This window comes from Lycium barbarum, chromosome 8 (genome assembly GCF_019175385.1).
Source record: "Lycium barbarum isolate Lr01 chromosome 8, ASM1917538v2, whole genome shotgun sequence".
NCBI classification, from domain to species: domain Eukaryota; kingdom Viridiplantae; phylum Streptophyta; class Magnoliopsida; order Solanales; family Solanaceae; genus Lycium; species Lycium barbarum.
The window spans coordinates 131,754,729-131,860,938 of NC_083344.1; the positions used below are offsets into that span (position 1 = coordinate 131,754,729).

Sequence of the window (106,210 nt, forward strand, 5' to 3'; positions counted from 1 at the left end):
ATCCCACCCTCGTCACCCCACTCCCCACCCCATCCCACCCCTATAGTGTTTTGCTCGTTTACATATAAATGCTCTTGAGATAATTTTTTTTTTTTTTTTTTGCTTACTTACTAAACACTAGAAAATAAGTAAGAAATCCATTTCTTTTCCAAGAAAACCTTTTCCATGGAAACCATTTTCCTTCATACCAAACACACCCTTAAATACTGCTACAACAAGTACTAAAGCAGACATACACTGAATAGAAAAATGCTGCAACTCTGTCACATGACAGTATGACACATACTCAAGAGAATCACTATGAATATCACTTCTTCCAAAATTCAAAATAATAAATTGGTGTTATAAGGCAGTAAATTTTTTAATGCAAGAAAAAAAATCTCATTGCCAAAGATTGCAACAACCATTGAAGAAAAAAGAAATGAAGGAAGATCTCACTTATTCGAAAAATAATTGAAGCCTTCTACTTCACATTTTACTTAAATACCAACTTGTAACAAAAATCACTTAAATACTGCTACAACATGGGCAAGAGCATACATAAACAGAATAAAAAAAATGCAACTCATCATTTCTCACATGCTCATGAATATCACTTCTTCTAAAACTCGAATTCATAAATAGCTGATATAGGGCAGTAAATTTTGCATTGCAAAAAACCCATAAATTCCATTGTCAAAGACTGCAATAACCATTAATTACTGCTACAACATGGGCAAGAGCATACATAAACAGAATAGAAAAATGCAACTGATCATTTCTCACATACTCATGAATATCACTTCTTCTAAAACTTGAATTCATATATAGCTGATACAGAACAGTAAATTTTGCAATGAAAAAAAAAAGAACCATCAATTCCATTGTCAAAGAGTGCAATAACCATAAAAAAATCAAAGCAAATAAATGAAGAAAGTGATCTCACTTATTAAATGCAGGAAAAGGTGATCACGGACGAATCTTGAAGCCTCAGGGCCACCATGTCCATCATAAACACCAACAAAAGTACCTTCACGACCGGTATCAACCTGACTATGATCTTCAAGTACATGATTAGCTTGAACTACAGCAAAAGAAAACTCCCCACATGAATGTTTCTCAAGGTCTCTACACCATAGAAATGGATCATCCTCACCTCCTAAATAAACATCATCTTCATCTTTGCTCATAGGTGCATATCGACTCAATGGTCTCCAACATGCTGATACTTTCCTTACCAGCCAAGAAAACATCCTTCATTTCCTTTTAACACTCAAAATACTATAAAAGTACAGCTAATAGCTGATCAAGAATTCAAACTAGTAAAGTAAAAATCAACCCAACACTTCACCACTACTCAAGAAACTCCAATATCTCAAACAGTATAGGAAAACCCCACAAAACCCCAAATTCAGTTTTCTTGAATATCAAACTTCACCACTATTGAAGTAAAATTGTTAGGTCACAAACTACACAACAACAACTCCAATATTTCAACAGTATAACAAAACCCCACAAAAACCCAAATTTCAGTTTTCCAAAATAGCCACCCAAGAACTCCAATATTTCAACAGTATAGGAAACACCCACAAAAACCCAAATTCAGTTTTCTTGGAATTTCTAACAAAGAACACTAAAAATTTAATCTTGATCAAATAAACCAAAGAAAGAATATCAAATCAACACTAAAACCAGTAACAAGAAATACCCAAAAACAGAAAATTCAATAACCCCACTCCTGTTCTTGCATCAATGCCCTATAGGGTTCAAAGAAACCACAACACAAGTATCTTTTTTAAAGGAACTGATCAAATGTAGATTGAAAAATGGAGGAGAATAAAAGTTTTTTTTTTTTTTTGTTTTCTTGGAACTGTGTGTAACTGTTGTTGTGAGAGGAAAAAAAAAACAGAGAACTGCAACAGAAAAATAAGGGATTTTTGTAGAGAGGAAAGGTTCTTCCACTTCCCCGGACAAGAAGGGGTGGTAGTTGTTCTTTGTAGGGCCTTTTTCCCTAACTTTATAAAATGAATAAAGTTAAATAGTAATTAATTTTGTTACTTAAATATTAGGAAAAGAGGAATTTAACACCTCAAAAGCTGTGTTATGTCTTGCCTAAGTAACCAATGCATCCATCATGCAGTGTCTTTGATGACACATCTTATTCTTAAAGGGCTCTTTTTTAATATTCTTTTATAACAAAAACGGTATAGTTAACATAGGACCTCAGAGGCTCTATCAGAAATCGACTCTCTACTTTGTAACGATTGCATACACTCTATTCGCCTCAGACCTCACTTATGAAATTACACTAGATATGTTGTTGTTGTATAGTTAATATAGGATTAAGGCGGAATCAGTGGCCAATGATGTAGGTAGAGAATCATAAAGTCTGAAATTCAAATTTCGGCAAAGGTAAAATAATAGAATGTGATTTCTTTTCATCTGTCTTAAACTCTTAATCTTGGTGGAGTTAGTCGATGTGCCCGCATGCTGATATAGACACCACAATTAAAGAAAAAGGGAATGTACAGTTAGATTTGGTTCAGATTTGGTATGTTTTAAGAAATACATTAAATAAGCACAATATTCCATCTCTTCAATTTATATGATGCATTTTCCTTTTAGTTTGTAAAAAAAAAATGGTGCTTTATAGATTTAGAAACAATATAAATGATTTTTTTTAATTTTTTTTTCTAATAAGATGATTTAAAACCATACATATATCTATGCTTTATTTTAAATCAAAAATTACAAAAAAAAAAAAATCTTAAACTTTGTGTCGGTGAAAGCACATTGCATAAACTAGAACGAAGGGCATAATTGATTTTACAATAGTTACAAGAATCAAGATACCTCACTATTATAAATAGGAGTTTAAGTTTTATATACTAACATAAAATAAAATATTTACACAATCAGGTTAAAAGTTTTACAAATAACTTCATTTAGTAGCGATAGTCGATATCTCTAATAAATGATAAATTGCATGCTATGACAAATTTAAACGTGAAAGCTTCAATAAAAAGGGTAATCCGATGCACTAAGCTTTCGCTATGCGCGGAGTCCGGGGAAGGGCCGGACCACAAGGGTCTATTGTACGTGAAAGCTTCAATATAGAAATAATATCTCAAATGGTCACTCAACTATGATTAGTTCACTTAGAAAGTCACTCAACTTTGTTTTCTAACCAGAAAGTCACTCAACTATGACTAGTTCACTCAGAAAGTCACTCAACTTTGTTTTCTAACCAAAAAATCACTCAACTATTTGTGTTTCACCTATAATGTTACCCAACCTATTAAGTAATTTTTTAATTAAATTTTATTGACATGAAAATTTAATTTAAAGTCAAAATTATAAGAAATAAAAAGTACCCATTTTAACCATTCCTTTTATTAAATGGTGCTGCTTTTTTAGTGACATTTGGTAGTTGAGCTAATCTTGAAACATTTAACACTTATTTCTTCTTTATACAATAACATTCTCCTTTTTTACTCAAAATTAAACTACCAATTACCACAAAATACTAAGAAAAAATGTATTTTTACAGGTGAATCATCCCCCGAACCAGTAATAAACCCTATACCAAACACCCATTTTTGTTTCAACTTCTATCAAAGTTCCAAAATTCCAATATCAAATAATTGGGTAAATAATTTGTAAATTTAAAGCAAATAAAATTCGAGAAAATCTTTAAATCTCACAATTATGATTACCCAAAACTAATAATTACAAATAATCATATAAGTAGAAACGCAGAGAAAGTACAATTTCTTTAGAAAACAAAATTGAATGTCTCTCTGAGAGAACTAACCATAGTTAAGTGACCATGTGAGATATTATCTCCTTCAATCTACTTTCAGTACCATGTTACTTCCTTCCTCCACGGTTAATGAATTCTTCCTTATCACAAAAATGTCTTTTTTTTTTAATTACAAAAAAGTTAAAATAAAATAATAAAATTATGGGTTGTTAGGTGTAAAAGACTAATTTAATTTGCTCATTATGGCCTGTCAACGTTTCCGTACATCTTAAGAAATTCGTGGATTAGAAGATCATTTAAATGCAATTTGTTAAACAAAGATAAGATTAAATAAACTTAAACGTAGTAAAGTTTTGCATTAAATAAAAGCACATCACAATCATAAGATGCGTAGCTGGTGCCATTCAATGAACATGAGTATGAATTTGCATGTTTAAGTCAACACAATTGTTTAGTGAGCACTGAGTACTGACTTATTCAGAAATCAGCTTTAAGGCCATATGGCAAACGTAAATTCAAGTTTATCACAAAGAAGGCAAGAAGTCACTTGTTGCATATGGCCAACGTAGAGCCTTTCTTTAATTACGGGAAAATGATCAATAAATTAAATAATGATATACTCCCTCCGTCTCAAATTATTTATTGTTCCTACTAAAAATAGTTATTTCAAATTATTTGTTGTTCTTGACGTTCAAGCCAATTAATTATTTTTTCAATTTTACCCTTAGTAGAAATTTGTTATTAATCGAGATAACACATAAATAAAGTACACATCTAATGGAGAGATATTATAACTTAGACATAAATAAGGATAAAGTTAGTCAAATATCCATCCTACTTAATATTCTTAAGGGCGTGTAAAACAAATAAACGACAAATAATTTGAGACGGGGGAGTACATAAATTAATTTTTCTTCTGCCCGAGAAAATGCTAAGGGTTTGTAATTGAGGTATCCGAAAAGGGAAAAGATCGGGAAGGATATATTGCAAATATTGATTTGGCTATCAGTATTTGCAAATAATAGTTTTAATATTTAAAATACTGATGAAATATTAAAAAGATACTTTTAAATATAAGTGCAAATTGAGATTCATGTCTAAATACAAGTACAATATTTTCCAAACATTTCTTTTCAATTGCAATTATTCAGCTTCGACTAAATATTGTCTAAACGCCTAACTTCAGCATTCAAGTCCCCTCTTCTTTAATTTTTATCTCCCAAACTTTCGTAAATACATATATAGATTCACACTTAAATTCTAGTTAAGCATGTTAATGTACCTTCATGCCAAGGAGAAGATGTAGGCTTGGATATACGAGTTCAACAGAAAAAGTAGCTGAGTATGTGCAAAATTAAAGTCTAAAAACAAGGATTTGACTAGTGTCATTAGATGAGTGCTTTTAAGTGTTGATGGAGGGCAATGTTGTTTTCCCCATCAAATAAGGTAGCACAAGTGACTCGTGAAGAACTTTAGTCTACAGTGCTTTTAATTTGCATTTTCACCGACATTACCTGATCTGATCCAAGAAAAAGAAACAAAAGGGAAGAGGCTTGTGCTACAATTATGAGCTGCATGCCTAGAAACGACTCCTACTGACTCTGACAGAAACATATTTTTCACAAAAAATATATAATAAAAATCCAAACAAAACTCTGAGGTTGACTTTTTAATGTTAGTTGAAAAGTGAAAAGAAGAAAATGAAAGCAACATCTGATGTGGATTAATATATTAGTTGGATAAACATGACAAACGTCAGAAATTTGTAATCTTATATATTTGGATTATTCTATGGTGTAACTGTGCTTCTTATCATGATTGGAAGACGAAAAACATAGGAATTAAACAGATCTTGCAAAAAAAAATAAAAAATGATATATGAATATCACAAGATCTTCTAAATTCTTCAAATGATAATACCAACATATTTTACTTGTAACATAATGATAATACGAGTAGTTTATTACAATAATTAGTGAATATTGAATCATATTAACAAAATATCTTCATCTATTTAGATTAATGACCTGGTATAAACCTCACTTGCTCTGGCAGAGTCTGCTCTGCATCTTTAATGGTTATTAAACCCGGATTTTGGCTGGTCATTGAAAGAAGTGCAACAGCATTTCCATATCCCACATTTCTCTGAAAGTGAACAAGTCCTACTGGAAAAACAAATACATCCCCCATATGTATGACTCTCGAAATTAACCGATTTTCGGGGTTGGAGGTGACAAATCCAACGTGTAACGAGCCTTGAAGGAGTACGAGCATCTCGGAGGCTCTAGGGTGAATGTGTGGAGGGTTAACTCCACCACGTGCATAGTCGATGCGAGCCATTGAAATGCCAAGAGTGTTGAGTCCTGGTACTTGAGCTGCATTAACAAGAGTCACCTTAACACCAGATTGAGTGGTTTTGTTGCTAGGTACATTCAAACCACCATAGTAAAAATCATTGGCTTCTACTAGCATAGGATTCTTGCACGTCACACCATTTAGCCAAGCTGACAATTAAACAGGGAAACAAATAGTTAGAGACGAATCTAGAACGGGTTTTATTTGTTCAATGAACACATTGTTTTTAGGCCGAGTTATATAAAAAGGACTTAATATGTGTACATATAATAATATCGGTCACTTGTTCTGAAATCACCGACTTAAACAGTACCTTATATATGTTAGATGCATAGATTTTAGAGTAAGAAACATGCATTTCCTTCTTAAAAAGTTAAACTTTGTATATATGGATGAATATATCTCTTTATTCATATATATTACTAATCAAAATAGATTTATATAGTTAAGTAGCATAGCAGAATGCAATTTATCACACCATCAAGTTAAAGAGAACTTATAATAACTTGTAACTGTCTATAAATCGTAATTTAGTTATGCAGAAAATGCGATGAATAATCTGCTATAACTAGTTATACACCGTTAAAACTAGAGACAAAACTAGCTTAAACTCATATGACACGCCCAAACTTTAATGGGTTTGGGCAATAGTAATTTTGATGATGGACTAATTTGAGCTAACCTAAATTGACCTATCATAAATTTGCAGCCCAACTTGACCCATGATGAAGCCCAATCTTGACCCATGAAAGTGCTTAATCTTAACTTCTAGAGTCCCATTCTACATTATGATTTTTGTGCATGCATATAAATAATTGTTTAATTTTTTTTAAATTATAGATTGCTAAAATATTGGTTATATTATTACCGGTGAAATATTATTATTACTTATTTTGTAAAGTAGAAATAGTAAAAGCAACTGGTACAAACTTAAAAGACGAGCAAGGAAAGTAATATTACGTTGATGCAACTTATAATTTAAAAACCATCTAAAAATGACATAAATACGTAACAGATCATATAGTAAAAATAGAGGAAATAAGATCTTTGACCTCTTACAATTTGAGTAGAAGAAAATATCTTTTTTAGATCTCTTACGCGTTTTTTTTAAGATCTCTTACGTGTAAAAGATGAAGATCTCTTGTGAAAAGATCATAAAACTAAAAAGAGTTTTTAAAAGATCAAAAATCCATTACTCCCTAGAAATATATGTTCCCAGCTTTTTTATTGCATTTGGAGTACATCATATGACACACTTCTATAAAAGAATATATCTCTACAACAGGAATTTTCTAGGAACTCGCATGAGAGAGTCCATTGATTTTTCTCTGTATGTATCTATTTTTCCTTTTCTTACCTAAATAAATGTACATATAATTAGTCACTGTCAGTGATGTTGTTCAAGACTCTGTAAGTATAAGGAGCATATAATTCTTATAGGAAGCATACAAATATGGTTAATAACAAGTGCTACCTCTTACCTAATAAATGTGAATATAATTCTACTAAGGAATTGTAAGATTTAAATGGTCATTTCTTTATTTTATAAAGTTTGTTTGAAAATTGTGAAAATGACGGATTAAGTTAGGCGGGTTGGACATTAAACCATCTATTGATTCAGCCCATCTCGATTAGCCCAACTTCAGCCCAGACGGCTCATTTGTCGTCCCCTAGTTAAAAACTTCAAAATGAAGAGCTACATATGTTGAAACTTCAGTGCTTACCATTGCTTGTAGTATCTGCAACACAAAAGTCTTGCAAAGGGCTAGCCTCAAATGCCAAGCCAGAACATGATAAGGTGAAAATCAAGCTCATCAAGATTATGCATTTGGTCATTTCTGAAAAAATGCTGCAAAGAAAACAAGTTTGCAAGAACAATTAATTAAGAGGGAGGAGGATAGAACCAAATAAAGGTTTTTGATTGATGTGATGTGATGTGGTGAATTAATCAGAGGCTATTCTTTAAATAGAGTCGCTGTGAAATCATGCTTCTTGAATTTACTTGATTAGTTAGATAAAATGATTCGCAAGTAATTTATGAATTGGCTCCCTTTAGTACACATAATTTCTTGATTAGCTTAGGTGACAAGCCTCCTTTGGCTGCACCAGTGGCCAACTAACAACTAATTATAGATTAATAAGAAAGAGTAAGCAAAATGCTGAAAAATAAATATAGATTCAAAGAAAATGTGCCTTACAATATAGTACTGTTGCTAGAGAAAAAGTAAAAATTACAATTAATTATTAGCTTCTACAAGTGTAAAAATTACAATTAATCATTAGCTTCTACAAGTGTAGAGTGCCTTGCAAGCCATGCTATTTACCTTCACTGCAATTATAAAAGTAGATTTAGTAAAGTGATCAAAACAATCCATAAATCTATTTAAAAAAAAATGTTTTATTCAATTAAGTATAAAAAGATAAGACACAACAAACAGTAAGTACTATAACAGATTCTATAGTATAAAAGATTTTTACACCGTATCAAGAATATAATTATAAATGACACTTCCATAAAATGTGAGAATAGTAACCTGAAAACATATTGCTTGCTATAATAAGTTAGAATATACTAGAATATACCGATAATAGGAAATGAATTTATGCTATCAATGTATAAAAGTGAAATTCTACCTTCAATTTTAACATATCGACAAAAATACTCATAGGATTAAGGATTGATGGATGGTAGCTAATTTATTGTAAATGTGTTTAAAAGTGAGAATACAACTGCTTTCTGATTTTATGTATGCTCACACACATGAAGAGTTTTAAGATTGTTATAAATCTGTATTGCAAAAATTCTTTCAAACAGTAACTTTGAAAAAATTTCGTGAAACAGAAAATAAAAACTAAACTGGAAGCGGGAAAATTTTAGAAGTTCAAAATTTTCATTGGAATAAAAATCTGAGGATCAAAAAATATTTATAGCCATTTGAGGCACTGTTTGTGAAAGTTTGCAACCTTTTAGAAAAAGCCATGAAAAAAACTGAGCGGGAAATTTTAAATAAAAGCCGGGAAAGAAACGGATCAGGCGCGCAGGGATCCGGGTCATGATTTGGAATTAATTAAATAATTAATAATTAAATTTAAAGAAAATTTGATCCAAAAAGATTAATCAATCAATCTTTGACCGAAGCCGAGCGACGACGACAATAGCGCGAGGCTTGCCTTCTCTTCAACCCTTTTAACAACTAAAAGAGGTGCTTCCTTATTTAAGCACATGGACTTTTCTTTCCACTATCATTGAGGGAGAAATGCTTCTTCCAACAAAGCATAAGGGAAAAACTCACTTTCCCTTCATATTTCTTCCCTTCATTTCCCGTTCAACAACATCCAAACCCAACAAAGTTTTATACACCGCTCAGTGTAAATAATTTTTTATATATACTTCGTGAAAAATTAAGTTAGCAGTTCAATGTTGTAGTAGAAACTAGGATTCTAGGAGTACTACCAAAGTAATTTCCAAAATTATACAGGTATTACTTGGAATTAGTATTCTATTAAGGTACTCCAGCTGCTATTTTGGGAAATTGAGGAAAGAAATTGCACGGTTTGATCTTCAAATGGACCGGTCTTTAATTTTTTCCCTTCAAATGAGTTGGTCTTTAAGTTTTGTTATTTAGGCCCTGTTTATCCACAGATATAAAAAAAAAAAATCACTTTTTTTTGGGAATTTTGGAGTTGGAGTTGGAGTTATGTTTGGCCATAGTTTTTGAAATTGTAGTTTCTGGTGAAATATAGTTGTAAAAAAGTGAAAAAAGTGATTTTTTTTAAAAAAAACAAGTTTTTTGAGTTTTTGCATTCCGGAATACAACTTCAAGTTGTATTCGGAATTCTCATGGCCAAACGCTGATTCCGAGAAAAAGTGAAAAAAAATTCCTGAATAAAGTGAATAATTCTTATGGCCAAACGGGGGCTTAAAATCGAACTTATGTTTAACGGAACATAAATTCTTTAAGGGCTGGGGGCATAAGTTGTAGGATATAACTATGCGAAGTATAAACTTATGTCCTGCGAAAAAATTATTTAACAAAAGTGCAAATGATCAGTCGGAGTCGGGTTTCCGGGTCAAGAAACAAAGTGTTAACAGAAACTCAAGCAAACCAAATAAAACTGAAAATCAGCAAATCTTTGAACTAAAAATCAATTGAATTAAAGTGGGGGGTTATCATTTTGTGTACAAAGATGTTGAAGGAGCATCAACACAACGAGATGATAATTAGAGGAAGATTGGATAGTATAATAGAATTTTCCCACTATACCAAAAAAAGATAATAATAAATTACACGTCCATAAAACGTGAGAATATTAACCTGAAAGCATATTACCTTCTATAATAAGTCAAAATATTCCGATAATATGAAATGAATTTATACTATCTATGTATAAAAGTGAAATAGTTTTTATACTATGCATCACATTTTTCTTTATTTGCCACCCGACGTTCAATACTTATGTTGGGACTCGAATAAACCCGAAAACATGCCGGAAAGTCTTATATTGGGAGTAATGCTCCTTAACAACTGCCAATACGTGCTTTTTTTTTTTTTCTTTTTGCGCGGATTGCCCATCATTTGGGGCAGTGGCGGATCCAGAATTTTCATTCAGGGTGTTCGGAAAAAAGAAGAAGCTAAATATACACTGTAATTTTTTGCTGAGGGTGTTCAAAAGTTAATATATGCACATAAATACAGAAAATTTACCCTATATATACACTGTAATTTTTTGCCGAGGGTGTTCGGGTGAACACCCTCACTTGAATGTGGATTCGCCCCTGATTTGGGTGGTCTTTAATTTTTGTCCTTCAAATTAGTGGTCTTTAATTTTTGCCAATTTGCAAAGGCAGAGGATAAAAATTAAAGATCATCCCCTACCAAGGGCAATCCTGCAAATTGCACCAGTACGTGCCTAACAAGGCTTGAATCTAATTAAGAATAAAACTAGTATTCATACCCGCGCGATGTGTGGACAAAATTAAAGAATATTAATCATATTAAAATGTGATTTATGAGATACTTTTTACTTTTCGAGAGTCAATTTGATTAAACTTTGAAGCTAAATTGAAATAGATTAACTCAATATTTGAAAATTAATATTTTATTTGAAAATTGCATGAAAAATAAGTTATAACTTTTACCATATCAATTTGGTAAAAAAAAAATCTCAAGATGATGATCAAAATTCATGCAATTTGAATGTTGGAAAGCAAAAAGTATACATAAATTGGGATAAAGAAAGTATAAACTTTTGTATCCAAATCAAGCATTCACCAAACTTACAAACTATCAACACTATGAATAATTCAAATCATTCGCGACAAATAATTTTCTTGTTTCAAACATACGTTGTGCATCCAGCGTTCAAAATCCTATAATTATAATAGTGAAAAGAATAAAGTTTAAATATTCGCTAAATACGGCCCTTTCGACATATTCAAAAGTTAAGACTTCATTTTTCATATAAGGTTTAAATTATTTTAGCAAGTTGTGAATTTTACAACAACTATTAAAAAATTTGTCCTAATTCATAGTAAGTCTCCCTTTATATATATATATATATATATATATATATATATATATATATATATAAAGATAACAGATTAATATGTAATAAATATTTCATTGTGAGTTTAAATGAATTTAAATTTGAATCAGGTATTCTTAGTTCTTAATTTACACATTTAATCAAATACTAATTTTAAAATACGTACCTTCAAGGCAAATCTAATAGTATAGGATTTTCATTTACTAATAATAGTATATGATAAGATCATAAAAGATTGCATCTTTTAATTCATAATTTCAAATACAAAGGTGACATTATAAATTGGGACTATTTGTTCAATCGTATTCCTAGAAAATTGTAGTTGATGAGTTAATTGTCCGTAATTATAGGAATCTCCCAGAGTTCATTATTATTATTATTATTAATTAATTATTATTGTTATTATTAGTAGTAGTAATAAATTATTAAATTATGTAATATTTTAAACTACAATTAATAATTTTTTTATACTTAATACAAATAGAATTTATAATCAAATAACTTGTTCATATTACATCACTTGACTTAATATTAAGCTAGATTGCTCTCCTTCTATATAAAAAAAAATTAAATTAGCACTTACAATGTTGTAATAGTAGAAACTAGGAGTAGTATTAGTAGTATTCTTTTTTGGTACTGCTATTTTGCGAAATCAGCAAATCTTTGAGCTATAATCTCTGATAGAGAAAATTTAAAAATAAAAATGGGGGATTATCAGTTTGTGTACAAAGATGTTGAAGGAGCATCAACACAATGGGATGATATTCAAAGAAAACTTGGAAATCTACCACCAAAAGACCCGGTTTTCAAACCCGACCCGTTTACACCCGGTGATGATGAAAAATCCAAGACAAAAGATAAAGATTGGATCGATGAGAAAACAGAAGAAGAACTTGATGATCTTGAAGATGACCCCGATCTTAATGATGATCGCTTCCTTCAACAATACAGGTCTTTTTTTTTTTTTTTTTGCCTTCAATTTGGTTTAATTTACTTTGTTTGTTGAAAAAATGGAATTTCTTTTTAAAGTTTTTGATGAATTGGGTATTGAGTTTAGATGATTTGGACCCTAATTGAAATGGGTTTGCAGTGGGATGGACACAGGAATACAGGTTCTTTTTTTTGGTTTAGTTTACTTTTGTTAGTTGAAAAAATGGAGTTTATTTAGTTTTTGATGAATTGGGTATTGAGTATTGATGATTTGGACCCTAATTGAAATGGATTTTGCAGTGGAATTGATACAGGAATACAGGTTCTTTTTTTTTTTTTTTGGTTTAGTTTACTTTTGTTGCTTGGAAAAAAATGGTATTTAGTTTTAGAATGAAAAGGATGTAGTGGGTTTGGATGATTTGGATCCTCACTGAAATGGGTTTTGTAGTGGAATGGATATAGATAATTGGTATAGTTGAATTTAGGTGTATTTGATGGAGGAAATCAAGTCAAGATCCTTCTTTTATTTAGTTAGGTCTTTTTTTGTTGCTCCAATTTGGTTTAATTTACTTTTTTTAGTTGAAAAAATTGGAGTATTTAGTTTTTGATGAATTGGGTGTTGAGTATAGATGATTTGGACCCTAACTGTAATGGGTTTTGCAGTGGAATGGATATAGATAATTGGTATAGTTTGAATTGAGGTGTATTTGATGGAATTAGCTATTTTTTACTGTTGTGTTTTTAGAAGACACTTGTGTGAGAGAGAAATCAAGTAAAGATCCTTCTTTTATTAAGTTTGTTAGTATTTAAATTGTTCTTTTCTCCAGGAATACAGGTCTTGTTTTGTTTCTCCAATTTTCTTTAATTTACTTTTGTTGCTTAGAAAAAATGGAGTATTTGGTTTTAGAATGAAAAGGGTAGTGAATACGGATGATTCGGACCCTAATCGAAATTGGTATATGCAGTGGAATGGATATAGACAATTTGTATAGTTGAATTGAGGTGTATTTGATGGAATTAGCTGTTTTTTTTTTTTTTTTTACCTTGGTGTTCATATAGTTCAAGTAAAGATCCTTCTTTTATTAAGTTTGTTAGTATTTAAATTGTTCATTTCTCCAGGAATACAGATCTTGTTTTGTTTCTCCAATTTTCTTTAATTTTCTTTTTTTAGTTGAAAAAAACTGGAGTATTTAGTTTTTGATGAAAAGGGTAAATGGATAATGGGTTTGGATGATTTGGATCTTAATTGAAATGGGTTTTGCAGTGGAATGGATATAGATAATTGGTATAGTTGAATTGAGGTGTATTTGATGGAATTAGCGATCTTATTGTGAGACATAGAATCAATCAAGTAAAGATCCTTCTTTTATAAGTTTGTTAGTATTCAAGTTGTTCTTTTCATTGACATCTTAGTATACAATGGTGGAACCAGGATTTTTCACTAGGGGGATTCAAAATATAAAGAAGTTAACACACAAAAAAACTAAGGAGCGTCAACATCTACTATATACACGTAAAAAAAATAGTTTTAACCTTGTATATATAGTGTGATTCGGATGAAGCCTCTTGCTTCCCCTTAGCGGACATAGAACAAATCAAACTTTAGGTTTTCTTGGGAGTGTAGAGCCTTTGAATTGTCAGAAACTTCATTGTCAGCCAAAAACTAAGTTGTTACCTAGTTTGCGCTGTCATTTTTTATATCACAAAACTAACTGCAAAAATATGGCTGTAGATAGATGAGATAACTGCGCCCTTAGCTATGGCAAAGCCGATGTAATCATTGATTACTGCCTTAATTCACTCTAAGTTACAGAATTTGCATCTACATTAAATTTTTTAGGACATGCAAAAACCAGTAATATATCTCGTCCGGATTTGTTTACAGTCCCCCCTGTGATACTTCAATCACCCCGTGAATTGGTTATTCCTAAACGAGTCATGAAGGGTATAACGAACATATCTTGTCTCTATATTGGATCACGAACAGGATCTTAACCAAATGAATCCTAGGTATAGGCAAAGGTTGGAGGGATGAGAGAGCAAGCTGGTGAGATTAAAATGAGAAATAGGATATACGTTCATGCTTCACCAGTTTGAGGACTGAGGTTATGCACGAATATTTTGAACTTTAAACTTTCCGAATGACGTACCATCCCTTTGGAACGTCACTACCATAAAAAAATGACCACAAAAGCATTTCGAGTTGTCTTCTAGATGTCTTGTTTCTATCAGTGTAACAACTTGCCGAGAACAGTTTTTTTGAACATACAAGGCATCACTCAATTACCACCAAGGGAAAAGGAAAATGAACTATTTCAGCCCCGCCAAACAAATAAAATCCAATAGAATAGACCCATATTTGCATCATTTGATGCATTGACAATGGAGTAAAATTTGATTCATTGTCTTCTTTGCTTTCTATAAAATGTAGCAGTTTAGATGAATCATTTTCTGTTCTCTTTTCTTGTTATCAGTGCAAGGGCTTCACAGGTAGCTTCATAACTGAAGAGGGATGCAGTCTGTGATCTTTTTCTCTTCCTAATTATTTGTCAAGTAAACTAAAAGCATTGGATTAAAATGAGTGTTATAAATTTTCAATAGTATCAGTTTCAAAAAAAAAAAAAAAATAATAAAAAAAAAAAATTAACTAACTGAGAATCGTCCACGGACATTTACACAATGTAAGCCGTCATTCTACCCATCAATTCACTGTATAACAAAATGAAATAAGAATACACGATACATGAATCTCCATTCTGGAGCTAACCTTTTGTAATGGGGCTGCATAACATTTGTTCCCCTTCTTAGTAGACATGCATAGGGTACTTTTCAAAAAAATAAACATATCCATCACTATTCTCTCAGACTATAAGAGTTCCATCCAATTTTTTTTTGCATTTGTCAAAATCGTCATTTCTTGAGTGATTGCCTTCTTTTCCTCCAATTGTTCACTAATTTCCCTCGATTCAATGCCGTTATGTTCTTGTACCCATTTGCAATTCCATATGGTTCAACCGATGTTATGTTATCTATTCAAAAGCCCCCTTTACACTTGTTTCCACTTTTTCTCATTCCAAATCACTTTTTTCTGTTGAAGTCTGGCCGATTTGGTTCCTTGTGAAGTTAAGAAGTGAGCATTATAGAATTCTGTTATGATTAATAGACCATGTTGCATTATTTTCTTTTAGTTATCTTGGGGCGGGACTAGTTTCTAGGGTCTTGTTTAACGATCTATGGTATAAAAGTTTTTTGGAGTCATATTTTTGTTAGTGACTGATGTGCTCTTGAGAATTAGTTGCCTCGGTTTCTGCGTGGTCGTATTCAGTTTTAATTTGTTATTAGCTACAGAATGCAAACGTGCACATGCAATTAATGCTTTTCCAAATAAGTAAATAGGATCAAAATTTTGTCCTAAATTGTTATTTGCATCATTAGGAAAAAGGACATCCAATTATGCTGACTTAGTACCCATGTTTGTGTTGGTGCTAAGAGATTGCCAAGCTGACATGAAATTGAGCATCTCTTATATATGTTTATTGTGTTGTTATTAAAGGATGAAGAGGATGGCCGAGATGAGAGAAGTCGCTAAGGTTGTGAGATTTGGATCAGTGGTACCAATTTCTGGATCAGATTTTGTGCGGGAGGTTTCCCAAGCTCCAGAAGACATCTGGGTGGTTGTGCTTCTGTATAAGGATGGGTAATTAATGCTTTCATCTCTTCATTATTCTTTTTTCTATTTAGCTCCATGTCAGTCTTTCTGATAGCATTTTATGCTCTTTATAGATACTCGGGCTGCCAGATACTTTTGCAGTGCTTGGAAAAACTGGCAACAAAATACCCTGTAACAAAATTTGTCAAAATTATCTCTACCGATTGCATTCCAAATTATCCAGATAGTAATCTTCCAACTGTTTTGGTGTACAACAATGGTGCATTGAAGTCAAATTATGTTGGACTTCATAGTTTTGGTCGGAGATGCACACCCGAAGGTATATTCCTCTTCTTCATAGTGGTTATCCCATTGCTACCCCAACCCTTCTCTCTCTTTTTTTTTTTTTTTTTTGGATTGATTTAATGAAGTTGTTGACCTTCTGTCTCGACTTCCTTTTACTACTATTTCAAGAGGTAGTAATTCGGTGGATTCATTTACAGTGTTGTGCCTGTTGCAGTTTACTTCCTGTATGAATATTTTGTGTAGGCTGTTCATGGCTTCATGCAGATGTTATATATGGGTGTAAGCCATATTACATGACTTGTACAATTAGAAAAAAAATTCTACTTTTCTGGGTATTCCTCTTAAGATCTTGTATACGTTTTGTGAAACTTCAGTATGGCCTTCCGTTCATTTTACATGGAATTAGGTCTCTGTTCCTTCTTTGATTTTGCATTGTGTTAGCTTTTTTTGGAGGGGGGGGGGGGGGGGGGGTGGGGGGTGTTGTGAAGAGGAGCAGTTTCCTTTCTAATAGCATTCAAGACTACAACATATACGCCTCAATCCCAAGCTAGTCGACACATGAATTGTCGCTATTCATTTTATGCTATTTGGACTTGCTGTTTTTCAATTTACATGTGACTGGTATAAAAAGTTCCTTTGCAATTTCTCTACAATACATGAGCTGGTGCTAAGTACTTCATATATGATATGTTTACTACTCTCTGCTGGCCTGTTCTGGGAATGAAATGATTGATCAATTTCCTTTACTTCAGGTGTCGCATTGACACTCTGCGCATCAGATCCTGTTCTAAACGATGGGCGTAGCAAGGAGGGACAGTCCCGAGATGCTGTGCTGGACGGAGTGAGGAAGAGGTTTCTCGAGAAGGTTGTGGCACAGCATGAAGATGATGATGGATCTTCTAGTGATTAGTTGTGAAGTTTTTATTTGCATGTTTTGTAGTTTGATGGAATATGTATGCTTTCTACTGATTCTTCTGATGCACCTCTGTTCTTTCATTTTCGGGTTTCCCTTGGTAAACCTCTGTAGGTTTCAGGTGTGTGGACTATTCTCAAGTTAGATTTGGTCAATGAAAAAGTGAATTTTGCACTATAAGTTATTGATGTTTTCTGAAATTACTACTTTCAAATCCTTTGCTCATTTTATCCTGCTCACGATGGCTTCCATTTCGAATAGAAGTTGGGAAGGGTCAAATACTGACAAGAGAAAAGCATTTTTCTTTTGTCGTGGATAAAATTCGATATGATAGGAGTTGAGCCTATTTTTCAACAAGAGGCAGTTTAGGTTAAAAAACACATACATGAAACAGGAGGCAGCTATTTCAATAACTGTGACAACATATTATTAAGAATTTGTTATATCGAAGGTAGTTTCTTGTAAATCAAAATACATACACTAAATCAGCATCTTAAAACTGGGATATAAAACGAGTATACTGTATTATTACACACTGTAACTTTAGCATTCTCGGTGAAAGGATACATCACGATTCATCGGTATATAATGGCAAAGGGAACTTATGTTATAGAAATAACACAAAACCATCACAGGATTCAATGTGCTGTTGATTAATTTGAAGAATTGGATAGATTTTCAAACAAGCAGACCATCAGGTCCCTGTTGAATATCCTCCATTTGTCCATCCGAGGATTCAAGAATCATTCTGTTATCCTTAAAAGTTAAAATATACTAATCTTGGACAATTTCCTTTTGTCCTATGCCGGCTAACCTCTTATCTTTGTCTTGTTTCTGCTTATTCTATCATAATCATAGCAAATTACAGCTAATAGTTGTCAAAGTCTTTGTGTGCTCACCAAAACTCAAAGCACCTTTGCATGCATGAAGTCTTTGCTCTCTTCTATATAAGGAAACAATCTTATCAATCATTTCATCCCACCAAAAACAACTTTCTTCTCTTCCAATATTTTCTCCTCCTAGATTCTCTTCTTCAGTTCTTGAAATGGCTAAGCACTTTCTCCTGCTGAATCTGATAGCAGTAACTTTCGGCTGTGTTGTGTTAGCTTTTGAGCCAAGTCCCTTGCAAGATTTCTGTGTGGCTGATCCTGCTAGCCCAGGTAACAAAAATAATCAGTATCCGCGAGACACAGTTTGAATCTCTGCACGGAGTTTAGAAAAGAAATAAAGACTTTTGAAACTTGCAGTCTAAAACATGTCATAGCATTTGTGTAGCTATAAAACTTTTGAAATTTGCAGCCTTATACATGTCATTCTTTTTGGAACGGACTAAAAAGAAAAGCGTGTCACACAAACAAGAACGGATAGTGCATTATATTAGGACTAGAAGATAAATGAATTTTCTAACTGTATTTTTTCCATTGTTTCAGCTAAGGTAAATGGTTTAGCTTGCAAAGATCCCAAGTCTGTTGAAGCAGATGACTTTTTCTTCAGTGGCCTACATTTGACTGGAAACACATCAAACACCTTTGGTTCCAAGGTCACTCCTGTTAATGTAGCTCAATTACCAGGACTTAACACTCTTGGTATCTCACTAGTTCGTGTCGACTATGCACCATGGGGAATTAATCCTCCTCACACTCACCCAAGAGCTACTGAGATACTCACAGTCCTAGAAGGTTCTCTTCAAGTTGGTTTTGTAACTTCAAATCCTGAAAATCGCCTTATTACTAAGGTCCTTAAAAAAGGCGATACGTTTGTTTTTCCTATTGGACTTGTTCACTACCAACGCAACGTGGGATATGGAAATGCTGTTGCTATTGGTGCTTTGAGTAGTCAGAATCCCGGTGTTATAAGCATTGCTAATGCTGTTTTCGGATCGGAGCCGTTTATCTCAACAGGTGTTCTTGCCAAGGCTTTTCAAGTTGATGACACTGTCGTTGCTCAGATCCAATCAAAGTTCTAAATCACAAAGTTTTCTTACAAATAGACTTATGGAAGCTTGAGAGTATTTGTTTTTTGTTTTGTGTGTGATGATAAAGGAGTGAGACATTTATTTGTTTACTGTGTGATTCATTAACAGATAGTCGCGAGAGGATAAATCTATATCAATTTATTTGTCCTAGAGTTTCTATGTTGCATTACTTTGCTTTCATTCGTTACTTAATTTCTTGGAAGTTAAAAAGTGTATTGTTATGTGAATGGCTCAAACTTTTGTGATGAGATGATTAACTAGCAAAAATAGATACGATGCAAGTAATGATCCTTTTGAGGAACTATAATATGTTTGCGTTACTCGAATTTGTCAAATATCAAGAACCGAATTTGTTAGTATTCTAATCTGCTAATGATCACGATCACCTCAAAATCAGCCTAAAATCCAACCAATGAACTCTAACACAGCCCTTTGATCCCAGTCAAAAGAAATTATTGGACATCATAAACCACTATGGTAAACTCTTAATCAGAAAAAAGAACTGTTATATACAAGCATAACCAGATTGGTGTTATCACTCGATGAATAGGATTTCTTGCTTTTAATCATGTACCATTATATATCATATATATATCATCATACATTATTAAAAATAGGAAGCTCTTAAGTGAAAAGTTAGATTACCATAATGCCCATAAAAAGTTAAACGATCTTTTTACCCTTCAATCAAACACTATTCCTATTAGACTAATGTACAAAGTCGTAAAAACACTTCACAATAAATATAGTATTAAGAATCATAGCTAGCACACCCTTAATGAAACATTGCTCTATAATTAAATCTAATTCCTACATACACGACCTTAATTGTATAGTAATGCGTTTTTTTCCAATGAAAACTGAAAAGAATACAAATAGGTAAATGACCACTTAGAAGTTAAAACCCAAGAAAGTCTAGATACAGTGATGATGCTTAGAATCTATATATATAATATAAAGCTAGCTAAGCAAAAGAAAAGTGATGTGACACCTCTCTTTGGCTAAGGATTCTATTTATCCTTTTTTTTTTTTTTTTTTTTGCATTTTTTCCTCCTCCATCTTATTAGTTTAACTTATTAATTATTAGAAAAGCCTCTTCCCTCCATAATCATTTTTCATTAAACAGAACAATTAATACGTAGTAATGGCTATAGTTTTCATCTTCTATATTACTACGGAGTATCGTTTTTGCTCATTGTAACTGTTTATGTATTAACAACCATTTAATCTCCAATTAAATAGAATAATTAATGTCTAGTAATGCTTATGCCTTTACTTAAAATATATAAAAGGAGAAACACATCTCCCAGCTGCTGCCTAACTTCTTGTAGTGTTGCTGTTTTCTTTTCATTTTAATTAGGGAGTATTATTGTTTTGTTAATTCCTTTTCTTCCTTTTTTCCTACAGATTTCATACTTGTAGTTGTAGTCATATTACTTAATTTGAGCGCACGCGAGAGAGATTATGGGATGCATTCCCCTTATCCAAGAGTTTGAGGTAAAAGCTGAAAACAATTCAGAGGTGGCTCTTTAAAAAAAAGAATATCTTGACATGAAAATTTACGTTCCTCTTATTTGTGTTCATCAGATATTACTCTACATATTCTTCGATATCTAGACTAATACATAAATGACTACATGATTTTGTATCAAGTTGTTTATTGAAATATTTATATCTATGCTTTTCAATTTTATTATTACGAGTTTGTAGGTTCATTTTCTATCTAATTAGAAAATAGTTAGTTGTTGTCTCCTTTGTATTACTATTGGCATGTTGTTGTTATTTTTCATAGTTTAACTCGCAAATAATTTAAGAAAGAGATGAAGACTTTTAAAAAAGACTACGTGCCTAACATGTATGATCTTTTGTTAAATGGATCATGTCGAGGAACAATCAAAAAAAGGTTTAAGTTTAGCAGTTCCTCATATATAATTATATTGACTTTAGAGGTATAATAATATGGAGAAGATAAAATTATTTCAAACACCGCAAAACTGGAAGAATCCCTCCTTTAAGATAGAGAGAGAGAGAGAGAGAGAGAGAGGGGGGGGGGGGGGGGGGCGCAAATTATTCACATTTCATTTGATGGTAAATGGCGAATTGAAAGCTTACGCAGATGATAAGTATTGGTCATAATATGGACTAATTTATAAGAAGATCGCCTCGAATATATTTTTTAAGACCGTGCAAAGCGCGAATAAGTTAACTAGTTCTAAGTAAATGAGTGTACGTTTTGGGAGTCCAATTTAACGGAGGTAGCAAAAATAATTGGTTGGACTAAAATTATAAGAATCGGATGCAGTCACAGCAATATTGAAGTGAACAACAATTAATGATGAACTCCATGATTCAAAACTTTTAGTTTCTACATTACATCTCAAAGAATTTTGAAGGTCTACATATATATATATATATATATATATATATATATATATATATATATATGTATATGCTCAAACCCCATTTAAATTTTTCATCTTTAGTAGTTTAAAATTTAATTATATTGCTATTTTCTTCCCCCTTTTCCCCATCTTTTGTTGGGTGTTTTTTAATGATTTCTGGTTATGTTGTATCTTTGTGTTAAGGGTAATAATTAATGAATATACTCAACACTACTTTCAAAATATAATACGTAGTTTTTTAAGTTCATGTAATCCTTTCTTCCTTTTTTAGTTTTACCTTTTCTTTAGATTTCTTGATTCAATTTTTTTTTTTAATATTGTATTACTCTCGATGCTTTCATCAATAGATTACATTACTTCATAAAAGAAACTAAATGACTATGTTGTATTTTTTGTGTTCAAGATAAAGAGCTTGTGATTTTTGTCCTTCTTGTAAGTTTACTTTTCATCATAGATTGCTATTAATTTTGTCGCAGAAGTGGAAAGATTTTTTTTTTAAATGCAACAAAATGTGAGGTTATCGAATCTGTTGGTATAATCTGAGAATTTACATGTGAGTTTAATTTAAGATCTATCTTAGTGAACCATGACAACTTATATTATTTAGTTATGAGATTTTTAATGTTATCATAGTGTGAATACTGCATACTGTTTTGTGAAGTCGCCACACTCCAAATTACACTTTTTCTTTCACGTCTTATCATTTTCAAGTTATGATGTCTTTGGCTTTTGGGGAGGGAAAATATTTTTTCTTTTATTTGGGATATAAAATGCGAAACTTTTTCTCAAAACAAAGAAATGTGATAAATAAGTGGATATTAAAGAAAAGTTGGGTACTTTTTTAAAATTTGTTTTTTTAGTTCGATATAAATAGTTAATTGAGATTGATAGACTAATACATCATGGAGAGCAACTTTAATTATTTGATAATGAAGCAAAGCTCAACACTCTTGGCTGGCCAAGAAGGAATTTGTGGAGGGCAAAAGACAAAAATAACAATAAACAAAAGAACTTTTACCCTAAATTTCTATTATATGTCGTTGAAACATTAAAAGAAAAAAGCAAGAACATTGTTAAGTATTTGCTATGACAATCTTATTTACATAACAAATTTTAGGTGTTCAAACGATGTCTAATCATTTTACGTTCAACAAATCGGTCGAATAGACTCACAATTAATCAATTCGAGCTTGTAGATCTCTCCCTTCAAATATAGCGTATCTCATCACAAACATGTTCCAATATTACTTGTATAATTTTAAAATGTTTGTACTATTATCATGGGATACACGTGCTACGCACGTGATGAGAAACTAGTTTACTAAAGACTGCAACTTTGAGAAACCTGATGGCTCAATAATCTTCTATAAGCATCTCAGTTTCATCGTTTAAGGAAGTTCCTAAGCTAAATTCTGGACAGATTATGTTTGCACTGATATCACGTTCCAAGTAAAAGCTGGTACAAAAGAATAGGGCAAACATTTCCAAATTTTATTCCTACATAACAAAAAGTGAATTGATTGTGATTGTTGAATACACTTTTCTCACTTTTGCTTTGCATTGATCATCCCAGATTTAGCTTGGTATGTCATGTTTTGATTCTAATGCTTGGTTTGCTTTTCTTTCCGTGCATACCAAGGTGAAAGTATGTGTTGTCCATTGAAGCTGTAAAAATCCAGATTTTATCCAACTCTAACATCTACTTTTGTATTAGTTGGACTAACATAAACATGGACTTGAATGATAGGACTATTATTGTCTTTCTTATTTTCATGAAAGCAAGTTCAAGAATGTAGCTGTACATTCTATTCTTTAAATGAATGTACATAGCATCAAGTGTATTATCCTTGATATTTAATCATGGTATTGCATCCTTTTTTTCAATCTACTAAACAGTTAAAAGATGTATGATATTATATCCGTGTCAAACCTCTTTGGGACAGTGATCGTCCTTATTTCATTACATAAGTCATATGAGGGATCTAAGTTTCCCATCAATATGTTGGGTGAATTTTTCTTCAAAATTATAACCTTCATATAAAGGAAGGTAAAATTTGAAGTTTGTGTGTTAATGCATAGATAATGACATATATAAAGTATAATAAATGCGGTAACAAAAGAGGAGAAAATTTACCAATACAGATTTACAAGAATTTGCTTATTTAAGTAATGATAGTTTTTATTTTTTATTTTTAAAAGTAATGATACAACTGCTTCCCATATTAAGCAATGTTGACTCAATGGATTTCATAACTAATAGGGATAAGACACTATTACCTCTTGAACTATACCCGAAGTTGCTACGACACACCTTATCTTTCCCTAGGTCCTATTACCCCCCTAAACTTATTTAAAACGGAATAATTACCCCCTTAAACGCTGATGTCCACTCTCATATGAGAGAGTGACATACACTCTCCTTACCACATGTATATTTATTGTTATCTTTTAAAAAAGATGATTTTTAAAACCCCTTTTTAAAAAAAAAAAAAATTGAAAATTTGATTTTATTTTAAAACCCATTTTAAAAAAAAAACAAAAAAAAACTGAAAATATGGATTAGAAAACTGAATTTTATTTTAAAAAAAAATTATTTTTAAAACCCCTTTAAAAAAATTGAAAATTTGATTTTTTTTAAAATCCATTTTTAAAAAAAATTTAAAAAACTGAAAATATGGATTAGAAAACTGAATTTTCTTTTAAAAAAAATGATTTTTAAAACTTTTTTTTTTTTTGAAAATTTGATTTGTTTCAAATACCCATTTGTTTTTTTTTTTTAAAAAAAAAAACTTAAAACATGAATTTTTTTAAAATATGGAAAAATGGATTTGTTAAAAATATGGAAACTTGATTATTTTTTTAAAATGTCTTAAAAAATCTTGATTTTCATGATTTCATTTTCTTAGGACACTTTTATTTTTCAAATAAAATCCGGAAAAAGTGTTTTTCTTGTCAAAATGTGAAAAAACTGAATTTTTTATAAAATTTGGATTTTTTTTCTTTTTTAAAAAAAATGTGGAAAACCCGTTTTTTATTACCAAATTGGGAAAACTAGATTTATTTTCATATTTTAAGAAAATACCGATTTTTAAGAAAAGAATTAAGTTTTCCCCTTTAATAGGACTCAGGGAAAGGTAAGGTGTGTCGTAGCAACTTCGGCTATAGTTCAGGGGGTAATAGTGCCTTATCCCTAACTAATAGGACAAAATTAACTGTTGCTTATTATTTGCTTTTCTCCATTTATGAAGCAAGAAATTCTTAAGCAAGAAATTCTTAATACTTTCTGTTAGCTTAATATTTTCCATTGATGCCATTAAGATTTCATTGAGTTAGCATATGCAGTGTGCTTCATCCCAGATTACAATTTTTTCTTTCCTCACCAATTTAGCACCATCACCCTACTTTGACATATTAGTGATGCTATCTCAATTGAATGTAGAGGTATGTTGAATCTTTACAACCCCCTGACCACTATTACATTACTTATTATTGTTGCTAAAGCATCTCAGTTTCATCGTTTACGGAAGTTCCTAAGCTAAATTCTGGAAAAGTTATGTTTGAACTGAAATCATGTTCCAAGTAAAAGCTGGTACTTAAGAATAAGGCAAACATTTCCAAATTTTATTCCTACTACTCAAAAAGTGAATTGCTGGTGATTGTTGAATACACTTTTCTCTCTTTTGCTATGGAGTTTTTTCACCGTATTTGGCATGTTGTAGCACTGCGTCTTGCAGTTGTTTCACTTGTTTCATGTGTGACAGACCCGAATGATGTAGCAATTATCAATAGTTCAAGAAAGGGTTAGAAAATTTTGAGCTCTTGAAATGGCCTGAAAATGGTGGAGACCCTTGTGGTTCACCAGTTTGGCCACATGTAGTGTGTATAGGTACATGAATTCAGCAGATTCAAGTCATGGGGTTGGGATTAAAAGGCACTTTACCACAAAACTTTAATCAGTTGTCAAAATTGACAAATTTAGGCTTGCAAAAGAACCAGTTTAGTGGAAAGTTGCCATCTTTTAGTGGTTTGTCTGAATTGAAGTATGCACACTTGAATTACAACCAATTTGACACAATTCCATTAGATTTTTTCAACGGACTTGTGAGTCTACGAGTGTTGGCCTTGCATGAAAATCCTTTGAATGCCACTACTGGTTGGTCATTGCCAAAAGGGTTGCAAGATTCAGCTCAACTGATCAATTTGACAATGATGAATTGTAATTTGGCCCTTGCCTGAATTTCTCGGAACTATGCCATCTTTAGAGGTTTTGCTATTGTCGAGAAATAGGCTTTCAAGGTCTATTCCAGGCACTTTCAAGAATACATGGATCAAGATGCTTTGGTTGAATGAACAGAGTGATGAGATGAGTGGTCCTATAGACGGCGTTATGCACATGTGGTGCACAGGATGCACAACTAACACACATGATGCACGCACAACACACGAAATATTTTAATCATATATGTCATTGTATTTCATCAATAAGGCTTATAGCTTGTTTGGCCAAGCTTCTAAAATGTGCTTATTTTTAAGAGCTTTTTGTCAGATGTGCTTTTCAAAAAAATACTTCTGGAGAGTAGCAGTTCGTGTTTGACTAATCAATTTGAAAAACACTTTTGCCAATTTAGAGAAGTAATTTGTAAAGGTTGTAAAGGTGCTTCTTGGGGAATGCCATGTATAATCAAATAGGATCTGTAACTTCGGCGTAAACCAACTGTTTGCGCCAAATGCTTGAAGATATTTAATATATTAAGTGTTACTACAATTTTAATTTGCTTGAAACTTAGTGAAGGGCAATTAGGTCTTTCTTTACTACTTTTAGCCCTTACTATAAATAGTAGAATATTAGGTTGTGAAAATCGTCAAATGCCCCCTCAACATTTAGTAGGATTAATTATGACGCACCCAACCTTTACGAGTGACCTATTACCCCCTGACTATTTTTTAAATGAAATTATTACCCCCCTGAAACTTCAAATTCAAATTCTGACTCCACCTTTGCTCGTGCTCTAAAAACACATTAGGGCAAAATAGTAATTTAATAATTACTATAACCATAATTTCTCTTCTACAAGTACACTTACAGCGTATGCAGACTAAAAGATAATTATCACCAGTAACTCCATCCTATAAAAAAAATTGATATATTATGCAATTACTATTTCAAAATGGATGCAATGGCCAACTCCATCTCTTATATATGCATAAATAATATTAGATATACTAACACGTTACCCATTCTTTTGAGACTCTTGGTTCAAACTCGACTAAGATTAGATGATAGGAGGTGAATGTAATTGATGTATAAAGTTGAAGGGTCAAATGTTTTTTCCCTTTGAGACAATGGGATGACAATTTACCAATATTCCATATGAAAGAAGGTGAAGTGGAATTGATTAAAAACCTTGGAGGGGCCAAATGCTTTTGATTATTAAGTTTTTCTTAGTTTAAACGAAAATCATGTTGTCTTGCAGTTGGGAATTTTACTTATCTATATTATTTTAAAAGCATGAATATAAATGTTGGTTGATCAAAATATTCTTTAAATATTAAACGACTTTTATACCCTTTGAAGATAGAATTGTACTAATATTTAAGACTTTAAAATTAATTAAAATTAATTAAAATTGTGATAAAAGAATTAGAAAGTGCTTTATAACAAGAATTCTAAATCTAATGAGACACAACATTCTTTTCACTTTTCCTGGTGCCGCTAGCCACTATGTCAAATTTGTTATAGGTTACGTTTTAAATCTCTAAATGCTTAAGGAGTCCAATTCAATTAGGAAGCTTTGTAGATATTAATTAGTATATATTTCACTTCATGCTTTCTTCCTCTTCCACACCAACAGTTAATAGGTTGTTGGCCAATATTCCAAACACATACTTTAGTAAGTTGTCAATCCCTTTTGATTGCTAAATTCATTTAGTTTTTATTTACCTGTGGTTTTATTTTTCTTTGTAGCTTTGTCATGCTTTTGTTTTTTAATCGTTAATTAATTACTGTTTTTACTTGGAGAGTTGGAGGTATTCTTGTTTTAGATACTTGTTTCTAGGGAAAAGCCGGGATCTATAGTTAGATATTGTATGCTTTTCAGTTGTGTAATCTCATAAGAGACTCTAATAGATATTGATAAATTTTGTGCATTGTTGCTATGGAAATTAGATAAACATTCTAAGTTTTTTTCCTCGGTGGTTGTGCTACTATATGAAAATAATTGAACCATTACGTGCTGAAATAAGGAGGACAAATTCATCTTCACTGCTTAAAAGTTCATATAAAATCAATAATTTAAAATTTAAAGGTCCTTACATGCAGTTATGTTATACCGCCGTAATTGATGATTTTTTATACCTTTTAAAAAATAAACCATTCACTCAAGTAGATATATTCATTATGTTTGATATTCAATTTACTGGAAAAAAATGACACTTTAGGCACACAAATATAATCGAGTTAGAATTATAGTAAAAACTAAAGAGACCTATTATTTTTACAAGTCTTTCCTGAATTATAATAAAAATTAAAGAGACACATGCATCTTCTTGATTACATATATATTTTTTTTTAAATGATATTTCACTTATTCCATAAATAAGAAAACATAAAGAGATATACTAACTTTGTAAGACTTTTTATCTTTATTGAACTTCGCACTAGAATGAAGGTGGAGGTGATACCAATTAACGACAAGTATAGCATGACAAACTCTATCAAGTAAGGAAATAAGCACGTCTTCTATCTTTAATTTGAATGAGAGAAGGTTGAAGTTTACGAAGTTAGATTTGTACTACATATTTCGATTTCTATTTCATAACTCAACAACTGGTACTTTTAACTTCTACTAAAATGGAACAGAATTATCACTGAAAAAAGGCCACAAACGTAGTCAGTTATTGATATAAACACAAATTCTAAATAGTCAAATCCTATTTAGTTAAAGTTTGTAGAAGTTGTGTTGGTAAACATATACCTCTTTGAAAATTATTAGGTGAGATAGAACTAGATAACATACTTATAATCTATACCTCATGAACTTAAATAAATGTAATTTGACTGCCAACAATAATATCTTATGGACACGATCTTCAATAGCTATGGCAGAAGCAAACACTAATTTTTTGAGATTTACTTAGATGTGCGAAAAGAAACTTATATTTATTCTAACTAATAATACTCCATGAAGAATATTATTCTACTCTTGAAATAACAAATATTGTTCCTATTGTCGAAAAATATTTGGTCACTACTGAACAATATTTGGACGAAACACTTCATGAAGAAACTAAATCACGAATATCTGACACAAATGAACCATGCACAAAGAATGCCATTAACAAAATCACAAAGAGAAAGAATATAGTATAATTTAACTTCTGGTTTCACATGTTAAACTGAGTTTTTCAATAATTAGAAAAGATTATGTTTTATTATCTACTTCTTTATATCTCATAAAATAAATGTATATAATTACATATAATGTTATCTAATACTTTTTACTATGATCGAGATTGACTGGGATTAACGTGCAACTGCACGTTTATAGAGACTAGTTAAGTAAATGTCCCATCAGCATAATTTAAATCATTGAGCTGGTTTAACTTAAAGTGAACTCAAATTTGTGTGAATAACTTTAGAGCCTGTTTGGAAAGTCACCCATGTAATTAGAATTGAGTGTAATTACACAATTTGACATGTTTGTCAGGCCAATTAATTACATGATCAACATGTAATTGAGTGTAATCGAGAGGTAGTAATTACACTCTTCAATTCTCAGGGGAGGATTGAGAATTGAGTGTAATTACAAGGTTTACTTCTAATTTCTTTTCTTTTTCTTTTTATTTTAATTTCGTTTTTCTCCTTTTAAGATCCTTTCTCCTTTTCTTCTTTTGCATGAGATAATCGGAAACTTGAAAGAGAGTTTCAAGCTATCACATATTCCCTTTATATATAATTCTTCCAACAATCCATCCGTGCAATCTCACATCTTAATTGCTTAGTTAGCATGAGGGCCATGACTAACTAATGCAAAATATATTAGTAATAAATTTAATACCATCTCCACATTGTGTGATTCTATTTCTCCATTTCACCCTTTACAGAAAATTAAACAAACCTAATTTATCTAATGAAATTAATTAAAATTTACTTGGAAGAAATAATTGGTCAACTTTTCTTGTTTTGGTAACCGCAAATATTTCTTTAAGAGTAGCTTTCAAACAATGTAATTTTCCGATCCAATTAACTATTGTGTGATAGAAGTTTTAAGTAAAGATTGGAGATCTAACATGCATCATACGTTCACAGGAACTAGTTTTATAGAAAACTCTATTGATAAGAACAAGTGAAGAGCTGGATTCAATGTGCTGTGGATTAATTTGAAGTATTGGGATACCTTTTCAAACAAGCAGTCCATCAGGTCCCTTTTGAATAAGTCCTCCATTCGTCCATCCGAGGATTCAAGAATCACACTTTATCCTTAAAAGTTAAAATATACCAGTGTTGGACTATTTCCTTTTTCTCCTAAGCCGGCTAACCTCTTATTCTTGTCTTGTTTCTGCAAATTATATCATAAGCACTGCAAATGAAGCTAATAGTTGTCAAAGTCTTCATGTGTGCTTGGACGGCATTTTCAAAAATGACACAAACTATACACCAAAAACTTAAAGCAATTCTGCATGCATGAAGTCTTTTCTATCTTCTATATAAGGAAACTATCTTATCAATCATATCATCCCACCAAAAACAACTTTCTTCTCTTCCAATATTTTCTCCTCCTAAATTCTCTTCTTCAGTTCTTGAAATGGCTAAGCAGTACTTTCTCCTGCTGAATCTGATAGCAGTAACTTTCTGCTGTGTTGTGTTAGCTTTTGAGCCAAGTCCATTGCAAGATTTCTGTGTGGCTGATCCTGCTAGCCCAGGTAATTAAAAAAAATCAGTTATCGCGATAAGAATTTAATTTTCCTCTTATGTACTCCTCTGTTCCAATTCACAAATTTGAATCTGCACGGAGTTTTGAAAAGAAATAAAGACTTTTGAAACTTGTGGTCTAACATTTGTGTAACTATAAAACTTTTGAAACTAGCGGCCTTATACATGTCATTCTTTTTGGAAGGACTAAAAAAAAAGTGTGTCACATAAACAGGAAAGGATGGAGTATTATGTTAGGACTAGAAGATCAATGATTAAATGAATTTTCTCACTGTAATTTTTCCATTGTTTCAGTTAAGGTAAATGGTTTAGCTTGCAAAGATCCCAAGTCTGTTGAAGCAGAGGACTTTTTTTTCTGTGGCCTACATTTGGCTGGAAACACATCAAACACTTTTGGTTCTAAAGTCACTCCTGTTAATGTAGCTCAAGTACCAGGACTGAACACTCTCGGTATTTCACTAGTTCGCATTGACTATGCACCATGGGGAATTAACCCTCCTCACACTCACCCAAGAGCTACTGAAATACTCACAGTCCTTGAAGGTTCTCTTCAAGTTGGTTTTGTAATTTCAGATCCTGAAAATCGCCTTATTACTAAGGTCCTTAAAAAAGGTGATACGTTTGTTTTTCCTATTGGACTTGTTCACTACCAACGGAACGTGGGATATGGAAATGTTGTTGCTATTGGTGCTTTGAGTAGTCAGAATCCTGGTGTTATAAGCATTGCTAATGCTGTTTTCGGATCGGAGCCAGCTATAGAAACAGATGTTCTTGCCAAGGCTTTTCAAGTAGATAAAAGCGTAGCCACACTGATACAATCAAAATTTTAAGCAGCAAGTTTACTTCCAGGACATATGTTGACAGCATTTGTGTTTTGTCTGTGATGATGATGGAGTGAGACATTTATTTTTGTTTACTGTGTGATTATCTATTTGTTTTAGAGCATTTATGTTGTATGAACTTTAATATATTAATTCGTCGTTTAATTTCTTGAAAGTTGAAAGTGTATTGGTGTGTGAATGGCCCAACATTTTGTGATGACATGATTAACTAGCAAAAGTAGTTTACAATGCAAGTGATGATCCTTTTTTGAGGAACTATAATAAGTTTGAGTTAATCGAACTTTTCAAATACCAAGAACCGAATTTGTTAGTATTCGTATCTGCTAATGACTGCGATCACCTCAAAATCAGCCTAAAATCTAACCGGTAAACTCTAACACAGCCCTTTGATCTCAGTTAAAAGAAATTATTGGACATCATAAACCACTACGCTAAACTCTTAATTGGAAAAGAACTGTTATATACACAAATTGGCTGGTTCCATTGCATCTAAAACTGAAGGGGTTACTTGTAACAATTCTTGTGGTAATAGCACTTGCTCCAAATGACATGAACTGAGTGAAAACAAGCATAACCAGATTGGTGTTACCACTGAATAGGATTTCTTGCTTTTAATTTTTATAAAAATGACTAAAAGAAGAACTAACAAATTAAATATAATGATGAGTAACTTTTGTCATAAGATAACATCTTGTCCTGTGTAGTCTTCATGACATCAGATGCCTTCTGCAACAAACTGTACCATAATTTATGTGAATTGTTTTACGTATATATCAAAATGTTTGAATCCGTCTTTATGGCTTGCAACATCGTCTAAATAGTTCAACAAAATCATTTAAAAGGTAATACTTACAGTCATCATGACATATACTTGCGTGCCGAAACCATATCATAAAAAATTAACATACAAAAGTTGAAAATATGACTGATTCAGAATCGTTTTGACATGGTAATATTTGTCCTAAAGAGTGTTCATGAACACTTGTTTGGTATTCTTGCTTTATTGCCAAATAGTTCCTGATATGACCTGTGATATGATAGGCAGATTTGTAAATAAAAGGCATAACTAGAACTAGAAACATAAAACTAGTATGCTGTATTATTACACTTTGTAACTTTAGCATTCTCAGTAATTCTTTACCCAATATATTCTGTGATAAATGCCTGTTGAGGTGTTCAAAGGGCTTGGCCTCATCTGCGAAAGGATATAACTTGATTCATATGGCACATTGGAATCTTTGTTTTATGTGTCCTGGGCATAGGCACTACAGTCTACAGAGTTACTGGCTGGAAAAATGCAAATCCCCATTGTAAAGGGAAAAATATTTGTAGAACTAACACTACAACATCAGTATTGGGAAGGACAAAGTAAGAGCGTTAGAGCCGATTTCTATATTAACTTGAAGGATTGGGACAAATTTTTAAAACAAGCAGTCCATCAGATCTCTGTTGAATAATTAGTATTGCCTAGATATAATATTGCAGTAATAGGTTGCCTTTCTGTTATTTTGGTTATGGAAAGTGAAAGTGTTTCGTTTAGTACGAGATCGCTTCACACCTCTCGTCGGGTTCCACCTATATTTGGTGTTATGCTGTGTATGGAGTTATGTTGTGATGTGATATGTGACGGGGATACGGAGATTTGAGACTTTCTGGTGTTATGCTGTGTTATGGCGCCATCGACGGGTGGACGACCATATTCTTCTGTACCCGATGCATGACTTGCATATTTTTGAAAGTAAACAAATTTTGATATGTTGGATTTGCACTTATGTTTGATACTTCCATTTCGTTTATGTCTCAGAGTTACTTTCTGTACATTCTGCTTTGCATACTCAGTACATATTTCGTACTGACCCCCATTCTTCGGGGGCTGCGTTTCATGCCCGCAGGTACAAACGCACAGTTTGGTGATCCACCGGTTTAGGACACCCTCTCTTGCTGTTGGAGTGCTCTTCTCCTTCCAGAGCATATCTTTTGGTATATATTTTTGTTCGCTATGTATGTATATATATTCGTTCAGGGGTACGGCGGGGCCCTGTCCCGCCATATGACTCGTTTGGTCTGTTTATAGGTCTGTAGACGTATTCGTGGGTGTGAATGCCTACTTCTGTACAGGTGTTTGTATGATCTCTTTCGTTATGGCAGCCTCGTCGGCTTTTGACATATTTGACAGCCTTGTCGGCTTTTGACATATTTGACAGCCTTGTCGGCTGTTGACACATTTGATAGCCTTGCCGGCTTTTCGATATATGCATATGTATATGTTTGCGCTGAAATGTGTCTAATACAGTTTGATATAGTTGAGACGGCATATAGTAGTTATGGTCATATATGCTATTTGTATGTGATTTGATATGGATAGGTATGTCAGGGTGCCCAAGTAGGGCACTAGTTACGGCCTACGGGGTTGGGTCGTGACATTATTTGTCACTTTGTTTGGTTGTATTAATTCTATGTGTTCAATTGTTTGATTCAACAGCTTGAAATTGTAATGTCAACTTTTTCTCTATAGCAATAGAACTATTGGCAAACATTTGCTTTGATTCTATATGGTACTGTCTCAAATTAAGTTGGGAAGTAAACACTTAGAATGTGTACTCTTATCACATATTTTTGGAAACATTAACTACTGAAAATTACTGAATATATAGTGAACCTAATGAAGATAGTTTGGTAGCTATGTATTTAGAAGTTTACTTAAATCATAGGAAGCATGCATGGTCATAGAAAATTTGTAATCATTTTATGTGAAGACTATGCATGGATAGAAATCTTATATTTTTTCAGAATTTTAATTCAAACATACTTCCTTTTGTTTTGGTGTTTGTATAACCTACACAAAACCTTATTTGCCACCCTCGAAGCAACTGTTCATGGCCATTATAAGGAAACTCTTTATGAAGGAGATACGCTAGTTATATTTATACATGAAAAATTGAGATCTGGTGATATATCATAGGGTCTTCCAGAAACATGTGTTAGAAGTGTGTTCGATTGATTCGATATGACGACGTGACGACATCCATGAATTTAAAAAAGAGGGTTGAGGGGTGGAACAAATGTATAACAAGAATTCTTGGATCGTTAACACCTGTTAGAGTATATATATTTTAAATAATCTGTCACAAATATGAACACTCTTGCAATACACTTTATAGCTTGCTATAGTGAGACTTCATCATAAAATAGAAAAACAAAAAAACAAGGAGACCTTGCGAGTAGTGACACTGGATTCTTGGCTTGATACTGAAAATTCCTTTCCTGCTGTTACTACCTATTTGAAGGACTCAACATTTAAATTCGAGAGGAAGCAGAATAGGCTGGAGAGATATGACAGGAATGTAACTGAGAACACTTTGAAGGCCATCAGGAAAATTGATAGAATCAAAGTTGACAGGGAGGCGAAACATATTAAAAAGAGGTTCCTTACTGTGCTTCATTTTTATTTATCATGTGCCTTTTCTTGCTATTAACATCAGTTGGCAAATAGGACAGGATAAAAGGAAAGAAAGCCAATGAGCAGAGAGAAGGAACGAAGGAGCTCGAGCAGTACATTCACTTGGTCAAAGCTCCTGCTGTGCTTGACAAAGAGCCATCTCTTACACTGCCCATCAAGGTCAAGGTTTCGCCAAAGCAGTCAGATGAAAATCCCATGGAGGAATGAACATTTTGCTTCATATACAAACTAAAACACAATCAGATCATGCTTATTTTTATGGTATGTATAACATTTTGATTACATATAACTGTCCTGATCTTGTACTGTATCAGTGATACAGGCGCTCTCTCTGTTGAATTTGGATTGAATTTTTAGATCAAGAACTAAAGCCAGACAATAGTATCTTTAGCAAGGTTCTTGACCATGGAATTATTGTCTTGGAGCTTTCTGTTACACTTCCCCTCTGCCATCACAGTCTCTTTTATGTTCTCGTTTTGATCAAGAACTATGTTGTTTTGTGGTGATTTAGTTTCTACTGTTGGCCTTGGTGGCTTCCTTGCACTTGTACATGTTTATGCATCTTCTGCAAATCAAACACACAAAAGCCAACAAATTCCAGAATAAACCAATAAGAAATAACCCATAAATTGAAGGAAATGATAGAATCTTGCGTGTTTGCATGCATTTCGAATAAGAATTTAACTTGTATACGCCGATAGTGTGAAGAACTTTTATATTATCAATGTATTTTACTTTTGGCTAGTAAGTATTTTCTAAATTACCAAATCAATGCTACCATATATAGTTACAGTTTGCTTTCAAGTTACTTATAAGTTGAGGATGTAAATGCTTTTTATACTGTGAGTGTACTTAGTGGTCAATAAAGTGAGTAAGTGGAGAATCATGAGATCTCAGGTTCAAATTTCAACAGAGGCAAAAGAACATTTTGTATTTTCTTTTCATCTGTCCAAGCCTCGGTAAGGACAACGTTATCTAATATCTGTGCTGTTGGGAGGTGACAAATATCGCATGGAATTAATCGTCGTGCATGCAAATTGACAAATTAAGACACACGATTATTTAAAAAAAAAAGGAAAAAAAAAAGAAGATAAATGACAGCACAATTGCATGATGTCAATTGAAAAAGAAAAAAAAAACTAGGAGGTAGTTGTTAACTCGCATGGCAATAGTTTTGAGCAGACAAGGCTTGGAGCTTTGCTTGTTTTTGGCCACTAAGCTAGACACGAATGCCATCACTCGTTTTTTTTTTTTTTTTTTTTTTTTTGTTTTTTAATGAATTTCTCTTATATAAAAGACATATGACTTATGAGTCTTTCTTTTACTGTTATTATTTTGCATTTTTTTCTGTTTCCACTCTGCTTCATTCTTCTCGCCCTCCTTTTATGACTTAAGCAAAAGTGCCACACTTTTCGATAAAGATAAGTCGTAGTTTTGATTTTCAAAAAGCAAGAGCATATTCCATCGTTGTAAGTAGAGTTTACTATAATATGGCAAAACAAAAACTTGTATAAACACCTTTATTTGATGCGGTAATTTTTTTTATATCGGATACCATTGTGAATAGTAATAGATTTCAGAATTTAGACGCGATATCTTTTGAGTTGAAAGGGTAGTAGATCTAGTTTTACTTATACTGTGCGTGTATAGAGTTCAATCTCAAAGCACCAAATCCAATCGTTGGATCTGCCATTGATAACAATGACGCAACAAAATGGCTGATAGTACTCATATTTTGAAGAAAACGATGAAGGAGAAATTCTCGAGGAGCAGTGGAGCATTATTCGAAATTCAAAGGATAGTGGACCCGTTTTTTCTCTATCCTTTTTTCACTTAAATACCAGGCTATTAGAGTTCAAAACGTGCCTAATTCACACATCATTTGTTATACTCTTACTACTAGACCAAAGTTTGGGACAAGATAGCAAATAAGTTTTAGGGCTATTAGGGTTCAAAACGTGCCTAATTCACACATCATTTGTTATACTCTTACTACTAGACCAAAGTTTGGGACAAGATAGCAAATAAGTTTTAGGGCAAATTTTCTCTGAACTCCCATCGTTTACGATTTACGTTTCTCTCAAACAAAAGTTGTGTTGATAGCAACTACGGATGTATATAGGTAACTAACATATCATATTGCTCAAGGAAGACGAATTTTTTTAACTTATGCTCTACATAAGGAAAGTTCAACAGCATTCCCTTCGACATTCATAGTTCGAAAATAAAATAGCATATATCTAAAGTTTCAAATGAACAAGTAGAGACATCTAACATGATAACAATAGCACATTACAATCATTATATTACAATCCCCACATAATTTGTACACGAACAAACAGACCCCTAACATGATAACCAAAGAAAAATAGGAAATAGAAGGACAATACAAGCACACCGTAGAAATAGCACCTCACTTGCCCTTCTCGGTTATGTTTTTGAAAAATAATCATTGTCATGGAATTTCAAATTTTACTAGTGAAACTCCATGCAAGCGTCCTGAAGTTTTATTCGTGAAATTTAAACTTCATGACATTGATTATTTTTCAACAAGAGCTAAAAAGTGGCTATTTGTGAATTTTACCACACAAGCATCTTCTACAAAATAAAACATCATTATACTTTTATATGTTGGGAGGAAAAAGGACCACTTCTTGCTACTAGTTTCACTAATCATAAAAGCATTTTGGACTTGACTAACTTTAGACCAAGTACAAATGACTTATTATGATCTTTAACAAACAAAGATTCCTAGTTAATTTGTTTTGATCTTTGAATTATCTTCTTGGAGCTTTGTGTTACTCGTCTCCTCTGTCATCGTAGTCTCTTTCTTGTCTTTGTAATCATTGTTTTGTGGTGGTTCAGTTTTTATGGGTGGCTTTGGTGGTGGCCTCCTTGTAGTATTTATGCATCTCCTGCAAATTAAAAACAAAAAGTCCAACGAATTCAAGAAGAAATATTATTAATCAGAAATTTATCACATGAATGTAATGAGGAAACTGTCTAAATTTTCTCTTCTGCTATTTTTCGATATATTTTTCACTTATGGTTAAGAATTATCCTCGTTATCAAAGGCGGAACTAGGATTTTGAGTTTATGAATACAGATTTCAGAAAACACAGTTTATTGGGTTCTTGAAAATTATTTATAAATATTAAGTAGAATTTTTAACATAAATATAAGGTTTGAGTAAAAAACTATTAAGTTATGTCGAACTCGTAACCGAAGCTATAGCTCCACCTCTGTTCGTTATACTTCAGGTTGGAGCTCCATCAGATCTAGTTAAAGGCAAATATGAGATGATTTTCTAACAATAAAGGTAAGAGTTGACATCAAAATTTAACGAAGATCGATAAATTAAAATATCTCATACAGTAAATAGCTATTTTCACGAATTTTTCCTTTAATAAAGATGATGTAATGTTGCACGTTGGCATGCATTTTTGGAAGAAAATACTACTATCTATAGTTGTTAACTCACATGGCTATTACTGTCTTGAGCAGGCATGGCTTGATGCTGGGAAATATTAGCATGGTTTTGGGCACTAAGCTACGTGAAAAAGCCATTAGCAAAGAAATTGAAGTATCTAGCTAGTCTTATTGTGGTGTTCTTCATAAGGCAAGAAGTGATATATAAAGAGCAATATATCACTGTATAGGGAAATCATTGACCATTGAAAAGGAAAAAAAAAAAAAACAAAGAGAATTGTAAAGAAAGACTATACTTTTAGTGGTCGTTTGGTTGCTAGTCAAAATAATCCCGGGATTACAATCCCGGGATTAATTTATCCCATCAGTTGGTATTATTTTATACCATCTGAAAGATGGTATAAAATAATACCAGTATAAATGGGTTAAGAAGGTATAAGTTGAGTTATTCCAGCACTAATTTTTATATCACGTTTGGTACAAGGTATAAAATAATTCCGGGATAAATCTATACCTTATACCAAACGTGGTATAAAAATTAATACTGGCATAACTCATTTTATACCTCAAACCAAACGACCACTTAGTGAAAGAGACATTAGTCTTCAGAGGCTTTCATTTCCGGAGTAAAGTTTTGTGCAAATATCATGTATAAATTCTTTACACCATTAATATATTACAAACAACATGTAATTTCTTATTACGATCCTATATCATATACTAAAATTGAATATAATTTGTCATATACCATTCTCTCCGGACTTCACTTGTGAAAATACATTGATATGTTATTATATAGAAAATGTTAAATCAAACTTATTATGTTATTTATATATTATCTCGATATATATAACTTAAATTCTTTTTCGATTACTTTCACTTTATTATTTTCATACGTGCACAATTGTGGATAAGCATCTTTCACGAATTTCCTTATCTATTGGTTGCCCTTTTATTCTCCTTTATTGTCCCATGCTGTTTGTCTTCTCACAATTGCGGCATGTGGTCAATTTTGAGAAAGTGTCTTTTTTGTTTTCCAAGAAAAGCCACTCCTATTTGTTTCCTGGAAACATCGGGTTCGATTGTGATGGTTCTAATTTTTCATTTTTTTGGTCAACAGCCCATCCAAACACAGCTTATTTTTCAGATGAAACAAATCATCTTAATCCACATTACTCAAAAAAAAAAATATATGTATTTCTAAAAGCTTCTCCAAAAGACATTCTTTAAAATCTGCCAAATGACATAGAATGCAATATGATATGCATAAGAAATAACACTACATATTCGATATTAAATATAATGAAAGAAAAATTTAGAATCAGAGGTGAATTTAAAATTTAAAGTTTATAGAATTCTGCAGTGACCTTATGTTAATGTACTATAATACTTGTATTCACAATCAACTATTATATACATATGACTAATACGGATACAGGATATTCACTATTAAATGTAATGAAAGAAGAATTTAGAATCAGAGGCGAATTTAGGAGATTTCCATAGATGTCTCGTAAGTTTAATTCTTCACTGCCTAGTCTAATAAAGAAAAGCAGTTTCTTGTCTTTGCTTGATCCTTTGAAGCCTTAAGTCTACTAATTTGGTTCTTTCTTTTTTTTCCCCCTTTTGATGTTTTCGACTAGATTTCGTAGTTACCACGAAGCAAAGGTAGGATGGAAACGAAAGCTTGGAGCAGGAGCCTTTTTTTTTTCCTCTTCAATTCAAGGAGCCAGGAGATCAAAATGCTTCCAGTAGGAATCAGTAGAAAATAGCTTGAGAGTGAATACAACTTTCTTAGTTGAAAGCCTATCCGAAACAGAGTATTACAGTGTATTAAGAAGACGAAAGGGAAAGGAGTAGACTTCAAAGTTGACTGAAAAGTCTATAGATAATAATTGCATGGCTCTGAGGTTCTCTTACTCTTGGGCCCCGTCACCTCTCAATTATTTTGATTGCAATGAATGATGAGGCAAAACAATCAGATACCAGACTTGCTGACTTTTCTGTGCTTCTCTTCCTCTGTTTTTCCTCCTTCTTGCCTTCTCTTTTATTATTCAGCAGTCTAAAATAACTCTCATACACTTAGTAATATCAGATCTGCTAACGCGGGATTCTTTGTGCACCGGGCTTCCCTTTATACACATACTAATACCAGTAACCAAAGGAAAAGATGAAAGAAATGTTTGGCTTTTAACAGTGACCTCCCTCCCTAATGGCGTGCAATATTGAGCTCAATTTCCTTTTATTATTCAGCCAGTCCAAAAAAACAAAACTGTCCTTTACGCGACTTTAATAGTAATTGAAAAATAGAAATAATTTCAGAATCTTCTTCTCCTGTCAGAATATTAGATTCAACAATTGCTTGATGATGAATACAAGATCTAAAATAGAGTGTGACAAAGAGGAAAAGGCAAAGGAGTAGACTTCAGGTTGACTGAAAACTCTATAATATTTCACTTGGTTCATCTAGATAAAAATTGCATGGTGCTATTACTCTTTGGCCCAGTCACCTCTTAATTATTTTGAAAACAATGAATGGTAAGAGAAAATAATCAAATATCATAGACTTGCTGACTTTTCTGTGTTTCCCTTTCTTCCCTTCTCTTTTAGGAGTTGGTACAGGGGCGGAGGAGCACGCCGAGGTGTTCACCCGAACACCTTTGACAAAAAATTATACGGTATATATAACGTATTTATTTATTTTATGTTCATATATATATATATATATATATATATATATATATATATATATATATATATATTTTGAATACCCTAAACACAAGAGAAGAGGTTGGTATAGTGATTTAGGAGGTTCAAAATACACCTTGAGGTTCCAAGTTCAAATTTCAGACACCACATTTTTATTTTTCAAATCTCCTCAGTGAAAATCCTGAATCCATCACTGAATTGGTAAATGATAAAGTATTCGGCCAGGCCAAAAGTGAACTATCACAATTCACATACATACTAATACCAGTAACCAAAGGGGAAAAAAAAGAAAAAGAGAGAAATATTTGGCTTTTAACACTGACTTCCCTATGGTGTGCAATATTAAGCTTAACTTCCTTATATTTTCATTTGTTTGTACATTTGTTAATATTCTTAATTTTTTTTGGGTAATACTAATATATTTATAATAATTCAGAACAAAATTGTCCTTTGTGCTACCTTAATTTTGTGTCTTCTGGGTCGAGCTCGTCGCACATGTCTTGCTTAGTGCCTGTTATCTCTCCTGTGTGGTTTGCGGGCTATTACACAGGAGCAGTGTTACCCAAAAGTAGCAGCTGCGGGTTCCTTGTCATAAAAAAATTATTGAAATATAGAAACAATTTCACAATCTTCTTCTCCTTTAAGAATAGATTGAACAATTTATTTAATTTCAAATTATAAGATAAAATACTCAATTCAGGTAATGCATCAAAAGATTAAAACATTTTTCAGTACAGATGGTAAAAAAGGGGGGAGGGCTTGAACATCACCTGGTAAAACGCCGTCCTATTTGAGGACCTAGAAAGAGCAACAGTAATTTTAGGAAGCAGTAGAATTCTGTACAAGATTGACAGTTACCCATTGAATTCTCGAACGTCAAATAAAATCAAAGTGGACTGAATAATTCTCGAGCTCTCCCCATTGTGGAAGACCTGGTGGCGAGTTAAAATTGTAGGAAGCAGCAAATTAGAGCATGCCAAATTAGTTATTTTTACTATCATTAATGAATTTTCAAAATATTTTGATTTGACACGAAATTTAAGTGAGTAGGCCAAGCTTTTGAATCTTGTCATGGTTAAGTAAATACAATATTTTAATCCTGTGGTTTTAACATGAAAAGGTAAAATTAAAAAGTTATCAAAAAAAAAAAAAAAACAAGAGACTGAAAAAAAAAGAAGCAAAATAAACATTTTGAAATAGAAGGAGTAATTGTTAGTAATAAAAAAGATTAGAACAAAGGAAATACACGTATTCTTACTTCACATTTTATTGCGCTGAATCATTATCTTAGATCACATAATTTGGTGATTTTTTTCAGACAGAATGTGGATTTACGACTATGGTATTTAGGGAACAAATCACGGAAATCTATCCACAAAGAAGCTAATTATCAACTCTTTACAATTCTTCGATGTCTTGTGTCAAGCATGTTAGGTGTAAGGTTTCACCTATTAATTTTGATGATAACAAATCAACATAATTATTAATAAAAGAATATTTACTTGTGGTAAATTTATTTTTGGTACAAGTTTATTTGATTAAGAAGGATTTGGTGAAGATCTAATCAAATATGGAAAAGAAGATACGATGAGATGGAATTACGGAAGAAAGTGTGGAAGAAAAGACTTACTCAAATCAAAGTGCAAGAATTATGGGAAGAATATTTACTACGATCCTATGGAAGGGAAATATTCTACAAAAGGAAAAGATCAAGATCAATTTGATACTTATTTCAGAAGGAGCATTATGTATGGAGCAAATTTGGAAGAGTAATACTCTTATGGACATACTATATTGATTTATAATCAATGATTCGAAGGAAATAAAATTCCTTATGCGAAGGAAAGTCCACAAGACAAGGAGACCATAAATAAATTTAAATCTAGTACGAATCTGTAGTGGGTTGCTAGAAGAAGTCCAAAGTTTGATTCAAGATGCCAAGTATCTCTGCCAATAAAAAACTCTCACTCTTTGGCTAACCATATAGATCATTGGATGGAAAAACAATATTTACTCAAGATTTGATTGAAGATTCAATTTGATTGGCAAACGATTCAAAAATTCCAAGGTGTAGGATGCTGAAATTTATAGGGACCCACGTGACAAAAAATAAGAATGCTATTTGATCCTAAGTTAATACAGCAGGTGGTACAAGGTTACATAAGGCAAGAAATTAATGTTGGTACAAGGCTATACAAGGAATGAGATCAAAAGTTCAAGTCACAAAAGATTCCAAATTCTGAACAAGGCGCGAAGACTAACGTTGAAGTGAATCCCACTACAATCAAAGAAGGATCGAGCACTAGGTTTGAAAAAGGAAAATTGTATCAAACATGCAATCAAAGGAAATCAGTCCGAATCACTATATATGAACATCAAAGATCTCAACAACTGGCAGAAATAAATATGGAAGAATCTCCAACGGCTTCATAGAAGATTGAGGAAAAATCTTCAAAAAATCCCTTGGGTTATGCAATAGCCAGAACAAGTTGAAAGGCTATAAATACGAGCTCTTAAAAGAAGAAAAACACGCAGCCACTTATACTTTCGTCTCAACCTTCTCAAGTTCTTTGCTCTACTTTTCATAAGCATTGTAATCCTGAGTGATTTACTGTATAAACAAAAAAGAGAGGAGAAATATAGTATAGTTGGTGAGGCTTTGTATTGAGAGGTTTTGTCATTGTTCGTTTCTTTGGTGAGCGAGTGAAAACCAAAAAGTCATTGTTGATAAGCAAGTGAAAAACCAACTTTGTGCGTTGTTGGTGAGCGTGTCAAAACCGACCCCTGTTCGTTGTTGGTGAGAACTGAAAACCAACCTTGTAAACGTTGGTGGTGAACGAGGAAAACCACAAAGGCTGTACTCAACTCAAACTACAAAGAGCTTAAAGAGATAACCTCCTTACAACCCAAGGGGACTGGATTAGGATACCACATTGGTTCTGAACCAGTATAAAAATTCTTGATGTCATTTATTTTATTGCTCTTATATTATATTCTGCACTCTTACTATTTGTTGTGGTTTATACTAGTGCAAATCGAAGGACTAATAATTTTGTGTAGGCTGTCTCGCTATCAGTCGACTGACACCAAACAGTAGTCGACTAGATTTTTTTAACAGGCTTACAATTCACCCCTCCCCCCCCCCCCCCCCCCCCCCACCCCTCTTGTACTTTCAAAGCACAATTTGCCCAACATTATCATTTGGGAATTATGAAGGTCAAGATATGCTGCAAAGTCATTAACAGAAAAAGAAACTCATTGAGCAAAATTAGATATGAACCAAAACTTTGTTGAAGAGCATTGACTTATCATGTTTGGAGAGCAAGAAACTGGAAGATTTTCAAGGGAATCAATGTAGATACAACTGCAGTAGTGACACAGATAATGAGGGAATATGTAGATACACTTGAGGTAGTTAAATGATCTAGGAAAGCTTACAAATGTAGATGGCTGATACAAAGATTCTTGATGTAATTAGAGATCAACTGGAGGCTCTTTACTCTTAATACCCTTCCTAGAAGGTGATTAGTGATATTGAGTGCTCTTTAGGTGTATGTTTTGTTTGTTTATTAATGGTAATTTACGTTGGTTACCAAAAAAAATAAAGTGAGAGTTGAGAATCATGAGGTCTCAGGTTCAAATTTTAACAAAGGGAAAAGATCATTTTGTGTTTTCTTCTCATCTGTCCAAGCCTTGGTGAGGACAGCGTTATTTGATACCTGCGCTGTTGGGAGGTAACAGATATCGCATGGAATTAATCGTCGTGCGTGCAAATTGACAAAGACACACAATTATTAAAAAAAAAAAAAAAAAAAGAAGAAGAAGAAGAAGAAGATAAATGACAGCACAATTGCATGATGTGAATTGAAAAAAAAAAAAAACACTAGAAGGTACTTGTTAAGTCGCATGGCAATAGTCTTGAGCAGACAAGGCTTGGAGCTTTGTTTGTTGTTGGCCACTAAGCTAGACAAGAATGCCATCACTCGTTTTTTTTTTTTTTAAATGAATTTCTCTTATATAAAATACATACTTTCTCCGTTTTAATTTATATAAACTCATTTAACTGGGCACGATATTTAAGAAAGAGGGAAGACTTTTAAAACTTGTGGTTCAAAATAAGCCTTGAAAATTTGTGTGGCTGTAAATCATTCATAAAGTGAATTTGTTTCCAAATTAGGAAAGAGGTCATTCATTTTGACATGGACTAAAAAAAAAATAGGTTCAAACAAATTGAAACGGAGGAATATGACTTATGAGTCTTTCTTTTATCGGAAAAGGGCCAAAATTACCCCTGAACTTTGAAAAATAGTTCATTTATACCCTTCGTTATACTTTAGGGCCAATTATACCCTTACAGTTATACTATGGGGTCAATTATACCCTTATGACTGACGGCTGCCACGTGGCATCATCCCAACCCTTCAAAATTATTTTACCCTCAAATAATTTTTTACCCACTAAAATAACTCAACAATTTTTTTTCCAGCAAAAATAATATGAAATTATTTTTATTTTTTTTCCTGGAAAAAGTATCCGTATTATTTTTGCTCGAAAAAAAAATCGGGTCGGGTTGAATTATTTTAGTGGGTAAAAAATTATTTGAGGGTAAAATAATTTTGAAGGGTTGGGATGATGCCACGTGACAGCCTTTAGTCATAAGGGTATAATTGACCCCATAGTATAACTGTAAGGGTATAATTGGTCCTAAAGTATAACGAAGGGTATAAATAAACTATTTTTCAAAATTCAGGGATAATTTTGACCCTTTTCCGTTCTTTTATTGAAACAGAGGAGTATGACTTATGAGTCTTTCTTTTACTGTTATTATTTTGCATTTTTTTCAGTTTCCACTCTGCTTCATTCTCCTCGCCCTCCTTTTATGATTTAAGCAAAAGTGCCACACTTTTCGATAAAGACAAGTCGTGATTTTGGTTTTCAAAAAGCAAGAGCATATTCCATCGTTGTAAGTAGAGTTTAGTAAGACTATAATATGGCAAAACAAAAACTTGTATAAACACATTTATTTGGGTTATTTTTTGATATCGGATACCGTTGTGAATAGTAACGGATTTCAGAATTTGGACGCGATATCTTTTGAGTTGAAAAGATAGTAGATCTAATTTTACTTATGCTGTGCGTGTATAAAGTTCAATCTCAAAGCACCAAATCCAATCGTTGGATCCGCCATTGATAACAATGACGCAACAAAATGGCTGATAGTACTCATATTTTGAAGAAAACGATGAAGGAGAAATTCTCGAGGAGCAGTGGAGCATTATTCAAAATTCAAAGGATAGTGGACCCGTTTTTTCTCTATCCTTTTTCATTTAAATACCAGGCTATTAGGGTTCAAAACGTGCCTAATTCACACATCATTTGTTATACTCTTACTACTAGACCAAAGTTTGGGACAAGATAGCAAATAAGTTTTAGGGCAAATTTTCTCTGAACTCCCATCGTTTGCGATTTACGTTTCTCTCAAACAAAAGTTGTGTTGATAGCAACTACGGATGTATATAGGTAACTAACATATCATATTGCTCAAGGAAGACGAATTTTTTTAACTTATGCTCTACATAAGGAAAGTTCAACAACATTCCCTTCGACATTCATAGTTCGAAAATAAAATAGCAGATATCTAAAGTTTCAAATGAACAAGTAGAGACACCTAACATGATAACAATAGCACATTACAATCATTATATTACAATCCCCACATAATTTGTACACGAACAAATAGACCCCTAACATGATAACCAAAGAAAAATAGGAAATAGAAGGACAATACAAGCACACAGTAGAAATAGCACCTCACTTGCCCTTCTCGGTTATGTTTTTGAAAAATAATCATTGTCATGGAATTTCAAATTTTACTGGTGAAACTCCATGCAAGCGTCCTGAAGTTTTATTTGTGAAATTTGAAACTTCATGACATTGAAAAATTATTTTTCAACAAGAGCTGAAAAGTGGCTATTTGTGAATTTTACCACACAAGCATCTACTACAAAATAAAATATCATGCTACTTTTATACGTTGGGAGGAAAAAGGACCACTGTCTTGCTACTAGTTTCACTAATCATAAAAGCATTTTGGACTTGACTAACTTTAGACCAAGTACAAATGACTTATTATGATCTTTAACAAACAAGATTCCTAGTTAATTTGTTTTGATCTTTGAATTATCTTCTTGGAGCTTTGTGTTACTCTTCTCCTCTGTCATCGTAGTCTCTTTCTTGTCTTTGTAATCATTGTTTTGTGGTGGTTTAGTTTTTATGGGTGGCCTTGGTGGTGGCCTCCTTGTTATATTTATGCATCTCCTGCAAATTAAACACAAAAAGTCCAACGAATTCAAGAAGAAATATTATCAATCAGAAATATATCACATGAACGTAATGAGGAAACTGTCTAAATTTACTCTTCTGCTATACAAAATATTTTTCGATATATATTTTCACTTATGGTTAAGAGTTATCCTTCGCTATCGAAGGCTTAACTAGAATTTTGAGTTTATGAATTCAGATTCCAGAAAACACAGTTTGCTGAGTTCTTGAAAATTAATATATAAATATTAAGTAGAATTTTTAACACAGATATAAGGTTTGAGTCAAAACTATTAAGTTCTGTCGAACCCGTACCCGAAGTTATAGCTCCACCTCTGTTCGTTATACTTTAGGTTGGAGCTCCATTAGTCTAGTTAAAGGCAAATATGAGATGATTTTCTAACAACAAAGGTAAGAGTTGACACCAAAATTTAACGAAGATCGACAAATTAAGATATCTCATGCAGTAAATAGCTATTTTTCACGAATTTTTCCTTTAATAAAGATGATATAATGTTGCATGTTTGCATGCATTTTTGGAAGAAAATACTACGAGGTATGGTTGTCAACTCACATGGCTATTACTGTCTTGAGCAGACATGGCTTGAAGCTGGGAAATATTAGCATGGTTTTGGGCACTAAGCTACATGAAAGAGCCATTAGCAAAGAAATTGAAGTATATAGCTAGTCTTATTGTGGTGTTCTTCATAAGGCAAGCAGTGACATATAAAGAGCAATATATCACTGTATAGGGCAATCATTGACCACTGAAAAAAAAAAAGAAAAAAAAAAGAGGAATTGTAAAGAAAGACTTTACTTTTAGTGAAAGAGACATTAGTCTTCAGTGGCTTTCATTTTCAAAGGAGTAAAGTTTTGTGCAAGGACCATGTATAAATTCTTTACACCATTAATATATTACAATAACATGTAATTTCTTCTTACTGTCCGATATCATATACAGTCAAACCTCTCTATAACAGCATCATCGGATTCGAAAATTTTTAGCTGTTATAGAGAATGACTGTTATGCACCTATAACAGCATTAACATTTAAATAATACTTCGCTGTTATAGGCAAAAATGATGCATAAAATCTAATTTTCATTTTTAATTGTCAAATTCTAAGCTTAATCACATTTTGTATAACAAAAGAAAATCGTTTAATGATGAAAATATATATATTCATATGAGATTTTTTGTCATAAATAGTGTATTAAATGATCAAATATTTGATCAAAATCTCTACACTTATTATTGGTAATCATAGATATTCTATTTTTATAAAGATGGTTAATTATTATATTACCAAAAAAAAAAGATAGTTGTTATATGGGGGATAATTTTACAACGAGCGTATTGTTATAAAGTTGGATGTTGCTGTTATAGGTGAAACGCTGTTATAGAGTAAAATATAACATAAAAAATCGATTCCGAAAAATCTTGGTTGTTATAGAGAGGTGTTGTTATATGCGGGTGCCGTTATAGAGAGGTCTGACTGCACTAAAATTGAATATTATTTGTCATACACCATTCTCTCCATACCCCACTTGTGAAATTATATTGGATATATTGTTGTATAGAAGGTATTAAATCAAACTTAGCATGTTCTTTCTACATTATCTCAATATAAAAGGGCAGCCCAGTGCACTAAGCTCCGCTATACGCGGGATCGGGGAAGGGCCGGATATATATAACTTAAATTCTCTTCCGATTACTTTCACTTTGTTATTTTTATATGTGCACAATTGTGGATAAGCATGTTTCACAATTTTCCTTAGCTATTGCTTGCCCTTTTTGTCCCGTTTATGGTCCCATGCTGTTTGTCTTCTCACAATTGCGGCATATGGTCAATTATGAGAAAGTGTCTTTTTTGTTTACCAAGAAAAGGGGTAGTTAATTCCACAAATTACATTCTCTTCTATTTATATTTTAAACTATTTACAGTATCTATAATATTTATTTTTTTAGAATAATTGATTTTCGAAATAGCATGACTACATATTTTGGCTAAAGGAATCATAATTCATGCTTACTATCTTAGAAGTTTAAAACGTCACAAAGTTTACACTAACGTTAGCTTATTCTAAGAAATGAAAGGCAAACAAGTTTCAATGGATAACTTTTCCACTTTAGTTCCTTTCTAACACTTGAAATACATATTTGTCTAAAACAACCTTTAAAACTTTTATTAAATAACTCTTTTAAATTTTAGTCATTTTCTCCAAATACATATAAACATTACATGTCCCGCTTCTTTTAGTTTATTTTTAACTAAACTCTTTATGCAACTATTATTTTCTACAAGTTTTACTTTAAATAACTTTAGCAATACTTACAAGATATTTTCTTAAATATTTAAATATTTACATCTACATTTTTAGCCTTAATTAAATAACATAAGTCCGGTCGGTTAACCATTGTTAATGGGTCTTAAAGGATGCATAATACATTCCCTTTAGACTAATTGAACCCTTACCTAGAATCTTTTGGTTTCGTAGACTTTACAATAATATCAACTTTAGATAACTACTTTAATAAACTTTAGGTGTCCTAATTCACCGTAAATAATTAGGTGGCGACTCCTTAAAACAAATAAACAAAATAGGAATCACCAATATGTTGTACCTCTACTTTAACCCGGTTAAAATGGGGTATGACAGCTTGGCGACTCCGCTGGGGAATCTACCTAGGTTCTAACCATAACGGACTTAGATTTAATTAAGCTTTGTGTGCTAACTTAGTTACTCTATTTGCCTAAATTGTTTTACATGCTATAAATTGTTTGCGTGATTAATTGTTTGTTTGATATAAACTGTTTAAGTGTTACTGCTTTGATAAATTATCGTTCCGTTCATATTTCTTCCACTCCTGGAAAACTCACACATATTCACACACTTAAAACGGCTTCGCGGTTCGCGCCCGTGCACTACTAAATTACCCCTTTAGTTGGATTGATCTTGTGGATTTAGTCGATCGGCGGTGCAGTCGACAGCCACGGACTTTCCACTCCCAAGTTGTCCACTTGGGGGAACCTTGTGTCATAGGAAGCCAACTCTTAGTCAGCCTAAGATAGAGCTAAACCAACACCCTTTATTAAGAGCATACATTTCATGACCTAGGAGGTTTAATACCCTTGGTGTATTAAACCCATTAGACGACTTTACCCAAAAGTCCAAGTGGGTTCACGACCCCGAGTGACACTAATCATACTTTATGTGCATGTTTGAAGGATAACTGTGCCTAAATATTGACTATTTGCTTTAATTAATTAAACTTTAGGAGAGAGGGATGACTAACGTTTCTATGACAGGTATAGATTTGCATTGGAGTACAATTGAATGACGAAGATCAATGACATCACAAAACGGAGCTGGGATTTAGACATAGGAAATTGTGTTATTCTTTACTTAGATTAGGAACCACTTTATGTTGTATTCATTTGACATGTAACAAATATTACACTACTTTTGTACTTTATTTTGAGGAAATAGAATTTGTTTAATCAAAAGCAATGGGATGACGTATTATGACACACTTTACCCTTCAAACAAACGTTAGGCCTACCTCTGGCACAAAGAGGTCACATGCATATTAAGACGCGTTATTGTGTGATATACTCGTTTACATTTGTTTGACAACTTTATGAATTATTTGCTACATGACTTACTTGACTTTACGTGATCATGACTTTACCTAGATATGTTCATGAGACTAATATCATTTATACTTTATGTTTCTTTTATCTTATTCCCAAAAGTTGATTCGTGTTGACACTCGATGGCTGACCATCCTTACCTCACAAGGTCAAAGACGTCATCGTTGCCTGAACGTAGTTGGGTTGTTCAAGGAAATGAAATTACTATGTCTGATCCAGCCGCATCTATTTCAACTGGTGTGGAAAACATCGTGATCCCTGGTGATCCCCCCGAGACTTGTGAACATGGAACTACTATTCAACGGGATGAACATATCGCCCGCCTGACTCAAGAGATTGAGGATCTACGTGGAGAGCTAAATCGGGTTAGAAACATGACCAACTTATCCGTTACACTCCAAAGTCCACCTCCTGAACCTAGGAACGTCGCACCGAGCCCGCCTCATTTTCCATCACTTGAATCTCTAGTTCTTGAACATTTTCCTCCCCGAAATAATACACCTACCAACAACAACTTACCTCCAATCACCCTCGCAAATCCACCAAATCCATCATCCGTCTATACTTCTCCACAAAGTCAGCCACCCACTTGCACTACCTATGCTACTCCTAATCCACCACCCGTCAACCCAACAAATTAATCGCTAGCTCACACTCCTTATATACCTTTATCCACCAACACTAATCCACCACCTACAACTACTAAACCCACCAAACCAAGCCATTACATACTTTAACCATCCACAACAGCCTTTCTACCCTTACCACTACGCTGAACTCTACCAAGCTCCACTAACTACTTACCCTGTCTACAATGCCCGACCAAATTACTACCAACCCCGAGCACCTCACTATCAAAACCCACGTTCATACCAAACTGTTCAAGTTCCCACTTACCAAAATCGACCACATACCGCACATAAAGCCCATCCAAACCATGACACCAAAACACCCGTAATTATATCCGGTTCGCTGAACCCTTGGCTCAATTGTTTGAAAGAATGAAAGCAGCAGGCGTGATACAACCTATTGAAGGGAAAATTCTCAATCCTATTCCAAAATGGTTTAACGGTTCCATGCGCTGTGCATACCATTCTGGAGTTGTTGGGCACGACACTGAAGATTGTTATGGGCTCAAAAATAAAATTGAAGCCTTGATTAAGGAGGGAGCAATCCAACTCACTGGAGCTCGGCCCAACGTGGACAACAATCCCTTTGCCTACCCACGAAAATGCCAACGTGAACATGATAACTATCGAAGAAGTTAAGAATTTGAAAAGACCATTACGCTAATTGGAAAGATGGAAAGGGGCATGTCATCAACTTCTGTCGCTCCCGTGGGAACAATCCAAAGACAGACACACATGAAGATTACTGCTACAACTACTCACAACACCAAGGCACTGACAATACGGGGTGCCGAACCAGGAGAAAATCTGAAGAATTGGACTTGTACTCCGTCTCTGATTCGCCGGTAGTCTTGGTGGATTGAACATGTAGTGAACTTTTTATAGCACGATTTTTTTGTTTGCTTTGCCTCATCGTTTGGAAGCTTAAATTGCAAAAACTATGAATGCATTTCTAATTTTCCTTAATCATCTATTATTGTTATTTTCTACTTTACTTATCAAATCTGTCAACTCTACGATTGTGACATAAAATAAACGAATGAATAACATACGTCTTGAGAGAATAACAAAGAATTTAGAGGATAAAACAAGATTCCACTTGGAAGAAACTGAAACAGCCGATAGACAATGATACAAGCATGAAAGCTATCAGTCAAGAAGACATTAAAAGACAATATTAGGCTAGACAGCCTAGTTTGCAACCTTTCCTTTAACAATGCGTGCGAACTACGCTTGACCTGATTCCTCGATGGATACGTAGGCAGCCCACACAGGGACTCGGTCATACTAGGTTAGAATTTTTGCCATCTGCATGCATGCGAACTACGCTTGACTTGATTCCTCGGTGGATACGTAGGCAGCCCACATAGGGACTCGATCATACTAGGTTAGAATTTTTGCCATTTGAATGCGTACGAACTACGTTCCGACCTGATTCTCGTGGTGGGATACGTAGGCAGCCCATATAGGGTTCGGTTGCATTATAACAGAAAATCCAAAATCCTTATGCAAGGATAAACCGCACAGCCTGATTCCCTCGGCGGGATTCGTAAACTATCAACATACAGATCCGTCACACCTAGATAAAATCCAACAAACCTTTTACCGTTTATATAACAGAACTACGCTGACCTGATTCCCTTGGTGGGATACGTAGGCAATCCACATCGGGTTCAGTCCCTTTATTAGAAAACTTCAGGCCATTTTATGTATTCACGGACTACGTTCTGACCTGATTCCTTGGCGGATACATAGGCAACCTATATAAGGTTCGGTCACACTATAACATAGGTTTAGTACATCCTTCTGAATCAAAACTGGGGCATATTTTTGAAAGATTAGACAAGAGAAAGTTGGACATCGACAATATTAAGTCTACCAGATAGGAAATAGTATAGACAAATGACCTTGCATGGTTTTTAGAAGTGTCACAATCTGAAGTTGCCAGAAATATTTTACAACTTGCACATATATTTTCATATATATTTTTCCTTACATACATATATATTTTCCTCACATACATATATTTACATATATATCTTTCCTTACATACATACATTTACATAGACATATTTCACAATTTATATATATATATAGTTACATTTCCTTATACACATACTTACATACATACCTTTCAAATGAAACACTTTCTTTCAATTGTTTCACTACTGTTCATCTACCAAGTCTTGAACAGAGATCACAAGATCCAAACAAACAAGACAAATAGAGCGCCAACAACGTCAAGCCTCGAGTCAACACAAATTAACTTCCCCCTCCCAAACTAAGAATTTTTCTTTGAGTGCAGGAACCAAAAGGCCGCGAGACCAACAGTCAAGTCTATCGATCACGGCTAAAAGCATCATGGCCTCGCCTTAAAAGCCAAACGGCTTTATTTTCAGCTTTATCTTTAATTTTATTTTTATTTTATCATAATAACTTTATGACTTTATCTACCTGTTTTTGAAGGTTGACGAAATTGAAGGCGAATTAAATCAGGACCACATGTCATTAGTTCGGCCAGTCACGATACCACTGACATCATCAGCCAAACGGCTATTCTATCACTTTACTCCATACTTTATCAATTACTTTCTCATATACTTTACTAACTTTAACCACTTTACTCTGAACTTTACAGGAATCAATGTTAAGTCTCCGAAGACAACTGGACGTATCTCCGAAGACAACCGGGGGCATCATTCGGCTATACAGCCTCATATGCATAAGCCAGATGGCTACACTACGACTCTACTCTCTACTTTATCATTCACTTTACCAACTTTAATGACTTTACCCTGAACTTTGCAGGAATTATCATCAAGGCTCCGAAGACAACCGGAGACATCATCCACTTTACAACTTTACCCAGACTTTACGGGAATCTTCATCAAGTCTCTGAAGACAACCGGAGAGATACCATCAAGTCCCCGAAGAAAATCGGAGACATCACATGGCTACACGACCCATACGCATAAGCCAGACGGCTACACTATGACTTTACTCTCTACTTTATCATTCACTTCACCAACTCTAACGATTTTACCTTGAACTTTACAGGAATTATCATTAAGCCTCCGAAGACAATCAGAGATATATCATCAAGTCCCCGAAGACAACCGGAGATATATCATCGAGTCTCGAAGACAACCGGAGACATCAAATGGCTACACAGCCTCACCTGCATAAGCCAAACGGCTACACACTTACTTTACTCTATACTTTATCGCTTTATTTCATCATCTACTTTACCTACTTTAACGACTTTACCTTAAATTCCGCAGATATCATTTATCATCGAGTCCCGGAAGACAGCCGGAGGCCTTACTACTATCATCTCCAACCGCAAGTAGAGATATTATTACATCCTCGGCATACGCATCACACATTCATTCAAGTCCCTGAAGACAACCAGAGACAACATCTGGCCACACTGCCTCATTATAAGCCACACGGCTTCGTCCTCACTCTCACACTCATATTTACTATCATTTTGCACTCTTTATAATTTTACATAATCAACTTTATTACTAATTGTGACATGAATTTCAGTTTCGGCAGAAAGTACAGTCTGCAGAGACGCAACACAACGTGGAACTTTATCTCACGCAGTGAACTGGGGCAAACACGCTAAAGAGGAATATCAAACTCACAAGCAAGGGTCACGGATCTACTCTCGAACTCAACTCTGCCTACGTTCACAAACACGTGACACGTAGGTCAATTTTTCTTTCATATTCCCCACTAAAACTCTATTTCAATCAACTCTTTTCACAATCTCATATTCCTTTGTACATCCCCAGCGTCTCCATAACTCAACACTGGGGCTTTTTTGGAGAATTTACATCGTGTCTAGTAGAGTCCTACTTAAAGGTGTGTTGCACGCCACATTTATAATTAGGAGGCTATAAGCATATGTTCCATTCTTGAGCGTTGTCGTCACCTGTCTACAGCCCCCGCAAGATTATGAATCCACAAAAACTTTCGAACTACACATGGCCTGATTCTCGTGCAGCCCGAGATATGTAGGCAACTCGAAACTGAGATTCGGCCATAATTTTCCATAATTCCTTCGGTCCTCATAATATTTTCCATCAATTTTCCTAAACCGTACTTTCGTACAAATTCATATTCGTTGGTCCAAACAAAATTGGCTACTACGTCAACTTCTTCGCCCGAAGATTCTTAAATCATCTCCGGTCGAAGAGGGGCATCTGTTGACACCCAATTTTGTCCCTCCTTTATTTAACTTTATTTACTCGGGCTTCTAAATTTGCTGACGAGCTAAATACTTTATTTTCACTACTATTAATATCGCTACTTTTATTTTCAACATTACGAGCATTACTTTATCACAAATTTCAAAAGGGTTCGTCATCACTTTATTTTCATTAAGTTAATTATACTTTATTAAGTCCTGTATTTTCTACATATAAATCATTATTTATCATAATATGTTTTGTACTAGTTATTAAATTAGAAACCCAAAAATAATTCAAATTAAAGGAGGAAAAGGGGCAACATTCGGATCAAATAATCATCCCACATTATTCCCTACCCGGTCAACCCCAACCAAATAACTATCCAGCCCAACACATTACCTGATCCGGCCCATTTCCCTTATTCTTTTACCCTAATCCCTACCTCCCTTTCTCTTTCTCCTCTTGAGCCACCTCCCTCCCCTACTTTTTCTTCACCCGACACTCCCTCCTCTCTCCCACGCTCACCTCTGCCACCTCCATCGCTGTCCCCCACGTTCTCTGCCATCTCCACCATCGTCATCCCCCACGCCTGCTCCCTGTTCCTCACGTTCTCCTGTCCCCCACGCTTGTCTCCTCCATCCCTCTCTCATACGCTCCTTTTTTTTAAAATACAAATGAAACCCTATAAATAGAAGGGGAGTTGAATCGTTTAGGAGAGGAAAAGAACCTAGCATTTCAGAAAAGGACGGACTTTACCACATTCAACTTTATTCGATTACTACACAAAGTCTTGAATTTGTTAAAATCGAGTTTTTTTTTTAGTCGCCGGAACCCCTTCTTAGATATTTATACTTTTACTATACCTGAGAATACTCAGTTGAAGAAATTAAGTCGTTTATTCCTTCTCCTGTCACTTTAAAATCGAGTGTAGATTGGAGACCCGACGCCACAGTTCATTGCGCACAAAACAGGTAAAACTCGATACATTTATTACTTATAATCTTTAGTTTCTGCTTCTAGTTAAATTTTTAGCTGATTCTGCTATTTTCTAGTTATGTAGTTTCTTTGTCGTCATGTTATTTGTTTGATGTTTAGGAGCTGTTAGGATAGGATATTAATTGCTAAAAATGAATTGGAAAGACTTATATTGTAGTTTGGATGCTTAGACTGAATTTCCAGGACTTAGAATCTATTGAAAGTCGAATATACATAGGATATACAGTGGATGATCAAGGTAAGAAGAAGGTATACATTCGATATACATCTGATATACACACCGTGGTGTGTATACCTTAAGTATATTGTGTATATGATTAAAACAGGCTAGCACTGTCTCTCTTTTACTCTATTTGTTCAACAATATACCCTGTCACGAATGTAATTTGCGTGGTTAGATACGATGAAATGGTTATATGGTATGTCGATGTTGGTTACTGATTTGATTTGGTCTATAGTTTATGTTCTATGCTCAGTTCTATTAGCACCTTTTTGCTTCATAGACACAGAAAGTTCTATGTTAGTCATTTGTTGATAGTTTGTGAATTCAAATTCTGCTCAGTGAGTGTATTGTTAAAATCTGCTGGCAAACCTTGGTTACAGAGATTTATTTTCTTAAATAATTCTGTTGTACCTGCTTAATTGAAGTTGTTTGTCCTATATATATAATGAAACATGTTTGGGTCAGATGTTGTACAACCTTGAATCTGTTCAGTTTTATTGTGACCTAGCATGTGTTTGCTTAGTGTATCCTAATGCTAGCATCATATTATGTCTGCTTGTTTATTTTCTAGGCCTAATTTCATTATGTGATAGTTTTATACAAATTGGTTTCAGTTACCACATTAGTCTATTTAAACTAGTTTCATGCTCCTCTTGAACTTACAACCATGGATGCAATGTCATTATTGGTGTTAACTCCTTGATAAGTCTGCTGCTGTGCCTCCTCATACTTGTTCCCATGTCTAAATGTCACCTTAGACAAGATGTGCCTGGGAATTATATCCATTGATGCCTTCATTATAGTTGTGAATGAATGCTTATCATTAAACCAAATGTCGACCTTGCATTGCTTGCATTACAATACCCTCAGCTCTGAAACTTGATTTCCTTAAATCACATCTCATCTCTTCTTGCTTTAAGCTACCCCTGCATCTTCTTTCTTTTTACTGGCTGTGCTAATTCAATCCTTATATGTTCCTGCTTTGTTGCACTTTTGGCTGCTATGATTAGTTTGTTGGTTGCGGCATTTTAAATTAAAGTCTTGGTTAGTTGTGAGGTCAAATATCATCACTCTTTAAAAAGCATGCCGCTGTTGAGTTGTACCACCTGCTACTGTGTTTGAAACATGTTTTCTGCCATAGTTAGTTGATGGTTCAAAGTATTATATTCTTGGCTGCTATTTTTGTTATTTGGGGCTGCATTGTCAGTTGTTCACCGTCATGGTTTTTGAGCTTAATAATTGCTGTTTCCTAAGGATTGGACCGTATGCCCTCTGAAGCTTCATAATACCCTTTTCTCCTTTTCCCTTGTTGAACATATAAAGCCAAATACCATGTTTTCTTATGTCGCCTATTCTGAGTCATGTTTGGTCTTGTCAAGACTGCCTGAAAGTCTATTCTGAATTGGAAAACACTCCATTATATTGACCAAAGTGATTTGAACAATGAAGATGTCCTGTAAAATGAACAACATTGGCACTAAACAGTTGAAATTGGAAGGTCTATTAGGCTGAATACGTGGAACCTTACTCGTTCAATGATTGTATGTGATAAATATATTTGGAGTGCAGACAGTATATGGTTGTTATGCGTTGAAGATGTTTGAGCCCTTTTCTAAATCCTATAGTCAAATTAGGCGTGCAAATTGCCTCCTGACATTCGTATTTGTTATTTTGAGTTGGTGTTTCAGCCTGACTGTGTTGTGTTAATTACCCGAATGAATATACTTAAATATACACAGTATATATATTTCACTTGCTGATCTGTTTTGAGTCTATATTTTATATGTTTAGCCTTGTTTATCGATTACATACTAATCCTTTTCCTATGTCTTTTTATGCATGACATCTCGTATGCGAGTCCATGCGACTCGTCATCTTCCCCGCATTTTGACGTTGGGCCAAAATCCCAACACAATTCCTCTCGAGTCGGCCTCATATAGTAGCAGTCCAGCCCACAGCACAGATAAAAACATAAATTCTGGGCCAAAGCCCAATAGGCAAGACAGCAGCAGCAATATATAAAAATTGTTACTGGGCCGAAGCCCAATAGTAGCCAGATTCGCAGCAGTCCAGCAAAATGGGCAGAGCCCATTTCATTTCAGTCTCTATTTTGTTTTTGTGCATTTAACTTGTATTATTTGACTAACCCGTTACTTTGTTTGTTTTCCTAACTTAGATGAATTCTAGTAAAATTAGTGGGTTAGTTTAGTAATGGGTAGTTAATTCCACAAATTACATTCTCTTCTATTTATATTTTAAACTATTTACAGTATCTATAATATTTATTTTTTTAGAATAATTGATTTTCGAAATAGCATGACTACATATTTTAGCTAAAGGAATCATAATTCATGCTTACTATCTTAGAAGTTTAAAACGTCACAAAGTTTACACTAACGTTAGCTTATTCTAAGAAATGAAAGGCAAACAAGTTTCAATGGATAATTTTTCCACTTTAGTTCCTTTCTAACACTTGAAATACATATTTGTCTAAAACAACCTTTAAAACTTTTATTAAATAACTCTTTTAAATTTTAGTCATTTTCTCCAAATACATATAAACATTACATGTCCCGCTTCTTTTAGTTTATTTTTAACTAAACTCTTTATGCAACTATTATTTTCTACAAGTTTTACTTTAAATAACTTTAGCAATACTTACAAGATATTTTCTTAAATATTTAAATATTTACATCTACATTTTTAGCCTTAATTAAATAACATAAGTCCGGTCGGTTAACCATTGTAAATGGGTCTTAAAGGATGCCTAATACCTTCCCTTTAGACTAATTGAACCCTTACCTAGAATCTTTTGGTTTCGTAGACTTTACAATAATATCAACTTTAGATAACTACTTTAATAAACTTTAGGTGTCCTAATTCACCGTAAATAATTAGGTGGCGACTCCTTAAAACAAATAAACAAAATAGGAATCACCAATATGTTGTACCTCTACTTTAACCCGGTTAAAATGGGGTATGACATACCGCATAATTTAATTAACGAGGCTTCCTATTATGGAATTAATTCAAGAAATCTGAATTAATCCTACCATAATATATTACGAATTATTCCACTAAAAAATCGTAACTGCACTCCTCAGTTCAATTTTGAAATCATACACTAAAACTTATTTAACTCCCCATGTTAAGATTACAGATACCAATCAATTAAATTAAATTACTGACAATTTAATTCATTGACTAATTGAATCATTTATATTTCTACTTAACTTACATCATGTGACGGATACAAAATCCACCTGCAGGGTTTTTGTCACGCCCCGAACCATGGCCTGGACGTAACACGGCACTCGGTGCCTGACTGCATGTGACCGAGCGAACCTCATGGCTTGCTGAACTATCATGAGGCATAACATAAGCGGAATATAATGTGAATGCATAATGAGCCTTTATAAAACATGATAAGTCGTAATACTTAATAAAAATACTTGTTTAAACATGAGTGCAGAAATAACATGAATGAACCAAAAATGGCTATACGACTCCGAATGTCTGACATAACATAACTGACTTGTCTAGTCTATGAAACCTCTATCATGATCTAACTGGAAAACATACTTACTGGGACAAGGCCCCCAGCATACCTTAGATGCATAACTAAGCATAAAACAAAAGTTGACTAAACCCCGAATGAGATGGGGCTCACCAATAAGCTGATACGAATGTTGTCTTACTGAGCAGATGTGTCGTCCTGTATATCAGTACCTGCATCGTGAAATGCAGGCCCCCGGGCAATAAAAAGGGGACGTCAGCACATTGAATGTACTGGTATGTAAAACAACTGAAAGAAATAACATGGGACATGGAATAACATGATAAGAACTGCAACTGAAAACCTGGGCATGAACCTGAGCATGAGCATGAGCATGAGCATGAGCATGAATACATATATATATATATATAAAAAACATGATAAAAATATCATAAGTAGGGAGAGCATTTCATAAACCGACATATCATAACACCACGTGGGAACGTGGAGTCTGGTACCTCGCCGGACCAGCTGAGCCCCTATACCTTGCCAGGGTATAAGGTAGTAACGTACCTGATGGAACCATTCAGTGTAAAATTAAGGTATCGTCCTAACTAGGCGGAGCGATCCTTGTCCTATGGTGGCTACATAGTTTCAGGCTATCTGAGCCTTCTCGGTAATGCGTGCAACACCCAAAAACATGAACATAACATAGTTGGCTAAGAAGCCCATGATTTTCGTGAATTAACTTGTAATCATGATTCCACGAAATAACTTGTAACATAGTTTCATGAAATAGCTTGTAAACATGGTTTCATGAAATAACTTGTAAATATGGTTTCAGGAAATAGCTTGTAAATATGATTTCAGGAATAGCTTGTAAACATGATTTCATGAAATAACTTGTAAATATGGTTTCATGAAATAACTTGTAATTATGGTTTCAGGAAATAGCTTGTAAACATGATTTCACGAAATAGCTTGTAAATATGGTTTCATGAAATAGCTTGTAAACATATTCTTGATTCATGAGTAATAACAATAGTTCATAATCATATATGTGTAATTGACTTGAAAACATGCTTGTAACTTGCAAAATAAAATCATTAAGTTTCATATGAACATAATGAGAACACATGAGGAAGAATTCATGATTCACGGATTAAGCTAGGATTCCTAATATCCGTAATGGAAGGTTAGGAATACAACAACGAATATAGATACAAAATTCATGTACATAAATACTTAAATATGGGCTACCAATATGTTGGGTTTAATGCCCTAAGATTTTAACTTCATGGATATCAAGGAAACGAAGCATGGGGAAGAACATAGAGATTCCCTCATGTGGATGGAAGTTCTACATACCTTAGTTGTTCCAAAACTTGAATTAAAGACTTGGATTTTGAAGAAGATTTTCTAAATCTTGATTCTTGAATCTTGAGATGAGTTTTCTTGAAAACCCTAGATTAGGAATGATGATTTCTTGTTTAGATTACAAGGATATATGTTAGAATTGAGTTGGAATAATTAGAATGGACTTACCTTGGTGTTCTTGATGTTGGAGGAGAGTAGGAAGTCGTTTTAGGGTTTGAGGGAGTGAAAAATAATGAGTTGAACTGATATGGACGAATATATAGTGTTCTGGAACATTGCAATTTACGTCCAGCAAAATACTGGCCGTATTTCAGTTTACGGGTCGTAAACTGACTTTACGGGCCGTATTTTGCCTCATGGACTGCACTGCATCTCTTCAGTAAAATGGTCATAACTCTTTGTACAGATGTCCGTTTGACCCTCGTAAGATACCGTTGGAAAGGTATTTCAATGCTCTAAAACTTTCATCAAGGAAGTTTTCCCAAATTCCAAACACGGTTTGAAATACGGGCCGTAAATTGAAATACGGTCCGTATTTAACCCTATGACCTCAAAATGTCAAATTCCAGAATGTTCAGAAATTCTTGGTTTCAGTTCACGACTTGGTTTACGGCCCGTAAAGTGAAATACGACCACTGTTCATGGGCGTAAACCACCATATCACAACTGAACGGAAAACATTCAATTCCCACATTCTTTATCTGATTTTCTAAGTTTAGGATCGTGGTCAAAACTTTCGTTAAAGGCACGGGGTGTTACAGTTTTCACATGAGACTTATAAGCATCCATAAAGGGGTATCATCAATCTCAAAGTCAAGACATGGATTCTATCAACTAATTATTATTTCACAAATGTAATTTGTCATTATCCAATTCACCAGGAATACATAGACCCGCAATTGAGTCGTACCTTTTAATAAATCAAAATAATGAACAAATCACATTGATCATAATAATTATATCAAGATTAAGAGTATAAGTACATTTAATGAACTAGAGAATTTGTTTTATATATTCAGTACAAAAGCACTTATCTCTACTTGGTTCGTTCAATACATACAAAATGTACTAGCACAAGAAGACGAAACTATACCGTTCCCATAATGAAGATACATTATATTAATCTTGGGCTACAATCATACCGATGGCTTTGTCCAATTTCCATCTTAGATTGTGAACATAAATTTTATACTTATAAGAACCGACGATTTAATCTTCCATGTATAAGCTAAACTCTGTACACTAAATCATCTACTATATAAGTAAAGGACACACATAGTGGTACATGATCTATTTAATTCTTTACTAAACAATGAATAAATAATTGTTCTCTAATAAATACTATATCCAAACACACGGTTAATAGTATATATCCCAACAATTACCTTCTTATTACCTTCCTAGCTTCTACCATCACCAGATACGACTTCGTTGCCATCACTAGCTTCTTGTTCCTGGGAACAGAGATTTCAAAAGAACAGAGATGACTAGCTTAGATTTCTAATTGAAAGATAAAAGAGCACCCGATGCTTTAGATGTCTAATTGAAATATTTGGGCAAGTAAAAGAAAGTTGCTCCAAGTGACAAACAGAAAAAACTATCTGAAAATTACTTACTATTTAACAGTTATAAAGGGGCACAAGACAAACCTTGGAATTAAACCTCTGTTGTATCGTCTTATTAAGATCATTTTTCACCTTAGCATTTCTGATTGATTCATCTACACCCAGATATTTCAGACGTGGTGTACTCATAGATCCCAGGGCAAACGTCTTCATTTCAGGGCAGCTTTCAATCTTCACATTCCAAAGAAATGGAAATTCAAGAGCACGCTTCATCAGAAAGAATGCCCCAGCTTTGGTAGCTCGTCGAACACCAGCTTTCCCAACCGGGGAAATAAGGCCTCATTAGTCATTTGTTCTCCTTGTTGTTCCTCTTCTGTGATCACTTCTTCCATTGATGGACATTTTCTTATATCTAGTCTCCGGAAATTAAGAAAACCTCTGGCCACTGATGGAGACATCAAGTTTCTCAATTTGCCACACTCACTCACTTCCAATTGTTTTAAGTTTGTTGACGGAGCCAGTTGGAATTTGGTGAGAGCATAGAGCAGTTATGCTATGAGGCCCCTAAAGGTATAGCTCTTCCAGGCTGGGACAAGAAACCCGCAAATGTTGAAGGCCATTTGTATATTTTATAAGGGATGAAAATTCAATATGGCTTCAAGTACAAACCGAAAAATGAATCACATCTCATCTTACATCAAGGTAACAAGAAGTGAAAAGCTAATTACTTAAATGAAAGGGTGGAATTAGAATTAGCGTGATTTTTTAATTCATAAACTTTACTCCAAATGCAACAACGACATACCCAGTGTAATCCCACAAGTGCGATCTACGGAGGGTGGTGTGTACGCAGCCTTACCCCACTGACAAGAACATATCAGGATTTGTGGCTCTAAAATAGGGTTGTTTTCGCTAATGGTCAGTGAACTTTACCCACTTATCCGTTGTAACAATAAAGTTACAAAAACTTTCTTTTGCCGCATTAAAGTTGCTAAACTTTACCCACTTTAAACAGTAAAGTTATTTACATATTTTTTGTTGGATTAAGTAACTGAACTATGTGTCAATTTCTTAGGAAATACAAATAATTAGAACGGCAAATTTTCGGTAATTGGTTATCACATGCCACTGGCCATGCAAGTGCTTTGCCACTTTATAAATTCCACATTAGAAGATAAAAAACAGAAAGAGAAAGTTGCTTCAAGTGACAAACAGAAACAACTATCTGACAATTATTTACTATTTAATAGTTAAAATGGAAACAACAAGGGTGTTTTAATGCATGAGACAAATATAGCTAGTTATACAGTGGCACAATACAAACCTTAGAATTGAACATCTGTTGTACCGCCTTATTGATATCATTTTTTACCGCAGCATCTCTGATCAGTTTTTCTACAAACAGACTTTTCAAAGATCCCAGGACAAACGTCTTCATTTCAGGGCAACTTTCAATCTTCACTGTTATGAGAAATGGAAATTCAAGAGCACGCGTCGTCTGAAAGAAATGCCCCAACTTCAGTAGCTCTCTAAGCACCAGCTCTTCCACCCAGGGAAATAAGGGCACATTAGTCATTTCTTCTCCTTGTTGTTCCTATTCTGTGATCACTTCTTCCATTGGACGGTCTCCTATCGTTCGTATTCAGAGATGAAGAACACCTCTGGCCACTTTCTTAATTTGCCACAGTACCATACTATCAATTCTTCAAGTTTGCCGAAGTAACCAGTTGAGAGTTGGCGAGAGCATGAAGCAGTTATATCAAGCCTATTGAAATATAGCTTTTTCAGGTTGGGACAAGAAACCAGCGAACGTTGAAGGCCTTGTATTTTTTATAAGAGATGAAAATTTGATATAGCTTCAAGTACAAAGCGAAAAATGAACCATATCTCATCTTACATCAAGGTTACAGGAAGTGAAAATTTTAGAATTTTTAATCCATGAAATTTACTCCAAGTACAATCTGACAAAAACGTATCATGATTCATGCCTTTAACTAAGGGCTGAGGACATTGATGTCTTCTCAAGCAGTGACATTGATTCTGCTGCTAAGGAATTAAATGACATGACCATCAAGAAACTATACATGGTTGTCGAAATGGTTGCTCAGGGTGGACATGGTGGGACAGCAGAAGCCATTTATTCTGGCAAAGAAAAAATTAACATCGCACATTTCAAAAAATGTCTTCAGGGCATTGTTCGATATTGAGTGCGTGTCTCGAGAAATTTAGGTAGGAACCATCATTTTCCCGTGGGCCGCTTTTTCGCATACGCCCATTGATGGGGTTCTTCAATTCATGAACTATTTTGAGGTTTTTATTAGGATTTTTGGGAAGCTTAGTACTATAATTAGCGATTTATTTTTAGTATTTGTTCGAGCTTATTCGAAACTTCATTTGCTTTCTTATCCCTCATTTATTGGTACTCTTTTTTCTTTGTTTTTGTGCCAGTGAGTATTGTAATCTCTGTTGAGTTGCACTTTGCACCTAATCCGAATATAATAGCTTGAGAGAAGGATTGCTTAAAAATAAAAAGGTTAAAGAATCACACCATAATCAGGAATCGGAGTCCAGTATTTCATTTTCCTATTATATACTCCCTGCAGTCCAATTTATCAGACATAGTTTGAATTAGCACGGAGTTTAAGAAAGAAACAAAAAAAATTGAAACTTATGGTCTTATACAATGTCATAACATTTGTGTAATAGCTTCTCATTAAAGGGTAAAAAACGAAGCGCAAAGTTTATTGTCAAATTAAGGATTGTGTCGTTCTTTCTTGAACAAACTAAAATAGAAAGTGTATCACATAAATTGGAACAGATGTAGTATTGTATTATGACTAGAAGATCAATGATTTGATGAATTTTCTCGCTGTATTTTTTTCCATTGTTTCAGCTAAGGTAAATGGATTAGCATGCAAAGATCCCAAGTCTGTTGAAGCAGAGGACTTTTTCTTCAGTGGCCTACATTTGGCTGGAAACACATCAAACACTTTTGCTTCTAAAGTCACTCCTGTTAATGTAGCTCAAATACCAGGACTGAACACTCTTAGGATCTCACTAGTTCGCGTCGACTATGCACCATAGAGAATTAATTCTCCTCACACTCACCCAAGAGCTACTGAAATACTCACATTCCTTTAAGATTGTCTTCAAGTTTGGTTTGTAACTTCAAATCCTGAAAATCGCCTTATTACTAAGGTCCTTAGAAAAGGCAATACGCTTGTTTTTCCTATTGGACTTGTTCACTACCAACGCAACGTGCAGTATGAAAATGCTGTTGTTATTGCTGCATTGCGCAGCCAGAATCCTGGAATCATAAGCATCGCTAATGCAGTTTTCGGATCGGAGCCAGCTATAGCAACAGATGTTCTTGCCAAGGATTTTCAAGTTGATAAAAGTGTAGCCACTCTGATACAACAAAAATTTTAAGCAGCAAGTTTACTTACAAAAGGACAGATGTTGACAGAATTTGTTTGTTGTGTGCGATGATAAAGAGTGAAACGTTTATTTGTTTACTGTGTGATGATTTATTTGTTACTAGAATTTTTATGTTGTATGTATTTTGATGCCATTCTTCACTTAATTTCTTGAAAGTTAAAAGTGTATTGGTATGTAAATAGCCCAAAATTTTGTGATGAGATGATTAACTAGCAAAAGTAGATACAATGCAAGTGATGATCCTTTTTTTAGGAACTATAATAAGTTTGAGTTAATCGAACTTTTTAAATATCAAGAACCGAATTCGTTAGTATTCTAATCTGCTAGGACAATGACCGCGATCACCTCAAAATGAGCCTAAAATCCAAACAATGAACTCTAACACAGCCCTTGCTCCAAATGACATGAACTTAGTAAAAACAAGCATAACCATATTGGCGTTAACACTCGATGAATAGGATTTCTAGCTCTTAAATCTTATAGAATTGTCTAAAACAAGAACTAACAAACTCAAAATAATGATCAGCAACTTTTGTTATAAGATAACATCTTGTCCGGTGTAGTCTTCATGACATCAGATGCCTTCTATAACAAACTGTACCATACAAAACAACAACAACAACAACATACCCAGTGTAATCCCACAATAGGGGTTTGGGGAGGGTAGGATGTAGGTAGACCTTACATCTACCTTTGTGGGGCAGAGAGGATATTTCCGAAAGACCCTCGGCTCGAAAGGAAAGAAAATAAAAGAAAAGGAAAATAAAGGAAAAGGAATTCGACTCAGACATTAAAAAAAAAAATGACAGCAAAAGCGTAATAGATAGCGATACACATCGAAGAATAGACACCGACGTGATTACTAAATAATACTAATACTAAGAATACGTGTAGAGGGAGCTAGCCCCTACCTGTCCCACCTACAGTGCGACATTACTCGACTATCTACCCTTCTACCCTAATCCTTGACCTTCACATTTTCCTATCTAGGGTTAGGTTCTCATTAAGCTGAAGTTGTGTCATGTCCTGTTTAATAACCTCTCCCTAGTACCATAATTAATGTGATATATCAAGATAACTTGAATTGCAACATCATCTAAATAGTTTAACCAAATCATGTAAAAGGTAATAATTGAAAAATTAGGTGTCAACAATACCTACAGCCTTCATGACTTATACTTGCGTACTGAAATTAAATCATAAAAAAAGTTACTACCATATATAAAGTTGAGAATTATGACTGATTCAAAATCTTTTTTACAAGGTAACATTTGTCCTAAAGATTGTTCATGAACTCTTGTTTAGTATTCTTGCCTGGCTTTATTGCCAAATAACAGATTGAGCTATAATGTTATATGATGATCAGAACTGACATACAGTTCCTGTTATGACTTGTGATATCATAGGTAGTTTTGTAAATCAAAAGGCATAAACTAGAATTTGAAGCATACTGTATTATTACACTCTCTAACTTTAGCACTCTCCGTATTTCTTTACCACAATATATTCTGTGATAAATGCATGTTGAGGTGTTCATTGGGCTTGGCTTAAATTTGTCTGTGAAAGGATACATCATGATTCATATGGTACACTGGTATCGTTGTTTAATGCATCCTGGGCATAGGCACTACAGCAATACTGGCTGAAAAATATTTTATAGAACTAACACAGCAACATAACTATTGATATATAAGAACAAGTGAAGAGCATGATTCCATAATAATGTTGAAGGATTGGGATAAAATTTTAAAACAAGAAATCAGTTGAATTTCTGTCAAATAAATTCATTTGTGCATCCGAGGTATTCAAGAATCATGTGTTATCCTTCTAAATTAGTCTTTTGGACTGTTTCCTTTTGTCCTTAGCTGGCTAACCTCTGTCTTGTTTCTTCAAATTATATCATAATCACTTCAAATGACAGCTAATAGTTGTAAAGTCTACATGTGTGCTTGGACGGCCCTTTAGAATATTTTCAATAAAGATACAAATTACTCACCAAAACTCAAAGCACTTTTGCATGCATGAGGTCTTTTGTCTCTTCTATATAAGGAAACTATCTCTTATCAATCACTTCATCCCACAAAAAAACATCTTTCTTCTCTTCCAATATTATCTCCTTACTCCTGCTAGCTTCTGTTCTTTAGTTCTTGAAATGGCTAACCACTTTTTCTTGCTGAATCTGATAGCTCTAAGTTTCTGCTATCTTGTGTTAGCTTTTGAGCCAAGTCCAATGCAAGATTTCTGCATTGCCTATCCCGCTAGCCCAGGTATTTTAAATCACTAAATCGCGATCAGTAGCTCATTTTCCTCTCATATACTCCCCCCATCCCAATATGACATAGTTTGAATCGGCACATAATTAAGAAAAAATAAAACTTTTGAAACTTGTGGACTTAAAACATGTCATAACATTTGTGTGGTTCTAAAAACTTCTCATTAAGGGTAAAATGAGAAGCGTCATTTCTTTTTGAAACAGAGTGAAAAGGGAAGTGTGTTGCATAAACTGGAACTGGTGGAGTTTATATTAGGACTACAAGATCAATGATTTGATGAATTTTCTCACTGTATTTTTTCTCCCACTGTTTCAGCTAAGGTTAATGGTTTAGCTTGCAAAAATCCCAAGTCTGTACAAGCAGAGGACTTTTTCTTCAGTGGCCTATATTTGGCTGGAACACATCAAGCACTTTTGGTTCTAAGGTCACTCCTGTTAATGTAGCTCAAATAACAGGACTTAACACTCTTGGTATCTCACTAGTTAGCGTCGATTATGCACCACGGGGAATTAACCCTCCACACACTCATCCAAGAGCTACTGAAATACTCACAGTTCTTGAAGGTTCTCTTCAAGTTGGTTTTGTAACTTCAAATCCTGAAAATCACCTTATTACAAAGGTCCTTAAGAAAGATGAACTACCAACGACATGTGGGATATGGAAATGCTGTTGCTGTCGCTGCTTTGAGTAGCCAGAATCCTGGTATTATAAGCATTGCTAATGCAGTTTTCAGATCGGAGCCAGCTATTCAAGTGATGTTCTTGCCAAGGCTTTTCAAGTTGATGACACTGTTGTTGCTCAGATCCAATCACAGTTCTAAAGCAACAGCAAATATGGAAACTTCAGAAGTGTTATTTGTCACTTTGTTTGGTTGTATTAATTCTCTGTGTTCAATTGTTTGATTCAACAGCTTGAAATTGTAATGTCAACTTTTTCTCATAGCAATAGTACTATTGGCAAACATTTGCTTTGATTCTATATGGTACTGTCTCAAATTAATTTGGGAAGTAAACACTTAGAATGTGTACTCTTAGTCAATGGCCTCACATTTTTTTGGAAACATCGACTACTGAAAATTACTGAATATATAGTGACCCTAATGAAGATAGTTTGGTATATATCTATGTACTTAGAAATTTACTTAAACCATAGGTGAAAGCATGCATGGTCATTGAAGATTTGTAATAATTTTATGTGTAAGACTATGAATGGATAGAAATCTGATATTTTTTCAGAATTTTAGTTAAAACATACTTCCTTTTGTTTTGGTGTTTGTATAACCTACACAAAACCTTATTTGCCACCCTCGAAGCAACTGTTCATGGCCATTATAGGGAAACTCTTTATGAAGGAGATACGCTAGTTATATTTATACATGAAAAATCGAGATCTGGTGATATATCATAGGGTCTTCCAGAAACATGTGTTAGAAGTTTGTTCGATTGATCTGATTCGATATGATGACATCCATGAATTTAAAAAAGAGGGTTGAGGAGTGGAACAAATGTATAACAAGAATATTTGGAAATTCGTTGACACTTGTTAAGAGTATATATATTTTAAATAATCTGTCACAAATATGAACACTCTTGCAATACACTTTATAGCTTGCTATAGTGAGACCTCATCATAAGATAGAAAAACAAACACGGAGACCTTGTGAGTTGTGACACTGGGTTCTTGGCTTGATACTGAAAATTCCTTTCCTGCTGCTACTACCTATTTGAAGGACTCAACATTTAAATTCGAGAGGAAGCATAATAGGCCGGAGAGATATGACAGGAATGTAACTGAGAACACTTTGAAGGCCATCAAGAAAATTAATAGAATCAGAGTCGATAGGGAGGCGAAAATTATTAAAAAGAGGTTCCTTAGACTTTGCTTTATTGATTTCCACTGTTTTTTAATTTATGATGTGCCTTTTCTTGCTATTAACATTAGTTGGCAAATAGGACATGATGAAAGGAAAGAAAGCCAATGAGCAGAGAGAAGGAGCTCGAGCAGTACATTCACATGGTCAAGGTTTCACAAAAGCAGTCAGAGGAAAATCATGTTAGTGTCAAGTTTTTATGATGACAATTTTATTTGTGCAGCTATAATAATTGAATCGCACAAGGAATAAAAGAGCCCACAAGACAGCCCAAACAAGATGAGCTTACACAAGTTTAACTCAGTGAAAACTTCCCAGCCCTACAATTGGATACTGCGATATTACAAATCTTGTGGTGGTTGACAACATACTCTCCAGCAGTACAAAATCAGTTCAAGGAAGGAAAGGATATCTGCGCCATTAAAGAAGGAATATTCCACGAAGTGTAACAATCTTGTTGACTGTTAATGCGGCCTCATCGCACAAGGAAAGAAGCAACAGCTCCAGCCTTATTCTTGGAAATAGGATCACTAATTCCTTTTTCCAAGGATCAAATCCCTTGGGTTGATTTCTCTGCATGAAGAGCCTAAACAGCCATAAAAGGGCTACTTCACAAAAATAACAAAGCATGCTTAGTCTCATTCCCTTAGTGCTCTGCTTTACTTTTCATAAACATTGTATGTCTGAGTGATTTATAGTGTAAGGAAAAAAAGAAATGAGAGTTATAATATAGCTTGTGAGGCTTTGTATCAAAATGACTAAGAGTGATTTGAGTGTAGGCGTAGGAACTCCATTCAAACCTCCATTGTACCAAACCTTTAACAAAGAGCTGCAGAGAACACCCTTGCAACCCAAGGGGACTGGACTAGAATTCACATTGAATTTGAACCAGTATAAAATACTTTGTGTCATTTATCTTCTGCACTTTATTTTAGCATTCTCTGAGCAAACAGTCGACTACTGATTTAACCTAGTCGACTAACAGATCGAAAAATTTACAATTCACCCCCCTCCCCCCTCTTGCACTTTCAATTGGTATCAGAGCAAGGTCTCACTTTCAGTTGCTTAACCGCACGTGAGAAAAGATCAAATGGCTGGGTATCAAATTCCTGGAGCAATATTACAAGATGGGCACTCCACAACAAGACCACCATACTTCAATGGTGAACACGATTGTCATTGGGAGGAAAGGTTTAAAATCTTTGTGCAGTCAACTGATTATCAAGCCTGGATTGTGATTAAGAAAGGACCTAAACCTATTCCAAGAGCCGGCACTGAAAACAAGAAAGACACAGATACTTCGACAATTGATCTAGAATCATATGACATTACCAAAGAACAACAAGAGACACTGCAAATAAATGTCAGGGCAATAGCTTTGCTCTACTGTGCAGTAAGTGGAGAAGAGTATGCAAAAATTTCAAATTGTGACACTTCAAAGAAATGTGGGATAAACTTGAGGTCACCTATGAAGGAACATCAAAAGTAAGGGAAACAAAAATTGATGCTCTAAGACACGATTATGAAGCCTTTATGATGAAGGACGATGAGAACATCGAATCAATGTTCACAAGATTCAGCAAGATCATTGGAGAACTCAAATCCCTTGGAGTAACTTATACCAACTCTTAACAAGTTAGAAAGCTTGTTAGAAGTCTGCCAAAGACTTGGGAAACCAAAGCAATTGTCCTTGAAGATGGAAATCTGGATAAATTCACTTATGATGAATTAAGAGGAAATCTGATAGCATTTGAAAATAATCACATTCAAAGATATTAGAAGGATGAAAAGAAGAAAGTTGTTGCTTTCAGGGCTCAAGTTGAAGAATCTGATGATGACTTTAAAGAAGAAGAAGTGGCCATGATTTCTAGGCATGTGATAGAAGCCATGAGAAGATCAAGAAATAATAGAAAAGGAAGCTCAAACTTTAGAAATGGTAAGACTTCCACTGGGCAACAAAAGAATGATGGAAAGTGTTATGAATGTGGAAAATATGGCCATATCGCATATGAATGTCCTGAGACAAGAAAGAAACCAACTAGAAGTTATCAAAAACAAAGGGCCTTCAGCAGTTGGAGTGAAGATGAAATTTCAGATAAAGAATCTGAAGAGATTGAAAATGTGTGTTTCATGGCTCTCGAAGGAAGCAGTAGGGTAAGTTCCCATCCCTGCTCTAAATGTGAAGAAACTCAAGAATTATTAGATCAAACTCTTATAGACCTGAATAATGTTTTTGATGAATATAGGAAACTGAAGAGAGAGAAAAAAGAATAGGAATCAAAATTAGAAATTTGCGAAAAAGAAAACAATTCAATTCAAAATGAAGTTTACAATTTACAATCTAAAATAGATATTTTACTGAAACCCTCCAGTTACAATTATGCCAAGTCAAACCAGTCAACTTACACAAATAAGTCCACTGGGAAAAAGGTCTTACCAATGACTAATAATTTGGAAGGGAAGACAACTGTTTTTTTAAAGACTGATCAATCAACTAGAACCTCTAAGTCGACTGAAAGAAAGTCTGGAATACATAGGTCAACCAATCCTTGTAAAGTTGAAGGAAAACCCTTTCAAACATGTTTTTGTTGTGGAAAACTTGGCCATGACTAGCATAACTGTAAATTTCATTTTTCAACTGCACCTGGTTGGGTATGGAAACCCAAGAAAAGTAAGTGTTTTGAAACTAACCATCAAGGACCCAAGAACCCTTGGGTACCTAAACAAAAGTAAAAATTCTGTTTTGCAGGAACACCACAAGAAAAGAAAAAAGGAAAAATGGTATTTAGATAGTGCGTGTTCAAGACATATGACAGGCGACAAAATTTTATTCAAAAAAGTCGCCGACTTTGATGGAGGATTAGTAACTTTTGGAGACAATTCAACTGGAACGGTAATTGGTATTGGTACTATTACTTTTGATAATTCTTGTGACATTTCAAATGTTTGGTTGGTAAAGGGACTTAAGTACAACCTTTTAAGTGTAAGTCAGTTGTGTGACTCTGATCTTGAGATAAGGTTTAGTAAATCAGGTTGTGTCATAGAAGACTCCTCTGGGATAAAAATTCTTCTTGGAAGCAGAAACAAAAATGTGTATACTTTTGACTCTGTCAAAAATTCTACAGGTCATATATGCCTGGCATCAATGGGAGAAGATCTGTGGATGTGGCACAAGAAGCTTGGTCATGCCAGTATCCTCTTAATTAAAAAACTGGCAAGACATGACCTTGTAATAGGATTGTCAAAACTCAACTACACTAAAGACCATTTATGCGATTCGTGTCAAAAAGGTAAACAAACTAGAAACTCTTTTAGCTCAAAAGATATTGTGTCTACATCCAAGCCTTTGCAACTACTTCATATGGATCTTGTTGGTCCTACTAGAACTGCTAGCATTGGAGGAAAAAGGTATGCATTTGTTATAATAGATGACTTCCCTCGCTTTACCCGGGTAATATTTCTTGCTCATAAAGATGATACTCTAAAGAATTTTAAGTTTTTTTATGAGAAAATTCAGCGTGAGAAAGGATATTACATCACTTCCATTAGAAGTGATCATGGAAGAGAATTTGAAAATAAAGCTTTTGAAGAATTCTGCAATGACCAAGGGTACACACACAATTTCTCCTCACCTCGATCTCCGCAACAAAGTGGTGTGGTTGAACGAAAGAACAAAACCCTTCAATATATGGCAAGAACAATGATCATAGAAACAAACTTACCACATCACTTTTGGGCCGAAGCAGTAAGTACAGCTTGTCATATTTTGAACAGATGTCTAATCAGACCAATTCTCAAGAAAACTCCTTATGAGCTATGGACTGGTAAGAAATCAAATATTAGCTACTTTCATCATTTTTGATGTAAGTGTTTTGTTCACAATAATGGAAAGGAAAATCTTGGTAAGTTTGATCCTCGAAGTGGTGAAGGTATATTTCTTGGTTATTCTCCTACTAGTAGATCCTATAGAATTTTTAACAAACGTACTTTATCTATTGAAGAGTCTATTGTTGTATTTGATGATACTAATCACATGGACGAGAAAAGAAAAATTGCAGATGAAGAAGACAGTCAAATACGTACTGCAGTGGTTACAAGACCCACTGAAGAAAAGGCATCCTGTGAGTCGACTTCTGATACACCTCAGTCGACTGATGTTACTATTGGAATAGTTCCAAACGAATGGAGAAGCGAACCTGACTATTCAAAGAAATTTGTTATTAGAGACATCAATGAGGGGATGAAAACTAGAGAATCTAGTAAAAATATTGTAAATCTGGCTCTTATTTCTCAATATGAACCAAAGAAAGTTGGTGATGCCTTAAAAGATGAATACTGGGTAAAAGCTATGGAAGAGGAACTTGATCAATTTGAAAAGAACAAGGTGTGGAATCTAGTTCCCAAACATGAAAATGCTTCAATCATTGGCACAAAATGAGTATACAGGAACAAGCTAAATGAGGCCGGAGAAGTAGTCAGAAACAAAGCCCGACTTGTTGCTCAAGGATACTCACAACAGGAAGGAGTTGACTATGATGAAACTTTTGCTCCTGTTGCTAGGTTGGAATCCATTAGAATTTTGCTTGCATATGCCTCTTTTAAAAAATTCAAACTTTTTCAAATGGATGTCAAAAGTGCTTTTCTAAATGGGTTCATTGAAGAAGAAGTGTATGTTAAACAACCGCCAGGTTTTGAAAATCTACAATTTCCCTATCACGTTTTTAAATTAAGTAAAGCTTTATATGGTCTTAAACAATCCCCTAGGGCATGGTATGATCGTTTAAGCTCATTCTTGGTAAGTCACGACTTCTTCCGAGGAAAGATTGATACAACTCTTTTTATTAAACGATCCTCCTTAGGGAATCTCATTATACAGATATATGTTGATGATATTATTTTTGGAAGCTCTAACCCCTCTATGTGCAAGAAATTCTCTGATCTTATGCAAAGCGAGTTCGAAATGAGTATGATGGGAGAATTAAAATTCTTCTTGGGACTACAAATTCATCAAACTGACAGTGGAATATTTATATGTCAAGCAAAGTATGCCAAGGAACTCGTTCAAAAATCTGGAATGTCTGACTCAAAAGCTATGTGAACTCCAATGAGTCCTACTTGTACTCTTGATAAGGATGAGACAGGAAAACCTATTGATGAAACTAAGTATCGCGGTATGATTGGATCGTTGCTTTAGTATGTGCAGGTGTGCTAGATTCTAAGCTGCTCCAAAGGAATCTCATCTTACTGCTATCAAGTGTATTATTAGATACCTTCATGGAACAACTAACTATGGTTTATGGTATCCTAACACCAACGATTTTACACTTGAAGGTTTTTCAAATGCAGACTTTGCAGGTGATAAAGATGATAGAAAAAGTACCAGTGGTACTTGCCAGCTTCTAGGAAAATCTCTTATTTCCTGGAATAGCAAAAAACAGGGATCAGTCACTCTCTCTACCACTGAGGCTGAATACATTGCTATTGGTCAATGTTGCACATCGTTAATCTGGATGTCTTATCAACTAAGTGATTATGACTTGTTTTTTAAACCTATAAAAATTTTCTGTGATAATTCGAGTGCTATATGTCCGTCCAAAAATCCTGTGCATCATTCTAGGGCCAAGCATATAGATATTAAGCATCATTTATCATAAATCATGTTGCTCAAGGAGATTTTGAAATAGTTTTTGTTAACACTGAAAACCAGCTTGCTAATATTTTTACTAAACCTCTTCTTGAAGAACGTTTCTGCATGTTAAGAAGATCTTTGGGAATTATTGATCAATCTGTCTAAATTTTTTTCTCGTGTAGTAATCCGTGCCATAATTTTCGTCTATTCAAAATCCTTGCCATAAATTGTATTTCCATCCCCATTATGACCGTCCCATCTTCCCATGTTTTACTTTTTTTTACCTTCCCCATAAAATCATTTCCTTTTCCTACATATCCCCATAAAATCTTTTCCCTTTTCCCATTTTCTTCTATTCTTCATCTTTACCCTTCCCCGCCAAACCCTCCTATCTACGTCTCATCTCTTCAATGGCGAAAACTCAGAAAACCCACCTTCTCTCCACCCGCCAAAGTTCCAGGCTAAAGGAAATTGGTAAGAGCCTCTCTCCTGCTCCTAATGACTCAAACTCCGGCGACTCCTCTTACTCTGACGCCTCCAACTCCGTTCCAATTTTCAATCTTGGCAAGCGAGCTTTTGCTGATGCTCCATGTTCAACCTCCTCAAAGAAACTCAAAACCATCACTGATAAACCCCTTGATCTTCGTAAAAAATTTTGGGATGACCACCATCAAGAACTCTTCTCGTCTCTTGAAGACAAAAACATTGTATCCGGTAGGATTATTGATCTTGACCATATGCTTTCTCTGTGTTGTAAGATAAAACATTTATTTGTCTATCAAGGTTGGGAAAAAAATTTCACAACCCCTTCTCATGTGTATGAAACCCCTGTTCGTATGTTTTATGCAAATCTCCGGTCCTCTAAGGCTAATGAACTCGAAACCATAGTCCTTGGTACCCACATTGTATTAAATTGCTCTGTCCTTGACTCTATTCTTGGTTGCACCTATTCTGGGTTTTTCGAAATTTCAAAAAATTCCTGGCCTGAATCTCTTGAAGTCTCCTTTGATGATGTTAAGAAAACCCTTTCAAATTCCACCTATGTCCCTGCTCAAATTGGTCCGTCTAACATCTCTTTTGAGGCTTGTGTGCTGGCTCATATGGTTGCGACTACTATTGTCCCTCGTGCTCGGTCCTACTCTACTATCTCCCAATGTGATGCCATCTTTGCTTTTTGCCTTCTCTCCAAGAAAAAAATCAATTTGTCCTCTATAGTCATCAACTACATGATTGAGTGTGCATCAAATCCTTCTAGCCTCCCATATGGTATGCTCATCTCTCGCATACTTGAAGTCCACAAAATTGACTTAGTCGACTATCCCATTACTCGCGTTAAGCAGTGTTACAACTCTAGGGCGTTTGGTAGCATAGGGTATGTCTTGAGCAATGAATCTTGGGTGCTAAAGGAGGTCTATGATGCATCTCAACCTGGTCCCTCCACCAAATTGAAAAAATCAAATCCTTCTGTCGTCTCTGCTGAATGTTATACAGACCTTCTCTCCAAACTTTCCTCCATGGATGCGAAGATTGAGTCCATCAAAGATTTAATGGCATCCACTTTGTTTCAAGTCGAGAAAATTCGTGATACGACAAAGGAAACGGGTACTGATGTCTCTAAGCTGCGAGTTAAACTGGATGCTGTGATAAAGGAAGTTGTCAAATTGTCCGCCAAGCTTCAAGCCAGTGTTGGTGCCATGCCTGAACGTCTCACTACTCCGTTGACTGAAATGAAGGATGCTATTGTGAATACCTTGGCTTATTTCCTTCGTCGTCCCATGTTCTAATGCCAGGAGTAGTTCTTTTAAATCTGGTTATTTTTGGTCTGTTTAAACAATGATTTTGTGGACCCTAAGTTCGTTTGGTTTTGTGTTGCACTTTGGTTTACTCTTTTTGTGCTAATTGGTTCAGCATCTTACTAATGTTCTAAGCCTATATAACATCTATGTCTGTGTCTATAGATGTTTATGTGTCTATGTTTTTTTAGTGATGCCAAAGGGGGAGAAATAGACAGTCAACTGTTCAGGGGGAGCTTGCAAGGACAAGTCAACTGATCAGGCTAATCAGGGGGAGCATCCGCTACAGGGAAGTTGACTACATCTCATTTAAAATTGTCATCCTCAAAAAGGGGGAGATTCTTAGTGTCAAGTTTTAATGATGACAATTTTATTTGTGCAGCTATAATAATTGAATCGCACAAGGAATAAAAAAGCCCACAAGGCAGCCCAAACGAGATGAGCTTACACAAGTTTAACTCAGTGAAAACTTCCCAGCCCTACAATTGGATACTGCGATATTACAAATCTTGTGGTGGTTGACAACGTACTCTCCAGCAGTACAAAATCAGTTCAAGGAAGGAAAGGATATCTGCGCCATTAAAGAAGGAATATTCCACGAAGTGTAACAATCTTGTTGACTGTTAATGCGGCCTCATCGCACAAGGAAAGAAGCAACAGCTCCAGCCTTATTCTTGGAAATAGGATCACTAATTCCTTTTTCCAAGGATCAAATCCCTTGGGTTGATTTCTCTGCATGAAGAGCCTAAACAGCCATAAAAGGGCTACTTCACAAAAATAACAAAGCATGCTTAGTCTCATTCCCTTAGTGCTCTGCTTTACTTTTCATAAACATTGTATGTCTGAGTGATTTATAGTGTAAGGAAAAAAAGAAATGAGAGTTATAATAGAGCTTGTGAGGCTTTGTATCAAAAAGACTAAGAGTGATTTGAGTGTAGGCGTAGGAACTCCATTCAAACCTCCATTGTACCAAACCTTTAACAAAGAGCTGCAGAGAACACCCTTGCACCCCAAGGGGACTGGACTAGGATTCACATTGAATCTGAACTAGTATAAAATACTTTGTGTCATGTATCTTCTGCACTTTACTTTAGCATTCCCTGAGCAAACAGTCGACTACTGATTTAACCTAGTCGACTAATAGATCGAAAAATCCCCCCCCCCCCCCCCCCCCCTCCCCCTTGCACTTTCAAATCGCATGCTGGAATGAACATTTTGCTTCATATACAAACTAAAACTCAATCAGTTCAAGCTTACTTTTATGGTATGTGTAACGTTTTGATTACATATAACTGTCCTGATCTTGTACTGTATCAAGAGATACAGACACTCTCTCTGTTGAATTTGGGTTGAATTTTTGGATCAAGAACTAAAGCCAGACAATATTATCTTTAGCAAGGTTCCTAGTTTGTCTTGACCATGGAATTATTGTCTTGAAGCTTTCTGTTACCCTTCCATTCTGCCATCACACTCTCTTTTATGTTCTCGTTTTGATCAACAACTATGCTGTTTTGTGGTGGTTTAGTTTCTACTGTTGGCCTTGGTGGCTTCCTTGCACTTGTACATGTTTATACATCTTCTGCAAATCAAGCACACAAAAGCCAACAAATTCCCAAATAAACCAATAAGAAATAACTCATAAATTGAAGGAAATGATAGAATCTTGCGTGTCTGCATGCATAGAGAATGAGAATTTAACTTGTATACGCCGATAGTACAAAGAACTTTTACATTATCAATGTATTTTACTTTTGGCTAGTAAGTATTTTCTAAATTACCAAATCAATGCTACCATATGTAGTTACAGTTTGCTTTCAACTTACTTATAAGTTGAGGATGTAAATGCTTTTCTGTTTGTGTATAGAAGTTAGTGGTCAATAAAGTAAGTGAGTTGAGAATCATGAGGTTTCAGGTTCAAATTTCAATAGAGGCAAACGAACATTTTGTGTTTTCTTCTCATTTATCCAAGCCTTGGTGAGGACAACGTTATCTGATACCTATGCTGGTGGGAGGTAACAGATATCGCATGGAATTAATCGTTGTGCGTGCAAATTGACAAAGACAAACTATTATTAAAAAAAAAAAAAAAAAAAGGATAAATGATAGCACCATTGCATGATGTGAATGAAAAAAAAAAAAAAAAAACTAGGAAGTAGTTGTTAACTCGCATGGCAATAGTCTTGAGCAGACAAGGCTTTGAGCTTTGAAATATTTGCTTGTTTTTGGCCACTAAGCTAGACAAGAATGCCATCGATCGCTCCCTTTTTTCCTTTTTTTATTAATGAATTTCTCTTATATAAAAGTCATATGACTTATGAGTCTTCCTTTTACTGTTATTATTATTTTGCATTTTTTCAGTTTCCCCTCTGCTCCATTCTTCTCGCCCTCCTTTTATGACTTAAGCAAAAGTGCCACACTTTTCGATAAAGATAAGTCGTGGTTTTGGTTTTCAAAAAGCAAGAGCATATTCCATCGTTGTAGAGTTTAGTAAGACTATAATATGGTAAAACAAAAACTTGTATATTTGATGCTGTAATTTTTTGATAGTGGATACCGTTGTGAATAGTAACGGATTTTAGAATTTAGACGCGATATCTTTTGAGTTGAAAGGGTATTATGTTCTCAAATGTAGATCTAGTTTTACTTATATCATGCGTGTATAGAGTTCAATCTCAAAGCCCCAAATCCGTCGTTGGATCCGCCATTGATAACAATGACGTAACAAAATGGCTGATAGTACTCATATTTTGAAGAAAACGATGAAGGAGAAATTCTCGAGGAGCAACGGAGCATCATTCGAAATTCAAAGGATAGTAGACCCGTATTTTCCCTATCCTTTTTCACTTAAATACCAGGCTTTTATTTATATTAGCGTTCAACGTGCCTAATTCACACATCCTGTGCTAGACTCTTACTACTAGACCAAAGTTTGGGACATGATAGCAAATAAGTTTTATGGCAAATTTTCTCTGAACTCCCATCGTTTGCGAATAGGTTTCTCTCAAACAAAAGTTGTGTTGATATCAACTAGGATGTATATAGGTAACTAACATATCATATTGCTCAAGAAAGACGAAATTTTTTAACTTATGCTCTACATAAGGAAAGTTCAACAACATAATTCCCTTTGACATTCATAGTTCGAAAATAAAATAGCATATATCTAAAGCTTCAAATGAACAAGTAGAGACCCCTAACATGATAACCAAGTAGAGACTCCATTAATAGCACATACAATCATTATATTACAATCCCCACATAATTTGTATACGAACAAATAGACCCCTAACATGATAACCAAAAAAAAAAAAAGGAAATACAAGGACAATACAAGCACACCGTAGAAATAGCACCTCACTTGCCCTTTTCGGTTATGTTTTTAAAAATAATCATTGTCATGGAATTTTAAATTTTACTGGTGAAACTCCGTGCAAGTGTCCTGAAGTTATATTTATGAAATTTAAAACTCCATGACATTGATTATTTTTCAACAAGAGCTGAAAAGTGGCTATTTGTAAATTTTACCACACAAGCATCTACTACAAAATAAAATATCATACTACTTTTAATATGTTGGGAGGAAAAAGGACCACTTTCATGCTACTAGTTTCACTAATAATAAAAGCATTTTGTACTTGACTAACTAATTTAGACCAAGTACAAATGACTTATTATGATCTTTAGCAACCAAGATTCCTAGTTAATTTGTTTTGATCTTTGAATTATCTTCTTGGAGGTTTGTGTTACTCTTCTCCTCTGTCGTCATAGTCTCTTTCTTGTCTTTGTAATCATTGTTTTGTGGTGGTTCAATGTTTATGGGTGGCCTTGGTGGTGGCCTACTTGTTGTGTTTATGCATCTCCTGCAAATTAAGCACAAAAAGTCCAACGAATTCAAGAAGAAAGATTATGAATCAGAAATATATCACATGAATGTAATGAGGAAACTGTCTAAATTTATTTCTCTACTATACAAAATATTTTTTGATATATTTTGAGATTTTTCATATCCTTACCGTTAACAAATTGTCTCTGTTATAGTTATGAAACTTCAACATGGATTCTACGTGTCAAAATACTTTAGAAAAAAGGGCATCAAAGGATGTGGCCTGGTCAATGGGGTGGGTTGAAACCCATAAGGTTTCAGGCTAAAATCTCAGTCGAGGCAAAACGCTAGGTGATTTCTTTCTATCTGTTTAAGCCTTGGGGATAGAGTTACCCAATACATCTGCTGGTGGAAAGTAGCAGACACACTGTAAATTTAGGTGAAGTGCTCACAAGTTGGCCCAGACATCACAATTATAAGAAAAGCTTTAGAAAAAGAAAAAAAACAAGTTTATCTCTCTATTTTTTTCACTTATGGTTTAGAATTATCCTTCGTTATCAAAGGCGGAACTAGAATTTTGAGTTTATAAATTCTAATTCCTGAAAATACAGTCTATTGGGTTCTTGATAAATTAGTTATAAATATTAAGTAGAATTTTTAACATAAATATAAGCAGTGGCGGAGCCAGGATTTTAAATAAGGGGGTTCAAAAATATAAAGAAGTTGACAAACGAAGAAGCCAAGGGGATTCAACATCTACTATATATACATAAAAGATAATTTTCACCTAGTATATATGAACCCCTTGGTCCTTACTGGCTTCGCCCCTGAATATAAGGTTTGAGCCAAAAACTATTGAGTTTTGTTGAACTCGTAGGTGCAGCTATAGCTCCACCTCTGTTCGTTATATTTCGGGTTGGAGCTCCATTAGATCTAGTTAAAGACAAATATGAGATGATTTTCTAACGACAAAGGTAAGAGTGACACCAAAATTTAACGAAGATCGATAAATTGACATATCTCATAGAGTAAATAGCTATTTTTTACGAATTTTGCCTTTAATAAAGGTGATATGATCTTGCATGTTTGCATGCGTTTTTGGAAGAAAATACTACGCGGTATAGTTATTAACTCACATGGCTATCACTGTCTTGAGCAGAAATGGCTTGAAGCTGGGAAATATTAGCATGGTTTTGGGCACTAAGCTACGCGAAAAAGCCATTAGCAAAGAAATTGAAGTATCTAGCTAGTCTTATTGTGATGTTCTTCATAAGGCAAGAAGTGATATATAAAGGCAATATATCACTGTATAGAGCAATCATTGACCACTGAAAAAAAAAAAACCACAAAGAGAATTGTAAAGAAAGACTATACTTTTAGTGAAAGAGACATTAGTCTTTAGTGGCTTTCATTTCCAAAGGAGTAAAAGTTTTGTGCAAACTATAAATTGTTTACACCATTAATATATTACCACAACATGTAATTTCTTATTATGATCGATATCATATACTAAAATTGAATATAATTTGTCATACACCATTCTCTTCAAACCCCACTTGTGAAATTACATTGGATATGTTATTATGTAGAAGGTGTTAAATCAAACTTAGTATGTTCTTTCTACATTATCTGGATATATATAATTTAAATTCTTTTCGATTACTTTCACTTTATTAACTTTTATATGTGCACACAACTGTGGATAAGCATGTTTCACGATTTTCCTTATCTGTTGGTTGTCCTTTTTTTTAATTGTCCCATAATGTTTGTCTACTCACAATTGCAGCATGTGGTCAATTATGAGAAAGTGTCTTTTGTTTTCCTAGAAAAGACACTCCTATTTGTTTTCTGGAAACATTGGATTCGATTGCTATAGTTCTAATTTTTCATTTTATGGGTAAACAGCCCATCCAAACACAGCTTATTTTTCAGATGAAACAAATCATCCAAATCCAAATTACTCAACAACACCTAAAAAAAAAAAAAGTATTTCTAAAAGCTTTTCCAAAAGACATTCTTTAAAATCTGTCAAATGACATAGAATGCAACATGATATGCATAAGAAATAGCACTACATATTCAATGTTAATATAATGAAAGAAGAATTTAGAACCAGAGGCGGATTTAAGTTTATAGAACTCTACAGTGACCTCAAGTTAATGTACAATAATAATTGTGTTCACAATCAACTATTGTATAAATATGACTGATACAGATACAGGGTCTCTTGCAAAAACTACTGGATTCACCTGAACCTGTAGGTTAAAATGTATATCAAGTTATCAACCTCTACTTGTTACCTCCATCAACCTAGATATCTGTTGAAGAATGAAAAAAGTCTCTCATCAGTGGCTAATGAGATGGGTGGTCTCCTAATGTGGACTTGAGAAATCCTCCCCTCATAAGCTAACTTTTGGGGTTGAGTTAGACCCATGATCCATTTATTTAGATGGTATTAGAGCAGGACCCATCTCACCCGATGTGAGGTCCCCAAATTAAATTGTCCGCGCACCACATGTCTAGTCCTGGGCGTGAGGTGGGGTGTTGAAGAATGAAAAAAAATTCTCTTATCGGTGGTTAATGAGATGAATAATCTCCTTATATGAACTTAGGCAATTTTTCCCTCAGAAGCTAGCTGTTGGGGTTGAGTTAGGTCCATGATCCATTTCTTTACAATATCAGGCAATGTTTGAGCTAACTCTAACACTTCAACTATTTAATCGAGTACATATTACCTTCCTAGCTTCGGATTCTTAGACAGCACTAGCTTCTGCCATGACTAGCTATTTCTTGTTTCCTGGGAGCAGAGAGTGCAAAGAACAGGTGACTAATTCATCTGAGTACTTATTACCTTCCTAGCTTCGGCCATCACTAGCTTCTTGTTCCTGGGAACAGAGATTGCAAAAGAACAGAGATGACTAGCTTAGATTTCTAATTGAAAGATAAAAGAGTACCTGATGCTTTAGGTTTCTAATTGAAAATATTGGGGCAAGTAAAAGAAAGTTGTTCCAAGATACATATTACAAAGTTTGTATCATGAATGAAAAAAATTAAATAGTACACATATTTCCAAGTTTGTATCGTGAATGAAAAAAATTAAATAGTACACATATTTCCAAACTTTAATCTCTTTAATCACAATTCTTCAAACATTTGTCAAATAAGACAAATTCAGAATTAAATCTTTTTATCTTTTGCTTCGTGCTCATTTCATCCACATTGATGATTTTGTCACGTCGTCATAATCCGTTGTAAATCTGAGTTTTTCTTATAGTGTATATACAGGGGGAAGAAGGGAAAAAAATCAAATAAACATAAATGTCTTCTTGAGTATTTCTTATCCGACTTCTATTTGCGCATTTCTGAAAAGATAAATTTAGTAGTCTGCTCACATGTTTCTCCATTGAAACCGCAGATTTAGAGTCTCTCATAAACATTTTGCCTTTTTTCTCCTAGTGTTTTAAGAGTCTAATTTAATGTAGAAAGCTCTTTTAATTTTAAACTTTCTCTACATGCAAAATGAGGATAATAAGAAACCTGAGGAGGAGGACATTCCGCAAAGCAAAGTGTTAAGACATTCAGAGGCAGAGGCAAAATTCAAGGTTGTGGGTTCGGAGTTCTAATTCTTTAAACTTATTGGATTCCTAATTAATAATTTGTACATATTTGACAAAAAATTTAATACAAATATATGATTTGGACAAAAGCTATTGGGTTCGGCCGAACCTATGCCCCGAAGGGCTAGCTCTGCCCCGTCCAAAACATAATAAGAGTTGTAAAAAATAAAGGAGAATGAACAATAAATAATAATGGATAGACTGCAATTTAAATCTGTTAACTATCGAAAATTATATATACTCTAATTTGCAGAAGATCATGTCCAGAGTTCCAAAAAAAAAAAAAAAGGACACAAAAGGAAAGTTACATAAAGATAGTTTGCACGTATATGGAAGTGCATATGGAATAAGGGAATCCCATTCAAAATGGCATTTATCAGTTGGAGAATTATCAAGAACAAGATGCCTATGTATGATAGAATCAAGAACTTCTCAAGAAATGCTGATCCTAGGTGCATCTGTTGTACTCAAACTAAGGAGGAGACCATCAACCATGTCTTTATTGAAGGGGAAATAGCAAAAAAAATCTGGAAATTCTTTGGTGATTCTTTGGGAATCATTACGCAAAATCAGAGCATCCATGCCAGATTTATAACATGGTGGAATTTCAATACAAAGAACTCTATGCTAAGAGTGGCATACCAATGCATTCCTATCTTTATTTGTTGGGAATTATGGAAAGCTTGGAGTTCTTGGAAATATGGAAACAAGAAGTACTCTGTGGCCAAAATCAAGTATGAAGTGGCTCAGCATGTAATGTGTATCATTAAAAAGAAAGGGTACAAAGTTGACTTGTGTCATAGTTGGGACAGATTGCGTGATACTATGGAAGCACATAGAGCTGTTTTAACAAGCATGCCTATTATTTGGAGCAAACCTACAGAAAATGTCATCAAGATTAAAACTGATGGAAGTAGCGTGACACATAGCAACAAAGCAGGAATAGGAGGAATTGCCAGAGACTCTAGAGGAAATATCATCATGGCTTTCTCTAAATCTGTACAATTTTGTTCCAACAACAGTGCAGAAATCCAGGCTGCAAATTTTGGAATCAGCTGGATTGATCATAATGATATCAACAACAGCATCATAGAAGTCGATTCAATGCTGGTGGTGAAGTGGCTAGATGGCACATATAATATCCCTTGGGAACTTTCAAAGGAAGTGTTAGCTATGAAGAGGATCATCGATAAGAGAAACATCAAAATCCAACACTGTTTTAGGGAAGCAAACACAGCAGCTGATTCTTTAGCTAAATTTGGAAGCAATGCACAGTATAGTTTGATTGCTAATCTATATTTTTCAATGCAAGAAATTCCAAGACAAGCAAGAGGAGCATTGAGAATGGATAAGGCTCAAATGGCAAACTTCAGGATTCGGAAGGCAAGAGGAAGATGAAGGACAGACATAAGGGAAGGATGCGAAGAAAGGAGCAAGGAGGCAAACAGAATCAAAGAAAAAAGATTTTGTGTAGTTCAGTTGTTTGGGCTTTTGGTGATATCAAGAAAGAAAGAGCCAAGAGATAGAGCAGAGGAGCAAGAAGTAGTGGAGCAATAATATATTAGTATTGGGGTGCCAATTATTTCCATAAAGTATGTATCTTGATTGATGAAAAATCAGTAATAAAAGCATAAATTTGAACGAAAAAAAAAAATAATGTGATGTATTTCATGTTTTAAGGCCGCATTGTCTTTCATTTTATATTAATATATATGTTCGATTTAAAAAAAAAAAAAAAAAAGTTTGCACGTATACATACATTATGTGATCTTATTGTTTGTGGTACTCATTTATCAACAAACAATTGCATCTATTTTACAGAATCATAACAACTCTGAAGTAACTTCGACTCAGTTGAACTCATAGAATAAAATAGCTTGAATTCTAGTAAAGGTTATTGCAGCACTTGTAATTCACCTAGCATTTCCGCTACTTTTGTATTGAAAACAAAAATGGAAGATTAAAAAAATCTGCTAAACGAAAAGGCATCCTTGAGGGAAAATGAAAACAATTTCTTGCCTTTATATAGTTGTTTTTGGTTGGTTTTCTTTGGGCTTCTCTTCCACATATTTATTGGATTAGCCTACATTTAATTCATTAATATAATGGACTCTTAAATTCAACAATTTTTTTTATTTTTTATTTATGAATGGCTAATGAAGAAATGAGTTACTAAGTTATATAGAAGATGAAAAGTGAAATGTTTGAATTTTAAACATAAATTAAGAAAAATAAGAAAAGTTTTTTTTTTTCAGGTGAAGGACATGGAACATTAAAAAAGTAAAGATAATATGTCCCATGATGTTTGTCTTTCTCACAATTGCGGCATGCGGTTAATTATGAGAAAGTGTCTTTTTTGTTTTCCTCAAAAAGGCACTCCTATTTGTTTTCTGGAAACATTGGATTCCATTGTTATAGTTCTAATTTTTCATTTTTAGGTAAAGAGCCCATCCAAACACAGCTTATTTTTCAGATGAAACAAATCATCCAAATCCAAATTACTCAACAACAAAAAATGTATTTTCTAAAAGCTTCTCCAAAAGATATTCTTTAAAATCTGTCATGTTATACCCCATTTTAACAGGGTTGAATTAGAGTACAACATATTGGTGATTCCTATTTGTTTTATTTTTAAGGAGTCGCCACCTAATTGATTCTAAAGTGAATTAGGGCACCTAATTATTAACTAAGGTAAAGCTAACTAATCCTTCGTTAATAGTCTGCTTAATCAGTGTCATTCTAGGTAAGGGTTCTTTATTATCCTAAAGGGAAGGAGTTAGGCATCCTTTAGAATCCGTTAACTACGGTTATCCGACCAAACTCAGGTTAATTAACTAATGTTAAATAAAATGCTTGAAATTTCAAGAAAAAAAGGCTAAGAAATATTGCTAAGGTTTTTTAAGAAAAATATAAGAATATTGCTAAAAAATAAAATTTAGAGAAGATATAATAATTTACATAAAAGAAGATTTTAAATGTCATTCAAAATAAAACTTATAAAAGCTGCCAAGGCTTTAAATAAAAATGCTATTTAGAAAATATAATAATTTGCATAAAAGGAAACTTCAAATGCCATTTAAAATAAACTTATAAATGTTGCAAAAGACTTTAAATAATAATTCTATTTAAAATAAGATTTGCATAAAATATAAATAGAAGAATACGCAGGTTTGTGCAGTGTTTTAATAAATACTTGAAACAAACTAAACGATGAGGTACTAATTGACTTTGCATTAGAAGTATAAATAAAATTATGTTTTATTAACTACATTCGGCTAAACGTATGCATAATTTAGATAACCTTAAAAGATGTTTACAAAATATTTTTAGTTCTTTCCTTAAACTAACTACCCATTCCCAAACTAAACCTACTAATTCATCAGGATTTATCTAAACTAAAAAAGTTAGTTGCATAATACAAATTAATGGGCACAAAATAAAATGAAAGGGCAATAAATCAAATGGGCCAGCCCACTATGGGGCTGCTGATTTGCTGCTGGTGGGAATGGGCTTAGCCCACGCTTTTTTTTTTTTATGCTGCGTATCTGCCTGCTATTGGGCTTCGGCCCAATAAATTCTGTTTTCTATTTTCTGTTGCGGACAGGATTGATAGGGAATGACTCGGAAAGATTTCGTTGGGCTTTTAACCCAACTCCGAATGCGGAAGAAGAACGAGTCCCTCGGACTCGTATACGATGGTCATGCACACACAAAAAAAATGAAAGGAAAAGAATTAGTATCTAATCAACGGATAAGGTTAAACATGCCAAATATAAACTCAAAAAACAGATTATGTATATGTCGTGCATAATTAATGTATATCTCATACATACATATGCACGACCAATCGAACATGCTTGCAATATAGGGATCACAACAAAATATCAAGCAAACAGCAAACCCAAACATGCTCCACAGATCTGGTTTTATACTTTACTAAGTATAGCAATCTATGAGCAACTTAATGACTTTTAATTAACACAGTGCATGCTGAACCATCAATCTTTCTATAAACAGAACAACAAGTAAAACTGAAGATTCCCATTTCTGACAGAAAACAAGCATGAGATATATTTCCCTCTGTTACTCAGAAAGACGGAAGGAAAACTCATGGGTATCTCATATGTCCCAGACCAAAACCAAACATACCGAAGAAAACACAAAACTCAGTCCCATGCCTAACCAGAAAAATTAATTGAAACTGCCCAGATAGCAACAAAACTGGGAACAGACAGAAATTGCAAAACACTACTTTCAAATAAGGCTGAACAGCAAGGGAGGAGGGGAAAAATTATATAGTAGTTAAGAATACATCATAGTTAACCATAAAGTAACATGATTAATGGACTGTTTAACATATGCTGTTATCTGAAACACTTTATACATAATCATTCATTTATGCTAAAGTTCAGTAACAAGACATCTATATGCTGGAAACATTTTGGCACAATATAGAGCAAGAATAGGCATGAGGGATACTGATTTCACAAAGGGCAAACTATAAGCTATCACTGATAGCATGTAGGCATATAAGACCACTGTTTAATTTAGACAAGGACAAGTATTCAAATCACAGGGATTGGTAAACACAGAAGGATACAAGTGATGTCATTAAATATGGTCTTATTTAATATGTTTAGAATTTAAACCAACACAGCACTTAAGATGGAACAGAAATTCAGAGCCAAAGTGTTCATGTAAAACATCTCAAACATATGACAACATCTCATATATCAGTAAAATAAATGATTAGACATTCTTAGACATCACACACAGATTTAACCATCAAGAAAACAGGTGGACATGACTGCATTTGGATGACAATGACATACAAGGCCAGTTCTAACTCAGATTATCACTTAATGAAAACACCAGACATATAGGGACAGATCAAACAATTACACAGACCCCTTGTAGGTGACCTAGACTAGCACTAATGCATTCATGAATCACATAGAGACATCAAACTGAAACAACATTCAATGTTATATTAAACTACTGAGATATCTAAATAAGCATACATGCTTGTATCAACAGGATTTCTGCTAAATTGATATGGGGAATAATCATAAACCTAACCAACATATGATATCACATAAAGATATAGTCAAGCAAAACCACAGGTTAACTGATGCACAACCAGTCAAAGCTGGACATGTATGGCACAACTGTGATCAATCATCACTAAGCAGACAAACCATGCTTAAACTGCTATAAGTTAAATAACCTATGGCTAACCAAAACAAGACATAAAATGAGCCACTGCAGAACAACCAAAGGGCAAGCACATACACATAATTAGCAGACTACAAACTAAAACATAGAACTAATCAAATGAAGAATAAATAAGCAATGTAGACCTGACTAGCACATGACTAGCCCAAGTTGATACCTAATATGGAACTGAATAACTACAGAACTATAAAACAGGATTAATCTAAGCTTAAACATGAATAATACAACCTAAACAACTACTAACAGGGACTAAAACATAACTAACCCAGCAAATCACATAAGTAGTCTAAAGCACTCAAACAGCTACTGAAATCTAACTAAGGGAAGGTGAATTACATACCAAGGAAAGAGAGCACTTACATGGAAACAATGGCAACTAAATTTTCATTCAAGGCCGGGGAGTGTTAAAATCATAGTAAGGAAACAGCAACCTCAACCAAATTGAAACTTCCTTCTTTTAAATATGAAGTCAAAAAAAAAAAGGGACAGAATTGATTTTAAATGTTTGTATTCCTTTAAAGATGATTTATATTAGATTGACTAGGTCTTATTGGATTAGGCTTAACTCGATTAAACTAACATGTACGACAACAAAGGATTGTATATGTTTAGACCGATCATTAACCAGATTGACTAGAAATGTGACCCCAAATAAATCTATACCAGTTACTAGATTGAATTCTCAGCATGCAAACAAACGACATTCAGACTAAGCCGAACATCTTAAACTAAGTAACAACAGCAACATCCGACAAGATTTCAACTAAGCCAAAACATAATAATGACTCATCTAATCACAATAACTAAGCTAACATCAAACTCAACCGTATCAGCACACAAACATATCAAACTGAAATACCAGGGAAATAAATGGGATTTACTGACCTTTTGCAGGTGCAGCGAAATGGGACCTTGAAACTCCGATCTATGCTCGAACACTCTCAAATCTGAGCTTGCGATGCTCGGATTCGCGGCAGTAACAAGACGAATAAAAAAGGAAAAAATTGATTTGGATCTTCCTGACTACTAAAAACTAGTATTTTAAGGAATTCAAGACGGCTCAAACTTTAATTCTTGGGAAATTTCGTGACTCAAAGAAAAAAACCCCCAATTCTATGGAATTTTTCAGGCTAAAGGACTCAAATTTTCAAGGGATCTGTGCGGCTGAGAACTTAGTTCTTGGGGAATTTCCTCAATCCAAAAAAAATCTCCGGTTCTTGGGGGGTTTCACCAATCAAAAATTCCTCCCACTAAAATGGATTTGAAGCAAATACTTATAGGGGGTAGAAGCAGCTAGGGTTTCGTTTGTGACGAAGAGAGAGAGGAGCGGGGGGACAGGAGGGAATGGGGGTGGCAGTGAGCGTGGGGAACAGGAGAAGGTGGAAGTGGCAGAAGCAACGTGGGGGGAGATGAGGAAGGAGGAGAGAGATGAGGGAGAGAAGAGGGGGGGGGGGGGGGGGGGGGATGGGCGGCGATGAAGGGAAAAATGAGCAAGGAACCCTAATGGTTCCTTGTTAAACGAAAAGGGCGGGTCGGGTAAACAATTTGGACTGGGCTAGCTGAAAATATTGGGCTGGTTAATTAAAATGTGGGCTGGGAACAAAGTATGGGCTAATGAAAAATGTGGGCAGCTTGAAAAAAAAATATTTGCTTTTGAATTTGAGTAGAAGACCTATTTTAATTAATCATATACTAAGTGCGCTAAAATATCCCCTAATATAAAAGTATGTATTTATGAGTGCTCAGATGAAAAAATAAAATGACGTCGTAATAGCCGTGCGATAATATATTTGAAAGTCAACAGTAAATAAACGCTGAAATGCAAAGATAAACGCGATGCGTGTGCATAAACTGGTAAAAAATGTTGAAATGATAAAAAATGCGAGTTATAATAATACTGGTAGCAAAATAATAATAATAATAATAATAATAATAATAATAATAATAATAATAATAATAATAATAATAATAATAATAATAATAATAATAATAATAATAATAATAGTAATAATAATAATAATAGTAATAATAATAATAATAATAATAATAATAATAATAATAACAACACTAGTATTGATAAGAAGCTAATAATTATGGTAAAAAAAATAATTTATTTATTTTTTGTTATTTATTATTTTTTTTTAAGTCGCCAAAATACTAAAGGCGAAAATAGATATTTCGGAGAAAAGTGGGACAAAATTGGGTGTCAACATGTCAAATGACATAGAATGCAATATGATATGTAAGAAATAACACTACATATTCGATGTTAAATATAATGAAAAAAGAATTTAGAACCAGAGGTGGATTTAAGTTTATAGAATTCTAGAGTAACCTCAAGTTAATGTACAATAATAATTATCTTCACAATCAACTATTGTATACATATGACTAATACAAATACAGGGTCTCAAGAAAGCAAAGAAAGGACCGCGACAAAGCTGTCCCCTCTCTCCATATCTCTACTTACTGGATGGGTACAAAAACTACTGGATTCGCGTGAACCCGTAAGTTAAAATGTATATCAACCTTTACTTGTTACCTCCAACAACATAGATATCTGTTGAAGAATGAAAAAAGTACCTTATCGGTGGTTAATGAGATAGATGATCTCCTTATATGGACTTGGGCAATCCTCCCCTCATAAGCTAACTTTTGGGTTGAGTTAGGGCCATGATCCATTTCTTTACATGATATCAGAGCAGGACCCATCTCACCCGATGTGGGCCCCAAAATTAAATTGGCACGCACCAGATGTCCAGTCTTGGGCGTGAGGTGGGGTGTTGAAGAATGAAAAAAGTCCCTCATCGGTGGTTAATGAGATGGATGGTTGTCTTATATGGACTTGGGCAATCCTCCTCTCATAAGATAGCTTTTGGAGTTGAGTTAGGTCCATGATCTATTTCTTTACAATATCAGGCGATGTTTGAGCTAACTCTAACACTTCGACTATTTAATCGAGTACATATTACCTTCGTAGCTTCGGATTCTTAGACAGCACTAGCTTCTGCCATCACTAGCTATTTCTTGTTTCCTGGGAGCAGTGAGTGCAAAGAACAGATGACTAATTCATCTGAGTCGTACTTATTACCCTCCTAGCTTCTGCCATCACTAGCTTCTTGATCCTGGGAACAGAGATTGCAAAAGGACAGAGATGACTAGCTTAGATTTCTAATTGAAAGATAAAAGAGTACCTGATGCTTCAGGTTTCTAATTGAAAATATTTGGGCAAGTAAAAGAAAGTTGCTCCAAGTGACAAACAGAAACATCTGAAAATTACTTACTCCCTTCGTCCCAAAAAGATTGTCCTCTTTTGACTTGACACAAAGTTTAAGAAATAAAGGAAGACTTTTGAAATGTTTGGTCCAAAACAAGCCTTAGATATTTGTGTGGCCGTAAATCATCTCATAAAGTTAAATTGTTTCTAAATATAGAAAAGGGACAATCTTTTTGGGACAGACTAAAAAGGAAATGAGGACAATCTTTTTGGAACAGAAGGAGTACTATTTAACAGTTACTAGTATCTGGGAACGTGCGTTGCACATTCATTCCAAGATACATATTACAAAGTTTGTATCGTAAATGAAAAAAAATTAAATGGTACACATATTTCTAAACTTTAATCTCGTTAATCACAATTCTTCAAATATTTGTCAAATAAGACAAATTCAAAATTAAATCTTTTTATCCTTTGCTTCGTGCTCATTTCATCCACATTGATGATTTTGTCAGTTCATCACAATCCGTTGTAAATTTGAATTTTTCTTGTAATGTACATATAGCGGAAAGAAGGACAAAAATCAAGTAAACATAAATGTCTTCTTGACTATTTCTTCTCCGATTTCTATTTGTGCATTTCTGAAAAGATAAATTTAGTACTCTCCTCACGTGTTTCTATGTTGAAACCGCAGATCTAGAGTCTCTCATAAACATTTTGCCTTTTTTCTCCTAGTGTTTAAGAGTCCAATTTAATTTAGAAAGCTCTTTTAATTTTCAACTTTCTCTACATGCAAAATGAGGATAATAAGAAACCTAAGGAGGAGGACATTCCGCAAAGCAGAGTGGTAAGACATTACCGTCCAAAGCATAATAAGAGTTGTAAAAAATAAAGGAAATGAACAATAAATAATAATGGGTAGACTGCAATTTAAATCTGCTAACTATGGAAAATTATATATATTCTAATTTGCAGAAGATCATGTCCAGAGTTCCCAAAAAAAAAAAAAAAAGGACACAAAAGGAAAGTTACATAAATATAGTTTACACGTATACATACATAATGTGATCTTATTGTTTGTGGTACTCATTTATCAACCAACAATTGCATCTGTTTTACGGAATCATGACAACTCTGAAGTAATTTCGACTCAGTTGAACTCATAGAAGAAAGTAGCTTGAATTCTAGTAAAGGTGATTGCAGCACTTGTAATTCACCTAGCATTTCCGCTACTTTTGTATTGAAAACAAAAATGGAAGATTAAAAAAATCTGCTAAACGAAAAGGCATCCTTGAAGGAAAATGAAAACCATTTCTTGCCTTTATATAGTTGTTTTTGGTTGGTTTTCTTTGGGCTTCTCTTCCACATATTTATTGGATTAGCCTACATTTAATTCATTAATATAAAGGACTCTTAAATTCTACAATTTTTTTTATTTTTTATTTATGAATGGCTAATGAAGAAATGAGTTACTAAGTTATATAGAAGATGAAAAGTGAAATGTTTGAATTTTAAACATAAATTAAGAAAAATAAGAAAAGGTTTTTTTTTTTTTTTTTTAGGTGAAGGACATGTAACATTAAAAACCAAAGATAATACGTAATAAAAAAAGGAACAAACGGATGAAATTCATGTAAGCTAAAAGAAGCAGTTTTTTTTTTTTTTTTTTTAAAAGGGACTCATATTAATTGTATAGTGAATACTTGCTGATGTGGCTATCTTTGATGTAACAACTCTTCGGCTAATTTTTTAGACAAATTTCATAAATTGTTTTTTCCATACACTACAAATGATGGAATAATTTAGTGGAGGGTAAATGGGTCAAAGACTTAACTTTTAAAGGGTAGTTTCGTAATTTAACTTTAGACTTAGGGGTTTCCACTTTTAATATTACTAGTATCTGGACACGTGCGTTACACGTGTATCCCATGCTAATCAGTATAAACGATCATTAATCGAATATGTATATGGTGAGTTACATGAAATTTGAATGAAAAATCAAAGCTCAAACTGATGAATGGTGAACCTATTAGATGTCTATTTGCAATTCCAAAGAAAAACATATCGGAAGTTACTTTCAAATGAATGTGAAAGAATATCCTCTATTTTCAGGTTCATGGAAGTTGAATTATGGGGAGAAAGAAATTTTATTTAATAGTACTTTTTTCTACTTTGATTACCATTACAGTTTGTAGTTGTACCATAAAATTGTACTGCAAAAATAGTTTCGGGAAAAGTATTTTTGTTGAAGGTAGAAATTCAATTTTACATTTCCTCCAAAAAGAGATTTTTTTTTTTTAATTATGATTGTTGCTTTGACATAATTATCATATTATGTGTCATAGCTAAAGCTTCATTCTTTTAGCCATTCCCCTTTTCTTTATGCGTGAACAAAAAAGAAGTGGAAATTTTTATCAAAATTCGAAAACGTCATCAGATAAGACACTAATGCTCCACCTCGTAGATTTTTTACATTAGCATCTAAAATGATGATTGCCAGTTAATTAAGAAACCTGGCATAAATGTTTGTGGAATTAAAAAGCAAGCATAGCTTAGTATTTAGCTTTAGATTATCAGGCTATTAAAAAAAAAAACGAAATCGTTTTCCTGTCGAAAAAGATATTAATAGGAACCTGATTGCCTGATTTTATTTGTCAAAATTGACACTCTTCTAATTGCTCAATTATCTCCATTCCCCATGCATCATCCCCTACATGGATATCAGAAGAAGAATTTAATTAATACAGATAGAAAAAAAGACCTAGCATGCTTCTTTCCAACTTTATTAGGTGGACATTCAATATTTCTGTTGGCAGTACAGAGGCAACTGAGAAAAATTAATAAAGCTTTTTTATTAGCATAGCAGTACAGATTTCATCCCTTACTCAATTCATCTTGAATACACAAAAGACCATTGGAGAAGAGAAATCAAATGCCCTCGGACTCAAGGGCGAAAGTATGTTGAAGACAATCTTGCTCGGCTAATTTAAGCAGCTTAGTTATAAAGGGTGAAAGTTTTTTTTCTTTTCCAAAACGTATAAATTAAAGCATGAAGAACTTGAAGAGGTATTGTTAACTCCACACCATCTTTGCTTAATGAGTTCTGTACGTTTCTTTAGAGTATTTTTAATGCATTATTGAAGTACATTAATGAAGAATGATCATTCATATTGCAATTACATTAATTTGGTCTTACATTAAACTACTTTTTGCAACTCCTCAGCCTTTTCATATTTTGAAAATGATTAACGAATTGGTGGTTTGATGAATTATTATAATAATATGATCATATAACATTAATTTCATAAATAAATTAAAAAGAAAACATTATTATATAATTTATCCCTAAGTAAACTAAAAATAAAACATGATTATATAATTTATCCCTAAGTAAACTAAATATAATTTATCCCTAAGTAAACTAAAAATAAAACATGATAAAGGGGCACAAGGCAAACCTTAGAATTAATCCTCTGCTGTGTCGTCTTGTTAAGATCATTTTTCACCTTAGCATTTCTGATTCATTCATCTACCCTCAGATATTTCAAACGCGGTGTACTCACAGATCTCAGGGCAAACGCCTTCATTTCAGGGGAACTTTCAATCTTCACATTCCAAAGAGATGGAAATTCAAGAACACGCTAGTAAAAAAAAAAAACCCCAGCTTTGGTAGCTCGTCGAGCACCAGCTTTCCCAACTGGGGAAATAAGGGCTCATTACTCAGTTCTTCTCCTTGCTGTTCCTGTTCTATGATCACTTCTTCCATTGATTGACAGTTTCTTATCTCTAGTCTCCGCAAATTAAGAACACCTCTGGCCACTGATGGAGACATCAATTTTCTCAATTTGCCACACTCACTCACTTCCAATTGTTTAAGCTTGTTGAAGTAGCCTGTTGGAAGTTGGTGAGAGCATAGAGCAGTTATGCTATGAGGCCCCCAGAGGTATAGCTCTTCCAGGCTGGGACAAGAAACCTGCAAATATTGAAGGCCATTTGTTAGTTTATAAGGGATGAAAATTCAATATGTCTTCAAGTACAAATCGAAAAAAGAACCACATCTCATCTTACATTAACAGGAAGTGAAAAGCAAATTACTTAAATGAAAGAGTGGAATTAGAATTAGCGTGATTTTTTAATTCATGAAATTTACTCCAAATGCGAAAACAGCATACTTGGTGTAATCCCACAAGTGCGATCTAGGAAGGGTGGTGTGTACGCAGCTTTACCCCACTGACAAAGAAAATCAGGATTCGTGGCTCTAAAATAGGGTTGTTTTCACGAGTGGTCGGTGAACTTTAGCCACTTATCCGTTGTAACAGTAAAGTTACTTACATATTTTTGTTAGATTAAGTTACTGAACTATGTATCAATTGCTTAGAAAATACAAATAATTAGAATGACAAATTTTCGGTAATAGGTTATCACATGCCACTGGCCATGTAAGTGCTTTGCCACTTTATAAATTAAACATCAGAAAATAAAAAAATAAAAAATAAAAAGAAAGTCGCTTCAAGTGACAAACAGAAACAATTATCTGACAATTACTTGCTATTGAATAGTTAAAACGGAAAGAAAAAGGGTGTTTTAATGCATGAGACAAATATAGCTAGTTATACAGTGGCACAATACAAACCTTAGAATTGAACATCTGCTATACCGCCTTATTGATATCATTTTTTACCTCAGCATTTCTGATGAGTTTTTCTACAAATAGACTTTTTTTCTACAAACAGATTTTTCATTCTCTGTGTACTCACAGATCCCAGGACAAACTATAGACATCGAAATTTTAATTGAATTAATCCGTACAAAATTTGGATTAAATTCTAAATTATTGACATGTTGACCAAGTCAAATTTTGGTTAACAAAGGTGGATTAATTATTTAAGTCAAAATTACATGACTTGAATAAAATCCAAATTGCATTTGGCTTGGTCCATTAAGTCGACAAGATAAGCCCAACCCATGTTCTTCAAGCCCAAGGCCCGCTAGAATTACTTGGATAACAAAATACCCCAAGCTCTAGCTCACACCAATATAAAGGAGTCACATTCCCCTTTTGAAGAGATCTTGACTTGAAAGTTACATAATATTTTGACTAGAGGCAAAGGAGAGCAACGACATCTACATAAGTCTTCTCCAAAGTTCTTCAATAAGAAGGAGAGTTCGAGAGACGTCTTCCCTCAAGAACAATCCAAAGTGCTGCTCAAAGTTCTTCCAAGATTTCCATCCTTTATTCGAGAAAGATGCTACATTGGTCTTCGAATCAAGGCGAACAACACAGAGATTAGAATCAAGGGATACATCCAGAGTTGTACTCAAAAAATAATTAATAAAATGATTTTTTTTCTCACATTTATTTTATGATTGCAGTTATTTATTTTCTGCTAGCAAAATTTATCGAAACAGATTTTTGGCATACTAGTGGGACCAACTCTGTCCTTCATCTATTTATCTCCAAATCAAATCTGTAAATTTTGAAATTTACTGTTGTGATGGCCTCAGAGAAAAGCTTCTGTGTTCCATCCACAAGTGTTGTGGTTGTTGCTTGCCTAATGACTCGTAGCATGTTCAAAGCTGGTGGTTTGGAGGGATCGAAGTCTTTCATCTCTTTGGAGACGCTAGACAAGTACAAACAGACAATGACAACTGCAAGATTTGGGGGCAACACCTCATTTTCGTCGTCTGGAGAAGTTTCTCAAGCATGTTCTAACTTCTACAGCTCCGAGGACTTGGTGGATTCTTCAACTTCCAACGTGGTGAGTGTCATGATGAGTGAGTGCGACCAACGCAGAAGAACAACTCGCCGCGATGATGTAAATTATTGAGGTGTTGAAGAAATCCGTGAAGGACAAAGATCTTCAAATAGCCCAATTAATGAACAAGTTGGAACTCTGCAGCGCTAGCAAGTCAAGTCATATCCTAACACCACAAGAAAAAGAGGTTGAATCTGCCACCAAGATGCCCCACCATCAAAGTGCAAATCAAGTTGATTCAGTTGCAAGGTTTTTTGTCCAACAACTACAAGACATAATATCAAACACCATCAGGGCTCAATATGGTGGACCATCACAAAGCTCATCGTACTACTCTAAACCTTACACCAAGTAAATCGATTGTCTACCTATGCCGATTGAATATCAACCACCAAAGCTACAATAATTCAACGGCAAAGGAAACCCAAGATAATACATCGCACATTTTGTGGAGATTTTCAGCAATGCTAGTACATATGGAGATCTTCTTGTCAAACAGTTTGTTCGCTCGTTGAAGGGAAACGTCATTGATTGGTACACCGATCTCGAGCGAGAATCAGTTGATAGTTGGGAGTAACTTGAAAAGGAGTTCCTTAATCGCTGCTACAGCACACATCGAACAATAAGCATGACATAGTTAACGACCACCAAACAACAAAAGGATGAACCAGTGATTGACTACATCAACTGCTGGCGAGCATTGAGTTTGGATTGTAAAGATTATCTCTCAGAAATATCTGCTGTTGAAATGTGCATAGGAATGCATTGGGGCCTTGCATACATTCTCCAAGGACTTAAACCACGAACTTTTGAAGAATTGGCAACGCGAGCACACGACATGGAGTTGAGCATTGCAACTCATGGAAAGGCTTCACCAGTTTTTGTTCCAAGGAATGAAAAGAAAGAATTCAAGCGACCATCAAGGCACCAAACTAAAGAAACCATGGTGGTAGAAGGAACATCTATAAAAGTCTCCGTAAAGAAAAAATGAAGGGAAAAGTTGCATGTGAACTATTATGTCCCGTATTTTTATACATTGGGAAAACCCGGATTAACTATGATAATTTAAGGCCAAGACTATTCCGGAATTTGAAGTTGGGACTTTTGACCTTTGATTTTATTTTGAGACATAAGTTATATATGAAATTGTTGGCATTGCACACTTAGGAAAAATTGGGACCACAATTCATAAATTTGAAATTAAAAATCTTGCACTAAAAATCCATTGTGGTCGTGTGGACTTGGAATGGTCCCACACATTGTTGTGGCCAATTTTAATTGGTCCAACACATGTGTGGGCCATAAACTAGTAGAGATATTTTTGTGGACTTAAAAGATGACTTCAAGTCATCTTTCTATCATTGTACACTTAGAATAAAAATCAAGAAAGTTGAAGAGCTTCAACTCCATAACTCACGGCCAAGAGAGGAGTAAAACCAACTCCATTTCAAGCCTTTCAAAAATTAATTCTTTGGTTCAAATCCACTAATTAAAGGTCCCTAAGTAACGTGGAAGCATTGTTGGAGCGATTAAGTCATTTATTTAAGAGATCGCAAACCCTAGCCATTTGTGGAATTGAAGAAGAAAGGTAAGTTTTGCTCTTGTTTCATGTGTTGTGAACGTTTAATTCATGTTTTAGTATGTTAATATGGATAAAAATCATGAAATATAGTATGTTGGAAGTGGGTTGTGTGATTGGTGTGTGAGCCGTGTAGTGTGGGTGTGGTTGTGTAAATGGGGGTTGTGATAGAATTGATAAATTAATTGTTGTAGCATATTTGATTGTTGTAGAGTGGAGAAGAGAATAAAAATCATCGGAATATGTATATGTGTAGTGATAGACGAATATGGGTCTTATTATATGCCGAAGATCGAATATCACTTAGCGTTTTAGTTGTCGTCGTTATGAATTCTAGTTTGGAATTGAGCATTTAATGACTTAAGATTGATGTTGAGATTGTGTGGGCTGTTTTGAGGCTTATTGTGCGTTTGACGTAATTTGTATATTTATGTAAATAATATCGTTATATTGTGAATCGTCAATACAAATCATGAATTGAAAATGAGGAATGTGAAGAAAAAGGGGGTTGCTCTCGGTTGGGGCTGTTTTCGGCCAAAGATGGAAAAAAAATGTGGGATTGTTGGAAATATTATGTGAATTGTTTAGAATGCCCTTGAATATTGTTGGTAAGGATTCGGGTTGATAATTGAATGTGTGAGCGATATTGTGGCTTGAATGTAAGCCGTTGAATTGAATATTTGGAAAGTTGTTGAATGATGTAAAAGAGAGTTACTATTGTTATTTTGCCTTTCGAATTGATTATCGATGTCGCTAGGTTGGTTATTGTGGTTGCTGTTGTTGATTTTGAGCGAGTTAAATTCTCGGGTTGGCCTATTTACAGGCGAAATGCTGCCGAATTTTCTGTAGAATTTAGTGTTAGTTTGAAATAAATCGCTTAAGTGCCTATGGTTAATGTTCGATATTCGTTGGCATATTTGTAGACCTTGGGGAGCCCGAGGCGTAGATTGGGATTTACGTTAGGTTAGCTATCTTGGAGTGCGTACGAGGTATGTAAAGCTCCAACCTTCCTTCTTTTGGCATGCCTTAGTTTTGAATAGGCTAGATTACGAGCCTTTAGGAAAATCCTATGATTCGAAATCCGAGCATGATATGATCTATATATATTCCTTGGCACTCTTATGTATGATTTGATAAAAGTATGAACCATTACGTCTTTGAAATAACCGCCTTCCGAAATTTGTATAGAAAGGTTTCACTTTAAAGAATTTCGTAATTTTTGAAAGTTATATCTTTTACATACAGGCTCGGATTGTTCCAATATTTTTATTGGAGCTTGCATGATGTATAATGAGTATGATTTCCATAGGCGGGCCCGACTCAGGTCAATACCCATCCGTGGGTCCCGCGACCTTCTTTTATGTAATTTGGAGAACTTTTGAAAGCATTGAGTATGATTATTATTCTGATTTGTAAGTATGGTTATTTTACTTATGTTTGAGCCATGATATTGATTTTATGCATTTGACTACTCACGACTCTACTCGTGCATTCTGTTATCCCTTCGCCGAGTCCCGGGCTGGTTCTGTTATCGTGCGCACTTTGATATACTCCAGAGTTATGTTGTGTTTATAGTTCACCGAGCTACTCGCCAAAGAGGGTCGGGTTCCACTTGTATTTGGTGTTATGCTGTGTATGGTGTTATGCTGTGTATGGCGTTATGCTGTGATGTGATATGTGACGGGGATACGGAGAATTAAAACTTTCTGGTGTTATGCTGTGTTATGGCGCCATCGACGGGCCGGCGACCATATTCTTCTGTACCCTATGCATGACTTATATTTCTAAAACTAAACATTTTGATATGATTGGATTTGTACTTATGTTCGGCACTTCTGCTTCGTTTATGTCTCAGGTTTGTTTTCTGTATATTCTGCTTTGCATACTCAGTACATATTTCGTACTGACCCCCCTTTCTTCGGGGGGGCTGCGTTTCATGCCCGCAGGTACAGACGTACAGTTTGGTGATCCACCCGTTTAGGACACCCTCTTTTGTTGTTCGGAGTGCTCTTCTCATTTCAGAGCATATATTTTGGTATATATTTGTTCACTGTGTATGTATACATTTGATCAGGGGTACGGCGGGGCCCTGTCCCGCCATATGTTTCTGTTGGTCTGTTTAGAGGTCTGTAGACGTATTTGTGGGTGTGTGTGCCTACTTCTGTTCAGATGTGTTTATATGACCCTATTCGCTATGGCAGCCTTGTCGGCGTGCATTTGTATATGTTTTGGGCCGTTGTGCCATTTGATAGCCTTGTCGGCTTTTGATACATTTGATAGCCTTGTCGGCTTTTTGATATATGTATATGTGTATGGTTGCGCTGAAATGTGTTTGAAACAGTTTGATATAATTTGAGATAGCGTATGATAATTGTGCCAGTATATGCCATTTGTATGTGATTTGATTTGGATACGTATGTTAGGGTGCCCAATTAGGGCGCTAGTCACGGCCTACGGGGTTGGGTCGTGACATCAACATCCTCTAGAAGAAAAGCGTCATCCAACTTTGAAGGAGTTAGAAGCAAAAGTGTACCCTTTTCTTAACTCTGATGTCCCTTCAATTCTTAACGAATTGCTGACCAAGAAAGTCATTGAAGTTCCTCCATCAAAGCAACCCGACGAAGCTAACGATAACAAGTATTGAAAATTTCACCGTATCATCAGTCATCCAAATGAAAAATGTTTCATCCTGAAAGAGAAGATTATGACGTTGGTTAGGGACAATAAAATAATCATCGATAACAAAGATATAATCGAGGCGAATCATACTAGTGCTTATCTTCATAACAAGAATAGCCTAGTGCTAGAAACTCAAAGATGTAGGCTTTCTGTTGCATCCACAAAAAATTGAACAAAGATCAATCATGATACAATATGGGTGCTCTGAACTAGTTGAAGTTCCAACACTGAAACTTCCAAACACTTGCAAGGTGGCTGACCACTCCAACAAAAAGGATGGTGAAACTTGGACTTTGGCTGCTCACAAAAGGCAGAAGAATCAAAGAACTGTCAAGAATCAAATTACAAATGCTAACACAACGTCAAGTGAAATTCCTCTACAACAACAAAGCGGCATGGGGTTAAACACCAAAATAAAGTACAACATTGCTTCATTCCAAAGGGTTCGAAGGCCAATTACATTATTGGAACTCTTTCCTGAACTGCTCCTCGATGCACGAGCTTAAACTGCACATCACAATGCTCTTCAACGTTCGAGCCTAAACTGCAAGTTGCAATGCTCTTCGATGCACGAGCTTAAACTGCACATCTAATGCTCCTCAACGCATGAGCCTAAATTGCACGTTTCAACACTCCATGATGCAAGAGTATAAACTGCATACAAAAAAACAACTCAAATAAAATACTCTTTTTGAACCACGTAATGACTTGATCCTCTTCACCGAGGCATGTAGGCAATTTAGAATTTCCTTTTAAGTGCAGTCACATGAGCACAAAAAAAACGCATCCCTTCAACGCGGAGCGAAAGAAAAGTTGCTTGCATGATTTTCTTTGGTGCTTTTCACACGCTTGGAAAATCTAAAGACAAGCTTCTACAACTTTGAAGGACGGGGTGATATTTCATAATGATCTTCTTACATCAACTTCTTCATAGTTGATGGATCTTTGTGCATCAATGGGTCTACTCACTCTGTATGGGGGCATATCTACTTAATTCATGCTTAGCTGCGAAAAAAAATGAGGTACTTCAAGTTTCTCTCTCGCCAAGCTGAAAAGGGAGATGCACCATCAACTTTCTCGCCAAGATTGGAAAGGGACTACTCCAAGTGTCAATCTCGCTAAGCCGCAAGGATGAAATGCACCATGTAATTATTCTACGAACGTCGCAAGGAAATTGGAGGCTCCAAGTTGTTTCTGCAAAAAATACTCGAAGGGGGGTCACATCAAGTAGTTCTTCACCAATCATGTGGACGTCTTCTTGGTCTGATATCGAGACCGTTTGTGCTCCTTCTTACACTTGCAAAACAAATCCACAACGACGGTGCCATAATGCTTCAGTGCAGGATGATGAAGATTGTGTCATTGTATTTCTCCACTAAATTTTGAAGGATGAAGTACTCCATGCCGCGAGAAGGATGTTAGCTCCTTGTTTCTTCACTAAGTCAAGAGACGAGGTTGACAACGCCAAAGGTTAAAGGACGATTCATGTCGCAAAATTGTGAGAAGATGACGTCACATATGATTCTTCCGCCAAGTCGCAAGGATGAGATTCTCCGTGAGCTTTATCCCGAAAGTTGGAAAAGTTGACAATAGGTTGAGTATGTTGCATTAAAGTAATTGATTATGTTGGAATTGCTTAGCCTTAATGC

At 34.3% G+C, this 106,210-nt stretch overlaps 6 protein-coding genes, 3 long non-coding RNA genes and 2 pseudogenes across 9 annotated transcripts in view; 6 read left to right on the top strand and 5 right to left on the bottom strand.

Moving 5' to 3' along the window:
• Positions 1–1,989, bottom strand: part of LOC132607518 (probable protein phosphatase 2C 43) — a 5,109-nt gene extending 3,120 nt beyond the window's left edge. The window contains exon 1 of the mRNA XM_060321531.1: positions 926–1,989. Coding sequence (XP_060177514.1) covers positions 926–1,232 — 307 coding nt within the window. The 5' untranslated portion in view covers positions 1,233–1,989. The remainder of the gene's footprint in view (positions 1–925) is intronic.
• A 3,543-nt stretch (positions 1,990–5,532) lies between these two features.
• Positions 5,533–8,018, bottom strand: LOC132605506 (putative germin-like protein 2-3). The gene is made up of 2 exons (XM_060318639.1): positions 7,822–8,018; positions 5,533–6,246 (listed from the first exon to the last, which is right to left on the bottom strand). Exons 1-2 carry the CDS (start codon positions 7,931–7,933, stop codon positions 5,762–5,764), a joined length of 597 nt encoding a protein of 198 aa, XP_060174622.1. The 5' UTR covers positions 7,934–8,018; the 3' UTR covers positions 5,533–5,761.
• Positions 8,019–12,225: 4,207 nt separating this feature from the next.
• On the top strand, positions 12,226–17,622 carry LOC132607519 (uncharacterized). The gene is made up of 4 exons (XM_060321533.1): positions 12,226–12,595; positions 16,128–16,271; positions 16,358–16,563; positions 17,282–17,622. Exons 1-4 carry the CDS (start codon positions 12,348–12,350, stop codon positions 17,437–17,439), a joined length of 756 nt encoding a protein of 251 aa, XP_060177516.1. The 5' UTR covers positions 12,226–12,347; the 3' UTR covers positions 17,440–17,622.
• Positions 17,623–18,487: 865 nt separating this feature from the next.
• On the top strand, positions 18,488–19,477 carry LOC132608371 (putative germin-like protein 2-1). The gene is made up of 2 exons (XM_060322401.1): positions 18,488–18,634; positions 18,833–19,477. Exons 1-2 carry the CDS (start codon positions 18,488–18,490, stop codon positions 19,406–19,408), a joined length of 723 nt encoding a protein of 240 aa, XP_060178384.1. The 3' UTR covers positions 19,409–19,477.
• Positions 19,478–30,564: 11,087 nt separating this feature from the next.
• LOC132605507 (putative germin-like protein 2-1) lies at positions 30,565–31,717 on the top strand. The gene is made up of 2 exons (XM_060318640.1): positions 30,565–30,741; positions 31,046–31,717. Exons 1-2 carry the CDS (start codon positions 30,624–30,626, stop codon positions 31,579–31,581), a joined length of 654 nt encoding a protein of 217 aa, XP_060174623.1. The 5' UTR covers positions 30,565–30,623; the 3' UTR covers positions 31,582–31,717.
• Positions 31,718–33,693: 1,976 nt separating this feature from the next.
• On the top strand, positions 33,694–35,260 carry LOC132608372 (probable ribosome biogenesis protein RLP24). Its single transcript, XM_060322402.1, has 3 exons — positions 33,694–33,711; positions 34,755–35,017; positions 35,092–35,260. The coding sequence occupies exons 1-3, from the start codon at positions 33,694–33,696 to the stop codon at positions 35,258–35,260; spliced, it is 450 nt and encodes a 149-aa protein (XP_060178385.1).
• A 2,064-nt stretch (positions 35,261–37,324) lies between these two features.
• Positions 37,325–39,218, bottom strand: LOC132607520 (uncharacterized). Its single transcript, XR_009570298.1, has 2 exons — positions 38,535–39,218; positions 37,325–37,968 (listed from the first exon to the last, which is right to left on the bottom strand). It is a non-coding gene; the product is annotated as an uncharacterized LOC132607520 (long non-coding RNA).
• Positions 39,219–46,865: 7,647 nt separating this feature from the next.
• Positions 46,866–48,500, bottom strand: LOC132607521 (uncharacterized). Its single transcript, XR_009570299.1, has 2 exons — positions 48,087–48,500; positions 46,866–47,509 (listed from the first exon to the last, which is right to left on the bottom strand). It is a non-coding gene; the product is annotated as an uncharacterized LOC132607521 (long non-coding RNA).
• An 18,008-nt stretch (positions 48,501–66,508) lies between these two features.
• LOC132608373 (putative germin-like protein 2-3) lies at positions 66,509–67,081 on the top strand (annotated as a pseudogene).
• Positions 67,082–69,242: 2,161 nt separating this feature from the next.
• Positions 69,243–70,275, top strand: LOC132605509 (putative germin-like protein 2-1; annotated as a pseudogene).
• Positions 70,276–81,854: 11,579 nt separating this feature from the next.
• On the bottom strand, positions 81,855–83,746 carry LOC132607522 (uncharacterized). Its single transcript, XR_009570300.1, has 2 exons — positions 83,615–83,746; positions 81,855–82,515 (listed from the first exon to the last, which is right to left on the bottom strand). It is a non-coding gene; the product is annotated as an uncharacterized LOC132607522 (long non-coding RNA).
• Positions 83,747–106,210: the final 22,464 nt, after the last annotated feature.

Excerpts from the sequence above, each read along its gene's own strand:
- LOC132608372 (XM_060322402.1), top strand. Across the intron at positions 35,018-35,091 it reads GCGAAACATATTAAAAAGAG|GATAAAAGGAAAGAAAGCCA; the intron begins GTTCCTTACTGT and ends CAAATAGGACAG.
- LOC132607519 (XM_060321533.1), top strand. The coding sequence starts at position 12,348 with ATGGGGGATTATCAGTTTGTGTACAAAGATGTTGAAGGAGCATCAACA. Across the intron at positions 16,272-16,357 it reads GTGCTTCTGTATAAGGATGG|ATACTCGGGCTGCCAGATAC; the intron begins GTAATTAATGCT and ends TGCTCTTTATAG. Across the intron at positions 16,564-17,281 it reads TCGGAGATGCACACCCGAAG|GTGTCGCATTGACACTCTGC; the intron begins GTATATTCCTCT and ends CCTTTACTTCAG.
- LOC132605506 (XM_060318639.1), bottom strand. The coding sequence starts at position 7,933 with ATGACCAAATGCATAATCTTGATGAGCTTGATTTTCACCTTATCATGT. Across the intron at positions 6,247-7,821 it reads TGCAGATACTACAAGCAATG|CTTGGCTAAATGGTGTGACG; the intron begins GTAAGCACTGAA and ends TTTAATTGTCAG.
- LOC132608371 (XM_060322401.1), top strand. The coding sequence starts at position 18,488 with ATGGCTAAGCACTTTCTCCTGCTGAATCTGATAGCAGTAACTTTCGGC. Across the intron at positions 18,635-18,832 it reads ATCAGTATCCGCGAGACACA|ATAAATGAATTTTCTAACTG; the intron begins GTTTGAATCTCT and ends TAGGACTAGAAG.
- LOC132605507 (XM_060318640.1), top strand. The coding sequence starts at position 30,624 with ATGGCTAAGCAGTACTTTCTCCTGCTGAATCTGATAGCAGTAACTTTC. Across the intron at positions 30,742-31,045 it reads GGCTGATCCTGCTAGCCCAG|TTAAGGTAAATGGTTTAGCT; the intron begins GTAATTAAAAAA and ends CCATTGTTTCAG.